The following is a 144,179-nucleotide window of genomic DNA, read 5'->3' as shown; positions in this document are numbered from 1 at the left end:
CCACATGTGTAGCAAGGATGCTATCCTTGTGTGGCTCAAAGGAAGGCAGAATAGACATCTCTAGCCTCTTCTCCCCACACCCTTCTCCAAAAGAGATTTTCATTCCTGCCAAGATGGGAAGCAGGAGGTCGGGATCAGAGGCCACCACTCTGCTGTCCTCAGAGAGAAGGTGTACTGGGCTAGAAATATATGTCTGCTCCCTTAAATATTGTTCATCTAGGAGATATGATTAGGTTCCATCTAACTTCTTGTCACTGTGAGGGAGGGGGGAAGGAGGACCCCAAGCTCTATAACAAAGGTTGGATCCCCTTCCCACCCAAATATCAGTTCCACCAGTTTATCACACATAGCAAATAGCAAAGAAACCAAATTTCCCAAATCATAGCAAAATAGAAATCAGAGAAGGCATACATAGGAGAATGGGGCAGCTAGGTGGCACAGTGGATAGAGTACTGGGACTGAAGTTAGGAAGACTCGTCTTCATGAGTTCAAATCTGGCCACAGACATTTACTAGCTGTGTGACTCTGGTCAGGTCACTTAACCCTGTTTGCCTCAGTTTCTTCATCTGTAAAATGAGGTGGAAAAGGAAATAGTAAACCATGCCAGTATCTTTGCCAAGAAAACCCCAAATGGGTCATGAAGAGTTGGACACAACTGAAATGACCGAATGACAACACACGAAAGAGACCTGACAATACAGAGCGAAGGAGGCTTCCCATTGGGAGTGAGGTAACTCAGCTAAAACCAAGAAAGAGGGTCCTAGATCTCACTCAAGGGGAAATTCACCACAGTCTCTAGAGTAGCAAGCTAGGAATAGGGAAATAATGGAGACCGCTTGCTCCTCTTATGTCTTCCACCAGTCTTTTCCTTCAGTAACTTGAAGTGGTGTTGGTTTTTTCCATCTTCTCACTGGAAGCCAGCTCCACAATCAAAGAAACCTTGAAAATTGACCAGTCCCAAAGGGGGTAGTGCTGAAAACTGAAACTTTCTGTCTCTTGTCAATTCCACCCCACCCACATAGGAGAGGCCCTTCATCTCCACCAATAAGGAGTGAGAACCAAACCAATGGGATTTGGGACCGGGCTTACATTGGCACAGAGGCACTTATATGGCTCAGTGGATAGAGGGAGGGGCCTGGAATCAGTCTGAGTTCAAAACCAACCTCAGACAGTGACCCTGGACAAGACGCTTTACCTCTGTTTGCCTAATCCACTGGAGGAAGAAAGGTGTGGCAAAGTACACCTTTTTGCCAAGAAAGCCAGATATGGGGGTCACAAAGAATTGGACATGACTGAACAACAGCAACAACGACAATTATGTTGGCATATTGAATTTAAACCTGATTTCTGGAAGACTGCTTTCTAGTTTCCAGTAGGTCTAGTCAAACCAATTTCTTCCCCAAGTAACCTATATTCTCAGATTTAATGAACAGTTGGCTACTGAGTTGGGTTGTGTCTGATTCTTCCTTTCTATCCCACTGATTTTTTGAACCACTACTAAATAGCTTTTTAAAATAAGTTTTTATTGATTTCTTTTTTTACATCATCACAGTTTTTCCCAATATCCCGTCTCCTCCCACTCCCAAAGAGCCATCCCATAGAACACACATTATTTTTTAGACACATAAAACAAAAAGAAGACAAAATCAGTACAACTGATTAACACATTGAAAAAAATGTACACAAAATAACCAAGCTCAACAAATGGGCCTGTGGACCTTCTACTTCCTCAAAGAGGTGGGTTGGGAGCATCTTCTCATATATTTCTTTTGAGTCATTCTTGCTTTGTAACTTTGCAATCTTCACTTTTGGGGTGTGTGTGTGTGTATTCTTTTCATCAAAATTATTGTTTTCATTATTTATATTCTTGTTTTCTTGGTTCTGCTTACTTTACTTTGTATCAACTCATGTAGATCAGTTCATGCTTCTCTGAATTAATCACATTTATAATTTTTTACAGCATAGTAATATTCCATTACATATATGTACCACAACTTATTTAGCTTTTTCCCAATCGATGAATGCCTACTTTGTTTTTATTTGTTGTTTGTTTTGGTGGAGGCAATGAGGGTTAAGTGACTTGCCCAGGGTCACACAGCTAGTAAGTGTCAAGTGTCTGAGGTTGGATTTGAACTCAAGTCCTCCTGAATCCAGGTACGGTGCTTTATCCACTGCACCACCTAGCTGTGCTGCACCCCCCCCCCCAGTCTACTTTGTTTCTAAGTCTTTGTTATGACAAAAAGAGCTGCTAAAATACTTTGGTGTATTATGGGGATTTTCTTCTCATTACTGGATTCCTTGAGGTATAAAAACCATAATAAAATCTCTGAACACCAAATACCAATTACTGTTTTAAAATAGAATTCAGATCTATAAATGCTATTCCCCTTTAACTTCTCCCCCCCCATTATTTACTTTAGAGATTCTACACCTTTTGTTTCTCCAAATGATTTTGCCCATGTCTAGAAATTAACACTTAGATAGTTTGATTGGTGTAGCACCAAATCTGCAAATGATTTTCCTATAGCAGAAACATTTTTTATTCTTTTGCAATGACCCAACCATGATTATCCCCCAATTATTGGTCTTTCTTTATTTTTAAAAAGAATGTTTTATGTCTTTGAAGACTGACTCAATGTCTTATGCATTTTGTAGCAACTTTAAGCAGAATTTCCTGTATTTGCTTTTGGATTTTGACATTGCAACATGAAAAGATTATTGATTTTTTGTAGATTTATTGTGTATTCTACTCCTTTGTTAAAACTTTTAATTTTCTCAATCAGTCCAGTTGTATCTTTGTCTGGAGTTTTCTAAATAAGCATCTTGTCAACATTTAAATAATAATCATTGGGATTTCTCTTTGCTACTGTTTCTCTTTTTGATGTCTATCTTTTATCTTATTGCTAATGCTAGAATTTCTGAAACGATTATGTCAAATAACAGTGGATATAGGTGATTCCCTTGCTTCATACCATGTATTTACTGGGAAAAAAATCTAGTGTTTTCCTATTGCAATAAGACCAGTTTTTGGTTTCAGATATATACTTTTAAAATAATGTTTTAAAATAGCCTTTATATACCTGTGACTTGTAGAAAATTAATAGCTGCTGGAAGAATCTGTCCTATATGCCTCTCAGGCTCAGTTTAGTTGGTGGGGGGGGGGGGTGGTATACAAAGAGGAATCAGACCGTAGTGCACTCTTACTCTGCACACTGAGCACTTTTTTTTTTTTACACTGACTGAACTTTCAGTTCTTCATAGTCACCATTTTCAGTCCTGCTTAAAGGAGCAATGCTGACTGAAGAATTGAGCATATAAGACATCTGTTTCCACAACTCTATCTACACATGCCTAGATTCTAGGAGATATCTTCGAGACAGAAAAAGGTGCCTACCCTGTCCTGGCTCCACAAGGAGCTCACAATTTAGTTGTAACAGTATTTAGTAGTAATAAGTATCTCTTTGATTTTTCTTTTTTGCTGTTGTCTTTTTTTAGTGAGGCAATTAGAGTTAAGTGACTTGCCCAGGGTCACACAGCTAGTAAGTGTTAAGTGTCTGAGGCCGGATTTGAACTCAGGTACTCCTGACTCCAGGGCGGGTGCTCTATCCACTGCACCACCTAGCTGCCCCTAAACTGTATTTTAAACTGAATTTTGAATATGATTTATTTTTATTTTGTGAGGCAACTGGGGTTAAGTGACTTGCCCAGGGTCACATAGCTAGTAAGTGTTAAATGTCTGAGGCCGGATTTGAACTCAGGTACTCCTGACTCCAGGGCCGGTGCTCTATCCACTGTGCCACCTAGCTGCCCCCTTGAATATGATTTGAACTACTTTATTCCAGATGGACAAAAATTCCAAAGGCAACTCCTAGAGTTATTCTAATTTAGGGACAGCTAAAATCAGTGAAGACAAAATTAGAAGAGGAATGATAGAAGAGGGGGTAGCTAGGTGGCACAGTGGATAGAGCACTGGACCTGGATTCAAGTGGACCTGAGTTCAAGTCTGGCCTTAGACACTTGACACTTACTGGCTGTGTGACCCTGGGCGGGTCACTTGACCTTCATTGCCCTGCCAAAAAAAAGAAAGAAAGAAATGATAGAAGAAAAATCTATTTGTATCAAATATCACCTAGAAAAATTTCACATCCAAAATATACAAGGAATTTATATTAATATATAAAACCAAGAACCATTCCTCAAAAGATAGGTGGTCAAAAGATATGAACCAACAGTTTTCAAAAGATATGAGAACTTTAAATGATCAAATGAAAACATGCTCCAAATCACTAATAGTAGGAGAAATGCAAATTAAAACATCTCTGAAGTTTTGTTTCAGTCCATACAAATGGGTAAAATTGGAAAAAAAAGATAAAAACCGTCAATGTTAGAGGGATTTTGGGAAGACAGGTACACTGAGGAACACTGGTGGAGCTGTGAATCAGTCCAATTGTTCTGCATTTCAACATGGAGTTATACAAGAAAAAAGACTAAACCTTTCCACTCAACAATCCCAATCCAGAGCATACACCTCAAGGAAGTAAAAAGCAAAGACAAAAGTGTGATATATGCTCCAATAGCCATAGCAGCACTCTTTGTGGCAGCAAAGACTTAGAAAGTGAATGCCCATTACTTGGGGATGGCTAAAAAAGCTATGGTATATGAATATAATAAAATATTATCATGCAATAAGGAATAATGAATATAAGGAACTTATAGGAATGTGGGAAAATTTGTATGAATTGATACAGAGCAAAATAAGCAGAACCAAGAGAACATTATGCATGAATACAATGACATAAATTTTAAAAATTATTATGAGAACTGACCAATGGAAAAAAATTAATGAAGATTCCAAAGGAGAGATAATGTAAAATACCTCTTTCCTCATGGTAGAGGCTGGGATAGTGGAACCTCCTAGGACAGGATGTGGTCTCTATATCATATGTACATATATGGAGGGAGGGGAGCAGGGTCACAAGGAAGGGCACATTCTTATGGAGGGGTGGAAAATGTCTATGATATAAAGACAAAAGACATCAATGAGCCTTTTTTAAAAAGCAATTTTGTGACTTCTATGGAAACACCCTCTGTGTGATACATACAAGGCTCATTTGTGTGATACAATAAAATGTAAGGCTAGTCACACCACCCAGATTTCTTCATCTGTACCATGAGGATAATAATAACTTCCATCCCTTGCATTTGGGAGATAAGGTAGAAAAATGGGCTGGGACCTTCTTAGATTAGGAGTTGAGCACAAATAAAGTATAAAGCACTATTATCCTAACTGCCTCATTCTCATCAGGAAGCAGCTTCTCTTACTTGGGTAGCCCAAGTACAAATAGTATTTCTCATTTAACTCTCATGCCAAGGAGCATTGGAGGCCAGATTTTTGAGGGGTAGTTTCTTAAACTGCTGGAAGTTGAGAAGCATCTAGACACTTCTTTAGGCAGTTCTAATTACTCTTTCTTGGAATAGCAAAATAGATTTGTCTCATTCTCCTTAATTCTCACTTTTTAGAAAGTGAGACTCCAAGAGCTGCCCATCACTCAGGGAGTCATAAAGTCAGGATCCAATAAAAACACTGGAGTCTTCAATACAAATAAATCTGGTTACCACAAATCCAGAGTTCCCAGGCATCAGGTAGAAAGAGAAATTGGGCTGAGGGAAGAAGAAATAAAGTCTTGGCCCTAAAATAGTGCCTACAGCTGAAAGACATGGCAGGAACAATAAGATACATGGGAAAAAAGGGAAGATTTTGTGAACTGATATCAATTTTTGTTGATAGCACAATATATATTTTTCAAACTAACAAAGATTGTTAACACATTTTTAGACACTGATAAGTACTAAAGAATAAGATAACTTTGAGGAAGGGGCATCGAGGTGGTGCAGTGGCTTAAAGCACCAGCCCTCAATTCATGAGGACCTGCGTTCAAATCTGGCCTCAGACATTTGACACTTACTAGCTGTGTGACCCTGGGCAAGTCACTTAACCCCAATTGCCTCACCAAAAAAAGAAAAGAAAAGAAAAGAAAAAGATAACTTTGAGGAGCTGAAAAATCATCTGAATTGTTCTTTCTGATTTGTTTGGTCATTTTCAGTCATACCTGACTCTTCCTGACCCCTTGTAGGGTTTTCTTGGCAAAGATGCTAGAGTGATTTGCCATTTCCTTCTCCATCTCATCTTACAGATGAAGAAACTGAGGCAAACAGGGGTAAGAGACTTGCCTAGGGTCACACAGGTAGTGTCTAATGCTGAATTTGAATTCATGTCTTCCCGATTCCAGATCTAGCACCAACTAGCTACCTATTCCTGTCCCTTCTATTTACCACCGTAAATATATTACCTGATTGGATATCCAAAATGTCCATCTATGACTTGTTAGGTGATTTGGAAAATAGGTACCAGAGGCAGTTTCTGTCCTCTTTGTGCCACCATTCTTTAGGCATTCTTCAGAAGAAAGCGAGCGATGATCCTCTATTGACAAGTGGGCAGTGTTCTTCCAGATTCCTGCAAACATTCGGGACCAGGACTTGTTTGCTTTGGAATTGAACCACTCAAGGTCTAGAGCCTATGCTAAAGGTATATTTCCTGTATTTATTGTTCTGGATATGAACAGGTAGTTGCTTCTAGTGGGAAAACTGCTAGGAAGACTAGGAATGTTATGTAACTATCTCTGCTCTTTTCCCCTAAGATCGTTCCTTTATTCCCATCAGATAAAAGAAGGTAAGATGCCATGCATATAGTATAATGAAAAGGCTGCACAATTTTGAGTCAAGAGATTAGTTGTGTGAATTGAGGTGAACTGCTTAAAGCCTCAGGTCCTCATTTGGACATTTATAAATGGAAAGAGTTGGACAGTCTGGCTGTGAAAGTGCCTTCTAAGTCTAAATTCCATTCCTCTGTCCCTTAAGGCAGAAAGGGTAAAAAATGTCCCATGGAGGACATAGATGACTATTCTTGCAAAGTAACAACTCCATCTATCACTGTCTCACTTTGTTTTTCACTGGGCTACATCAAGGCAACTCATCATCAGTCTAATTTTGTTGAGCATAAAACCTGATGACAGAGGAAATTGGACACCGGAAACAGCAGTTTTAACAACAGCAGTATCTTTGATTATGAAGACTGATGAGATAAATATAAACAAAAAGGAGTACCCATGCTTTGTAGTATGTTTATCCTGAGAAAGAGGGTAAAGGTGAAGGAGAAGATGTCAACAGCACCATATTTCTGGTGCTGAGGCCTCAGGGAAAAACTGTTGAATGCATTCTGGGTCTTCTTATGGAATATCCTTCCTGTTCTGTAGATGTACCCTGGATAAGACCTGTGGAATTCCTGCTCATTTTTATGATGTAAAGAAGCAAACAGAACAACTACCTCTCTAGACATTCCTCTGGGGGTAGGGGGCAGTGCTTGTTAAAAACAGAAGACTTGGGGCAGCTAGGTGGCACAGTGGATAGAGCATCAGCCCTGGAGTCAGGAGTACCTGAGTTCAAATCTGGCCTCAGACACTTAACACTTACTTACTAGCTATGTGACCCTGGGCAAGTCACTTAACCCCAATTGCCTCACTAAAAAAAAAAAAAAAGAAAAGAAAGAAAGAAACAGAAGACTTCCTTTAGCCTGTTAGGGCTAAAATTCTAGCTATACTATCTAAAAATCTAATGAGTGGTCGCCAATAAATTATAAGCTTTAGCAAGAGTTAGACTTTTAAGCATTTATTAAGGAGAATAAGAATTTGGTAAAGAGAGAGAGAAAAGCCGAGATTCATCTATCTATCAAAGGGAGAGCGCGTTTCTAGCTCTGCTCTCTGCCAGAGTCCGCACAAAAGAGAGTTAGTCAGAGCGCCAGCCTCCCCCTTCTTCCTCCCACAAGCAAACCTCCCTTCCTGATGCCGAAGAAAAGACGCATGGTCTTGCCCTCAGAGACCTTCACCTCATGGCGGAACTTTTCTACAGTAAGTCTCCAGCAGGTGGCGTCATTGCAATCATTACAAGCCACCATGTGTCACAAACTAGACTTTCACTTAAACCAAATCACAGAGGCCGTTCAGTCTATTCCTGATCACAAAACTCACAACTGTGAAATTGGATGTCTGATGCTCTTCATTCTCCAGAGAAGCCCAGTGAGAGGTTTCTAGAGGAATTAAAGACCATTCTTTTAACTCTCTTACAATAATAATCAGAGCAACTAACAACTCAGCTGGTAAAGAACCCCAAACTCTGTAGCTCGTAATGCTGGCCCTGACAGGATTGAGAGTTGGGGAAGAGCCATCGCTGTCTGCTGGGATTTGGACTGTGGCCCAGGAAATACCTAGAAGACTGGAAGTGCTCAGGAGGTGTCTCAGCTTGGAGATAGAGGTAGAAGTCTGCTCCTACCTTCCTCTTGCCCCTTGGTACTAACTGTTCTCTGTGCCAGCAGATGCTGTGTGTGTGGCCAGTAGCCACCCTGGGGCTGGGGGTTGTGGGAGAGAGAGCAAAATAGAAGTGCCAAAAATCCTAAGGATGGAGACATGAGCTGGGCTACTGGGAATGGAGCCCTGGAGCCAAACAAATTTGGAAGTGAGAAAGTTGGAATATTACTGCTCCTATAGAACAAGCTCAGCACTCAGAAATTCCATTGCATTGAGCCGAGACACCCCTAAAGTAGGCCTACTGTAGCAAGGTCAGGCTATCTATGGTCCTATAAGCCTAACTGCTTCAAAGGAGACAAAAATTTAGGGGTATAATGTCACTAGAAGGGTTAAGCAAAGACCACAAAGGCAAATAAATCCTAGTTACTGAGGATCTAGATACCAAAGTTACTAATAATAGAGTTCTAGCTGGGTCCTAAGGGGATTCCATATTTAATTTTTTTTTTTGGTGAGGCAATTGGGGTTAAGTGACTTGCCCAGGGTCACACAGCTAGTAAGTGTCAAGTGTCTGAGGCCAGATTTGAATTCAGGTCCTCCTGAATCCAGGGCCGGTACTTTATCCACTCTGCCACCTAGCTACCCCTCATATTTAATTTTTTTTTAATTTCAGTTCTAAATTCTCTTTCTCCCTCTATCCCTCCCTCCCTCATTAAGAAGACAAGGAACAGGGGCAGCTAGGTGGCGCAGTGGATAGAGCACTGGCCCTGGAGTCAGGAGTACCTGAGTTCAAATCCAGCCTCAGACACTTAACACTTACTAGCTGTGTGACCCTGGGCAAGTCACTTAACCCCAATTGCCTCACTAAAAAAAAAAAACAAAAACAAAAAGAAGACAAGGAACACAAAACCCATTATACTTATGAAGTCATGCAAAATATATTTATCCACATTAGCCCAAGGGGTTCCAAATAAGCATTGCAGATATCAGGTATGAGCCCTCATCTCCTCATGCCTGGACTTTGGCAATAGCCCGCTGCTTAGTCAGCCCACCACAAAGCTTATCCTCTATCCAGCCACCAAAATGATGTTCCTGAAGCACAGATCTGACCATATCATTCCCTTACTCCCCATCCCCTACTGAAATTCTAGTTGTTCCCTATCACCTCCAGGTTCAAACACAAAACCCTCTGCCATTCAAAGCCCTTCATAACCTATCACCACTCCCTCTCTTTCCAATCTTCTTACACTGTACCCTCTCCCCACCCACACACTCTGTGATCCAGGGATGCTGGCCTTCTTGCTGTTCTAGGACGCTTGATACCTCTCATCTCAGGGAATTTTTTTCCTGGTTATTGCCCATGTCTAGAATGTTCTCCCTTCTCTTCTTGACCTTCTGGCCTCTCAGGCTTCCTTCCAGCCCCGCTAAAATCCCACCTTCTACAGAAAGCACTTCCCAAGTTCTCTTAATTCTAGTACCTGTCCTCCGTGGATTACTTCCTATTTAGCCAGTCTAGAACTTGTTTTTGTTTTGGTTTGTTGTCTGAGGTCGAATTTGATCTCAGGTGCTCCTTACTCCAAGGCCAGTACTCTATCCACTACACCACCTAGCGTCCCCTATATAACTTGTTTATACATAAATTGGTTGTTTGTGTGTTTTTTTTCTGCATGATTTCTTTCACATTAGATTGTGAGCTCCTCCAGGGAAGGAACTTTATTTTGCTTTTCTTGTATCCCTAGTACTTAGCACAATGGTTGGTACATAGTAAGAAGCTTAAGAAATGCTTATTGGCTGATCTGAAAGTCTCTAATGTGAAACTCATGCTGAATGGTTTATAACAGAGATCTCTAGTGGGAAAGTGACTTATTCTTGTCACCCAGAAAGATCATGTGGTGAAGTCAGGACACAATCCAAACCCCCAGAATCCTGGCCAATGAAATCAACTTAGCACACCGAGGAGAGCCCTTTTGTTTAGGGTACATTGTTCACTCAAGGTCTAAAGCCTAGGCTAAAGGTATATTTCCTGTATCTATTGTTCTGGATATCAACAGGTAGTTGCTTCTAGTGGGAAAACTGCTAGGAAGACTAGGACTGTCATGTAACTATCTCTGCTCTTTTCCCCTAAGATCGTTCCTTTATTCCCATCAGGTAAAAGAAGGTAAGATGCCATGCATATAGTATAATGAAAAGGCTGCACAATTTTGAGTCAAGAGATTAGTTGAGTGAAATAAGGTGAACTGCTTAAAGTCTCAGGTCCTCATTCTGAGGAGGGTTTGTGTCCCAGTGAAATTCAACAGCATCTCCTACCATAAGTGGAATTCTTGAGCCTGGCGGTGTTGAAAAAGGGCTGGGGGGCAGCTAGGTGGCGCAGCGAATAAAGTACTGGCCCTGGATTCAGGAGGACCTGAGTTCAAATGTGGACTCAGACACTTGACACTTACTAGCTGTGTGACCCTGGGTAAGTCACTTAACCCCCATTGCCCTGCAAAAGAAAGAAAGAAAGAAAGGAAGAAAGGAAGAAAGAAAGAAAGAAAGAAAGAAAGAAAGAAAGAAAGAAAGAAAGAGAGAGAGAAAGAAAAAATTAAAATGGCTGGACTCAATTTCTACCTCTGTCACTTGTTAGGTATGTGACCTTAGGCAGATCATTTGGTTTCTCTCAACCTCATTCTCCACATTTGTAAATTACAAAGGTTGGACTAAACTAACCTGTAAAGTCCTTTCTGGCTCTAGATCAGTGATGCCATGTCAATCTTACATCAAGGGGAGTGCCACGTTTAGCTTTTCCATGGGTGCAAATTCTGCACATTGGACAAAAATGAGGAGGCTTCATTCATTTGACAAACATCTATTAAGGGTCTACCACATGCTAGGTACTGAGGATACAAAAATAAATATGACATAGTTCCTAGGTAGACGAAGCTTGTATAATGCTTTGAGAGATGCCATTTGTACAAAAGTATAATACAAGGCAGGGTGTGTTAAGGGCTAAGGAAGAAATTTAGACAGAGTGTTTTGGGAAAATTTGAGGATGCAGGAAATACTTTTAGCTAGGATTAGGAGGGAATCTGGGAAGACTTCATAGAGGAAATGGACCCTGAACTGAGTCTTAGAGGAAGATAAGGATTAGGAAAGGCTGGGGTGAGGAGTGGGTGCATTTCATGTGCAATAGGGTATTCTGCAGGGGCAGTGGATAAAGCACTGGCCTTGGATTCAGGAAGACCTGAGTTCAAATCTGGCCTTAGACACTTGACACTTACTAGCTGTGTGACCCTGGGCAAGTCACTTAACCCTCATTGTCCTGCCCCCAAAAAAGGGTATTCTGAATGAATTGATGGAGGCTGGAGGTACCATGCTGTGTCTTAGAAACCAGGAGTACTCTGATTGGTTGGAATGTACAGTGTGGTGAAGAGGAGTAGAGGAGATTGTGTCCAGAAAGGCAGATTAGGGTTACATTGTGGGGGCTCTTAAATGCTAAACTAAAAAGTTCCTATTTTACTCTAAAGGAAATAAAGAGTCATTGGAGAGGTTTTTAAATATTAATTTGTCTTTTAGTTAACAAAAATCCATTTTCTTTCAACCCCAACCCCTAATTGGAAAAAAAGAAAAAAGAAAAAGAAACCCTTTGAAGGTTTGCGTTCAGGAGAACGTGATGGTCAGACTTGTTTATTAGGAAGGTTATCTTGGTAGCTGTGTGAAAACTGGACCAAGGAGCTCACTTAAGAGTTTATTACAATCATAGAGGTGAGAAGTGATGAGGGTCTGAAGTTGGATGGTGCCAGTATGGAGGGAGAGAAAGGAATCGATTTCAGACATATTATGTAGGCAGAAATGATAGGATTTGGAAAGTGATTGAATGTGGGGAGGAAAAGAGGGGGAAGGGACAGAAACAAAAAATGACTCCAAAATGATTTCTAGGCTGGCTATTGGAAGGCTGATTGGTAGCATTAAGAGAAATGGGGACGGGGCAGCTAGATGGCGCAGGGGCAGCTAGATGGCACAGTGGTAAAGCACCGGCCCTGGATTCAGGAGTACCTGAGTTCAAATCCGGCCTCAGACACTTGACACTTACTAGCTGTGTGACCCTGGGCAAGTCACTTAACCCTCATTGCCCTGCCAAAAAAACAAAAACAAAAACAAGCAAAAAAAGAGAAATGGGGACACAGATTTGAGGGAAAAGCTGATGAGCTCAATTTTGAATATATTGAGTTTGAGGTGCTAGAGTAGAGATACCTAGGTGGAGATAACCTAATAGGCAGTTAAGTTGCAGGTCTGGAGTTGAGGGCAGAGGTGAGGGCTGGATATGTATATTTGGCAGACATATGCATAGAGGCTGTAATTACACAGAGGGCAACAGAAAAAATTAACAAGGAAAAAAGTGTGGAAAGAGAATAGAAGATGGACAAGGGCAGTGACTCATCTTGTCTTTCTCCGTCCTTATTATCCTCTAAGATTCAGTTCAAGTACCACTTCCTCTAATGAAGCCTTCTCAGATTCCTTTCCATGCCCACCTGGAAGTATTTTCTGCGTCCTCCAATCCTCCCAAATCAGTGAAAGAGACCAATGAAGTCAGATAGGTCATAAAAGTCAAGGAGCAGGGGCAGCTAGGTGGTGCAGTGGATAGAGCACTGGCCCTGGAGTCAGGAGGACCTGAGTTCAAATCTGGCCTCAGACACTTGATATTTACTAGCTGTGTGACCCTGGGCAAGTCACTTAACCCCAATTGCCTCACAAATGGAAAAGGAAGTACAAAAGCTCACTCAACAAAAGTCAAAGAGCAGAAAGTATTCAGAACTAGAGGGTGGAAACAGTGTTGAATGCTGCAGAAAGGTTGAGGAAGATGAAGATTGGGAATAATATTTGTCCCTTCCTCAGCTCACCCTGGGCAGGAAGAGTAATGGACTGTAGGTCACCTATGAAAGAAAGTGGTTGGACGAGGCAATGTATGAGATCCTTTCAAAACCCTATGATTCTATCTGCAAGTCCATTTTATAACCTAGAATTTATGAATGTGGTCTTTGGAGAGGAAAAAAAAAAGCGCACAGGATTCCAGTGCAATTGGAAGTCTACCTTGAATTGCCACATGAAATTGAGAGACTTTCACTCCCCCCACCTCCATTCACAGCCACAAAATATTTAAAGGAAAAAGAAGAGCCCTAAAAAAGGGAAAAACAAACAGTCACAGGGGAGTGCTCCAGGAACAGCTCAAAGGGCATATTTTTACCTAGAGTAGTCTCTGAACCATCTAAACGCTTACATCCACTAAAAGTCCCTTTCAGGAGCCCCTGAAGGGACAGTTGCTTGATTTACCTCCAGTACTAGGATGTTTCAGAGGATGCCAGCCAATTCTGGTGCTGGCATCCCAGACCCCAGGAGGGAGGAGGCCCATAAGCCTAGAACAGATGGTATTGCTGTGGCTTGACTACAGCCTGAGCTAAGCTGGCCACAGGAACCTGGCATAGAGAGTTGAGAGGCTGAGTTGGCCACCCCTTTTCCATTCCCTGAATGCAGAATATACAAGGGTGGTCTCTGTTTAGCAGAGTGAGTACCATGCTCTGTCAGAATTTTTCTTTTCAAGTTGGCTCTCCTAGAAACCAAAGATGTGGGATTCCTTTTTCTTCACTGCAAAAGAAAAAAAAAGACAATATTGTGCTTAGCATTAAACATTCCATATAATAGGATATCTTTTCCCTTCCTCCTTCTCTCCCTCCCCCTTAACCCCTCTCTTGCTCTTTCTCATTCTGTCTCCCCATCTTTAATTCTCTCTATATGTAGATAAAATATGTGCGTATGTATATATATATATACATATAATATACCTACTTGTAACATATTAGTGCATATATAATAGCAGCTAACATTTATATTTTTGTTCAATTGTATTTGACTCCTTATGACCCTGTAGACCTTATCATACTAATACTGTCCATGGGGTTTTCTTGGAAACTACTGGAAATGGTTTGCCATTTCCTTCTCCAGTGGATTAAGGCAAAGAGAGGTTAAGTGACTTGCCCAAGGTCACACAGTTAGTAAATATCTGAGGTCATATTTGAACTTAGGTCTTCCTGACTCCAGGCCTACCTAGCTATCTCCTAACATTTATATTGTGCTTATTATGTGCCAGGTGATATGCTAAGAGTGCTAATAACCATCCACAAGATCTACTTGGCTTCCTTTTTTCCCCAGCTTTAGGAAGTTTACTCTAGATGTGAATTCTGAGGTTAATTAAAATCAATTGGAGATTCCAATTAGGCGACAACAGCAAGCATTTATTAAGCACTTACTGTGTGCCAAGCACTGTGCTAAGCGCTGAGAATGCAAAGAAAGTCAAAAACAATCACTGTTTTCAAGAAGTTCACACTCTAATGGTAACAATTTTTGACAAATAGTAACAAATGACCAATTATTCACCTTATAACGACCCTGGGAGGTAGGTGCTATTATTATCCCTATTTTACAGATGAGCAAACCGAGACAGACAGAAATTAAATGACTTGTCCAGGATTATACAGCTGGTGTCTAAGGCTGAATTTGAACTCAGGTCTTTCTGACTCTAGTCTTGGCACTCTAACTTCTTCAGCATTTAGTTCTCTCTCTCTCTCTCTCTCTCTCTCTCTCTCTCTCTCTCTCTCTCACACACACACACACACACACACATTTGCTGCTATCTGTGCTCTCTGCATGATAAATACGTAAGGAGGTCAGAGATTTAGTTGCTTAGTAGAAAGAGCGGGGGCAGAGCCAAGATGGCAGAGGAGAAGCTGTGACTCCCACAACCTCCAGATAAACCCATCCACTCACTCCCAAATAATGCTGTAAAAACAAAAAACAAAACCAGAGCAGCCTAATACACATAAGTACAGAGTGAGACTATTTTTCAGCAAAAGAGGGCAATTGTGAGCACCTGCTGATTGGGCTGAACAGCTCAGTACACAGTCCAGACCCAGCCAGGAACAGACAGTGCTTCCAGTGCACCTCAGAGTCTTCAGTGCCAGCAGCTTCTTCTGAGTCTTGGATCATGAACTGGTGAGGGGGTTTGACAGTAGGCCGGGGTGAAGTGGAGTCAGTCTCTTCTGGAGTTGGGGTGAAGCACCCTGGTTCTGAACCAGTGGGCTGAATCAAGTGGTGGTGGCCCAGTGGGGGAGGGGCACAGGCATGCCAAGCTTCCGACCATAGAGAATCAGAATTCAATCAGACTTCTGTTTCCTGGTCAAAGAGAAAGCGGCCATGGTTACTCATGGGCGAGGCAAGCTTAGAAGAAGCCCAATCACCCCCTGGGCCACCCTATAGCTCAGAACAGTGTGTCCTGGAAGCAGAGCTACACCTTAAGGAGTTAAAAGCCAAGAAATAGGTGGCCAAGATGAGCAGGAAGAGAATGCAGCAGACCATCAAAAACTTCTTTGGGGGAAAGGTAGACCAGAATACACCCTCAGAAGAAGAAGATAATAACAAAGTCAAAGCACCAAGATCCAAAGCTTCCAAGAAAAATATTAATTGGTCTCAGGCCATGGAAGCACTCAAAAGGGACTTTGAAGAGAAAGTAGGAAAGATGGAAGGAAGATTTAGAGAGATGGAGGAAAGAATGGAAAGAGAAATGAGAGCAATGCAGGAAAGTCATGAGAAAAAAGTCAACAGTTTGAAAAGCCACATGGGAAAGGAGATACAAAAGCTCTCTGAAGAAAATAATTGCCTAAGGATTAGGATTGAACAAATGGAAGCTAGTGACTTTATGAGAAACCAAGACAGAGCAAAGCAAATCCAAATGAATAAAAAAATAGAAGGTGATATGAAATATCTCCTTGGAAAAACAGCTGACTTGGAAAACAGATCCAGGAGAGATCATTTGAAAATCATTGGACTACCTGAAAACCATGACCAAAATAAGAACTTAGACACCATCATCCAAGGGATTGTCAGGGGAAATTGCCCTGATATTCTAGAAGCAGAAGGCTTAGTAGAAAGAGGAAAGAGGTTTAGTAGAAAGAGGTTTAGGAACCAGAAGGCTTGGGATCTAGTTCTGGTCCTGCCACTTATTGGCTATTTCTCCTAGTTAATTAACCCAAGTCTTAGTTGCATCACCTATAAAATGATAGTAGCAATATCTGCCCTGCTTAAGTCATAGGATTGATGTGAAGTTAAAATAAGATCTTGCATGTGAAAGCACTTTGAAAAAACCTAATATACGGTACAAATGGAAGGTATGATCACTATTGATTGAATTTTGATCATAGCTAAGTAATTTGGGATCACTGGGAATAGAAAAAGTATTCAATCAAGTGTTAAAATATATATTATAAGGGCAAGTAGGTGGCACAGTGGATAAAGCACTAGCCCTGGATTCAGGGGGACCTGAGTTCAAATTCAGCCTCAGACACTTGACACTTACTAGCTGTGTGACCCTGGGCAAGTCACTTAACCCTCATTGCCCTGCAATATGTATATATATATATATATGAAAAAATAAGTAACATAGAAGGTTGAAAACCAAAAGATCATCACAGCCTAGAATAATCAAAGGTTGAGTTGAATAGATGGGACTTCACTTAGGCCTTGAAAAATTGATAGGATCTGGACAGGTAGAAAGGAATGGAAAGAGCACTGGGAGTTGGGTGGGAAATAATATGAGCAAAGGCAGGGTAGTAGGACTGAACATGGTATGTGTAGGAGACAGTGAAAATACCTATGATATCTATGGTGTTGGTTATGTTAGGTTATGGTTGGATAATTTAAATCAAATGTTCATTAGACTGCAATATGTCATTTTGCTGCCTTTCTATTGATGCAATCAGGAACATCAAAATGGAATAAAAATAGGTAAATATAGGCAATGGCATTACAGCGATAAGTTTCCTTTATGGCACTTTCTGCAAAAATATAATATGCAAAATTTCCAATATGCCAAATATACAAGGTTAGAGGTTTCTTTTTTTACATTTATTCCCAGGGATTCTCTGCCATGATTTATTGAATTTGAAAGAATAATTTTTTATTTTGTGTTGTGTTCCATAGGCTCATGGGTTACAATCATACTGATAGAGGGAATTTTCATGTTAGTGAGATCACAGACTCATCTATGTATAGAGTCAGAGGTCTGGAATTGGAAGTGCCTTGCAGAGTCTATCTTGTTCCCCTGCACCCATTTTACAGATGAGGAAATTGAGGCCCAGAGAAATCAAGTGACATGCTCAAGGATAGTAAGCAGCAGAGCTAGGATTCAAGACTTGGTACTCTGACTCAAAATCCAGCATTGCTTACATTGCACCCTAAATGGAATGATTCTCTTAGAAGGTGGTTTCAACATGGGACTTTGAGTATTCCTTAGCCCAAGGGTCTCTACTCAAGTAACTCTAAATTCATCCTTCAAAAAGACTTAGGTCTCCATCCTTATCTCCACCTCCTGACCTCCCTGGTTTCCTTCAAGTCCCAGCTAAAACACAACCTTGTATAGGAAGCCTTTCCCCATCTGCCTAGATACTAGTGGCTTCCCTCTGTGGGTTATTTTCAATTTATCTTGTAGATAGCTTATTTGTATATATTTGTTTTCATTTTGTCTCTCCTCTTAGACCTGCGAGCTTCTCGAGAGTCAGGACTATCTTTTGCCTTTCTTTTGTTTCCCCAGTGCTTAGCACAGTGCCTGGAACATAATTACTAATTGTTTATTGACTGACTTATTGGCTGGCTGGCTCTGCTGCCACAACACAGTAAAACTCCAGAGAGATCTATAAAGCAAATCTCCATGACATGATTCATGTCAGTGTCTTCTGAAAAGTGGGTAACCAGGTTTCATCCTATAAAGGGACTCAAAGTGCAGTGCTGTTACTGGCTATTACAGCTTCTATTTCCTCCACCCCAAAAACTTCATTAGGTACAAAGGGCTCACAGAGATGTATGAACAAATACATACAACTCAAATATTTTAAAAGATCATCCCATTCATTGTGTCTTTCCTGTAAGGGGGCTTGCTTTGTTTGTTTAATATATGAGACTCCTGAACAGATATTTCACATTCATCCTGGACCTGTACTGTCCAAGTGATTCATCATAATTATCATGGAGATTTGGCAAGGTACAGATTTCCAGGCCAGCCTTCATCTACTTTCAGTTTTCAGCTACAGTGTCTTCCTCTTATTGGCAGTCTCCTTCTCATCCAAGAACCACATTAAAGGAGTCATCTCCCTTTGGTTGGCTAATGCCGAATCCTGAACTCAGGAACTCTCTACCTATGACGTAACTACCAAGGCTGCAAACATCAATCTCAGGATTATAGTCACTGACCTATGCTCATAAAAAGAAACAGGTCAAATACAGGAAGACATTGGAGGTTCTCAGTATAACACCATGTTACAACAATTAGCTCATTTAAGCTTATGGGGCAATATAATCACGCCTAAGGTCTACTTGACTCCCTTCTTTTGACTTTGTTGTTGTTGAGCACTGAACCTGGAGTCAGGAAGACTTGAGTTTAAAATTCAGCCTCAGACACTTACTAGCTGTGTGACCCTGGGCAAGACGCTTAACCCTGTTTGCCTCAGTTTCTTCATCTGTAAAATAAGCTGCAGAAGGAAATGGAAAATCACTTCAGTATCTTTGCCAAGAAAACCCAAATGGGGTCATGAAGAGTTGGACTTGATTGAAATGACTCAACAACAACAACAACAATAACAACAAAATCTGAGTTTGGTCACAATTGATTGGAGCGCCTACTTAGGAAAAATTCCTAACAACTAGATAACAACAGGCCTTTATTGAGCACCTGCTATGTGCTGGACACTGGGCTAGAGATACAAAGAAAGGCAAAAGCAATTCCTGCTTTCAGGGGAGATATGAGGGATATAGGGGGGAAACAACTTGTAAACAGCTGTATACCAAAAAAAAGGTATATACAAGATAAATTGGAGATAATCTCAGAGGAAGGGCACTAGCATTAAGTGTCTCTGACTAACCTTACATTCACATCTGTCTCTTGCTAACCCATGGCTTTTTTTGTGGCTGAGGCAAAATTCAGTTTACTGGAAACATTTGGGTAATGAAACAGCTATAGAGAAGCACCAGAAGGGGAAGTTAGGAAAAGGGCCAATTTTTTCTTGGGATTTCCCTCAGCTTGGGTCCTCCTCTCTAAGATACTCATAGGGCCAGCGACTCTCATCAGTATCTTCCTTCTCTGTCACAGCTCAGTCTTTCCTTTGCTCCATGATTGTACCAATATCTCAAATCCAGATGAATCCAGACACTCAGATACTCAGAATAATTTTTTCCCACTCTGAGATAGCTTATCCTTTTGATACAAATTGCTTAGGGTATAACTGAGTTTCTAACCTGTTGGCTTTGACTGATTCAAAGAGGTGTACAGGCCCTATTCCTATTCAGTTCTGATTGATTCAGTCAAAAAAGAGTTTTCTAGTCAAGGTACAAGAGCTAAAAAGGGCAGTCTCGATCCCATCCTTCTATCAGGCTTGCCTGGCTAAGCATATATCTCCTACTGCCACTTGCTTATGTAAATCATCTGCCTTAGGGAGTTGGGGGGGTAGGGATGGAACTCTCTTGTGGAAAGAAAGAAAGGCCTCAAAAGAAGGTGGAATTATTTCCATAGATAGAGAAAGTGGAAGTTCCTTTCATTGGAGTCTCTCCTTCCCCATCCCCAACTCTCAGTCACCAATTTTATCTAGATCATCCCAATTTCTCAGGACCAAGGTCCCAAGAAAGATCTAGCTCCCTGGGAGATTCCCCTTTCCAACAAAAATCTACATGTGGTAATCTCTTCAAATAGACTTCAAGAAGGGCAGGGGGGTGGGGTGGGGAAAGATTTATAAAACTGAGGGGTTCTTCTGATCACATCTGCTACTTTTGAATATTGAGAAAATCAGAACACCTCATAAGGACATCTACTTTCTGCCCTTTCCAAATCTAAATGCCCTAATTCAGACAAATGGAGGATTCATGCTTCAGATTAAGCTAGATGAAAGTGATTCCAATACTAAGATTCTATGGTTTTTATGGAATGAACGTCTCTCCTTTTTAAAAAGCATTCTAGGGAGGAAGATTCCATATGACTCCCATAATAGACTGTTCCAGTTTCTTCAGAATCCTCACAAAAAGCCCTGCCTTATATTTATGCTTGGGTCTCTGCTGCTGAAGTTTTGGTCCATTTCATCTTGTTCCTACCTCAAAGGAGTTGGAGCAGAGCTTGATGGAGAGAAGAGCAACCCTAACTTCTATATAATTACCTACTCTAACAGCATAGTTGCTAACCACTCCCCCAATCCCCACAGTAAGCCTACTGAGACAGAATCAAGACACAGAAACACGTGGCTTTGATTTGACATTATTTAGTTTCCATAGTTTTTCAGCTTCTCTGCCAGACCTACAATTTGATTCATCAATCAACAAACATTTATTAAGCAGCTACTATGTGCTACACACTGTTTAAAGCACCTTTATAAAAACTGAACATGAGGTAGGACATGAAACTTCAAAAACAAATGCAGAAAAGCAGAGATATTAAACACATCCTTACCACAATACAAATAAATTATAAAAGAATAGATCAATGAACTGAGAACTCAACTTAAAAAAACAAAATAGAAAACTAACCAAAAAAACCCCTTCCAACTAAACACAAAGATAAAAATTCTAAGAGTCAGATATAAAATTTAAGGCAAAAACTCCATTTAATAGATAATAAACTAGAAAATGAACTTTAAAAAGAATAATAAACTAGATAAACTGTTGGGTGATCTGATTTTTTAAGAGAAGCTTTGTGAGAAATCACAACAAATGAATAAAGCAGATCATTAGAAATTATTTTGCCCAATAGTAATTGAGTGAATGGGCAGCTAAGTTTCCCAGTGGATAGAATGCTGAGCCTGGAGTCAAGGAAGATTCATCTTCATGAGTTCAAATCTGGCCTCAGACATTTACTAGTTATGGGACCTTGGGCAGGCCACTTACCCCTGTTTGCTTCAGTTCCTCATCTGTAAAATGAGTTGGAGAAGAAAATAACAAACCACTCCAATATCTCTGCCAAGAAAACCCCAAATAGGCTCACAAAGGGTTGGACATTGCTGTAATATTACTGAACAACAATAAATAAGTCAGTATCATCTGTAACGAGGAAATGCTTTAAGGGCCTTTCCAGTACAATTAAGGTTAAGGCAAAAATGTTCATTATCACTTCTGTTATTTGATCCAGTAGTAGAAATTTTAGCTGCATCAACAAAACAAGAAAAAAAATAGGGAATAAACATAGACAAAGAGGAGGCACAACCTTTTTCCCCCTTCATTTTTCACAAGGTTGCACTCCAGTGTTTTCTCACATGTTACCGCACTGGTTACCTTCTCCTCCTTCAAACCCATTTTTCAGATTCATTTCATGTTGCCTTCCACCATTATAATGTAAGATGGGGGTGCGGAGGAAGAGCAGTGGAGCCAAAAGTGGAATAAAGGCAGTGACTTGCCTGAGCGCTCCACAAGACCCCTCCAAATACCTTCAAATAAATAGCAGAACCCACAACAAGACAGGGTGAAATCATTTCCTAGCCAAAGATAACTTAGAAGGTTGGCAGGAAAGATCTGTTGTAGCTGGGTGCGAGTGGAGCACAGCCCAGTGCAGGCTACGCCAGCACGGACCCAGCCACAGTCACAACAAACCAGGAGTAGGCCTTGGGAGCCTCTGAATCAGCCCTGGCAGGAACTGCTTCTGGAAATCAGCTCAACAATTGACCAGAAGAAGATTACAGGGATCTCTTTACCAGAACTGAGGCAGGACCCTGTTGTTTTGCCCATAATCAAATCCAGGTCACAGTCTTGGGTGGTGGTCCCAGGCAAGAAAGGAGCACAAGCACCCTGGAGCTTGGGGCCACAGTGAAGTGGGACTCTGTTCATAGTTTCAGGGCAGAAAAGCAGTCCTGCCATTGCTTGTAGACCAGAGCACAGGCCTGGAGAGTAGTAAACATACCTGTACTGAAATCATACCAACTTGGAAGAACTAAAAATTTACAAATTCCTAGAAATATCTCTGAAAACAGTTGTACAACTCCTCGGAAGCTTGGAAAAGTATGCCCTGCACTCTCCAATCAGTGCCCCACTTTAACAAAGACTTAAAAGTCAAGAAATAGGTTGGGAAAATGAGCAAACCCTGGTGCGCACTGGCCTAGGGCTCAGGCCTCCAAAAACGGTGGTGCTCCACCCACTGGTTGTAGCAGTCCCCATGGCACTGGCACCTCACGTCATCACCACTCGCCAAAGCCTACATGGGACTGGCAAAATTATAATGATTGGAAGCCTAGTGAGGGCAGTCATGTGACTGTCAGTCAGGGCTGCTAGCCAATTGGCTCGGGGCTGTGTGTGGTGAGCCTGGGGTCTGCTGGGAAGAAGAAGGGAGGAGTTTTGTCATTCGAATTTGAAGCTGGAAAGTGACGGGTTGCAGCCGTGTGTTCTCAGCTGATCCCTGGGCAGTGGTGTTATTCAGGTCACATTGTTTCCCTTCCCCCATTTTTTTTTCCTTTCCCTTAATTCCACTGATCTTGCTTGTGTTTTTAAATTTTTTGTTTTTTGTGGGGCAATGGGGGTTAAGTGACTTGCCCAGAGTCACACAGCTAGTAAGTGTCAAATGTCTGAGGCCGGACTTGAACTCAGGTACTCCTGAATCCAGGGCCGGTGCTCTATCCACTGCACCATCTAGCTGCCCTCTTGCTTGTGTTTTTAAGTTCGTTCTTGTTAATAAACCCTTTTCTGTTTTTGAGGGAGGCTGTTGGTCCCCTTCCTTGCCCCAATATTGCTGTGAGCCTCCTAGCTAACACTCCCCAATTAAAATTTGGTCCCTACAGGACCTATATGTACAAAAATATTTATGGCAGCCCTTTTCTGGTGCAAAGAATTTGAAATTGAGGAGATGCCCATCCATTGGGGAATGGCTGAAAAAATTGTGGGACGAGGTTATGATGGAACACTATTGTGCTATGAGAAATGATGAGCAGGATGCTCTCAGAAAAACCTAGAAAGACTTACATGAGCTAATGCAAAGTGAGATGTACCATATACAAAGTAAGAGCAATATTGTAAGATGATCAGCTGTGAACGACTTAGCTATTCTCATCAACACAATGATCCAAGATAACTCTGAAGGATTTATGAAAAATGTGATCCATCTCCAGAGAAAGAACTGATGCTGTCTGAATACAGATTGAAGCATAATTTTTTTTGTTTCTTTTTAAAAATTTTTGTTGTCTGACTGATATGGAAATGTTTTGCATGACTATACATGTATGACGTATGTTGAATTGCTTGAGTTCTTAAGTGGGGGAAGGAGGGAGGGAGAGAATTTGGAACACAAAGTTTTTTAAATGGACATTAAAATTGATTTTACATGTAACTGGGGAAATAAAAAATAAAATTCTAAATAAATGAAAAAAAAGAAGAATATAAGTTCCTTGAGAGCATGGACTGTTTTTTCTTCATTTGTATGTGTATTCCCTGTATTTAGCAACAGTGTCTGTAGAGTGGTAAGTGCTTGTTGACTGCTGAGTGATTGCCTTTGCTAAGATATTTTATTTAAAGAACCTTAAAAATTTAACTGATAATTAATTGAAATAACTTCAGTCAAGCTGAATATAAAATAAACTCACATAAATCACTGCCATTTATGTATACAAGCAACAAAAAAACAAAAGAAAAAGAGAAAGAAAGGGAAATTCCGTTAATAATACCTATGCATAAGATATCTGGGAGTCCACATATCAAGAAACACATAGGGATTACATGATTGCAAAAATTCTCTATAAAGAATTCTATGCAGAAATAAGGACAAACCTAAAAATTGAAACTAATAATTGGATAGTGCCAATATAATAAAAAATTATAATATTATTTAAATTAATTTACTTATTCAGTGCCATACTAAATCAAATTCTTTTTGTTTTTCAGTTAAGTATGGCTCTGTGACCCCATTGGGGTTTTCTTGGCAAAGATACTGGAGTAGTTTATCATTTCCTTTTCCATCTCATTTTATAGATGAAGAACTGAGGCAAACAGGGTTAAGTGACTTGTCCAGGGTCACACTGCAAATTAGTATTTGAGGCCAGATTGGAACTCAGGAAGATGAGTCTCCAGGTCTAGGCCTAGCACTCTATCTACAATGCTACCTAGTTGTCCCACTAATCAAAATACTGAAGGGTTACTTAATAGAACTAGAAAAATTTATAACAAAATTAATCAGAAGGAAAGATGAAGAACTTCAAGATAAAGAAAAAAGTCAGAAGGAAGGGAGCCTAGCAGCGTCAAATCTTAAATTACACCAGAAAGCAATAATTATGAAAACTATTTGATACTAGTTTTAAAAAATAGGAAAACTGGTCAAACATGGTATGCAAAATGTAGAAGGAAATGAGCAAGGGGCGGCTAGGTGGCACAGTGGATAAAGCACTGGCTCTGGATTCAGGAGTACCTGAGTTCAAATCCAGCCTCAGACACTTGACACTTACTAGCTGTGTGACTCTGGGCAAGTCACTTAACCCCCATTGCCCTGCAAAAAAAAAAAAAAAAGAAGAAGGAAATGAGCATAATGATAGTGTTTGATAAACCCATGGACCCCAACTACTAGGTTAAGGGCTTACTAGGTGACAAAAACTGCTCTGAAAACTAAAAAGCTGTCTGGCAGAAATTAGATTTAGACCATCATCTCAAATTATATACCAGAATAAACTGCAAATGAACACATAACCTAGGAGACATAAAAGGTCACATCAATAGGAGCAAACAAGGAATGGAGAAGACCACAAGAAATAAAACTAATAATTTTTTTTTTTTTTTTTAGGCAACGGGGGTTAAGTGACTTGCCCACGGTCACACAGCTAGTAAATGTCAAGTGTCTGAGGCCGGATTTGAACTCAGGTACTCCTGAGTCCAGGGCCGGTGCTTTAACCACTGCGCCATCTAGCTGCCCCTAAAACTAATAATTTTTATTGTAAAACATTGAAAAGATTCTGAACAGTTAACAGGTAAAAAGTAATCTTTGCACAAAGTTTCCCTGATAAAGTTCTGATGTCCGAGACATAAGGAATTGATTCAAATATAAAAGAGACATTCCCCAATAGACAAGGCTATAAACACGTAGTTCCCAAAAGCAATAATCAACAAAAACATGAAAAAATATTCAATATCACTAATTAGAGAAATGCAAATTAAAACAATTCTGGTATTCCACCTCACGCCCTAACAATCACAAAGATGACAAAAAGGAGAACTGACACTTTGGAGAGGATTGGACTCTAATGCACTACTGGTGGAGTTTTGAATTGATCCAACCATTCTGGAGGGAAATTTGGAATTATTACACCCCTCAAAAAATCACTATTCACACCCTCTGATCCAGTGATGCTATTTGGAGATATTTCATAGAGTACTGGAAATTGAGGGTATACCCATCAATTGACGGAAGACTGAAAAATCAGAGACTGCTAATTAGGTATCTTACATTTTACTTCCTCTCGACATTCTCCAAACAACTCCCAGGATACGTGTGCCAGTAAAATCGCCAGGCTCAACCCAAGCTATTTGTCAGTGATCGTCTTCTCTGACGCAGCAGCTCCTGCTGCTCTAACCCCAAGGGACTCAAGTCCTTCAGACCTCGAGAACTCACAAGGTGATGAATTAGAGGTCCTGAACGGAACATACATTTTCAGACATGGCCTATGGATTTGTTTTTCATTGGTCCATGGTTATTTGTTACAAGGGAGGGCTTCGGGGAGGAGGAAGACTAAGAGTAAGAGTAAAAAGGAGGTTAGTGATAGCAATGGTTAAAAATGGGGGGGGGGGGGACGGAGTAGCTAGGTGGCGAAGTGGATGGAGCATCGGCCCTGGATTCAGGAGGACCTGAGTTCAGGTCGGACCTCAGACACTTGACACTAGCTGTGTGACCCTGGGCAAGTCATTTAACCCCAATTGCCTCACCCCCCCCCCCCCGAATGAAAAGCACAAAAGAGAACGGAAGGAGGTTCTGAGGGAAATCTAGACAAACAGGACAGCTTTGGAACTAACGATGAATTTGTTGTGTACTTTTTAAAAAGCTACGTACGTAATAGAGACTCTCGCCTTCATATATAACACTTCCCTTCCCGTCCCCCCCCCCCCCCCCCGGTAGAAATCGAATTGTTCGTGTTCGTTGGTGTTTGCCAAGTCCAGAACAACAAAAAAGTTCAGTTAAAAGTACGGTTTATGTTATTGCTTGTTTTCCTCTCCAAAGCCAGTGGAAAGAAAAGATTTAATCCTCATAGTCTACCGAATGGGCGCTAACAACATTCAGAACGCGCAGACTAATCCAGGTGTGGGCGACTCACCTGGAAAATGCAGTGGACTGTACCACTGTAAGGCGTGTAGGGGGCAACTGTCCATAAAATAACACATAAAGGACAGAACGTGAATCTTCAGAGTCACAGCAACCGAGATAACATAAATACAGAGAGTATCTTCTTGCTCCTCGAACCTCAGGGGCTCATGACTCCGACCCTCTTCACTGGGTAGTGGTTGATTTGAAACTCAAGATGGTGTCGGCGCAGATTGAGCTCAGCCTACACCAGCAACTGGCTGGGGTGGACCGGGACGGAGGAGCAGGGCCAAAATGATGGGGCGGGTCTGTAGGCAGGGTCAGAGTCAGGGGGCGGAGCCAGGTGAAGGGCTGTCTCTTCTTGTCAAAAGGCAGCCTCGGAGCTTGAGGCGTTCGGAGCGAGCGTGTGCGGGGACCAGGTGCGGAGCAAGGATCAGGACCGGGCACCGAGACGGGACCTGGACCGAGACTGGCACCGGGTGCGGAGTCGAGATCTCGAGATCTCGGGGGCTAAGGCGGAAGGGGTATGTGCTTGCGAGTGTGTGAGCCCCTGGACCACTGTGCAAGGCTGGGAGGTGAGGGCACGGTCTGAGTGCCAGAATGTGGTGCCACGAGTCAGGCTGGACATTGCACTGGGAGAAAGAACGGAGTCCTGGGAGTTTTTGCCCAGCGAGAAAGTTGACTGTAGGCTGCGGTAGAAAAAGCATGACTCTACCCCCCACTCAAAAAGTTTTCGGGTTGGCCGTGGGAAGAAGGGAGGCCGGGGTGCTTCTCCTCGGGACTGGAACCGAAGGAAGTTGGTAACTCTAGGTAGTTCTAGAGTCCACAAGGGCGCTTTTTCTCTCGGTCCATTTCCCCCGGGGAAGAGTAAGACGCACAAGAAGGGTCTCTAAGGGTCTCCAGGACTCCGATACTGTGCTGACCTAGGAGTTTCTTAAAGTAGAATTTTCTATAACTCTCATTATTAGCACTGTGCCATTTAATTAAGGAAGTGCCTCTGATCTAGAGTGTGTGCGTGTGGCCGCGGGGATGGGAGGCCGGGGGAGGGTTGTAAAGAGACTCTTTTCTTGACTGGATCAAAGTACGGTACCTCTGGGACAATTTCAGAGTGAGGAGGAGTCTCCGGAGTTTCTTCTGAGTAGGTGAAATGAGTTGGAGTGAGAAATTTCTGTGGGCGAATGAGTGAAAGCCATTTGGGAAAGTTTCTGTGAAGGAACAGCATGTGAGGTTTGAGGGAGCCACGGTGGAGAGCCGAATCTGTCCAGGTGAGAGGGTCTAGCTCTCTGGTTAATAGATCAAGGATGTGGCCCTTGCTATCTGGAGGATGAAGGCGGTCGGACATGCGGGGTGCCCCCAGCCTGACTGTGTCTGGGCCCTTCCTGAGCCTCCTCCTCCTCTTTTCTCCTCCTCCGTGTGGTGAGTGAGTCAGCCTCCTGTCTGTGCTCAGACACAGCCAGGGGGGCTAGAGCCTGGGTTAAGTAGATCTTCTTTGAGCTTTGCGGAAGCACTCCTGGGCAGAGTTCAGTTCTGCCCCCAAATCATTGTTAGGTGGCTTTCTTCCATGAGGAGGTTAGTATGGGCTAGTTAGGGCAAAGTAACAGGCATTTCCAAGGAAGCAATGGCCCAAGGATTTCCTGGGATGTTTCCGAAAGGAGCCAGGAGTGACCACCCCAGGTGTGACTACATGTCTTTCCCCTTCCTTTCCCAGGAGTTCGTGGTGGGTCTTAGTACTCCAGAGTGGTCAGTGAAATGGTCCAGCTTGCTCTTGCCTCCCACCTCAGCCCTGAGTGATCTCTTCAGCTGATGACCTCTGCTGGTAAGTTCAATGTGCAGAGACAAGGACTATGACTTTCACCAAATGAGCTTGGGGAAGGGCAAAAAAGAGGTCATGTCTTGAGCTGGAAGAAGAGATCTGGACAGCCAGGCTTCTTCACCCTACTCAGAGCTATCGATGAAAGGGGTGGAACTGGAACCCTTTACCCCCCTTGCTGCCACTCTTCTCCCTGGCTCCCTTTCTTCCTGGAGGAAAAAAAAAACAACAACCCAGGATTGGTATATGGCCAGATTACCCCAGAGACAGTAGCCCTTAAATATCTTTTTAGTCTTTGTTCTAGAGGATAGGAACCCCTAGGAGGATAATAAAGGCATCAGAATTTCTTCTTTGGCCCCAGACCCTGCTGCATCCTTTTTTCTTTTCTTTTTCCAGTTCATTTGAGGAGAGACCTTGATCTCTCACTGGGCTGTGTCATCCGACTCAGACTGTAGAAAGTTAGGAAATGTACAATCCATACTTCAACTACATCACAGGTTTATGGGTTTGGTGAATCTTGGGGTCTTCAGTGATATGGACTTCTGGGGAGGACAATATTTGTATTCCCTCCTAGACACAACTCTGGGAAGAGATTAAAGGGGAGAAGGGAGAGAGCCCAGTGGGAAATTAACCCCTCCCCCATATTTTACTTCATTGGGACTGGATTCAGTCATTCTTTATTTGTAAAATAAATTTGTGAAAGATTCAGGTAATTTATTTATTGGAATCTCCTCGCTTTGCCTTAGGATTGATCTCTCCTTGATATCAAGTCCTAGATGAAAATAAAGTGAAACTCTTGAACTCTCCCAAAAGCACAAACCCAATACTTTTCCAAGACTGGCATGCATCATTTGGGGAATGATATGGGGCCAGAATGAGATAGTTCCCTCCCTCCTCAAGGTAGGATGGAGTAGTACACAGTTCTTTACATTTACATTCTGTTCCTTATTGACCCCTAAAGCCAGATAATGGCCCAGGAAAGTTCTTTTTCTAGAACCACTTCCAACAACCTCCTAGTTTGAGCAGGCTGTCAATGTGGGTCCCTCTGAATAGAGAGTCAAGTGTCAGGAGGACCCAGAAGTCTGAGCTGGGATAATAGTCTTACTAATAATAACAACTTCATATTTATGTAGTATGTTGCATTCTACATTGCTATCTTCATTGTTCTTGTGAGGTAGATAGGGCAGGTGTTATTATCCTATGTTACAAATGAGGAAAAAGGTTGAGGGGTTCAGTGACTTGTTCCAAGTTCAGTACTTTTTTCTATTCTATCATGCATAATCTTGTTCTCCTGACTGCCACAAGCAGGGGAGAATTATGAGCTTTTACACTAGAACCAGAGTTAAATTGCTTTCTAGAGGCAGTATAGAGTAGGGAAAAAAGCCTTGTCCTTGAGAAACCTGAGGTCAAATTTTGGACATTTAACATGGGACCTCAGACAAGTCACTTCATTTCTCTGAACCTGTTTGTTCAACTATAAAGTGGGTTTTTATTATGCTAATTACCCCACTGGAAAGAATGTTGTGAAGAAAAGGCTTTGTAAACCTTAAAGCAATTATAAATATGAACTGTTATTATTTCTTCCCTGAGCAACAAGTATTTCTTTTCTAACTAGTCTTCACACTTATTTCACTGGTCCACTTTCTATTTCCCTCCCTTTTCATAGTGTACTTTTTTCTTTTCAAATGTTCATGCTTTTTTCTTTCTATTTTTTAAAAATCACTGTCACTTCCCAATGCTTCCTCCCAAACAGAACCCTCCCTTGTAACAAAGTGCTATCCTCACTCCTTTCCTTCTTTTTTTTTTTCATTACTTCCCTAGTGGCTTGACTTTTGTTCATTCAGATAAATCTTATATTGTGTCTAGTTCTATAAAGTAACTACTTTGTGGTTTGGTGTGTCATTAAATTAAATATATAAATTAATTTAGATAACATCACCATTTCTATTATATTAGAGTGACCCAACCTTGAGTAATAAATATCTCTCTAATTATTTGTCTTCCTTATTATGGAGTCTGTTTTGTAGTTGTAATCATATAGATCTTAGCAGAGACTTTTTTTTTTTTTGGTGAGGCGATTGGGGTTAAGTGACTTGCCCAGGGTCACACAGCTAGTAAGTGTTAAGTGTCTGAGGCCGGATTTGAACTCAGGTCCTCCTGACTCCAGGGCCGGTGCTCTATCCACTGTGCCACCTAGCTGCCCCATTAATCATATAGATCTTAAATGTGGCCCAAATTTGTTGGGGTTTTGACTAGGTACTAACAAATATACCAATGTCCATCTCTCATTCCATCTGGCTTATTTCTCATTTAGTCTGTTTCTCTCTGTCTGTCTTTGTCTGTCTCTGTCTCTGTCTCCCTCCCCCTTCCTCCCTCCTTAATTGAAAAAAATAATCTAGATTATGCTCGGAAATATTACTACAATTACAGACAAACTTCTCCTTAATTAGCTCACTTCTACTCCAACCTGACCTAAGGAAAACCTCTTCTACTGATAGATTAGCTTCCTTTCTCTAAATTTGGAACTGTTCACTTAAACTAAATCATCATTAATACTCATATATTAATAGCAGTATCAAAGAGCATACAAATGCAGATGTTAAAACAAGGTATAGCAAGCTATAATATGACTTGTAGCTAGAGGATAGAACTATCTTCTTCTCCAACATGTTCAGGCAGATTTAAAGGAGCAGGGTTTCCTCCCAGAAGGGGAAGCAAAGGGCACATGGACTGGATTTAAATTTCTCTCACCAACCACATGCATTTGATGCTTTGGTATTCTGCATGTACGTCCACTCCTGACTTTATAACTCTGGGCTGATCATCACCTCCTTTTCATTCCCAGCCTGCTTTTTTCTGCTACTTCCCACCTTTATCAACAGGAAGGTGATGCCCTCACTCCCAAACTCTCCATGAAGTTTGTCAGGAGAAGCATAGAACCAGATGTGGCCTACTGTCCTTGTCTCCATCTCTTTGTATCATTTCTTTGCCTGGCTTCTCTGCCTCCCCTCTCTTGTTATTTTTGTTTTTTTTGGTGAGGCAATTGGGGTTCAGTGACTTGCCCAGGGTCACACAGCTAGTAAGTGTCAAATGTCTGAGGCCGGATTTGAACTCAGGTCCTCCTGAATCCAGGGCCGGTGCTCTATCCACTGCACTACCTAGCTGCCCCTGCCTCCCCTCTCTTGAAAGGAAGCTCCTTTAAGGTCAAAACCATGGAAACTTATGGAACTCTGGGCAATATGTGGGCTAGACATGTCTACCCCCACTAAGTCTCCATGATAATGTCTCTGTGGGAGGAGCAATCTGTGCTAAAGATGAGCTACATTCTGAATGAAATTTATTTTTCTATCTCTTCCTTTAGGAAGTTTATTTTATATCCTACTACTTTACTGAAATTACTCATTTTTACTTATTTTTTGCATTGACTCTATAAAGTTCTCAAAGCAAATTATCATATAATTTGCAACTAGATAAAATCCTTTTGATTCCCTCAATATATTTTTCTTGTCATATTTCTATGGTTTGCATTTCTAGAAATACATAAAATACTACATAGTCACTACACAGTACATCCTTGCTTTACTCTGATTTTACTGGAAAGTCTTCTAGTGTTTGTTCCTTATAAATTGTGCTAGCATTTGGTTTTAGATAGATACTATAACTGATGTATTTTTTTCAAAGGCTTTTCTGCATTTATTGATAATAATTTCATAATTTTATTGTTTTATTATTAATATAGTCTGTTGTGTTTGTAGTTCTAATGATGAACTATCCTTTGCATTATTGGTATAAATCCAACTTGGTCATGTTGAATAATCTTTTGAATCCCATGTTCATTTGTCCATTGCCACTCATACGTTGCCAAACCCCAACCCTGACTTATTTCCACTATTTGCTTCTATTCCTTCTCATGTGCTGCTGAATCTCTATTCAGCAGGAAATCATACAAGCATACTGACTAATACTAATTTATGTTACCTGATTTCAACTGGGCCCTCAAGGCAAGCAGCAAGGCAATCTCTTGCTGGTATTTTATTCAGTAATTGTAATTCTCCTTTCTTAATTTCAGCATCTCTCCCTATTCATCTATATACTAAAGAGTCACTTTAGATACTTCCTTTCCTCTGGACTGTGGTTAGGGTGACTATGATTAAATTCTAAAACATGGTGCTGAGGACACAGTGACCACCCCCTCCAGTCTATTTTTCTCTCCATCAGATTCCCCAAGTTTCACTCCCCCTTAGGAAATATACATTACTGCCTTTAGTCATTCTTAGTTTGTAGTCACCTTATAGCCATTTAGTCACCTCAAATCCTTGATATGTGACTGATAGGTTTTCACCCTCAGATTATTTTCTTCTTCTGACTAATATAGAAAGGTTATCCACCTTCCCTTAACCCAATATGAAGGGAAATTAGAATTGATGGGGGCATCAGGACTCTGGTTCTAACTACCGTCCAGAAGAACAACCTTGATCTAAATGAGTAAGTCAGTGAGGAAAGATGAAAGAAGCCAGATCCTGACCATATAAGGAAAAGGCAAAAATCCACAGGTCAAGTGTACAGGGGAAATGGTAGGCAAGGTAAAACCAACTCCCTGGTGAGCAGAGATAACAAGAGGGACTAAGTGGCTAAAGACAGAGCAGGTTTCCTTGGACACAGAGGTTTGATTTCACTTGTTGCATCCGACTGTGGCTACATATAGAAAGAAAACGCTTCTGTCCTAAAGCTGTGGGGCTCATGGTCAGACAGACCGCTCTAATATGAAGACAAAGATGAGGCAGTCCCTACCCTCAGGAAGCTTTGTGTAAAGGTGATGTTTGAACTGAGTCTTGAAGCAAACCAGGAATTCCAAGTAAGGAGATTCCACACATGGGAGACAGCTAGTTCAAAGTCATGGAGATGGGATATAAAATGTAGAGTGTTAGGAGCAGTAGGCCTACACCACAAAGTTCAAAGAAGAGAGTGATGGGTAAGAAGGTGAAAAAGGTAGAAAGGGTTCAAGTTGTGAAGGGATTTAAATATCAAACCTGAGAATTTGTGTTGGATCCTAGAGGCACTAGGGAGCCATTTGAGTTTAATGAGCAGCTGAGTGACATGATCAGACTTGTACTTTAGGAAAATCACTTTGTCGGTTATGTGGAGAATGGATTGGAATGGGGAGAGGCATGAGAATGAGAAACCAATAGGAGGTTTTTACAATAGTCCAGATAAGAGATGATTAAAGCTTGAACTAGGGAGGTGGCAGTGTGAATAGAGAAGAGGGGGTATGGAGGCAAAATCCATAAGACTTGACAAGTTAACTTTTATATATCTGCATATGTTATCTCATTTTGTCTTTTTTTTTAACAACCCTGTGAGATATATGCTATTATTGACTCGATTTTACAATGAGGAAACTAAGATTGGGGTAAGTTGTCCAAGGTCACACAGCCAGTAGGTATCTAAAGCAGGATTTTATCTCAAGCCTTTCTGACTCCAAGCCCAGTGCTCTATCCCACTTAGCTATCTCATGAGTGAGATATTATAATTACAGAGAAGTAAAAATTTGCCTCAGTTTCCTCATCTGTAAGATGATCTCAAGAAGGAAATGGCAAACCACTTCAGTATCTTTGCCAAGAAAACCCCAAATGGAGTCACAAAGAGTTGGATACAACTGAAACGACTGAACAACAGAAAAGATTGTCTTGAGGGCCCACTTGAAATTAGGTAACATAAATTTGTATCAGTTTTAGTCAGTATGCTTGTATGACTTCCTCCGGCTCTATTCAGCAGCACATGAGAAGAAATAGACACAAATAGTGGGGAATAAAATTCAAGGTTGGGGTTTGGCAAAGTATGAATGGTAATGGACGATGAACTTGGGATTCAAGAGTAGAGTGTCCCCAGGGGGTCAAGACTGGGAAGGGAAGAGAATGGAGCCAGGACAGAGGTCTGGCAAAATACTTAGGGGCAGAGAAATTGCCGGGCACAACAAGGATGAAGGAGAATTGGGTGGGATGAGACAAAGGAATATGTGGGGCTTGAAAATTGCTTTAAGGTTAAATATACGATCTTAGGTAGGGTACGTTACCTCTCTGGGAGTCATTTTCCTTTTGTGTCCTGTACAGTAAGGATAGGAATCTTTTTCTATCACAAAAACATTGTGGCCAGAGGGCCAGCCAGACTTGGGTTAGGTGCTGCCTTTGATACATGCTCATTTTATGACCTTAAACATCATTTAACCTCTTTGAGCCTTGGTTCCTTATCTGTAAATCAATGATAATAAGGGTCATGTGAGATAATCTCTGTAAAGCAGTCTTCAAACTTTAGAGAGTTATTGAAAAGTCATGCAGGAGAAGCAGGGGTGATGAGGGTGTGTGTACATGCCACACTGACAAACTCTCGATTGCCATTTGGGGTCCTTGCCAGGGAACAAATTAAGCAGTGTTCCTAGAACCAGAGACTGCACAAAGTCCTCATTCTGCTTGGGGAAGAGTCCCAGTCTCAAGGAAGATGGGGTCAATTGTGCCAGCAGGAAAATACATGGCCTGGGCAGAACTAAGCAAGCCAAGAAAGTCTGGGACACTTGGCTGACACTTAGATTTCATGTAGTCGTATTGTATAAGGTATGAAATCTCAGTCACCGTGGCTCACTCAGGCCAGCTGGTGACCCATCTGGTGTGTGCCACCTGTTGGCCAAAGAGCTGGCTGACTTGACACCAATCAATTGGTTTGATTTATCTCTTTGATTTGAGTTAGGTTTGAATTAGGTTTGATTTGAGTTAGATTTGGCCCTTTTGGGTAGAAAACCCAAGTAGGCAAGGTCTCTGACTCAGGACAAAAACAAACATAAAGATAGGAAAGCAGTAATCTTGAAATGAAAATGAGATATTTAGGTGATAATTGGGATGATCTGAAATTTGGAGCATCTGTTAAAGCAAATAGCAAGTTTTTCTCTTTTGATGAATCAATAAGGATTTATTCATGCTTATCATCAGCACTGCAAGTCTCTCACAAATATGTCTGAATCCATTGTTTCTTTTGGACTAAAAAAAAGCAAAGAGAAGTGGAGCAAGGGGCAGCTAGGTGGCGCAGTGGATAGAGCACTGGCCCTGGAGTCAGGAGTATCTGAATTCAAATCCGGCCCCAGACACTTAACACTTACTAGCTGTGTGACCCTGGGCAAGTCACTTAACCCCAATTGCCTCACTAAAAAAAAAAAAAAAAGAAGTGGAGCAAAAGGAACATTTATTAGAATTAAAAATTAATCTCCTAAATAAGGCAACGGAGTCAGAGTCAGAGGATGTTGGTTCAAATCCTGACTTTGCAACATATTAGCTGTGAAAACTTGGAAGAGCGACAGTCTCTGGGCTTCAGTTTACTCATCTGCAAAATAAGAACATTGGTATTTAAGGTGATCTCAAAGGGCCTTTCTAGCTCTAAATTCCATAATCTTTGTTTTGCCACAGAGGAGCTATGTGACTTTACTTTTCTAGGCCTCATTTTCCTTATCTGTAAAAAGAGTGTGGGACTAGAAAACTTATTTCACTTTCGATATCTAACATCGTCTAATCTTATTCTGTGAGGATTCTGTTTATTTTGTAACCTCTCTATGGTACTTTGTGCACAGCAGTTCTCCACAAATGTTAACTACTTGGGATTTGTCTAGAGCGGGTCTCCTGCTGTCAGCCAAGTCAGCTTGAATGTCTCTGTCCTGGACTTCAGATTCTAAGAGCCTATAAATAACATGAAGTGCAGATGTGACCATGTCACTCCCCTATTCCCTAAACTCCTGTGTTCCTCTATCACCCCAAAATCTTTTGTTTGGAAGTCTAGCCCTCTCCTACCTTTCCAGTGTCCTTACACCTTGCCTTACCCCCCCCCCCCCACCAAATTTCTGTGATCCAGTGACACTGGCCTCCTTGCTGTTCCTCACATAAGATGCTCCATCTCCTGAGTCTGGACATTTTCACTGGCTGTCCCTGTCCCTGGAATGCTCTCCCCCTTTATCTCCTCCTCCTCCTCCTTCTTTCTCTCACTTCCTTCAAATCCCAGCTGAAATCTTATCTTTTTTGAAGTCTTTCCTCTATCGATTGTTTTCGATTTATCCATATATCTTGTTTATAGTTGAATTCGTTTACCACTAGACTCTGAGCTCCTTGAGAGATTGTCTTTTACCTTTCTTTGTATCCCCAGCTGTTAGCACAGTGCCCAGCACATAGTAGGAAGTTCATAAATGAGTATTGACTGAATAGGCATGAAATGTGTGCTCAGTTAATGCTTAGAGAATTGAGTAGGATTTTTTTTTTTCCAGTAGGGCTGAGAATGGGTCCTTTCTGAGAAATCCTACTTAAATAACCCAAGCCTTGAGAGAAGGGTTGCAAGTATATTACAGAAAGAATGATGTATGGGGAGGGGGTGGGGATGATGGATGGAGAGGAGAAGTAGAGGGCATCGGTGAGTGGTAGAGAAGGGGAGGATCATGAAGTGTTCTCTGAGCTCCCTAACTACTTAAGGGTTCTGAATGATTGGTTGATGTTTAATAGACTCTAGTGACCAATTACTCAGAGGCTGGCGTGTGCTCTGGCCTCTGACTCCTGTCCATCCTTAGGAGGTGTGGGGGTGGGGCAGAACTGAACTCGGGAGGGTGGGCAGGATGTGAATGGGGCAACATGCCAGCAAAGAACAACTTAATCCATTTCTAAGCCATGCATAGTTGGGCACCGTGACCCTGGGGGTACTCTACACATTGTAGGAAAAGTGTGACGTCATTCACTGACTTTCAGTTGGCCACATTAATAAGTGTTTGCCTGCTATTCCACCCACTTGTCAAAGGCCTCCATCAAGTTAGTAGATATATGAACTAAGGGGCAGCTAGGTGGCGCAGGAGATAGAGCACCGGCCCTGGAGTCAGGAGTACCTGAGTTCAAATCCGGCCTCAGACACTTAACACTTGCTGGCTGTGTGACCCTGGGCAAGTCACTTAACCCCAGTTGCCTCTCCAAAAACAAAAAAACAAAAAACAAACAAAAAAAGCAGATATATGAACTACTCCAATCCACTTCCACTCCTCAAAACTGTTCCAAGTAATTAACAATTAAGTAATTACCAAGTAACTCCAGTGAGTATTTCATGGGGTCATAGATTTAGAGCTGGAAAAAATCTCAATGGCCATCTAGTCCAGACTTCTTGTTTTACAAATAAAGAAGCAGAGGCCCAGGGAGGTGAGGAAACTTCCCCCAAATCACACAGGTAGTAAGTAGCAGAGCTATGATCTGAACCAGGTCCCAACCAACTCCAAATCTAGCTCTCTTTTCAATGGTCCATTCCACTTTCCTCTCTCCTGTGGGCGAACTTCACATGCCAGTCATGACTGGATTTGAGCGACAATCTCTGTTCTTCCAGGCTGATTAGGAGATCCCTCTCCCTAGACTCCAGTTTGAATCCTGTGAATCTTCTCATAAAGTAAACTAGTTATTAAGTCCAGCTAATTTCCCTTCAAATCCAAGCTTAGGAAATCCTGGGAAGAGACAGTAGTCATTGGTGGTAGAGGGTGGTGCTTGGGGAAAGAGAATAGGGCAGTGCTAGATTGGTCAAGGAGATTCAGGAAAACACCTACAGGGCAGAATTATTTATTCTAAATGCTCCTGCCAGGACTGGGAAATTATCTCTGCCCTTCCCACCTGGCACACCAACCTTTTGGTTGCCTCAACTCTAAGGGAGAGAATGGGGGACTTTTCTGGATGCCTCAGGCAAAATTCCATTATGATGAACTCTGCAAGACTCCAAATTGTTTTGTTGTGATGGAATCTTGTTTAAATGTATACAGTGGAAGAACTCCCATACCCAGTGTGTAGTACTTAGGAATGAATTTGAGCGGCTGCCCAATCTCCCTGTAGTAAAGCAGCAAGTTAAAGCAATACTCTATCTACCCTTAGAAGAGGAAGAGGACTTATACACTGCCACCCCTATTTTCCCTCTGGGATCTTTTCTGTGGTGTAGTTTGAGATGTCTAAACTGGTGGTAGAATAGAACTTCCAGTTGGGGGACAAAATAACTTTAAAGAGTTCAACCACAATTGAATTTCTTCATTCACATTGTATGTGATAGTTGGAAGGGATCTTAGAGATCATTTAATACCACCCTTCCCTTATATTTTGGAAACTGAAGTCCAAAAGTCAACTGGCCAAAATTGGGTCAAGCCTTGGATCCATTTCTCCTGACTCCTGATATAACTCTTTTGGTGTAGGTCATCTACACCAGCCTCTTCATCTTACTAATGAGGAAAGTGAGGCCCACAGAGCCCAAGTGTCCCAATCAAATTCACACAGGTAGTAAGCCAGGATTTAGACCCATAAAACCACGAGGCACTGATAGGACTGTGTCCATAGGAATTGGGCAAAAAACCAAAACCAACAAAAATAAAACTTAGTGTGAAGCTCTATCCACTTGATAATAACTGGGGAGGCATCCAGGGAAAGGAGTAAGCAAGTAGTTGGCGGGGGCTCTCATTGTGAATGGCATTTGAATGACCAGGATATGACTGAGATAAGCTGTAGTGAGCTTGACAATGAATTATGGTTTATTAAAGACACATTCCTCACCTACTCAGCACGGACATTTTGCTATCAGCCCTCTTGCTGATCCCTTCTTCCTGCCTGGTCTCCCTCCCCTCATTAAGTTGATTCACTACATGTTGGGCCTCTACCCTGATGCTGAGCTAGCCTGACTAGTGAGTGAGAAAGCCGGCTGATTCAGAGCATCTAACCGGCATTCTTTACTTTCCATGCAGCTAGTCATCAGGACAACGGAGACCTACTGAATGCAGACAGCTTACCATTTGCTCTGCTACATCACACCAACCCCCATCTACCCCTTTCCACCTCTTGTTCTTGCCCTAGAAATAATAATTGAATCAATAGTACCATTGTTACTAGAAAAAGGAGGGCATGACAACCTGCTCTTCCTGGACTTTAGGGGCAGCTGGTGGTGCAGTGAATAGAGCACTGGGCCTGGAGTCAGGAAGACCCCACTGTCTAATGCAGCCTCAGACACTTACTAGATTGGGCAAGTCACTTAACTTCTCTGTTTGCCTTAGTTTCCTCAACTGTAAAAATAGGGATATTTGCATACATCACAGGGTTATTGTGAAGACCAAATGAGCTAATATTTGTAAAAAGTGCTTAGCATAGTCCTGGCACATGGTGGTGTTATGTAAATGCTAATTCCCTTCTCCTGCCCTTCTGCTCTAACTAGCCAAGCCAAGACCCATGTATACTATTTTTACTTCACCCTCCCAACTCCTCTTTGAGATTAAAGGTAGCAACTGGCAAGGCTTAAAAAAAGGCTTAAAAGTGACTTAAAAGCCAAATAACCATGGTCCCTGGCTTTCTGGGATACCTTAACCTGGGGCTGGGAAAGCACCTTATCTGGCAGACAGTACTAGGTCAGCCCCCTGAACTGTCATCCAGATCTGCTATTTTGAAAACTGAGCAAAAATAGCTCACTCTAAGGAATTATTTTTGTTCTTGTTAAATTCAAACCCAGGCTGGTTTGAGAGGTTTACCCACAGAGTTGTTTTTCAGGTCTAGGGCAGTTCTGGGAAGTAAAGAAATTAGATGATTCTTTCTGCTCTGTGACACTGAGGAGCATGGAGTAAGTTATGGCTCTTTTTGATGCCCAATATAAGTGTTACCTGTCTTCATTTAATCACACCACACTTATCCTGAGCTCTAACCAGCTTTCTGCTTTCCCAAAATGGAGTGCACATCACCTGAGTCAGTCTGTTAATAAATATTTATTAAGTGCCCATTATTAAGTACCAGGCACTGTGCTAAGTACTCGGAATACAAAGAAGGGCAGAAGGTAGTCAAGGAACTCACAGGTTTAATGGGGAAACAGCTTGTAAACAACTACATAAAAACAAGATGTAAAACTATGTAAAAACAGGATAAATGAGAGATGATCAACAGAAGGAACACACACTAGTATGAGAGAAGACCAGGAAAGGCTTTGTGCACAAGGTAGGATTTTAGCTTCCACTTGGAGGAAGCCAGGAGGCTGAGATGAAGCAGGAGATAATTCCAGGTATGGGCAACAGCCAGAGAAAATGCCCAGAGTCTGGAGATGGAATGTTTTGTGTGAGGAGCAACAAGAGAGCTAGATGCTAGTGTGTGTGTGTGTGTGTGTGTGTGTGTGTGTGTCTGTGTCTGTGTGTGTGTGTGTCTGTGTGTGTGTCTGTGTCTGTGTGCGCATGTGTGTGTGCATTGAGGAGGGGGCAGGTATATATCTATAAGAATATACCTATAGATGTTTATGTGTATGTATATATATATATACATATACCTATAGGTGTATACTTAGATATCTATGGAACAACAATTTTATCCAAGGGAATTAATTAGATTAACAAGTGGAATAGTATAGAGGTAGAAGATCAGAGGACCCTGGGCAAAGCCCTGTGGGACACCCATGAACTACTTGGATGGATTTTCATGTCTTAGGCAGGTGATGTACCTGAGCTCCAAAGCAGCCCAAGATGGAACATAGTTTCACTCATAACTCCTTTGGTTTTGGCTTTGGATCTGAGGATTCGCCTACTAGGACCCACTTGAATTAGCTTTGTCCCTTTCTTAGGGCTATGAGAATTAGCACAGTGTGGGGATGCACTGGTTAGTTCTTCAGTTCAGAGGCTCAGATTAAAAGTCAGGGGACCTGAGTTAGAATCCTGGCTTTGGGGACAGCTAGGTGGTGCAGTAGGTAGAGCACCAGCCCTGGAGTCAGGAGGACCTGAGTTCAAATCTGGCCTCAGACACTTAACACTTACTAGCTGTGTGACCCTGGGCAAGTCACTTAACCCCAACTGCCTCAAAAAAAAAACCAGCCCAGAATCCTGGCTTTGCTACTTACTTTTTGTGTGACTTTGGATGTGTCACAAGATCTCTTGGGGCCTCAATTTCTCCATCTGTAAAATGAAAGGTTTAGATGAGACAGTCCTTTCTAGCTCTAAAATCTACAATCCTACGACCTTGGGCAGGTAAGTAATGGCAGGAGAACAGAAGGGGAAGATGCTTTTCTCAGCCTTGTGCTTTACTCTTCCTGAGCAAAGATGGTTGGTTCCTGGATTAGCTCAGGTCCATCTTAGCGTCTGGGTATAAGGATAGGCATCTTCCTATATGAAATACTATAGGAGAATAAGGAAAAGGAAAAAAAAAAGATTCCATGCCATATTCTTTACCCTAATCCCTCCCCTTGCCCCCAAATGCATATATACATACCCTGACCCAGGAAATTGGAGCTTTGAGAAAGTTAATGGATAAAGGCATGCATACCTGTAGAGAAAAGTTCCAGACGAGGGTACTATAAGTAGAAGGTGTATCAGTGGGCATTCTGGATGCCGAACCAGCCAAACAGATGAGGGCTAAGGAAAAAATCCCCATTGCATTTGGAAAAAGTAAAGCCCCCAAAAGTGTTTTTTAGGTTTGAGGATACTGAAAGGTTTGTGTTGTGCTATTGGTACCTCTTCTAGACACACTATGTCTAGGCATGTGTCTGTGTGTCTATAGGGCATATAGATAAAATATTAAAGAGTGAGGGTGGTGTCCACTTGTAAGGAATATGAAGGCACTGTTTTTTCTCCCCATGTTCCACAGGCAACAAATTTCCCTTCATCCTAAATACTTTCTTCTCCCACTCCTTCCATCTTCTAATTCTCACTGAAACCTGACTCCCCCCTGATGACCTCCCTGACCACCCTTTCCAGTTCTAGCTACACCTTTACTCATTCCCCTCAACTCACTGGTAAAGGCAGGGGAATAGGGACACTTCTTGTTCCCCATTGCCACTGCCAGATGCTCTCCTTATCTCCATCACTCAGTAACCTCTCCTCCTTTGAGGGTTAATTCAATTCATCTCTACCACCCAATCAAAATCCTTGTAGCTATTGTCTATAGACCTCTAAGTCACTCCTCTTCCTTCTTCATTAAGTTTGGTACATGGCTCATAATTTTTCTCTCTCCCCCAATTCCTGCCCTTCTGCTAGGGGACTTAAATATACATGTTGACTCTCTCAAACATACTAATCACTTTGTTCCTCAACCTACCATGTCAGTCACACACAAAGGTGGCCATACTCCTGATCTTGCCATCCCCCACAAAGGCACCACCTCCACGTTCAAGAATTATGAAAAACCCTTACCCAACCATAATCTTTTGACTTCCACATCTTCCTCTGCCTTCTCTTACCAGATCCTGCTCTTCATCCACACCATAACTTCTATTCACTCCCTTGACCCCTCAATTCTCTCCCAAGTCATCTCCCTTGCACTAGCCACTCTTTCCTCAGCTTGACCCGTTGGTGAACCAATTCAACTCTACACTTTCCTCTTCTCCTGAATCCCTAGCCCCCTTATAATTTTGCCATGTCCTGCCAAGCCTCAGTCTTGGATGACTCCCACCATCTACTGCCTTCATTCCTATACATGGGCTGTTGAATGAAGGTTGAGAAGATCATACAACCATTCTGACTAGGACTACTACAAATTTATGTGATACAACCTCAACTGGGTCCTCACTGCTACTAAGTAATCCTACTATATCTCCTTTATCAACTTACTATCCCACTCTTCACAGAGGCTCTTCTAAACCTTTTCGTCCCTCCTTACACCTCCCGTGGCTCATCCTTCCTCCCCTCAACTGAACACTTTGCTTCATATTTTACAGGAAAAAAAATCAAGACCATTCACCATGAACTCCCTCTTCTACCCTTTTCTTTATTTCCTATCACTCAGATGCCTCCTGCCACTTTCTTCTCCTTCACCCCTGTGATGAGGGAGCCTTATTCCTTACCAAATCTAATCCCTCTATTTGCTCAGGGGATCCCATTCCATCCTGCCTTCTCCAACAAGTTGCCCCCTCTGTTATTTCCACTCTTTCACTTATTTTTAATCATTTTTCAATCTCTCATTGTCTACTGGTTCATTTCCTACTGCCTACAAATATGCCTATGTTTCCCCCATACTGAAAAAAACCCAACACCTGACTTGATCCTTCCATTCCCACTATCACTCTTCTGCCCTTTGTGGCTAAAGTCTTTGATAGTTTCTCTGTCCTGACTCCCCCATATCTAATCTGTGGCCAAGATTGGCCTGTCGATTTCATTTCTGTAACTTCTCTCAAATACTCCCCCTTCTCTCCTCGGACACTGCAGGCCCTCATCACCTCATGCCTTGATTATTGCAATAGTCTGATGGGTCTGCCTGCTTCAAATCTCTCCCTACTCCAATCTATCCTCCATTCAGCTACTGAAGTGATTTTCCTTAATGGCAGGTCTGATAATGTCATTCCTCTACCCAATAAACTCAAGTAGCTTCCTGTGGTCTTCAGGAGCAAATACAAAACCCTCTGGCATTCAAAGCCCTCCATAACCTAGCCCCCTCCAACATTCCATCCAGTGACACTGGTCTCCTGACTTTTCCATGAATAAGACACTTCATTGCTGGCTGTCTCCCATGCCTAGAAAGCCCTCCCTCTTTATCTCCACCTGCTGCCTTCCCTGGTTTCCTTTAAGTCTCAACTGAAACCCCAGCTTCTACACAGGAAACCTTTCCCACCCTCTCTTAATTCTAGTGCCTTCCCTTTCTTAATTATTTCCTATTTATTCTGTATATGGCTTATTTATACATACAGCTTGTTTGCTATTTGTCTACTCTACCAGATTGTGAGTTCTTTGAGGGTAGGGACTGTCTTTGACTCTTTGTATCTACAGAACTTAGCTCAGTGCCTGACATGAAATAGGAATTTAATAAATGTTTAATGACTGACTGACATGTTACAGTATGGAACTCCTTCCATCAAGGGGCCTTGGTTCTGGGTGAGTGATGGTTGCCCTGAGAAGGAGCTAATTGCCCTCCTTCCAAAGCTTGGCTTGTTTTTGCCCCAAAGGCTTCAAAATAGAATTATTCTTTTTCTGCTTGAACCTGCCTAGAGGTATTATTTCAATATTGTGTTTAGGCCTTCCAAATGGAGTTAGTGGCTGCTCTTTCCCCACATCTGAGGTGCACTGAACCAGGAATGTGTTTCCTATCCCTCTATACCAGGGTTTCTTAAACCTTTTATGGGTCATGGACTCCTCAGAATATAGTTAAATTTTTTTTTTAAAGATTTAAATTGAAAGAAATTCTAAATTTCATTCAAGATTAATAGGAAAAATATTATTTTCCTCAGCCAAGTTCACAGACCCCCTGAAATATATGTGCATATCCCTATGTTAAGAACCCCTGCTCTATACAGCTCCTAATCTCTCCCTTAATATCCACTGGAGCCAGCATTAATTATACCAGACAAGGATCTAGAGGCCATTGGATTTTCCTTTGAATAAAAGGGATAAAATGATGGCACCAAAAGAACAATAAGTAATGGAGATGGGAGGGTACAAATTGTTGGATAGGAAGAAATTGGTGACTACTAGATACAGAGGCAAAATGAACTTCTACTCACTTTCACTTTTCCCTTTTGTGGGAAGGGAAGAGAAACAGAGCTGGACCATCAGTGGAGAATTGTACTCTCATCTGAAACAGATTTGGAGTGAGTGAGGTAATTAAGGAGATGTTCTGGGGAAGTACTAGCATGGTCTCACCAATGGTCTCTCTTGGCTTTTGTCCGTTTCTGAGATACTTCACAACTCTAGTTGCTCCATTTAGCAACAGCTGGATTCCCACCAAATTTTCACAAGGAAGGGCCAGAGGTTGGACCTACCACTCAAAGTTGCAAATGGTACAAAAGGGAGAATGAATTCTTCCAGCTTCTGTCTCCCCAAATTCTCTAACACACAGTCCCAGAGAACCAAATGAAACAGATATCACAAGCAAGGTAAGCTCTGGCATGGTGTCTGCTTGAGTCTCTTTGTATCCATAGCAGAATTAGGAACCTGGGAAACCAGGACTACACATGTGCTCAGTAGTCTTTGCTTATTTCCCTTTGTGTATGGTGTATGTGTTTGCCAATTTGGACTTTTATGTCCTGTTTCCAGTGCAGTTCCTGACCACAAGGAAGTGACCTTGTTAAATAGCAGGTAAAAATGGGCAGAACAGAGAGCATTGTAAGACAGGTTTGGGGAAATGTGGGCTGTGTGTTGAACTTTAAACACTGCAGTATGTCTCACTCTTAGAAATCATATCTGGCTATCTTGAATAGGTTGCTAAATTTGAAGGAAGGAAATCTGAGTTGTGGCAGCCCAGCTATTCCTCTCCTCTCCTCTTTGTCTTACCTTTTGTCATAGAAATTTGGTTTTCTCCAACAAAATGATTTAATTTGCCTTGCTTGTCTGAACTGAGTTTCTTTTTATTTTTCAATTTGTCTCTCTCTTCCTGTCTAGGATATCGGGTACTATTTCAACTAAGTCTCTGGACCTCTTTGTGAGCTACACAGAGGTTAAAGGAACCCTATGGTGAAGTTCTTTGTGAGATACCCCAAATTTTTCAGGGAGAAATCTAAAGACAGCTCCCACTTGCAAATTAGTGGGGGCTCCAGGCATTCAAGGAGGATCTGTTGTTTCTCTTTACTGCTAGTGTCTCTTATGAATAAAGAAATAGGAAAGAGTCCATGGCTTTTTTCTAACACTTATGGCCAATTGAAATTGGAGGAGGTAATTGGGCAATGACCATGATTGTGAAAAGGGATTGAAATTTTTCAGCTTCAAGATATTAATGCATGTTGGTTGATAATTTTGATTTAATCATTATTTTAAAATGATGATTTTTTTAAAAAAGATAGTATTATGTAGATTTTCTTCCTTCAGTTGAGTAAGCATATATAATCTAAATCTCCTAATGTTGGTGAACTTGACTTACCATAGAAACATACTTTTCTTCAAGTATTTAAATAGTGTAGATACTTATCCAAAATGGTCTGAATGACAATATTATTGGATGGATAAGATGACCTTTGGAGGGGTCTCTTTCAGTTCAGGGATACGCTAAGCCCCTTAGAAGCCCACTTCATAGAGCCATATGCCACATTATTCTTTCTCATTAGGAAAAACCTGGAGGAGGCAAACTATACAATTGCCACTTTCAAAGATGAAGTAGTAGAATAGTATTACTGCTGCACTGGGAGAAAAGCAGAATCATCATCAGCTTCCCAAGAAGGTCAGGACAGTGTGCACTGGCCTTGATTTCAAGATAGTAGCCCCAAACTGCTCTTCAGGAATTCTTCAAATGTATTAGGAAAAAAGTGGTTAATCTCAGTTTGTCATTTTTGTTATTGTTATTCCCACTATTTAGCCTTTTTGTGGGCATAACAGTTTGGAGGATGTCTGGCAAAGAAGCTACCCAATTGGTGGATGTCAGGGAGCAAGTCTCCCTCAAATCAGTTTGGATCCCATCAACCTCAGACATATGAAGCTTTTAAAAAAACCTTTTTCTGGGGGCAGTTAGGTGGTGCAGTGGATAGAGCACTGGCCCTGGAGTCAGGAGTACCTGAGTTCAAATCCAGCCTCAGACACTTAACACTTACTAGCTGTGTGACCCTGGGCAAGTCACTTAACCCCAATTGCCTCACTAAAAACAACAACAACAACAACAACAACAACAAAACCAAACCTTTTTGTGCATGATAGACCTATTTGACAATCTAGTAAAACCTCTGGATCCCTTTAGTAGTTTGGTGGAGCCCTATGGATTCCTTCTCAGAATAATATTTGTAAACAATTGAAGGCAATACTAAGTTTCAGTTAGAGGTTAACAAAAATAAAGATGTCTTTTTTTCTTAACCCAAGTTCATGAACCCCCTGAAAATATGCTCTAGAACATTTAATCATGTAATGACAGACCTCATTAGCAGGTGAGGATTGTAGTCCAGAATGGGTTGAGAGAATAGAACATGAATTAAGCCCTTTGAATCTTTAGCTATTTTATAGGAAACTTCACCAACTTTAACTTCCTTAGAAGTGCTGGAAGATCTAGTTAGAATGCAAAGTGGGCTCTTTCTTAAGGCATAATCTAAAAAACATGCAGGATATTATTCCCAGGGATCCTTCAGAGATCCTTTCTGTAGTCAGACCTCACTGACTAGGACTGCTTCAGACTGGTTCCTTCAGTGCTAGATAAGAATTAGGAGGGATATGGCCCAGTACTCCATTGGTGTTGATTCCATCAGTTGAGCATGGGAGAAAATGGGCAGAACCCTTAGTATGACCATCTCTGATGTCTTCAGAGCTGTCCTCAACTACAGTAGGAGAGTCACACCTCCCCCAGGCAAATGATGGTGTTGTCAAACATTTGAGGCACTCTCCAGTAGCCATTTCTCACATCCTGATAAAGGAAATAACCCACAAACCAAGACATCCTTGAAAGGGTATGGTATGGGATTAAAACACAAGTGGAAAGAAAAGGTATTGAACGGAATGCATCCAAAGGTTGGTAGTGTTGGAGCCTGGGATTCTTAGTGTTGATTATCTTCCTTGTGGTGGGAAAAATCCAGCTTTTTACCTTTGGTTTTTTGCCAAATAGGGGAGAAGTTAGGAAAAGCTCAGACTCTCCTCCCCCGAAAAAAGCATCTAGATTCCTGGAAGCTGGAGCTTGTGGGTGGAGTGGTCACAGTCTTTTCCCAGTTCAGCAGAACTGTGGCTTTCTGAGCAATGTTTATTTTAGGTGGGGCAGTTGGGATAGCTAAGGACAGCAGACTTCCTGCCCACCCCAGCTCCTCTCCAGGACCCACTGTCTGTTCTCTTTTTAGGTGCTAGATTCTTCTTCAAGGGGCAGGCAAGTCAAGGGTAAAGGGTAGAGAAGGAGAAGCAGGGAGGGAGGGGGCTTTGACTCCCAGAAGAAGGTTAGGAACCTTAGTCCAATCACCTGATGAATGTAAGAATCCTTTACATGTAGGCTGAGGAAGAAGATTTGAATTGTTAAAGTGGACCATCCGTGTTACCACTCATGGAGCCTGCTTGAAGTCCCCAAGCATTGAGCAAGCTGGAGCGTTTGATAAAAAGTATACAAGCTAGAAAATATAGCCCAAGAGAATCCATCAATGAACAAGCATTTATTAACACCTACTGTGTGCCAGGCACTAGGTATGCAAAGGCAAAAGTGAAACAATTCATGTCCCCAAGGAGCTTACATTAAATAAGAGAGGAAAGCTAACTTAACTGGCTTTCAAAATATGAATAAGAGTCAAAATCAGCAGTGAGAAGAGATCCAATGACATTAATGACTTGGGTCTTTCATCAATCAGGACAGGTTTCCAAAGGAGATTGGACCCTCTCCTTTCTCATATTTACAATGTCCTTTATTCTCAATGGCCTTAGCTTCTCCTTTCTATTGTTAAAATCACTGGACTCAGCCATTACCCTTGACCCCTAGCTTCTGCCTACCTGCCTTTGGCAGGTAGACCAGCCAGCAAAGTGGATAGATCATAGAGATAGACTTGGAATTAGGAAGACCTGAGTTCAAATCTGACCTCAAACATTTACTAGCTGTGTGACTCTGGGCAAATCACTTAACCCCTGTTTACCTCAATTTCCTTATCTGTAAAAGAGGGATAAAATAGCACCTATAAAAATTTTTTTAAAAAATTAAAATAGCACCTATCTTCTAGGGTTATTGTGAGAATAAAATGAGATATTTATGAAAAAAAAAAAAGACTTTGCAGGGGGCAGCTAAATGGCGCAGTGGATAAAGCACCGGCCCTGGAGTCAGGAGTACCTGAGTTCAAACCCGGCCTCAGACACTTACCACTCACTAGCTGTATGACCCTGGGCAAGTCACTTAACCCCAATTGCCTCACTTAAAAAAAAAAAAGACTTTGCAAAATGTAAAAGTGCTATCTAGATATCTTTATTTGTTTTCCAAAGTCCCACAAAATCGTAACCCAGAGAGAAAGAAGTCAAGTACATTAAACTTCTTTCCAGCCTTCTTGCTGCATCCAGGTTAAAAACATGAGCCAACAATAAAACATAATGAAAATGGTGAGTGGTGGGTCCTCGTGTCCTCAAACTTCTGTACAGAAACTTAGGACTTTAGGGTCTGAAGGAACCTTTAGAGATCATCTGGTACAACTACCTCATTTTACAGATGGGGAAACTGAAGCCTCAGGAGGAGCAATGACTTATCCAAAGTCATGTACATAGTCAATAGCAGACCTAAGATTAGAACTGTCTTCTGATTACAAATGAGGATCTTTTCCTACATTGTTATTCTGAAGAGATCCCTGAATTGAATGGTTAATTCCATCTGCCATTCTTCACTATGCCATTAAGTCTCTCTTTATTTTTCCCCTTTTTATTTACTTCTATTCCCCAGGGAATGAGGTCCCCTTTCCACTATACATTTGTTAAGGGAGGAGAGATCTGATTCCTCCCCTCCACTTTCAGCTCAGCTGATGTCACACATAATGAGGTTATAATGAATAAACAAGATGTATGTATACCCTGATCCCTTTATGAAGGACAGATCTCTTTGAATCAAGATGGAAATAACTTGATTGGCTGAGCAAACAAATTAGTTCCTGCTGTGGGGACTTTAATGTTACTTTTTTTTTTTTTTTTTTGGTAAGGCGATTGGGGTTAAGTGACTTGCCTAGGGTCACACAGCTAGTGTTAATTGTCTAAGGCCAGATTTGAACTCAGGTCCTCCTGACTCCAGGGCCAGTGCTCTATCCACTGCTCCACCTAGCTGCCCCCTGTGGGGACTTTAAATAGCTATACTCTGGATAAATTTCAGAGTTCTGAGCCCTTGCAAGCCAGGATAACTATCTTGTGGAAGAGACTCCCTTCAGTGGAAGAGTACAGATATTCTTTCTCATCTCCCCTTAGCCATCATTAGTCATGTAGCTTTGAAAGGGAACCACTGAACCAGAAAGAAAACTACATGTAGTGGGAATCAAAGACACACACACTCATCAAATAGTCACAGATACATAGAGAGTCAACCAAGTGAGGAAGCAGCTTCAAGGAGTGGTACCCTTTGGCAGATGAGAACAGACCTTGGGAATCCAACACGAAGACTCCATGAGGGAGAGGATTTTCAGGCTCTCCCAGGACCAGGACATGTGAATTGCCTTTGACATAAATGTCTCTCACTACCATTGCCCTCCTAAATCAGAGCGCATTCTTCCCATGTATATTGTATCTGTAAGAGAATACACCCCAAGTTTATGGGGGAACTATTTTGTAACTACTTTCCTTGCTATTCCATTTGAGTAAATGCCCTTGATAAGAATTAATTGAGTCTGGGGCAGCTAGGTGGTGCAGTGGATAAAGCACTGGCCTTGGATTCAGGAGGACCTGAGTTCAAATCCAGCCTCAGACACTTGACACTTACTAGCTGTGTGACCCTGGGCAAGTCACTTAACCCTCATTGCCCTTCAAAAAAAAAAAGAATTAATTGAGTCTATTGGCTGACTGTTAATAGGAAGCATGTGGTGTGATCTACTTATAGAGTTACCTATAGCGAACATGATGTGGTATATGATCCAATCCAAGTACAGGTTGGGGTGTAACACACACATATATAGATATAGATATAGTATAGATTATGACCTCCTGGATGCTGATTTGGATTGGGATTTGAGCTCCTGAACTGAAAGTGACCAGAGAGGAGCTGGAAATAGGATAATCTGACCCCAACCAGTTGTATTCTCTTAAACAAACTGTATCTCTGGATGTTTCCCCATCTGTAAATTAAAAATTGGCTTGAATTATTTTTATTCTTACCTGTATATGATTCTATGAGTGATTATCTCCCATGATTCACTGGTTTTTGTTGCCACCTATTCTCCTAGGCAGTAATGTGGGCAGCAACCTAGAATGTTACCTAGAGTAAGGTAATCAGCCCACAAATCTTGTTGATGAAGCTGAAAGCAAGAATTTCCACTGGAAAAAGCAGCTTTTGGGAACAATCACTCCAGATAAGAAATGTGTGTTTGCATACGTATCGCATGTACCCTTCTCATCCAGCACTTCAGACCTATTTACTTCCGGCTATTTTGGCTCAACTAGAACTCTAGGAAGCAACTCAGTGTCAAGACTTTCTGACTTTGTCAGTGAAAGGTCAGTGGTTTTAAATGTTCAGTGATCACATTCAGTAGCAGGAGTGTGGTGTGCATGTTTGTGTTGGTAGAGAGGAAGTACTTGATTTAGAATTACAGAATTAAGGTTCAAACTCTGTTTCTTCTCTCGATCTTGATTAATTTCTGGCTTTCAGTTTTTTCATCTGTACTGGGGGAATGTACTAAATGATCTCTAATTTTTTCCTTCTAGCTCAGAATTTTTCACCCCTTTGAGATGTAACTGCTTTGCTTCATCTGCTAAGCTTCTGAATGCAGGTGCCTGACAGCATCATCCCTTTCTCTTGAGGCAAGGGAGGCCCATCAACATCTTGTTTTCTTCCCCCCAAAATAGCCAGTGCTGATGGAGTAGGTAGGGCTGATGGGAAAGGCCTCAGAAACTTCTAGTCTCTGCCTTCTCATCAGGGCCGCTTGGGTCAGATTATTTTGTAACTCTTTTCCTTGTTATGCCATTTGAGTAAATGCCCTTGGTAGGAATTAATTGAGTTAATAGGAACTGTTAATAGGACTGTTAATAGGAAACACTTGGAGTAATCTACCCATAGGGTTACCCTTAGAACATAAGGTAGTATAAGTACAGGTTGGGGTGTTACAATATATACATGCATATGACATATATATGACATTATATATAAATAATATTATATATAATATATGCCTATACAATATATAATGTTGGGTTAGAAAGATTATTGAATTTAAATTAGAGGACTTGGATTTGAAGTCCAGTCCTGCTGCTTAGTAGGCAAATCATTTAACTGATCCTGAGTTTGTATAATGAGGGATTTGAACTTGAACTCAGAGGTCCTTTTTGCCATGGCTCTGTGTTATAAATCTGTTACCACACTGTAGTGCTTAGAGGCTCTGGCCTGTCAAGATTCCCCCAGAGCTCAGCCATGTAACCCTAAAGAGTTAAGGTATTTTCTAATGCTATTGGCTTAAGCCCCCATTCCAGTGTGCCTCCCCCCCCCCTCCGCCCTGTAACAATCACCAGTGATTACTACCCCAATATTATTTGCTTGGATCATTTAATTAGTTAATATCTCCCTGATATCAGTAATAAGAAATTAATGTCAATTAGGTTTCTTTTGTTTATTTGGTTGGTGTTTTTGTTTTTGTTTTTTGCGGGGCAATGAGGGTTACACAGCTAGTAAGTGTCAAGTGTCTGAGGCCAGATTTGAACTCAGATCCTCCTGAATCCAGGGCAGGTGCTCTATCCACTGTGCCACCTAGCTGCCCCCTCGATTAGTTTTCATGAAGGAATATTTGCTGTGGAGGTGTAGCAATAAAAGAATTGCAAAAACATTCCTCCCCACCTCAAGTTGAAACACAACCTCTCCTCTAACACTTGAATCCCTGGGGAAAATGGAATCCTCAAACTTAAAGCTATTGCTATAAGCATTCCTCTACCACCTCTACTTCTGAATGTGGCACAGCTAATGGAAGAGTTTCTCCCTTATTTGAAAGACATGGTGACTCTGCAATATGAGTTAGGTCATGCTGGTCAGTCTTTGGGACTATGCTCCTCTACTGTGGTGGTTACAACAGTTTCTGCCATGGATTCCCATTATTGGACCTTTCAAAGCTCACTAGTTTGTGCCTCAATCCACTGTATCTCAACATTATTTGCCCAAGTTCCAGTCATAGGAATCCATGACTCAGCCCTGGTGGGAAGAAGAACCCAAGATCCTTCCTCCACCTAGAAACCCAATGTAATTCTTCCTCAGTTGACGGACAGCAAGGAAACAAAATGAAATTTCACCTATCCGTGTCCCTTTTGCAAGAGATGTGAAGAAGAAATCCCCTCTCCTAAGGTGGATCAGTACTTTCTCTGCAATTTATGGTCTAGTGCCTAGAGCACTCAGAGGCTAAGTGACTTACCAAGGGTCACCCAGGCACTGTGTGTCAGAGGCAGGGCATGTATATCTGTTACACCATACTGACTTTCCTGTTCATACCTTTCCTATGTGGATAGTTAATTAAAAAATAAACAGAAAACAGTTATACCCTATTTGGATGTGCTACCAAATGGAAAGCAATTGGGTTTCCCAAACCCCCTACCTGCGTGGTCAACTGGGAGAGCACACTGTGCATGCCTGAAGGAATGGGCCCCTATCGATCAGTCCCCCCATTATATTGTGACCCTAAACTGCTTATTTCTAGAATAAGATGGCACCAATCAAGGTAGGCCTTATAGTAAAATGAAGCCCATCACGTCAAATACTGAACATATCTAAAGCACTGAAGGCTCTGATTTTTGTCCTAGTGACCTGGACTGGGCAGAGAAACCTTGAGCATTTCTGTGCCAGTACGATTGCTCAAGGAGTCGATGTTGAGATTACAGGTGTTCCACATAGCCAGTCCCCACTCCATGCTTCCTACTGTGGTAGAGTGCAGGTAAGATATTCCTTTGGCTTCTCCCAGGACATTAGAATCTCAGAAGTCATCCCAAGTCTTTTTCTTCCAGTTGTTGAAATCAAAAGGCAAAAAAAGGAAGGTTGTTTGGGAAGATACAACTTAAGATGTCTGTTAGCTCACTTTCTGCCTCTTCATCCCTGGAGTGAGGTTTTAACTGTTCCTGGGGAAAAAATTGGGGGTTAACAAAGGTGAGGGGGAAAGGAGGAGAGAACAGCAACAATTAAACATGCCAGAATATCTGGATGAAAACTTAATCATTCAGATTTTTAGCATTGTTCAGTCATGATATTAGATCCCAAGGAAAAATATGAATGAAAAGACATGGGCTAGCATGTGCTTTCAGAGCGACATCAGGGTATTGCAGATTCTGTCTGTGCCAGTTTAAGACTGGGAGTAAATCTTGCTCCACTTCTTAAAAGAAATTGCCTTGCTTTCTTATTTATATAAAGAAATTTGCAATTCATTAACGACTTACAGGGGATGCTTTTTTTTTCACCTTTTCTCTCTCCAACACATTTATGAAGCACCTCATTTTATCATTTTGCTTCTTCCATTGTTTCTGTTTTTAAATTTTTCATTTCAGAATGCTCTTCAGAAGGATCTGATCCAACCAAATTTCTTTCCTAATATTTTCTTTTGAGCCATTCTGGGGTTTCTAGCTATTGTTCCCTCAATCAGGAGTCCACGGGATTCTCCTTTTTCAATCAGGTCATTCTAATTCATTTTCCCTCATAGCAGAATACACATTCAATGAGCTGTGGGCTCTCTGGGGTTTTATTTTTCCTTCTTTCTCTTTTTCTGTCTTTCTGATACTCTCTGCTGGTTTCTCTGCCTAGAGAAGATAAATGTATTCAGGATTTCTCTCTTGAACTTGTGGTCTTTCTCTTATTCCTAGTCACTTGCCTCTGATTTCCTTCCTCATTCTTTGGTTTCTCCCTCTTCCACAGCTGCACAGAGCCTCCTCTTTCCCCTCCCCTTCCAGTTGGATGGTGCTTCTTATCTTCACCCTCTTTGTCTTGGGGGATATTGAGATGTCCTGTTTCCAGGCTAGAGTAAACTTGGTTGGGGAGGATGGATTGAAACTGGGTTGCCAAATGCCATTTCCCATATATACCAATACTCTTTACTTCTTTAGCCTATGACCGTGTGCCTCCGTCTTCCTCCCTGCTCCTTCACCCTTACCTTTCTGTTGCTATCTTTGTGGGGCTGGGAAGAATGGCAGCGTCTCCTGCATCTGGAGAGGTGAGGGAGAGTTCAGTCTGAGTCACTGTAGTGAGAGGACCAGGCAAGGATTCCTATAGCCAGATCCTGAAGGACAAGCCAGGAGGGTGGAGGGGATTAGTAGGGAGAATGAGGGCATTGAGTGGGAACACTAAATATTTAAGTTTTTCTTCAATGTTATTTCATGAGGTTTTTTTTATCATGTGGAATGTCTATCACCTTGTAGATTAAGTATTATTGTCTTATATCTTATATCTAATTCTTTTTTTTCTGAGATTTTTGGGTTGCTAAGGGTTCCTGAAAAAAAAAACAACACCATACTATTCTGCCATCCTGCCTATAAACCTGATCTCTTTTCAATTTACCGTTTTTTCAAAGCACATTCATGTACATGATCTAAATTCAATAATTATTATGTGGAATATGACAAGGGAAAGCCTGTTAGAGATCATCAAGACCAGTTACCTCATGAGGAAACTTGAGGCTCAAAGAGGTTAATCCTTAGATCAACTCTGTCAGATATTAGTTAATTCCCTCATCTGATGGATAAGAGAGCTGAGGATCAGTGAAGTGACTTGCCAACAGATAAGCAACGTAGTGCCAAAGACTAAAACTTAGCTCTTCCTAACTTCTACAATTTTTTCTACTGCACCATAAGTTATAACTGTAGCTTCAGTTTGAGGGAGGCCCAACAGTTTGACCTTAGGCCTTCTCTAAGTCTGGGGGATTCCTGTGAGTCAGCAAGTACCTCATTTGAATTCTCTTTGTCAAGGGCTGACACTTACATGACCCAGAGAGGGGAGGAGGAAGTACTCTCCATCATTAATCCTCTCCCCCATCCCTCCCATACCCCTTTCTGGACCTGAAGTAGGAGTTCTGTCTGCCCCTTTCAACACGACCCTAGTTTTCCCTGCCTTTTCTTATCATTGTTTTGGGTAAACTTAATACTCATGATGCAGTGTCAGGACAGGGTAACTTTGGGGACAGCCCCAGAGTTTAGCGAGATGTCCTGTGTACTCAAAATGGTAAATGTGGGGAAGAGGGATTCTAGGGTCTGGGTGAGGAAATGAGGTAAGTGGATTTTTTTTTTCCACCCATGCTCTTTCTCACTCCACTCTTTCTTTGCCCTACTTTCTAACTGAAAAAAAAAAAACATCCTTGGCCTACACAAGGTTTGGGTTAATCCCCTACTAAATGGGCAATCTGGTTTCCCCTTTTCTCTTAAAACAAATAGTAAAAAAAAAAAAACATTTTTAAAAGCCCCGAGGACCAAAAGGAAGGTCCCTCCTGAGGCCTAGGTTTTCATCATCTCCATCTCTTTCACCCCATTTTTCACCCTTTTCTGGTTCCCTTTCCACCAGTCCCATTCTTTCTGTCTCTCCCTTTGTCACAGTTTCTGTCTCACTCGCCATCATAACCCCCATCCTCAACATACTCAATATGTGTGTAATTTTCCCTTTGAACACCCTCCCTGACTCCTCCATTTCCTCAGCTATATAATGACATCTGGTGTCCCTTTCAGAATTAAATATGTGACCAATGACCGCATGGAGAACTTTTTATGGTGGACCTGCCATGCACTAAACCCTGTGCTAGATTTCTGTCCTTTGGGAAGTGTGGAACAGTGGAAAGAGAACCGGCTTTGGAAATAGGGAGGCCTGGATTTGAACCCTGGCACTGCTATGTACTGCCTACATGACCTTGGACAAGTCACTTTACTTTGGGCCTCAGTTTCTTCATCTGTGAAAGGAAGGGTTGGACTGGATGACTTCCAAGATCTCTTCCAGTTTTTGATCCTATGAACAACCCCTAGTTCACATGGAAGAATCTAGAAGGAGATACCTGAGGGGACTGTGTTTCTTAGGAATTAGTGAAAGTAGTTTAAGGAGGTTGATGTCATGCCCTATTCTTTTTGTTATTAGAAACGTATGCTACTAATGTGTAAGGAGCCACTAAGTCCCTGCTCTTTGAATAATGGTGGACCTTGGGGATTATTCTGCCCTTCATTCACTTCCTGACCCAGTGAAAGAGTATCAGGAAGGGAGTCTGGGACCAGTGTTGAAGACAGTAGTTGTACATCTTTGCCTAAGGAATGATAAGAGAGTTTGGGGGTAGGTCTCCACTCCTATGGCAGCTAGGGGGCACAGTACATAGAATGCCAGGCCTGGAGTCAGGAAGATCTGAGTTCCAATTTGGCTCAGATGCTGGCTGTGTGACCCTCCATTGGAGGTATGTCTCCTCACCAGCTACTTGCCTGCTCACAAATTATCCAGATTCGGGGCAGCTAGATGGCGCAGTGGTTAAGCACCGGCCCTGGATTCAGGAGTACCTGAGTTCAAATCCGGCCTCAGACACTTGACACTTACTAGCTGTGTGACCCTGGGCAAGTCACTTAACCCCCGTTGCCTGCCAAAAATAAAATAAAATAAAATAAAATAAAATAAAAAAACAAATTATCCAGATTCCCATATCCTCACACTGCCCAAACTCATGATTCAAGAAGATTATGCTCTTCTGCCTCTATAGCTATATCTATTGTTGTTATTGCTTGTCCTTTGATCTTGAAGAGGACCGTGACATCAGGGTGATGTCATGACTTGCAGTGAATTGGATTTCAGTGCGGGAGGGCTGTACAAGGTCACCAGCCTCACTCTCTCCTCCAGAGCCATCTGGGTCCAGTGGCAAGACATAGATCAGGACGACTGGAGATAGCCCTGGATGTTTAAGGCAATTGGGGTTAAGTGACTTGCCCAGAGTCACATAGCTAGTAAGTGTCTGAGGTCAGATTTGAACTCAGGTCCTCCCAACTTCAGGACCCGTGCTTTATCCACTGTGCCACCAACCTTCCCCAGCTATTTCTATAGAAACTTACTGGCTTCACGCTTCCATCCTAGTAGCCATCCTAGAGCCAGGCCTCTCCAGGGAGGTTGCACTAAAATAAGGAAGGCAAAGAGTGGGATATTTGGTTATTGCCCCTATCTAAGATAACTAGAGTCAACACTGGGGCTGCCTAGAGGGAAACACTGTCTATGTGAAAACGAAATAGGTAAAAATTCAGAAGTGTGGAGTAGGAAGGGAGGGGCTTCTCACTGGAGTCTCCCGTGCTACCTTCCTCCTTTGCAATCAGGCACACATTCAGAGGTCCCAGAGACACAAAGAGGTTCCCCTTAGTGGCTTTTGTCAGGGCTTGGGCCTCGGTATCTGTCTATGTATGTCTCTCACTTGTGACAGTGAGCAGGAGGTAGGTTTGTAATTATGTGTCCCTGTATATGCCTGTACTGTGTGTGGATAAGAGCGTTAAAAAACAAAACCAAAAACATCAACCTTTCAGTGCCACCAAGTGAACCTTTCCTTCTTTGCTCGGATTGGAAGGATAAACAACTCCCGGAAAGAGCGAAGTGTCAGAAAGCATCCTGTTTGGGGGAGAGGGGGAAGCAGCTTGATGCATTAAGCTGTGGTCATTCCAGTTCTACCCATTCCTAGTCCCTGTAACAAGAGAGTCTGATGACTCTGTGAAGAGGATTCACCCCAGGAACCTTTAGCAGCAGCTGGAGAGCATGAGGCCCTGTTTCCTAAATGGCCCCGCCTCTCACTCTGATTTCCTTTGTATGGTTGCCTTCCATCCAGCTGCTCTCTGGTGTCCAGCTTGGGAGGCAGAGAGCAGAGAAATGGAAGTCTGTAGCACCCACGGAGCGGTCCAAAGGCTGGGTTCTGTGGTTTCTGTAGAGGATGTTAATTCCAGGGGCCTGTGGTACTGGGTGTACTGGGGAAAGGCCTGAAGGGAGGGATGGGGGTATGTGGATGGGGGTGGGAATGAGAGAAGGGAATCTTTGCTCACAGCTTTGGCTGCCTTGGCCAGGCTGACCCGGGGTCTGGTCATTCGAATTGGACTGGCTGATCCACTTGTGGTTCAATCACAACTCCAGAATGTACTTATCTATTCAGACAGAGACTGGAAAGACAGTGTTTGTCATACTCTTTCAGTTTACATATACATGACTGTGGTTTTCTATATGAGACAGAGGTGACCTGCTGCAAAATATACTTTGCTTCTAAAGACCCCTGAGTTGGCAGCAGAAAGGGAGGAAGGGAATGGTTTAGTATCAGGGGTGCTAAGGAAACTAGGAATCTCCTACTTTTCTCTAGTCATTCTAGATCTTAGCTCTTGGAAGATACAAGTATGTTGTTGACTGGAGAGAAAATGAAACTCTTGAATGTTAGAGTACTGTGCTTAAAGCTGAAAAGTCCCCAGAGTGTCTGGGTATCAAGGTCTCTGTGTCATTCACATGGTGAGTACTCTGTGTCTGTTAAGGTGATGAAAATAGTAGCTCAGAGATGCTATACTAGCATCACTAGGTATTCAGCCTAGCACAGTGGAGAGCTGCTGGTTCCTCCTGCACTATGGGTCAGGGGGGCAGCAAAGATGACACTGGGGGCAGTTTTAAGTTGTACATGTCCTAGCTGCTGCTGTCCTGCCACTCTGTCCCTCCCTCCCCCAGCTGCCCACCAGGAGAAACATTACCTGCTGCCATCTGAAGTTTGCCAACTTCCCTTAGAAGTTGGCAAAATGGAAGAACAGAACACTTTTTAAAAGCTTCAGGGTCCTGGTCTACCAGGTTTTCCCTCTTCCCCCACCTGTTAGCACCTTCCTTCTCAGGTTATGGTCCACATTCATTGTTCTTTTTATATCTGTCTGCAAGTTGTGTCCCGCTTTGGGATGGGAGCCCCTTGAAATCAGGGACTATTCCCTGCTTCTTTATATACATAGAATAGTAAAATTAAAGTGCTTAAAATGTTTAACAATTACTTTCTGTAAAACATCTTATAAAAGCATCATGGCACAGTGAAAAGCATGCTGTAATTAGAGTCAGGAAGATCTAGATTCAAAGCCTACCTCTGATACTTATTAGTCTATCTGAGCCTCAGTTTCCTCATCTGTAAAATGAGGTAGTAATCTCTACAGAGCTGACCTTACAGGATTTTTGTGAGGATCAAAAGGGATAATGCACGTGCAGCATTTTGCAAACTTTAAAACCTTTATGTAAATGTAAGCTATTAATATTATTTTATTACCTCCTTTAGAGAGCTCCTCAACCATGTAATGGGACTCCATAAGGAAACAGACTTGTGGGCCAAGGCTGAAGTAGGGACACAACTCCAAAGAATGTTTTTCCCTTCTTTATTTCAGAATCTTCTCTGCCCAAGAGATTCTGGAAGAGAGTTCTTCTTCCTTTTGTACCTCCCACATCTACTTCTGCTGCCCTGCTCCTCCAGGTAGGTGCTTCCTTCCTTCTTCTCATTGGATCTGCATAGGAGAAAAATGAGACCAAGGAGTTAGGATTCATGAAGTTTTGCACAGCATCTTGCTCATATCTTTGGTTTTAGCTCCTTTCTGTTGTCCAAGAGGCTACCATTCCCAGATTCATTCATTCAATTCAATAAATAATCATCAACTAGGTTGCCAGTTATAGATGAATTAAGATGATATATAATTATTATTTTTTTTTTAGTGAGGCAATTGGTCACACAGCTAGTAAGTGTTAAGTGTCTGAGGCCGGATTTGAACTCAGGTCCTCCTGACTCCAGGGCCGGTGCTCTATCCACTGCGCCACCTAGCTGCCCCGATATATAATTATTAATGACTTGGGGAAGGGGAAAAGATGCTCTTTTTCTGGTGCAGGGATTTCTAAATTTATTGTATCTTTATTTCTTTTTCTCCCCACTTTCCTATTTTCCCCATATCCCACCCCCAAGGCCAACATGTGGACCCATCCAGTGACAGCAGGAAGTACTAGAAAGTCTATGATCTTGTGTCTGCTCTGGTTGAACCAGTGGCTCTTCTACATGTACTTAGTAGGAAAGAAACTCCTAAAGCATCTTGATACCTATTTTTAAGGAGAAAACAGAAGTCAAGCTTGTCAGTAGGGAATTTTGATTTAGGCTAGAGCTAAGGGCCCAGAGATGTCCTTGGTCCTGGTAGGATCTATCAAGAAAGAAAATGACTGACCCTTCTTCCTTGTCTCAAACTTATCCTATTATGAAACCCTCTAAGAGGCTAGTACAGAGTTAAAAGTAAGATGTTTAGAGTTTTGTCCAAGGACATCAAAATTTAATGAGCAAAGAAATTTAAGATAATGGTTTCATAAAATAGAATGTAATAGGATAGAATGCTGGGATCGGAGTCAGGAAGACAAGTTCAAATTCTGCCTTGGATACTTTACTAGCTTTGTTACCCTGAGCAAGTCACTTAACTTCTCTCTGCCTCAGTTTCAATATATGTAAAAGGAGAGGGTTGGACCAGATGACCTCTATTGTTCCTTCCAGAACTACATCTATGAGCAATTTCACCCCTCACCAATATAGACACCTAGTTATCAAGAATAATTACACAAATCTAACATTAATAATTTTAAATGTAAATGGATTAAATTCAATAAAATGATTTTTTTCATTCAACAGATTGTGGAGTTTGGCTGACAGAGTGGACAAGAAAGCCAAACAACACTCTCTGTTGTATGCATAAAAAAAAATTATACACCTAAAAAAGTAAAAACAGGCATAAAAATAAAATGCAAGACTGAAATAAAATCAATTATGTATTAAATGAATTGAAAAAAGCAGGAGTTACAATTATGCCATCAGGCAAACAAAAAAATAGAAATTCATAACATCAGTAGAGAAAAACAATGAATTATATTATGATTAAATATTAATATTAAATGTATATATACTAAATGTTCTAGCATCTAATTTTATAAAGGAAAAGTTAATTGCATTTCAAAAAGATATAAGTAGAACTGCAATAATAGTAAGAGACTTCAATGTTTCTCTTTCAGAACTGGGCAAATCTAACAAAGGTAAACAAAGGGAGATATATCTATATCTATATCTAGGACAAACTGTTAGAAAAGTTAGATCCAAAAGGCTTATTGTATATTCTGAATAAGCATTAAAAAATATACATATTTCTTGGAATTTCATAATACTTTTACAAAAGCAAGCCATGTGGTAGGGCAAATTTATAAGTATATGTAATAAAACAGAAATTCTAAATTCTAAATAAAATCCTCCATAGACCATAACACAACAGAAATAGCCATTAAATTACAAGGAGCGAAAACAAGTACAGAGCTAAATACAAAAAACATAGACCTAAACAGAATTTTAATAACAACTTCCCGAACAATAAGTGAGTCAAAGAACAAATTATAGAAACAATTAGTATATGAAAAAAATGATAATGATGAGCCAATATTACCAAAATTTCTCCGATGCTGCTAAAGCAGTTCTCAGAAGAAAAATTATATTATGAAAACATGCTAAAAGATTAGGAAAAGAGAAGATTAGTGAAGTGAATATGCAACTTTAAAATTAGTAAACCAAACAACAGAGGCAGCTAAATGACACAATGGATAGAAGGGATTGGAGTTAGGAATACAAATTAAAATTCTTTCTTGGATGTTTTATTAGCTTTGTGACTCTGGGCAAGTCACTTAGCTTCTGTCTGCCTCATTTTCTTTCTTTTTTTATTTTTCCAGGGTAATGAGGATTAAGTGACTTGCTCAGGGTCACACAGCTAGTAAGTGTCAAGTGTCTAAGGCTGGATTTGAACTCAGGTCCTCCTGAATCCAGGGCCCATGCTTTATCTACTGAACCACCACTCAGTTTCTTTATAGAGGGAGTGGGTTGGACCAGATGACCTCTAATATCCCTTCCAGCACTGTATTTATAATCCTATAAAGAAGCACAAAAGAAGAAATTTTGAAAATTAGATGCCAAAATGTTTTAAAAGACTATAGACCTGATAGAACTAAAATCTTGTTCTTTGAAGAAACTAACAAAACCACTAAGCCTTTAGCCAACTTAATTAAAAAGAAGACAAAGGAAAATCAAATTATCAATTAAAAAATAAGTAAGGAGAACAAGTGAAATCACAACTAATAGAGAAGAAATAAAAAGAATTATCAGAACCTATTATATACAGTTATATGCCAACAAAAATGAGAATTCAAAAGAAATAGAGATTATCTACAAAAGGTATGGAAAAAACCCCCCAAGAAACTCAGTGTCAAAACTCATTTTCAGAAAAGGAAACTTATCTTGTTGAGAAGAAACTGTCCCAGTGGGGTAGGGTGTGGGAGGTGTTATAAAAACTCTAAGCCCAGATGGATTTACAAGAGGATTCTATCAAATGTTTAAAGAATAATTAATGATTCTACTACACAAATTATTCTCAACAACTGAGAAACAAAAAACACTCTACAACATCCCTTTTGTAAGATATAGTCCTAATATCTAAACCAGAGAAAGATAAAACAAAGGGCAGCAAAGACCAATTTTTTAGTAAATGGCAATTAAAATTTAAAAGATAAAATCATCACTAAAAAATTACACCAATGGGGGCAGCTAGATGGTGCAGTGGATAGAGCACTGGCCCTGGAGTCAGGAGTACCTGAATTCAAATCCGGCCTCAGACACTTAACACTTACCAGGTGTGTGACCTTGGGCAAGTCACTTAACCCCAATTGCCTCACTAAAAACAAAAAACAAACAAACAAACAAAAAATTACACCAATGTATCCCAAAAAGTTATTTTCTCTAATGAAGTTGGCTTTATACCAGGGATGCAAGGATGGTTCAATATTATGAAAATAATTAACATCATCGATCAGAGTAAAAATTAGAAACATCTAAGAATAATTAAACAAGAAAACTATATGATGACAGATTTCCTCCTGCTCCCTTACATGCCACCATACACTCTTCCCTTGGGGTGTTATCTTGTTCTACACATAACCAGTTAATTTGAGAGTTGATTTTGAGTTTCTTGGATGTGTGTGATTAATCATAGCTAGATCTGGAAAGAAACACATGGGTCTTGCCTTCTTCCCCCCTACCCAAGTCAGCAAAGTAGCCAGGCTTTGTCCACTGAACATGACTGAAAATACTGAAGATTTATACTCTTGGAGGAGCTATTGGACAAGATGGATTACTCTTGACTAATTTGAGGACCATTCCACTTCCTAGGGCCTCACTATTGGCTATATGGAAGCTGTATGCCTCTGCCCAGCTATGTCAGAAGGTGAAAGAGCCCTAGTAAGGGAAATAAATTAGCAACCTAGGGACTAAGAGCCTATAAAAAGAGTCCCAGGAACATGGAATTAGAGTAAAGGACAAGATGGGGTAGAGACAATCAGGAGATGGGGGAGAGGGGGCATATTTACCCTATTATGCTACCCTATGTTCTCCATGATGTCCAGTAGGTTTAAGGGAAAGAATGGAAGACCACCACAGTTATCTTTGTCTTTGGCTCTGGAGTGGGCCCTGAACTACGTATTATCTTTGCAGGAACAGTGGGAATGGCAGCTAGTACTTCCTTTCCTGATCCCAGCTGTGGGGATTTTGACCGAAATGTACCTCGGATCTGTGGGGTGTGTGGGGACCGAGCTACTGGCTTCCACTTCAACGCCATGACTTGTGAAGGCTGCAAGGGCTTCTTCAGGTAAGTTACTCACATAAGCTGTTCTTTAGAGGGGGAGATAGTAATGAGCTCTTCATGATGGTAACTCCTCTCCCTTTGGCTCCTGTGGAATTGGGCCAGGGGGATTGGTAGGGCAATAGGTTCTCCATCACCAAATTCCCTTGGCTTCTCATTCTTGGGGCTCATTGACTGCCATCTGTGACAGTGCCAGAGGTTCCTTCTCTAGTCTTCCACCCAGATATCCATCTTTATACATATCTGCTACCACAACTGTGTGAAGTTGACTGATATAGTCATGATGATCACAGTCTTCCAAGCCAAGGGGAGTAGGGACTTCATGGCAGCCTGGGAACTTGATGCTCAAGCTCAGCTGCCCACATAACCCAACTCATGGCCATTCCCATATAGGGAAAAGTACCAAATCTTGTGTCAGTAGCTGTGCCCCTTGGCACTGAAGAATCCTGACCTTTACTAGCTGTGTGACCTTGGACAAGTCATGTAGCTTTTCTGAAGATGTTTCCTTATCAGTAAAATGAGAGGGGTGGACAAGATGACCTCTGCAATTGCTTCCAGCTCCAAATCCTATGATTCTAAGCTGTGATACTCAAAAGCCAAAACAACATAACTAAAAAACAATGCAGTGCTATAATAGTAACAAACAATTATTAATCACTGTATACCAGGCATTTTGCTAGGTACTGGGGATGATAACACTTATAATACTTAACCCATAAGATGGCTGTGAGGAAAGTACTTTGTAAAACATAAAGCATTATATAAATGAGTTGTTATTGTCAGAAGTCCAGGTACCCCTTCTGTACTCTTTACCTGTCTCCCCTAGGTTCTGCCTACCTCTATACCTCAGCAATATCAGATAATTAGAGAGGCAGGTAATCAATCAAATGAGGGCCCTGGACTCACAAGGCCACATGGACACATGAGCCCATGGGTTTCTTCCAACTCTCAAATTCTATAATTTTCTGTCTGCAGAAGCTTTTGATCAGGGTCAACATCTTTAGCGGCTCCCCCCATAAACTCAGGCTTCATGGAAAAGGAGGTAAGGAAGAGTAGTAAGATAGACCTGGATGGAGCCAGGAGGATGGGAGTTGAGAAGCAGTAGTTGAGAAGAGAAGAGAAGAGGAGAGGAGAGGAGAGGAGAGGAGAGGAGAGGAGAGGAGAGGAGAGGAGAGGAGAGGAGAGGAGAGGAGAGGAGAGGAGAGGAGAGGAGAGGAGAGGAGAGGAGAGGAGAGGAGAGGAGAGGAGAGGAGAGGAGATAAATTATTAAAGAATGGTATGGTGGCGGCAGAACTGGAAACTAGAAAGCAATGTAATTTGGAGCATGTTTGTTGGGAGAAAGGCAAGAAGGATAAAATAAATACAGAACTTGAGAGTTAGAAGGCATCTTAGGAACAATGTAGTCTAACCCATCCATGAAAGGAATCCCCACCTTAACATACCCAATGACTGTTCTTTCTTTCTTTCTTTCTTTTGTGGGGCAATGAGGATTAAATGACTTGCCCAGGGTCACACAGCTAGTAAGTGGCAAGTGTTCATGGTCGGATTTGAACTCAGGTCCTCCTGAATCCAAGGCCAGTGCTTTATCCACTGCACCACCTAGCTGCCCCTAATGAGTGTTCATTCAACTTCTGCTTGGAGACCTCCAAGGGAGGGCAGCCCAGCATTTCCCCATTCCACTTTGGGAGGGGCAGTCTTGTTAGGAAGGTTTTCATGATTTTAAGCCAAATTTTACCTCTTTGCATTTATCACCTGTTGCTAGTATTTCTGTTCTTTGGGAATAAATAGAAATGTCAAATCCCTCTTCCACATGGCAACTCTTCAGATACTTGTAGACAGATACTTGTAGACATGCCCCAGCTTGAGGCTTCTACTCTTTAAGCTAAACAATCCACAGTTCCTTTAACTGGTCCTCCAATGACATGGACTTCTGGTCCTGCATTATCCTGGCTGCCTTTGACTGGACTTGACTGAACTCTCTCCAGTTTATGAATGTCCTTTTTCAATTGTGGTGCCCAGAAATGAACACAGTACTCCAGACAAGTCTTAAAAGAACAGAGTACAGTAGGGATATCACTTCTCTATTCCTGGAAGCAAGATCAAATTAGCTTTTTTTTGGCTGCCACATCTCACTGCTGACTCATATTGTACTTGCAGCCCATTAAAATCTCTAGGTCTTTTTCAAAATAACTACTATCAGTGGGCAGCTAGGTGGTGCAGTGGATAGAGTACTGACCCTGGAGTCAGGAGTACCTGAGTTCAAATCCAACCTCAGACACTTAACACTTACCAGCTGTGTGACCCTGGACAAGTCACTTAACCCCAATTGCCTCACTAAAAAAAAAACAAAACCAAAACCAAACTACTATCAGCTAGGTGACACAGTGGATAGAACACCAGTCAGGAGGACCTAAACTAAAATATGGCCTCAAAACACTTTACTAGCTACAAGACCCTGAGCAAGTCACTTAACGCTGTTTGGCTCAGTTTCTCACCTATAAAATGAGCTGGAGAAGGCAATGGCAAGCCACTCCAGTATCTTTGCCAAGAGAACCCCAAATAGGGTCACAGAGAGTTGGATATGACTGAAACAAGTTAACAACAACAACCACCACAAACCATGCCTCTCCAATCTCATACTTGTAAAAATGGATTTTTTTTGTACAAAAGTGTAAGACTTGGCATTTATCCCTATTGAATTTTATCTTGTTAGATTTAACCCAGTGTTCCAGTCTGTTTGCATCCTGACTTTTTTGCATCCCATGTGTTAGCTATGCATCCCAGATTTTTGTCATTTGCCCAACCAAGGACCAGCGATGCTTTTATCCAAGTAATTGATTTAAAAAAAAAAAAAAGTTAAACAGTGGGGGCAGCTAGGTGGTGCAGTGGATTCAGGATGACCTGAGTTCAAATCTGGTTAGACACTTGACACTTACTAGCTGTGTGACCCTGGGCAAGTCATTTAATCCTTATTGCCCTGGGGGGGAAATTGCTAAATAGCATAGGGCACAATCCTCTAAAGTACTTCACTGGAAACCTCTTGCCACATTGACACTAAACCAATAATGACTACTTTTTGGGTCCAGCAATCTAACCAGTCCTGAATTCATTTAATTGCATAGTCATTCCCATCCACTTTTCTCCATCTTCTCCACCAAGTATGGGATACTTTATCAAGAGCACTGCTAAAGTCTAAGTAAACTATAGCTAGAACATCCCCCCCACCCCTATCTACTAGTTTAGTAATCTGCCCCAAAAAAGGAAGTGAGATTAGTCTGGTATGACATATTTTTGATGAGGCCATGCTGATTCTTCTTCTTCTTCTTCTTCTTCTTCTTCTTCTTCTTCTTCTTCTTCTTTTTTTTTTTGGTGGGGCAAAGGGGGTTAAGTGACTTGCCCAGGGTCACACAGCTAGTAAGTGTCAAGTGTCTGAGGCCGGATTTGAACTCAGGTCTTCCTGAATCCAGGGCCAGTGCTTTATCCACTGCACCACCTAGCTGCCCCTGATTCTTCTTAATAACCAGTTCTCTTCCTATGTATTTGCCAACCAGGAATTGAAGTCAAACTAACTCTTCTGTTCACAGGCTCTATTCTCTTCTTCTTCCAGGACACCACTTGCCTTTCTCCAATCTTGTGGCACCTCTTTTCATTTTCCATGATTTTTCATAAATCACTGACAGAAGTTCAGCAAGTCACATCCGCCAGGGTGTGTGTGAGTGTGTGTGTGTTCTCAGGAACTATTAGGTAGCACAGCAGATAGAACACTAGACTTGGAATGAAGAAGACCTGAGTTCAAATCCTACCTCAGGTACTTACTGGCTGTGTGACTGACTGAGCAAGTTGCTTAAATCTCTCTCAGCCTCAGTTTCCTCATCTGTAAAGTAGGGGATAGGGTTGTGAATATAAAATGAAAGAACATGTGAAGCTCTTTGAAAATTTTTAGAACACCATATAAATGCTAGCTTTCCTTCTCCTCATCACTATCATCTGAATACTATTTACTTGCATATCTTCCTATGGACTCCTTGTTGGCCATTTTTTGTTCTTTCATTTCCAGTACAAAGGTCATTAACCTTGGAAGAGGAAACAGAAGCAAAATAAAAAGTTAGCAGCTCTACTTTTTTTTTCTGTTGTCATTTATCATTGCCCCATTTTCCCCACTCCCCAAGCAAAGGTCCTGTCCCTGCTTTGATGTGGGTTAAATCTTCCCTTCTCAACCTCAGTTCCCTTTTTCCCTTTTGAAGCCTATTTTCTGCATATTTTATTTATTTATTCAGGAATGTAAACAGTTTAAATTTTGTGAGACTCTTATGCTTCCTCTTTCACATTTACCTTTTTATGCTTCTCCTGAGTATTGTGTTTGAATGTCAGATTTCCTATTCAGCTCTGGTCTTTTCATCAGGAATGCTGGAAAATCCTCTATTTCATTGAACATCCATTTCCCCCCCCCAAAGGATTATATTTAGTTGTGTTGGGTAAATTACTCTTGATTGTAATCCTAGCTCCTTTTCCTTCCAGAATATGATATTTCAATCCCTCTGTTCCTTTAATTAGAAGCTATTAAATCTTGTGTAATCTTGACTGTGCCTTTGCAATTTTCAAATTGTTTCTTTCTGGCCTTTTTTGGGGTGGGGTGGGGCAAGGAGGGTTAAGTGACTTGCCCAGGGTCACACAGCTAGTTAGTGTCAAGTGTCTGAGGCCAGATTTGAACTCAGGTCCTCCTGAATCCAGGGCCAGTGCTTTATCCACTGTGCCACCTAGCTGCTCCCTCTGGCTATCTTTTAAGTATTTTCTCTTTGACTTAGGAGCTTTGGAATTTGGCTATCATATTCCTGGTATATTTCATTTGGGGATCTTTTTCAGGAGTTGATTGGTGGATTCTTTCAATTTCTTTTTAGCCTCTGGATCTAAGATATTGATGTTTTCCTTGATAATTTCTTGAAATATGATGTCTAGGCTATTCCTTTGACCATGGCTTTCCAATAATATTCCAAATATGCCAATAATTCTTCAATTATATCTCCTGGATCTATTTTCCAGGTCAGTTCTTTTTCAATGAGATATTTCACATTTTCTTCTATTTTGTCATTCTTTTGACTTTGTTCTATTGTTTCTTGATGTCTTGTGGAGTCATTAGCTTCCATTTGCTCAATTCTAATTTTTAAGGAATTATTTTTCCCATGAAATTTTGTACCTTTTTTCCCCCATTTGGCCAATTCTGTTTTTAAAGGACTTCTTTTCTTCAGTGAGTGTTTGTACCTTCCTTTCCCTTTGACCTATTCAGCTTTTTAAGGAATTCTTTTCTTCAGAGAATTTTTGTGCCTTTTGGGGGGTCCAATTAGCATTTTTCTTTGAGGCTTTTGTTTGTAGTTGTTTTCACATTGTTGAAATATATACATATATTTAAATATATACATAGCTTCCCTACCACTACGGTAGCTTTTTATGGTCAAATTCTTTATTGTTGTTGTTTTCTCATTTTTCCAGCTTTCTTTCTTGACTTTGAACTTTATGTTAAAGTTGCATTCTGCTAACCTATGGGTGGGGAGGGACTATGGCTGACTTCAAGCATTTTCATGCTGCTGTTTTCAAAGCTAGTCCTGGGAACCTGCAAGTTTTTTGGTGCTACCATGGTGGTCTTGGGAGAGGTATGGTTACTGCTTTCCTGGTATGCACTCTGGTCTTTACCCAGGAAGATCCCCTGGTTCCCTACCGACACAAATTCTAGCACTCTCTTTGCCTTAGAACTGCAACCAGGTCCCCTTGGGACTGACCCCCAGTGCTCCTCCCTGCCCCGGAACTGTGACCCAGAACTGTACATGGCCAATAGAGTTGCCTATCAGTGCTAACAAAAGGTCCTTTGTCATCTCTTTCTGACCACTTGTCTGACCTCCTTACTGTCTCTGGGCTGAGAGCTCCCGAAGCTGCTGCCATGGGCTCTGGACAAGTTTCCACTCTGGTGTCATAAACTTCTCCTGCTGACCTACTAAGTTTTCTTTGGTCAGATGTGCCTTACTCTGACTTTTTGTTGGCTCTGCCACTCCAAAATTTGATTTGAGGAGTTATTTTAAAGTTGTTTGAAGAGGAATGTTGAGAGAGTTCAGCTGGATTACCTCTAATCTAGCTTCTTCTGTACATTTTAGGAATGCTTCCTTGTTCCTGACAACCTGGAATGAGGAGAAATTTACTTGAATCTCTTCAATTTCTCTTCCAGGAGGGAGATAAACTAACACTTTGAAGACAGTTAATAGTCACTTGATTGTGGAAGAAATATCACACATTGTACAATTTTCCCTACTCTCCCTAATGATTGAGATTTTCTGTGTGTGTGTGTGTGTGTGTATGTGTGTGTGTGTGTTTTAAAAAACCACTTGTGGATGTTTATACCTCAATCTTAAGTATCTGGTTAAAACTTTTACCTCTTCTAACTGTGTGACCCTGGGCAAGTCACTTAAACCTTATTGCCATGCAAACCGCACCCCCAAAACAAAAAAACAAAACAAAACAAAAACTTTTACCTCTTAATAACTTGACAGTCACACTCCTCTTCCTCTGCTTGGTCTCAGCCACATCATCACACCCACTCCCCTTCAAACTTGCATCAATCTCTTACTGTTTCATGAATTTGCCCCATCTACCAATTTGCTTTATCCTCCATTTACCTTTCCTTACTTACCTTTCCTTGTCTTGCTAGCTACCTTTTCCTTTTCTTTTTTGAGCTATCCTATTCAGGTTCTGCTCTATAATCCTTCTTAATCTTTTTTTATGTCCTTAATTATTCTTAATCCTACTCTTCCTTTCAACCAGGAAGTAGAATCTGGTCTAATCTTTTGGCCTGAAGATTGTTCCCTGTGAAATTTTGCTCAATTTCTCTAAATTTCTCCTCCCCAAATTCCTTCTCTGACATATTTCACTAGTCCAAATCACTCCAAGTCACCTACACAATTTTCTTTTTCTTCCTACTTGTCTAAAAGAATTTCCTCTTCACCTGGCTTCCTTCCACAACCTTCTCCCATAAAATCTTCAAGTAGAGGCCCCAAAGGAGCTAATACAATAATCAGAACTAGGCATAGGCAAAACCAGCACCAGGAATTTTTATATTAAGAAAAGGAGAAGGGAAGTTCATATCCTATTGGTACCATTCTGAATCTAAGGACTTCAGCTAGCATTGTTTTGGCCTTGACAATGGAGTGAGTCAGACTCAATTGCACTTATGTTGGGCTCTATAAAAGACTTCTTCCCATCCTTGGGATTCTCCTGAGTTCTCTAGAAATGTGGGAGTCTGACTCACCCCGGCCTCTGTTTCAGAAACCAGTAAGCCCAGAGTTTCATTCCCTTGAGCAATTGCCAGGCAGCAGGGTTTCTGTGGGAGTTAATTGTCTGTTTGGCCTGGCGCAGGTCTCCTTCTTTTCCCATTAGGGTGCTCCCCAGCTTGGGGAACCAGACCAGCAACACTAGCAGCTCCAAATTGCTGCATCTATCATTCCTCCCTCCTTGTAGCCTTTACTTCCTGGAACATAGACCTTGTGGAGGCATGGGTCAGGTTTCCTGGGCGGCACCGAGGTCCTTTCCTGCCAGGGCTTGGTGGTGCAGTTGTTGTCTCTTGAACTCTGACAGGATAGGATTCTAAGTGTAAGGTCCCACCCCCAGTTATAAACACCAGGTTTCTGGTACCAGCTCTGCTATTGAGTAGCTGTGTTACCACCAAGTCACTTAATCTCTCTAAGCCTCTGTTTCCTCTTTTAGCAAATGGAGTGAATGAGGCCTGCTCTACTTACCTACCAAGGTTGTGAAGATTAAATGAGATCATTTATCTGAGAGTGCTCTGAAAAGCTAGAAAGCATGATCCAAATTTCAAGGGAAGCCCTGAACAAGAAGTCTATGTTGAAGTGCATGGGACTGACCAAGAGACATTTCCATCTACTTCTCTAGTCTATCATCTACAGGGGCCTTGAAGCCCATTTTCAAACTGGCTTAGCTGGTCAGCTCACTCCCCCAGAAAAACTTTTGTTTTCCTTGCCAGCATAGAGTTTGATTCTGGGAAAAGAGGATCAAGCTAAGGGGAACAGGACCTTTAGGGACACTGCTGATTGAATCTTGGGAATCTTGGGGGCCTGCCCTTTATGGAAGCAGCACTGCCACTCATGGTTCATACCCCTCAGATATACCTAGAGATCGGGATCATGGGATCATTTTGTCAATCAACAAGCATCTATTAAGCACATAACTAAGTGCAAGTACTATACAGAAAAGATCAAAACATGCTCCCTGCCCTCCTCTTATAGGAAGACAACATGAAAAAAAATTATGAGCATGTAAAGCATATGAAGAGTAAATGGGGGGGGTAATTTCAGAAATAAGGCACAACCCAAGGTGGGCAACCAAGAATAGTCCCTTGCAGAAAATGCAATTTGAGCTGACTCTTGAAGGAGGCCAAGGAATCTCAGAGGTGAGGCAGGAGAAAATTCCTGGCATGGGGGACAAACAATGAAAAAGAACAGTGTTGGGACATCTTAGGCTCCATCTACAGGGTCCCTGAAGCCCACTTTCAATTCAGCTTAACTGATCAGATCCCTCCCCCCCCCCTGCCCCCCCCCCACACACAATGACAAGGAAGCCAGGGTCACTATATGTGGAAAGGAGTGGTGTCAAAAGGATGGAAAAATAGGAAGGAGCCAGGTTGTGAAGGACTCTAAATACCAACAGAGCCTTTTCTGTTTGATCCTGGAAGCAATGGAGCCATACGGAGAGGGAAAAACATGCTGGAGTGAAGGCAGATGGGTGTATGACATGGTCAGACTTGCCCATTAGCAAGATCATTTTGGCAGCTGAAACAAGGATACACTGGAGTGGAGAGAGACTTGAGGCAGGGAGGCCAACCATTGGGCTATTGCAATAAGGGCCTACACAAGGCCCTTTGAGAGTGTCTTTTAGAGTGGAGACAAGGGTATATCCTATGAGAAAGGCTACTGCCCACATCCTGGTAGATGATAATGCTATTTGACTGTGTAAGACAGATATAGCTTTTGAGTGATTTACATGAAAATGAATATTTCTTTCTATCCATGGCATACCCAGTCATTCACAATGATTATCAGTTGGGTCTGGAGTTTGATGCTCTGATGTTTCAGTTTCCAATATCCTAAAGAATACATAAATAATATCACATGACCTGGTAAATATATATACACGCACACACATGTACACACACACGTCTGTATATATGAACACATGTGTGCATATGTGTAAATGTATAAATGTATCTACATATGTGTATGTGTATGTGCTTATATATTACATATATATACTATATGTGTGTATATGGTTCTACAATTAGCTCTGTCCAATTTTCCTTGGGCATACCGTTTTTTTCCTGTTCCCTTCTTTCGTGGGCTCAGTGGAAAACCAGGTATCTGACCACAGCAGACATTTAAAGAAATTATGGAATTGCTTACCAATTACCCCAATAAACAAGTTCAGCCCAGTCCAATCTTCAGGAAGGACAATAAGCAGAGCTAACTCTGCTTTTCTTAATGTCCAAGAACAGAATATCAAGTAGTCAGTGAATTTATATGGAACTGAACTGAAGGTTCTGTTCAGGCTAGAAAAAATTAGATTAATGGATGACAGATGGATCTGTGGATGTTGATTGGCATTGCCCAGGGGCCAACCATAAAGGAAGAAAATAAAGGGTTGAGGATGGAGACTTGTAATAAATAAGAAGTGATCATGAGGTATGTCTTCTTATGCCTGAGTCCTGAAAGGGAAGATTCAAATGATATTGAAGAGTCTTTTTATTATACTATGTTATGGAAATGCTTGTTTTATTCTATAAATTAAAAATACAATTTAGAAAAAAATTTTTGAAAAAAGAGTCATTAGTGCCCCAGAGTACTGAAAGTTATAAAAATGTTAAGAGTAATCAGATATAGAAATGTCTTGGTCTTGCCAGTGAAGAAGTCCCCAGTGACCTTCATAATTATGGGTTTTAGAGAGTAGGGGATGGGTGGGAGGGGGAAGGTTGGGGATGAATAAATCAGACTGGAGAGAAGCCAGGAACATACTGACTCTTGGTCAGAGTTGAAGGAGCTGAAGTGGGAGTGGCAGAAGTCAGCTTGGTGGTCAGTATTCCTCCATAATTGTTCAACAACCATAAGTGCAGGAGCAGAAAAGCCAGTTTTTATGGATGAGCCACTAGTGAAGATGAAAAGTTTCATGGTAAAGGGGAACAAGGAAATCCAAACAAGGTGCCAAAATGGGGGAATGTTGAAGGTATCAACAGTGAAGTCCCCAAAACTGAAAGGAGAAAAAGGGAAGAGATCATTTGTCAACCACTTAATGATTCCTTTAGAACCTAAGTGTATGAACCAGGAATGATTTTCCTAACTGCATGCATGTAATAAACACAACTCCCCAAATACAAATATACAAAATATGTTTCTACCTTGCCTTTGACACTTATTACATGTGTGACCTTGGAGAAGTTTGTCTTGCTAGCCCTCAATTTCTGCAACTGTAAAATGAAAGCATTGGACTAAGATGCCCTCTGAGGTTCATTCTAGCTTGGGATCTAAGATCTCTTAGTCATCTACACAAAGAGTATAGGCTTAGCAAGAAGACTCAAAGTTTTCCACATGCTTCCAAGGGATCCAAGTGAGATAAATCACTGCTTTTTGTTTGTGTTCCTTGGCTTCCTGTTGGCCTCTTGGATCAAATATTCATCTTAATGGCTTGGGAAGCCATTCCCAAATAATGTTTGGTGAGTGCAGCTGGTTTTAATTTGTACCTCTTTTTAACAGACTGACTATACTGGAGATGTAACAGTCTGATAATGACAGTTCTCTTAGTTCTCCTTGGTAGGAGAATTATGCACCTGTGCTTAGAGCAGGGCTTCTTAATGGTGTGTGTGTGTGTGTGTGTGTGTGTGTGATGGACCCTTGTGACAGTCTGATTAAGCCTATAGACCCCTTCTTAGGATAATGTTTAAAAATAATTGTAATAGGGGCAGCTAGGTGGCACAGTGGATAGAGCACCGGCCCTGAAATCAGGAGGACCTGAGTTCAAATCTGGCCTCAGACACTTGACACTTACTAGCTGTGTGACCCATCAACAAAATGTAATAAATAATAAGTTGCGATTAGAGATTAGTTAAAATAAAGACATAATTTTTCCCATCCAAGTTTCTTTAACCTACCCTCCCCCAAAATCTATCCATGGACTCTAGGGAAAGGGGAAGAGAATAAACATTTATATAGTGCCAACTATGTGCAAAGCACTATGCTAAGTACTTTTTATCTCCTTTAATTGTCACAACAACCCTGGGAGGTAGGTGCTATTATTATCCCCATTTCACAGTTGAGGAAACCAGGGCAAACAAAGGTTAAGTGACTTGTCCAGGATCACACAGCTGGTATGTGTCTGAGATAGATCTGAATTCAGGTCTTCCTGACTCTAGACCCAGTGATATATCCACTTCTGGGACCTTAACCCTGGCTTAAGAAGCCTTGATTAAAAGAGGGAGAAATGTCATAGTGTCATTACTTTAGAGCAAAAAGGAACCTCAGAAGCTACCTAGTCTAACCTCAATTAACAGATAAAGAAATAGACCCAGAGAGTTTAAGTGACAGTCTTTCTCATTCCCTTTCCATTTTGGAATTGCTCAGTCTAGAATCCATGCGACTTGGATGACATTTCCTGGCCAGGCCAAAAAGACTTCTCAAAGCAGTCAAGGAAGGCCCTAGGCATGAGATGCCAAGGAATTAGCTAGGAGAGGAATCCATAAGTTAATTATTGGAGAATGACTCAAAGAGAGAGCAGGTTAGCAAGGCTGTTTCTGATTTGTCCTCAGCAGTAGATGTCTGAATTTCTACTCACTGTGGGTAGTGACTCTACTTCTGGGAGAGATGACTGTGGATTTGAACATCAGCATGTACCTGTTGTTAGGTGCAGGCCCTTGCACTGAGCAAAAAAGCTAGATAATAACATCCCTGCCCTTAGGAAACAAAGTCTTGTTGGAGAGATATTCTGTTTCCCCTACCTCCACTTAACAATCCTGTTTAACCTCAGATATCAATCAGAGGAGAGAAACAGATAATGGAATATGCTGTAGTATGTTTCAAGCTAAGGACTAGAATTTCTCTAAATTCTGAAACTACATTGTTGGCAAAACCCACATGATGAATATTGGATCCTGGATCTAAAATATATGGGGTTTGTGTAGGCTGCTAAGGATCACTTACTGACATATCCCCTATATACTTGCCCCCAGAATCCACTGGAGCTTTGTGTCTCAGTTTCATGTTTTGGTCAGTAGATCTTTGGCAGGAGAAGCAAGCAATGTCCTCCCTGACCCCTGGCTTTCTAGAAACTCCATTTATATTTAGCCTAGGCCTGTCCTCTACCTCCAGCCAGTTACTTCCCAACTGAGCTTATAATTGCAGACCATTCAGAGGATTACAGGGTCCCAGCTCTGAGGGGGCAGAAGAGACAACAATTTCCTATGGAAACTGACAGCTATGCTTTCTTCGAACCAGACTTGGCTCACAGGAATTTAACGTCTGTTGCGGAAAGTAGGGTGGATGTGGAGTGGGCATGGGCAAGACATGGAAGACACGCAGATCAGTGGCTCTGATTCTGAGGGGGTGGGAGCCACACTTTTGGAAGTCATCTTAGGGATGATGAGGACAGAGCTGCATCAAATGTAGTAGAAAGGAAGGAAGGGTCTGAGTTCCAGGCTGCTAGGGTGAGTTTCCTTGCTCACTGCTGGGCCCTAACTACAGCTGTTGTTATTTTATTTTGTCTTCTTGTTTTCTTTTGGCATTTGGAAGTCCTGCACTATAGGCAGAAGTAACTTTGATTGTGTGATTTTTTTTTTTTAGAGCCACCTCTCCACCCTGTCTCATTCCCTGCTCCCTTATCCAAGTAGGCTAGGATATTGTCCAGATTATGGTGCACCTTCTCTCCCCCCCCACCCATTGGACTCCCCAAATTGCTATATCTTCCTATTCTCCCTCTCCTCCAGTTTAGCAAAATAGAACCTTCATCTGGCTTTCCAGTAGAATCTTCTCTTGTATTCTGATGAGAAACACCCCAGCTCATCATTGCAAAATTAATTGTCAATGTTAGATACAGAGATATACAGGGGTATTAGTAAGGCCATTCTCTCACTTTCTTTGCCTTCAGGGAAACGAGCAAACAAACACCTTTCCCTCCGCCTAGAAAGATATGGGAAAGATAGGGAAGAGATTACAGCATCCTAGGAGCTTAGATACCATCTCATCCAAACCTCTCATTAGATAGATAAGAAAGCTGAAGTTAAGTGACTTGTCCAAAGTCATACAGCTGCTTAGTTTCAGAATTATTATTAGAACCCAAGTTTCTTGACTCAGTCCAGTGTTCTTTATATCATATAGAAAGCTCATTTGAGTTTCTCATGTCCCCAAGAATCAACATTCTTTCTACCATCTAAGCTCAATCTCTAGCTTCAATTTCAGTCTGTTTTCTCTGGTTTTGTCTTCAGGAGAGACAATCAGTCACTATCTTATTTTATAAAATTAAAAAAAAAACAACTTCTGAAATGTGCAGGAAGCTGTTGTTTTTTGTTGTTGTTCTTTTGGTATCATTCAGCCTATTCAACGAGAAGGAAATGTCAACTGGAGATTTGGTCTTTGTTGTCCCAGCTTTCACCCTTCTACTGTCTTTCCTCATCAGAGATTCTTTTCCTATTATTTAATTGATAATTGGAAATTACCTATTATCTATCTTCACAGAGTGCAGAGCAAGAAGAGATTTAAACTGTAGCAAAGGAGATTTAAATTAAACACAGAAAACAAAGAACTTCCTGGTGATAAGGAAGATGAGGAAGGTTACAGAATTTCCTTTTCCTGGAAATCTTGCATAATAGGGTTAGAAGATGGTCTATTCTTCCTAGAGACAGGGAGGGACTTCTGTCATCAGAGGATTTGGAAGTGCCTGATCTCTGCTGACTGAAAACTATTGAGGATGATCCCTGGGGATGAGGGAAACAGGTCAGTCCTTACTTTGGGGATCCCTGGAGGTTTTGCTTGAGAAGCACTTTTGTGGTGGTGATGGTGCTGGATGATGACAATGATGACCAGCATTTACATAGTTAAGGTTTGTAAAGCACTTTACAAATATTATTTCATTTTATCCTTACATTGCCTGGGAGGCAGGTCCTATTTTACAGATGAGGGAAGTTAAGCAGATTCAGTGTCTTGTCTAGTAAATGTCTGTGGAGTCACCATATTTGAGTTCCAGACAATAACAGGCCCGTTGGTGTTTTTAGTTTCCATGTCTCTGGAGGTATAACAGAAACATACCCTAAAACCAGGTTTCTTAACCTAGGGTCTGTCGATTGGTTTCTTTTAGAAAAAAAAATGTATGTGTTTTGTGCATTTGGAAACATGATTCTCAAAAAAGGTCTCTAGGCTTCATTAGACCAAAGTGCCAAAGGGGTCCATGATACACACAAAAATAGGTCAAGAGCCCCTGCTCTAGCATCTAGACCATACCAAAGGGTTTATGGAAGTAGGTAGAAAAAGAAATCAACCTTTCAACACTTTGGTCAATCTGCTTAATTGTAGTGGGGGGGTGGTGATGTAAACCAGGCACTCTTTTGAACAAATAAGATGGAGTGGATGATTTTAGGGGGCTCAGTACATTCAGAGTGACCACTGAAATGTCAAGAATCTCTTAGTGGAAGAAAGAAATCAGAAATCAATTCTTGTTCCCAGCAAGAAATCAATTTCACAGAATCATAAGATCTCTGAGTTGGAAGAGACCTAGTCTAGCTCATATCTAAATAAGAACCCCCTCTACACTATGACTTGCAAGTGGTTATTTAGCTTTTGCTTGAAGATTGTGAGATGGGGAACTCACTACCTCCAAGGTCATCCCAGAGCTGAATGCCTTCATCTAGGGAATGAAATTTCCCTAAAATTCAAAACTGCAGGGGGCAGCTAGGTGGTGCAGTGGATAGAGCACCGGCCCTGGAGTCAGGAGGACCTGAGTTCAAATCTGGCCCCAGACACTTGACACTTACTAGCTGTGTGACCCTGGGCAAGTCACTTAACCCCAATTGCCTCACCAAAAAAAAAAAACCCACCAAAAACTGCATTGTAGACAAAGCCCACTTGATGAATATTTTATCCTGGATCTGGAATATTCAAGGCTTGTTTATGCTGGCAAGGAACACTCCTATAGCTGTTAAAGACCCTGAAGACTACCAACCTTGCCTCTGTCAGGCAGATTATAGCAAGGATACTTGAGTCTTAAGGTAGAAAAGTTTACTGTATCCCTTCAAGCAAGCCAACCTGTCCTATAGTCTTTTCCAGAAAGGTTTAGGGTAGGTTGGGTCTAAACAAAAACTGTGATATCATGAAGGTTGGATGCAAATCAAAATACTAACCTGCAAATCTGGCTCTTACTGCAAATCTGGATCTGTGATTGGGTTCCCTAGGTAATATGAGATGGGATCCCAAAAGAGTCCTGAGATCAAGGCACCTTGTCTTTCATTCTCAATTGCCCCATAACTATTTCTGGGATTCCATGCTGTTTCTGAATGGTAGCCTTCTGTAGGGGCTATAATGAGCATGAATGCAAAGGAAACAAATGTCTAGTCTGAATAGATCTCTGCTGATCTTCCCAGTAGAAGTACAGTTGGATATGACTGGTAGAGTGGGACCTGAAATCAAACCTAGCAGTCTCAGGTCATTTCCCAGAAGTGTAGGGCTCGAGATGATGTCTCACTTAGGGATGTTTCCTTGCTAAACCTTCAGCCATTATATGTATATAGATAGATCTAGATCTAGATCTATAAGAAAGCAGACAGGTGGTGTAGTGGACTGGAACTTGGCCTGGAGTCATAAAGCCCTGATAGCAAATCCAGGCTAAGACATTAACTGTGTGATCCTAGGCAAGTCACTTCTCCATTTGCCTCAGTTTCCTCATCTCTAAAGTGGAAATAATAATAACACCTACTTCCCAGAGTTGTTGTGAGGATCAAATGAGATAATAATTGTAAAGCACTTAGCATACTGCCTGGCATATGATAAGTTCTATATAAATATTAGCTGTAGGGGCAGCTAGGTGGTACAGTGGATAGAGCACCGGCCCTGGATTCAGGAAGGCCTGAGTTCAAATCCGGCCTCAGACACTTGAGGCCATTACAACAGTGTAGGTGAAAAGGGATGAGGACCTGAAGTAAGGCAGTGGTTGGGTCAGTAGGAAGAAGGGGTCAGATTCAAGAAATGTTGTAGGGGTAAAAACATCAAGATTCAGCAATTTATGTGGTGTGTGGAGTGAGGGAGAACAAAAAGTAGAGGACAATTCTGAAATTACAAATGTAGGGGATGAGAAGAACAGTAGTGCCTTTGGCAGAAATAGGGAAGTTTGAAAGAGGAGTAGATTTGGGGGGAAAGATAGGGGATGCTAGAGGATGATAGTAAAAGGCTTTGAGATGGAGAGAAGGGAAGAAATGGGAACTTGTGATGGTTGAATATCCTCAATTTTTAGAGTAAGGTAAGAAAGGGTCCCAGGTAAGAGGGCAAAAAGAGAAGGAGGTATGAAAGGCTTAAGGAGAGAAGAGAAGATTTGGAATGGCTTCTGTGAGAAGTGGGATGAGGAAGGAATGCCTTGCTGCAGCGTGGGTCCAGTTAAAACCGATGAACATGAATTTATACTAGACCCTGAATGCATGGTTTGGTGACTTTCTCCAGCTCTGATTGTGAGTGGGAGCGAAGGAGAAAGATAGTGAGAGTAAGCTGGTACTGGGGTTTGGCAAATAATGAGCAGACTAGGACAAAGGAATGAGGAACTTGAGAGTAGGGAACAATGTCTGAATTGGCTAACTATAAGGACATTGGAAAGGGAAGAAAGTGAAGCCAGAGTAGAGGGGGTAAAGGTTGAGATGAGGATGAAGAACAGGTTTAGAAGAGATGGAATTATAAGTTCTTGTCACCTAGAGGAATGTCAGAATTTTTTAGTAAGGAAGCTGTTTTCCATGGTGACGTTGAAGGTGTGATCATCTCTGTGTTTGGCTATGGTCGGATTCGAGAAGACAGAGAAATTGGGAGGTTACAGAGCTTGAGAGCACATCAGCATGAATGTTAAAGTTTTTTTTGGCAAAGACAGGGTTTGGAGACTAGAGGAAATACATAACCTAAATGCTGAGCACCTCAGAAAAAAGAAGGGTTTGGGGGCTGGTACACAACAACCCACCCTGAACTGTCTAGGAGAAAAAGTTTATTTAATAGAGTGAAATTCAAAGTCAGAGTGAGGGCAGTGAAGGAAGGGACTAGAAGTAGCAGTAGAGGGAGAGCAAGGTGTATTCCAGACTGCCCCTCCAGGACCACTGTGTGTTTGAGGGAAGTCTGTTCACTATGGTATGGGAATTCCAGAGAATGCAATGGAATGAGGTAGAGTTGAGGAAGATAGAGGTGAGAGACCAAGCCTTGGTGCTCAGGGACACTTTATGCAAGGAAGCTGTTGATTCATAATACATGAGGCATATACATGACAATGCTCACAGTCTCAAAGGGATGTTATTGCTGGGCAAAAGCCATGGGTTTCAAAGCCTAGAGTAGGGCGAGGTGTGGCAGTTGATTAAGTCTGGGCTGGGTGGGGTCAAGGCCTCCTGGTGTAATAGAGGAATTGATATTAGAGCCTCTAAGAATCCATATGTCCAGAATATCAATGTATAAGGAAAATCCTAGCTATCTCATCATGGCCATTTAACCTTTCTGAGCCTCACTTACTAGCTATGTAACCATAATGGGTCACTTATCCTCTTAGGGCCTCGGTTTCCTTATTTATAAAATGAGGGAGTTGGACTAGATGACTTCTGAGGACCCTTTCTGTTCTAGATCTCTCATTCTTTGAACTACAGGGAACCAAGACAATTACTGCTATCCCTAGCACCCAGACTGTGGGAACATTCAAATTACCCTAAAGAGCATGGCTTATGTGTGGACAAACAAAGACAAAGTTTGCAAGTTGTCAAAAGGAACCTTATGGATAAGAAAAGAAGAGAAAGGAAAAATTAAAAGCAGGGAAATGGATGAGTCCTTATCCTAAGGTAAACATAGTCTAGTTAGAATGTAAGCTTATAGTGGTGCAAAGGATAATACTGATAGGCCCCATCTCCCAGAACTGTCATGGAAAAGGTGATTTATACATCCTTAAAGGAGTATAGGCTGCAGGCAGGGTGGTTAGTCAGTCTGGAAGCCAGGGGGACCTGGGTCCAAGTTCCTTCTATGATGCATGCTGGTCACATGGTTCTGAACAACATTAAGACTCTAAGTTGCAGGGGGCAGCTAAGTGGTGCAGTGGATAAAGCACTGGCCCTGGATTCAGGAGGACCTCAGTTCAAATCCAGCCTCGGACACTTGACACTTACTAGCTGTGTGACCCTGGGCAAGTCACTTAACCCCCATTGCCCCACAAAACAACAACAACAAAGACTCTAAGTTGCAAAGAAGATGATAACCTGCACTGTACCAAGGAAATCACAGGTCTAGTCTTTATCAAATTGATAATTTGATATATATTTGATATAATTGAAATTCGTTTTCAAAGGACCATAGATTTAAAGCTGGAAGGAACCTCAGAGGACACCTAGTCCAACCCCCTCATTTTTCTGATGGGGAAAATGAGGTCAAGAGAGATTAAGTGACCTGCCCAGGGTCACACAGCTAGTAAGTGTCAAGTGTCTGAGGACAGATTTGAACTCAAGTCCTCCTGAATCCAGAGTCAGTGCTTTATCCACTGCACCACCTAGCTACCCCAATTTTTCTACTTTATAACAGCTTCACTGTTAACCTCCAGAGAGGTTAAATAATTTATCCAAGGCCACACAGAAGAAGAGCAAGGATTCAAATCCAGATCTTTTGACTCAAAATGCAGCAATTTTTTCCATCCAGTCCTAGTCCTTTTTCCTTTGTTCTCTACACTATCATCAGTAGATGCTAAATTGGTTATACAGGCATCCAACCCAAAGTCACTTGTGAAAGAGTCCACAATTTTTCTTTTTCCTGATCTTTTCTCCAGCTCCTGCTGCCATGTTCTTTCTTTTGGCCCTAGGATGTGCTGTAATTAATTGCAATAACAACTCATTTTTATTTATTGCTTTCCTCAAAACAATTCTGTATCCCTGTTTTAAGGATGGGGTTTGGAGATGTCAAGTGATTTTTTTCAGGATTATACATCTGATTACTATCAGAGCTAAGACTGGAACCCATGTCTCATGACATGGAATATGTTTGCCTCATTCCACTAGGCTGCTATAATGCTAGTCAGCATGGAGAAGAAATAGCCAAATCCCAACCCTAGTTATCAAAGTTCACTTCTCTGTTTCCTTGGCTGTAAAATGAAGATAATAATACTTGTATAATAATAATTATTATAGCCAACATTTATAGAGAGCTTTAAGGTTTTGCAAATCACTTTACATATATCAGCTCCTATAATCTTCACAATAACCCTATAAGGAAGGTTCTACTATCATCTCCATTTTGTACATGAAGAAACTGAGGTAGACATTTGTTCATTGCCAGTAAGCATCTGAAGTAAAAGGACAGCATTCCTTGCCCAGTGTCTGTGCAGGTCTCCAATGAAGGGAGCCTGATTCTCCTTTGGCAAAGCTGGAGGCCTTGTTAATGGGTGACAGGATCATGTCTGCTCTTTGCATGTTTTTCTAAGATCATTGAGCTTATCATATAGTGCAGTAGTATTCCATCATATACCAGAGCTTGTTCAGCCATTTCCCCATTGATCTCTTGGCAGGAGGAGCATGAAACGGAAGGCCCTGTTCACTTGTCCCTTCAATGGTGACTGCCGCATCACCAAGGACAATCGGCGTCATTGCCAAGCCTGCCGACTGAAGCGCTGTGTGGACATTGGCATGATGAAAGAATGTGAGTTCCTTGAGGGGAGAGAAGGTGGAGAATAGTGGAAAGCTAAGCCGAGGATGGAGAGCTATAAAATCAGAGCCCATGTGGGAAGAGGCTTAGAGAACAATTCTAACTCCTGTTCTCACTCCAACCACTGGCAGTGGGGTATATCCAGTCTAAACTCTGGGATAAAGAGGGGAAGAGCCAGGTTGCTGCTGTCCATGGTGTCCCTCATTTGAAGGGCTCAGTCTGACTACACCCCTGCATCCAAGTTTCCTCCTGGTAAATGGTCACTACTACTCTACACATTTCTAAATCCTACTTGCAAAAGACTGAGTTCTAGGAACCTGACTGCACTCTTGGTCTAGGCCTAGGGATGAAAGGGTATAAAGAAGATCAGAAGCAGTAGGGAGGCATCACCCTCTGGGCTTGGAAGGCCTGAAAAATCCCTGAGAAGTCATCTTCGGGTCTTGCTAAATCCTGCCCTTTACAATGACTCATTTTCTGAGCTCAACTAAGTGCCTGGGGGCTGGCTCCTTGAAGAAGCTATGGAAGGTGAGAAAGCAGAGGATTTCAGGAGCAAAGCTAAGGAAAATCTTGGAGGGTTGCCTAAATTTAGGAGAGGGAGCGGATATAGCCCCATCAAGGGACTACTTAGGGCTATCCTGGGGTTGTGGGTAAGGACCAAGATGAAAGCTGTGTAGAGATGATGGAATCTGGTTCAGAGTTAAAAATAGACCCCTGGACTTTGCCTTTGAGCTGTGGGCCTGGTTATTTTTTAACCAGACCAAGAAATTAAATTGAATATAGCCCTCAAAGGAACCCCAGTTCTGTTCCCTCTGGCCTAGGGGATGGTAAGTGGTTCTGCCCCAGCTCTCTTTATTCATCACCCTAGGATAATTTCTGCCTCTTCTGCCTTTGCTACCTCCTCCCCACTAGTCACTTAAGGATAGAGTCCTTGATGTGCCTCAAAGAGATGCTTGGATGAAAAGAAGGGGGCAGGGGTCTCAGATGGAGTCATGGAAAGCTTCCAGGATAGTGAGATAGGGAGGTGTGCCAAGAACAATCACATAACAGAACTTGTGCTATGGGAATTTCCTCTGGTGAAGGAAAAAAAAATCCCTCTCACTGTGAGGGCAAAGAGAAGAACCAAAGTCTTCCATGATGCCAGTCTCATGCTCTGGTATATAAACCACAGACCTTCATTCCTAGCCCCTAGTTCCTTGTCTCCAGCCGACACTTTAAATTCCTTAAAGACGTTTCTAGGCAGTGGTTTATTTTTGCCTCCGCAGAGAACTCATCAGGTCTGGACCCACTGATTTTCAGTCCAGCAGCCTGTCCCACCCAGGATAAAGTGTTGTTTGTCCTGAAGAAACTGGGGGCAGGAAGGTATGGGTGGCTTTATGGACTTGTCCATTTATTAATTCAATCAACAAATGTTTATTAAGCAGCTACTGCATATGGGGCACCATATGAGGTAGCATGCTGGATATGAAGATCATAGATTGAAGAAAGTGGCATGTTAGAGAATGTAAAGATCATTGAATCTGAAGAGCTGAGTTCTTAGGATCAAAAGATCATTGGGCTAAAGGATATCAGAGGCCATCTTGTTTACCCCCCTTATTTTATAGTCCTTTGGAATCAAAGGCCTGGAAAGGTAAGTGATTTACCTCAAAGTCCCATATCAGTAAAAACACATAAAAGGTGGGATTTGAACCCAGGTCCTCTGACTCCAGACCCCATTCTCTTTGTACTTTACCATTTACCAACCATCCCCTGTTTTCCTAGCTAGATTTTAAGAAACTCTTTTAGCCTCAGTTTTCATATCTGCAAAATGGAGATGATAATAGTACCTGCCCCAACCTGCATCGTGTGGTTATTGTGAGGATCAAATGAGATGGTGTCTATGAAAGTGTTTTATAAACCATAGCATATACTACAAGGGTAAGGTATCATTGTTGATAATGAACTGTGTAAATGTGAGGCATCATTATTATAATACTTGTACTTTGATAGAATCTGTGATCTCATTAGTTTAGGTATTCCCTTCGCCAGTACATATTTCAACCTATCTATGCCTTCTCATTCTAAGCAGTTCCCAACCTTCATCTCCTACCAATGTTCTATAAAGTGGGGGAGGGGAGGGATTAAGTATTTCTATAGTGCTTACTATATATGCTAAGAGCTTTGAAAATAGTATTATTTCATTTGATCTTCATAACAACCCTTTAAGGTAGGTGCTATTATTCCCACTTTATGGGTGAGGAAACTGAGGCACAGAGAGGTTAAGTAACTTGCCAAAGGTCATCTTCTTACTGTACCAGTAAGAGACCTTTTTCCATGAATCTCAACATTTTGGGAGTACCAGTATAGGGCTTGAACTGTCCATTTATTATCTCTCACTCTCATTGCAAGACAACCACCTTTTCTAATTATGTAATTCCTTTATAGAACTTTCTACTAACGTTTGAGGGAGCTGTTGGCACAGTGCATAGAGTCAGGAATACCTGAGTTGAAACCCAACCTCAGACACTTATTAGCTATGTGACCCTGGAAAAGTCACTTAATCTCTGTCTGCCTCAGTTCTCTCAACTGTAAAATTGGAGACAATAATAGCACCTACCTTACAGTGTTGTTGTGAAGATCAAATAATATTGTATTTGTATAAAACAGCACAATTCCTAGAGCACAGTAAGAGTTTATTCTCTCTCAGTAACATCCCCGCTCCTTTTATCATGTCTTATATACCACTTCTCAATCAGTGGCAATATTCTGGTACTGTGTGTCTCTCTCTCCAGTAATCTTTTTTTTTTTTTTTTTAGTGAGGCAATTGAGGTTAAGTGACTTGCCCAGGGTCCCACAGCTAGTAAGTGTTAAGGGTCTGAGCCCGGATTTGAACTCAGGTCCTCCTGAATCCAGGGCCGGTGCTTTATCCACTGTGCCATCTAGCTGCCCCCCTCCAGTAATCTTTTGCACTGAAGATCATTTTGCTTCTTTGGAGATCATAATGTCTCATAATTGGATATAATGTCATATTGCTGGGAAACACTGATTGTTTTTTCTTAAGGGTATTTTTTTCATGACATGGTCCTTTCTCACAAAGAGCTTATAACATTCACGGAGCAGGGTAGGCAGATTCTAGAACAAAGTCTGCCAGGGGGTTTCAGATCCTTTTCATACCTTACTAGCTAGGGCACCTGGTCAAATTGCTTCACCCCCTCTGAGACTCAGTTTCCTTATCTATAAAATGGAGTAGGTTGCACTTGTTGGTCCTTTCCAGCTTTCAATCTATGGATCTCATCACTCTGTTCTCTGCCTTTTAGCATGAATCTGCCAGATTTATTAAATAAATTCTAAGCATCTCACTTAGAGAGAGGGAGAAAATCCAAAGGAAATTGTACAAGGAGTATGGGTTGGGCAGCTAGATGGCACAGTGGATAGAGCACCGGCCCTGGAGTCAGGAGTACCTGAGTTCAAATCCAGCCTCAGACACTTAACACTTGCTAGCTGTGTGACCCTGGGCAAGTCACTTAACCCCCAACTGCCTCACTAAAAAACAAACAAAAAAACCCAACAATAACAAAAAAAACCCAAAGAGTATGGGTTACCATACAACTCTCCTACCTTCCACAACAAGGCCATTAAACCTCAGGTAGTCCTTCTCTGCCTCTCCCCCCACACCCTTCACCACTCCATCTCCTCTGATTTCTTCTTGTGACTGGCCCGTAACACTTTATTTCTTCTCACCAAATCCCTTGTCCTGCCCCTTCTGGTTCCTTCAGTTTTTATAAAGACACTGACGCTGCCTTACAGAGGACAAGGGAATAAGGGCATTGCCACTGGGGAGTTGGAAGAAATTCAGTTTGTAAGCAAGGCTAAGTCTATGATAAGCTTCAGCTACAGGTGGGGTCCCCAAGGCTTTTGTTCATCACATCCTAGTCCCTTTTTAGTGAAGGAGTTATTAGACACAGTATCATGTAGGTTGCTCTTTTCCCTCTGTCTACTGGCCCTCAAGAACCTTGCCCAAATCCACCTAGTAGGCCCGATAGCCAGAGATGTCTTAAGTAATTTCTAAGAATTGTAGATTCTTCAACATTTCTGGGAGAGGGTAGAGTTTTATACACAAAACAATAATCTCCTGAATATAGAGTATCCACCCCTCCAATCCAAAGTCCATCCTACACAAAAGGAGCATCAGTAATCATAGTACTCAAGAAACCCATTGGTCTACCTAGAAGAATACTATCTGCCTTAATAATCCCCCTGTCCTGGTACTCAATGGTATCCCTGACACACATCCCTGTGTTTCCCTTTGAAGCTGTACCTGGTGTAGCTTCATTGTCCATATCCCCCAAGAGCCTCTATTGCTAGGGACTGTTGTGCCTGAGTCAAGGAGAAATCCAGAAACCCAGTGATGGGGGTGATAGCACATCCCTGGCCCAGCTTTCCGGGCTTGGATTCCAGAGGTAGGTGGTTCCTTTGCAGAGGTAGAGCATGAGTTTAGACTCAAATGCATATAGATATGAATATTGCATATAATATTAGAAGGTTGGGGGGTTTTTTACCTGTTGATTGGCTTTGATTTTTTTCTTTCTCTTTTTACCATTTGGGGAAAAAATCATTAATAAGGAATGACTTTCTGGGAGGAGGAAGAAGACATACATAGGGAAATCTAAATGATATAAAAATCCATTAAGTATCAGATTACCTGCTGTCTAGGGGAGGGGGGAGGGAGGGGAGGGAGGGAGAAAAATCTGAAATTGGAAAGCTTGTATAAACAAAAGTTGAGAACTATCTTTACATGTAATGGGGAAAAAATAAAATACTTTATTAATTTTTTTAAAAATCCATTAAGAATTTTTTAAAAGAGGAGGCAGGGGGGCAGCTAGGTGGCACAGTCCTGGATTCAGGAGGACCTGAGTTCAAATCCAACCGCAGACACTTGACACTTACTAGCTGTGTGACCCTGGGCAAGTCACTTAACCCTCATTGCCCCCCCCCAAAAAAAAGGAGGTGAGTAGGATCTGTTTCCTGCACACTGAAGTCCCCAGTTGAGATGGAAATATTGAACCAAGATCAGGTTTAGTCCTTCTGCCATCCAAAGGAGGTACCTTGCCTAAGTCTGGAAGAGATTTAGTCCCACTTCCTCTGACCAGCCTTGACCTAAGCAACTGGCTTAGTTAAGGAAGACCAGGTACAAGAGGAAACTGCCAGTCTGCCCATAAGGAAACATTTCTCACCTGAAAGCTGATTTACCTGGAAGGTCCCTGCCTAAAACCCTGGGGGAATTGCTTATTTATTAACACTTACCCCAGTCCCAGATGACAACTAACCACCCTACCAACACATACCTGAATACTCTAGGCAGAGACTGGCCTCATTTCAAGCATAGACTGGAGATGGTGATAATAGTGATATGTGGCGGGGGCAGCTAGGTGGTGCAGTGGATAGAGCACCAGCCCTGGATTCAGGAGGATCTGAGTTCAAATCTGATCTCAGATACTTAACACTTACTAGCTGTGTGACCCTGGGCAAGTCACTTAATCCCAATTGCCTTACCCCCCCCAAAAAAATAGTGATATGTGGCAGCAGCAGCAGCAGCAGTAGTAGTAGTAGTAGTAGAAGAAGAAGAAGAAGAAGAAGAAGAAGAAGAAGAAGAAGAAGAAGAAGAAGAAGAAGAAGAAGACTAACATATATATAGCACTCAGTATGTGCTTGGCACTATGTTTAACACTTTATAATTATTATCTCATTTGATCCTCATTACAACCTCAGGAAGTATTACTATTATTATCCCCATTTTACAAAGGTGGAAACTGAGGCAAACAGGGCTTAAGGGACATGACCAGGGTCACATAGCCTAAATATGTGTCTGGGATCAGATTTGAACTCTGATCTTCCTAAGACTATACAGGGCATGGTGACAAGACTGCAGAGAAGACCAAGCAATACTTTAGTGTGTGCCTATCTTTCTACAATCCCTCCAATACTGACCAGTCCCCATCTTCTGTCATCTTTGTCGATTTGTTATATATGAAATGAAATCTCAGAATTGTTTTGATTTAGAGTTTTCTTTTTAGTGATTTAAAGCAATCTTTCATATGGTTATTAATAATTTATGTTTCTTCTTTTCAAAACCTTTCACCACTTGTCCTTTGCTGTTGGTTTTTTAAATTTGATATCAAATTCTTATCAGAGATATTTGATAGAAAAATGTTTTCCCCCAGTTTACAACTTCCATTCTTATCTTTCCTTCCTTATTTATTCATGCAGAAGCTTTTCCGTCTTATAATATATATAATATATAAAAAACCTTAAAAATTAGATGATACTGTATGATCTGTGACCCAACAACTAAAGCTAAAGTGTCCATTCCAGTCCATAGCCCATTGTTGCCTGACACTCTCTTTAACGTTCTAGGAAAGTGCTTTGGAACCTTCCATTTTTCTGTAGAGGAACCTGAAGGAGATTTACTCCTTCTTAGTGGTTCAGAGATATACTAGGGAAGATGGTAGACTAACAGACTCTACCCCTCCTCCATGCTATTCAGACATGGACCAAGGAATCCCAGCTCAGTGGTTGTATCCATGTATCCAACTGTATCTATGTTGATTTTGCCCATAATCTTGAAGGCTGCGTTTATACCATACCATACCAAAATCTAGACTCAGCCATTCAAGGAAAGAAGCATACTGAGGATAGGGGAAATATGAATGTTGCCACCTTGCCTGCTTTGGATGAAGCTTTCTTGATCTACATTTGACAGGGGCTGTCAGCTGGGGTAACCCCTAGACTCCTTTGCCAGGCATCTAGTTGCATTCATCCTCCATCTGTCTGGGTCTGAGTATCCAAGCTGGAGACTTTTCCCCCCTGACCTGTCCTTTTTCTCTTCTGCACCCAGTCTTAGCTTATCCATTACTACAATCTAGATTTTGCAGCTGGAGATCCCTTATCTCACTATTATCCTGCCCTGTTGTATAACTTCTCATGCATCTTTGTCTTGTTCTTCCTACTGTAAACTCCTTGTTCTGTTCCTTAGTATCCCCCATCACCATCTCTGTTCCATCATCTCTGTAGACTACCCCAGGTAACAGCCCTCAGTCTTGCCTCTGAAGTCTCATACTACTTATTACCTCTGTACGTTGAACAATTAGTCATCTATTGACTTGTGGCATCTCTTAGACTTTTATCTTGAACTTCTATTTCAGCTTTGCATTGTTCTTTAACTTGGTGCATATTTGTGTTTTGCCTCTCTAACTAGACCCTAAACTATTTAAAGGCAGAGAGACCTTCTATAACACATCACTTATCCAGAAGTCACTCACCTTTCCAGCAAGCTCAACCACTTGTAACTTAGCCAAGAATTAGGAATTAAAAAAAAAGAAAAGTCTTTGAGCAGCCAAAATAATGTCACAGACAGAGTCCATGCTATAAATACTCACCTACTTTAAACAGAAAGGTCCCTCAGTTCCTCATCCAGGGTCGTATTACTTTTAGTTTGTAAACAGTTCTACCAAGGTTAGTTGGTTTCCCATTTCCCAGCAGAGTAGATATGGCCAATTTGAAAAGGTTAGGGGGTACCACAAATAAAAACAGGCAGAATGCTAACAGGAGGACACGACAGTCTAGCAATGAGAGGAGACATTAGAAAACTATTTTTCAAAACAGATGAAAGGACAAAAAGTATAGCAGCTTCTTGATGTAGGGACAAAAAGCCCACACATTTCAATTACTCCTGAGGGCATCACTATATTACAGTAATTAATTTTCATCATGATGAATCTGTCATCAAAACAAGGTTAAATTATGTTCAACATGTTCTGTTTAAGAAAACAAGGGCCTGTATAATGCGTTTTAGAAAGAATTCTTTCCAGAATGGGTAAAATACAAAAAAGTTTTGGCCACTAAAGGAATAAACTTCAAATCAATTATATGAGAACATCTCCCTTATGAGAAAAGGTTCATTCCCTTAACAGAACCTGATCAATAGGATGCCACAATGCCTTAGAGACAATCTAAATGTCCAATAATCTTTGGGGGGAGGGGGGCAGGGCAATGAGGGTTAAGTGACTTGCCCAGGGTCACACAGCTAGTAAGTGTCAAGTGTCTGAGGCTGGATTTGAACTTAGGTCCTCCTGAATCCAGGGCTGGTGCTTCATCCACTGTGCCACCTAGCTGCCCCTCCAATAATCTTTTACTAAACATCCACCGTACACTAGACCAAACGTTCTTAAACCGTTAAGAGCTAAATTACATAGAACAGATTAAGTGCCATTGCTACTTGGAAGAGTTTGAGTTGGAGGAGGGAAGGAAGAATTTCTGAAGGAGCCTGTACAGAGGGGGGGGGGGGAGGATAGGAGTTATTTATCTTAACCTTTTACTAAGTGCCTCAGTGCTAGGCACTGTCCTGGGTACTGGGGCTAGAAAGACAAATATGTTGAGTTCTAGTCTCTAGACCTCAAGGAGCTTACATTCTATCAAGAAAGGAAACATGCATATAAATAATAAGTATTTACAAGATGCATAAGATAGAAGATACAAGGTAACCCTGGATAGGAAGGCACTGGTAACTGAGGGCACTAGGAAAGGCCTCCTCCAGAAGATGGGGCTGGAGCTGAATCTTCAAGGAAGCCAAGGTGAGGTTGGAGAGAATTCCAGACATGGAAAGATAGTATGTCTAGGGGCAGCTAGGTGGCACAGTGGATAGAGCACTGACCCTGGAGTCAGGAGGACCCAAGTTCAAATCCAGCCTCTGATACTTGACACTTACTAGCTGTGTGACCCTGGGCAAGTCACTTAACCTCAATTGCCCTGCAAAAAAAAAAAGAAAAGAAAAGATAGCATATCTAACTTCTAGAAGCTAATCTAGCTGAGACATATGTATGTGTATGGATGTGTGTGTCGTATATGTGTACACATGTACACGTGTGTGCATACATGTACATGTATGTGCATGATAACTATTTTTCTATATGACAAATATTTTTTATTACCAATAGTACTAATTATTATTTTAACACTTTATAAAATATAGTACTTTATATTTATAAAATGTGTTACTTTTTAATTATTATTATTAATAATAGAATTAGCACATATAATAATAATAGCACATAGAATTTCTGTAGCATCTCAAAGAGTTCTCAGTATTGTACTATACTATCTGCTCTATTGCCAAAGAATAATAACCCTCATCTATCTATATTTTTAAACAGTGGGTGCTATTGCTAGTCACTGATTTGATTCTACTGAATAAGGAGGGCCAGACTCTAGGCAAGTCCTCCTTTCAGCTGGTGGCTGCCATGCACACATGCTATCCTGCTGAGGAGGAACATTTGGGTGCTAACAAGTCCTCTGGTTCTCAGAGAGAACCCCAACTCTGATTCTCTCTGCATGGCCACAGCTTCTCATCAGTCTAGGAAGTATGTTTGTTTTCCAAATGAGGGCAGCTCTGAACCTCTTACCAGTAAAAAACAAAAACAAAAAACAACTTTACCTTCTCCTTATATATCTACACTATTCCCCTGGCCCCCACTACATGAAGGCCAGGTAGGTTACATTTTACCCCCAGGGGTTCTCCAATTTGATTAAATGGATTGAAGTTAGACACTCTTTCTGTAAATGGCTCCCACCCCTACTGATAGTGTTCCTTCAATTCATTGAAGGTATCCCCTTGTACCTGAGTACTCTTTACCACTCAGATTCAAATTGACACAGAAATACTTATTTCAAAAGATATAATCACAAATTTGCAAATTCATTCCCCCAACATGTGGAAGGCATAATCCTCTCCCTTCTCCCCATATCCTCAGTCTCAGGGAGGGGGAAGGGGTTGAGGTTCATAGTTTAGATCAGTTCCCATAGAGCACAATCCCAGTTCCAAATCCAATCTCCCTCAGGCTTGAGTGAATAGCTCCCCTGGCTTCTCAGGTCTTCCATGGCACACCCTACCTACAATCCTGGCTCCAACGTCACTATCACTTGAATTCCCAGTACTATGTTGATCACCTCTAGTACCTGAAGCTGAGAAGAACAAACAGCATAGAATAGAAACCAACACCCTCAAGACCATTTCTCAGAGCTGGGATAAAAAAGAGGGATGGGGGAAGGAAAATCCTTCCCCTCTCACTGGTTTGGTTCATGGTGTCTGTGCTGTGGGTGAACTAATCTTCACCCTCTGGTCAGAGCAGATAAGAGTAACCAAAAAGCACACAGCAGAAAAGAGAAAGAGTGATTGATTCAGCCTCACCAGTTTGAAAGATGAAGGCAGCCAATCAAAGAAGGCTTGATCCTCTACCATCCCCATATGGTAGGTGATGCAGGCCTCCATGTTAGGCAATCTGGACATGCCCCAAGGGTCTCTCAAAGGCACCTCTATATTGGGTGAACTGGGCATGTCCAGACCAGACCAGCTTACACTATATTTAACTAAGCCTTAGTCATATGACCTTGGCATAACAGAATTAAGATCCAAAACAATCAGAACATGTTTAGCTGTGTACAATGTTATTCTTTGCACAAAATCAGTTACAATACATTCTAAGACACATATCATGCCCATAGCTTTTCCTAGATTCAGGTTGTCCCCAGCCGTTGGCAGGGGGGTTAAAGATCCACTCTGAATGAATCCTAGGAAAGGCACAGTTTGATGTGTTGACTCTTCCTATGGCCAGTTCTCCTGCAAGTAGGGAATATATAGCAGGCAGTACAGAAAACTTAGAAGTAGCTCCCATTGAACGTCTGACTAGTGCATCCAGTCACTAAGTAAAGGCTTCAGGAACTCTGGATCTGGAGACCTCCTTGCAGCATGGGACTGAACATGAACTCAGATTGTCAGAGGATGATAGAGTTGAAAGAGAGCATAGCAGCCATCTAGTACTACCCAGCCCTGAAAGGAATCCCTACCATAACAGACACAACAAGGGGGTGAGTCATTCAGCCTTCCACAGAGGGAAAGCCCACTATGTTCTGAGGTAGCCCAGCCAACCTTTGGATAGCTCTCACTCTTAGGAAGTTTTTCCTGACCTACATTTGTTCCTTTGTAACTTCCACCTGTCATTTCTAGTTCTGTGCTCTGGTGTCAAACAGAACAAGTCTGATCCCTCTTCCATGTGACCTGTAGAATTTAATCAGACAAAGAATAAAGGGAAGATATTTTGCATGGACTGGGGAAAAGGATAGAACCTGGGCAGAGTGGAGGGAGGTGAAGTATGTTGGTGACAAGTTGGGGTAAGGTTGGATAATTAGTGAAGGATCCCTGGAGGTTTTCAAAGTCAGATAGGGGAGAGTGACTTAATATCTATAAATTTATATATATATATATATATACACATATATAATTGAATTAATAATATAAAATAGAGTAGCAGCTAGGATCACATGACCAGCATGATAGCAAAGTGGTTGTTTTCAGAAATCCTTAGCAACCCAAAAACCTCAGAAAAGGGAATTATGTGCCAAATATAGGATAACTGAAGCTGAATATATAAAATAAAATAGAAACTTCCCATGTGGTTAAAAACCTCATGAAATAACATCCAAGAACTGAAATAGCTTCTACTCTGTCTCAACTTCCTTTACCCCTCACAAGCAAACTCACAAGCTTAAGATTCAGGGCCTAGCTGTAGGAGGGTCTCCCTTCTGATGGCAGTGACTCAGTCTGCAGCCTGCTTTGCCCATCCAGAGGCAGTAAACTACCCTTCTGTCCAGCCAAGCAAAGGAAAAGAAGCATAATTGGGGAAAGGGGGCAAAAGATGGAGACAGTGCAACATGCAGCACAGAGCCACAAGTTCTGCTACCTATGGGAAGCAGCAAGCATTTAAATAGCTCTTTAAGGTTTGCAAAGTGCTTTTTACAGGTATTAACTAATTTCATTTTCACAACAACCCTGGGAGGTACCTGCAATTATTACCATCCCCATTTCATAGATAAGGAAGCTGAAGCAGATTGTGGTTAACTGACCTGCCCAGAGTCACATAATTAATAAGTATCTGAGACAAGATTTGAACTCTGGTCTTCCTGACTCCAGGTCCAATGCTCTATCCACTGTAGAAAGGGGAGTGGATACCAATTTAGGGCCAGTTCTCTCTACCCAAGTTTGTTTTAGGGAAGGATCTAGTCTAGGGAAGCCCCACATCTCCAAACACAAGGAAGCTGAGGACAACAAGCACACCCAGACTTGGAATCTGCGTAGTAATGGAAGGGGGAGAAGTCAAAGAATGAGGAAGGATATTAGAAGCAAGTGACAAGGAATACAAGAGAAACACTAAAAGACCAAAGTTCAAGAGAAAAATTCTAAATAAAAACTGAGCTTGGAAATAAATATACCAATTCAAAAGAGAAATAAAATGATTAGAAGAAAGAAGTTAGATCAGAGTTATCTATGATAAATTTCAAAAACATAAGCCACAGAGTAGGAAACAATGAATATACAGTAGAAAATCTCCCTAAAGAAACAGGCTCAGAAAGAAAGAATAACAAATTTGAAAAAAAAAAACTACTGAAGTGGAAGAAAATTTGGCAGAGAAAAAGCAAAAGGGAACATAATTAAAACATAATTAAATGTTATACAAAGCAACTGACCTTGAAAACATATGGGTGTATATATATAAAATAAACATATATATTTATATGTCTATACATATAACATGTATAGACATGTGTTGTGTGTATGTATGTATGTATCTTTTTTGTTGTTGTTGCTGGGCAATGAGGGTTAAGTGACTTGCCCAGGGTCACACAGCTAGTAAGTGTCAAGTGTCTGAGGCCACATTTGAACTCAGGTCCTCCTGAATCCAGGGTCAGTCTTTTAGCCACTGTGCCACCTAGCTGCCCCCGTTGTATGTATGTATCTTAAAACATCCTAAGTTTCCCACAGGAACATGAAAAATCAAAAGAGATTATAGGAAAAAAATACAAAAATACTATCCAGAATTTTGCAATGTAGAAAGGAAAGCTTTAATCACTCAAATCTACATATTGTCATCAGGGGGAAAAAACAACAAATCTATATTTCAGACTCCAAGACGTTAATATTTTTAAAATGTCAATAATAAATTTTGCAAACAGGAGAAAACCCTTCATGTATGAAGAAAAAGTAATTCAAGTGATTCAGAATTAGTCTGTAATCATGAGAAATCAAAGGAGAGGATATAATATAATATTTTCCAAAAGACAAAGGCTCTCAAGCTCAATAACATATTCTAAAAAAACCCAACCTCAATGAAAAAAGATGAACTTTCAACAAAAGAGGTATTTGAGATCTTCTTAGAAAAAAACAAAGAAAATAAAAAAGGTGAGCAGGGGAGTTGACTCCTAAACTTCAGAAACACAAGAAAGGATGACTTAAATGGTAGATTAGGAGCGATATACAAAGTATCCTGAGATTTCAGCAAAGCATATTGGTAGAGTGTCATAATATCTTTGTGTGTGAGAAGGTAAAATGTGTTCTGAATGATAGTGTAGTCAGTTGGATCTGGTTGAACAAGTGAAAAGGATATTAATGGAAAGGGCTGGTGCCCACTTGAAGGGGAGTTAATAAAGGAATACAGCAGGAGTCTATCTTCGGCCCAATTCTGTTCAATATTTTTGTCAGTAAGTTCATAGGATTGTAGATGTATAGCTGAAAGGACCTCAGAAGCTAATTAGTGAGCCCCTCGTTTTACAGATGAGGAAATTGATACATAGGAATTGAATGATTTGCTTAAGGTCACACGATGCCAGAGGTGATATTTAAACTCCAAGTTCCATGACGCCTGTAAAAAACTGTATGATATTGTGTTTCAGTCACTTAGAATTCATAATTGCAGCTGTTCACAAAACACAAAATTTGAAAAGGCATCTCTAATTATTGGATAACACAACTGAAATCTACAACTATCCTAATAAGTTGGAATAATGGTTTCAATATGACAAAATTTAATAGTAATGTAGCAAGGTTTTGGAATGAAGTCATTCTGTGTAGCTAAGGCTAAATAGTCACCCCTCTCTTTAATTAATTTACATCACAGGTCTAAGGAAACCAAGGAGTATATTCTAATATTTCCTCATAAATTAAAAGTCATTACTTATCTGTGAACTCCCATCCCAGTTTATAAGATAAACTGGAAAAACCTCTTTCCCATAAGCTTTCTCTCCTCTTTCTCAAAACCCTTCATCTCATAAGCTTAAATAAACACTCATGTTAGTCTAGTTTTAACACTATAAAAAATGCAAAAAATATGTTTAAATATCTCAACAATAATACATTACAGTGTGAAAAGTCACACCTAATCATCAAATGCAAATGTTAATTTATTGCCCACTCTGGAAAGATAGCCTACTATTCAGCTTTAATAGTCTCTAAAATGATACTCTCCCTAAAATTCAATTCCTTCTTAAAAATATTGTAACACCATCCATAAGTGTTTGTGGGTGAGGCTGTTGAAGTTATTGTACAATAATAAATATAAGATCCTGCACATTGGGTTAAAAACACCAACTGATTGCATAAGTACAGAATGGGTAAGATATGGCTAGAAAGCTATTCATGTGATTAAAAACCTTTGAATGAAACCTGCACTATTACTCAACAGTGGGATACAGGATCCAGCAATAATGCGAATAGCTGACATTTATGTAGCACTTAAAGATTTAAAGAGCTATAAAGCTCTTTATTAACAGACTTTTTATGACAACACTCTCACATGTAGCCTATATAATCACTTCTAGCTCTACCTTTACCTCCTGGCTCATTTTCCTTGTTTCATCCTCTTATCCAGGATTCTAAAGTAATCAAGGGGTGTGTTCTGATATTTCTACATTAAATACTAAAATTACAACATCTCTCTCATTAATTAATCAATTAGCCCTAAGCTCTCATCCCAGTTGACTAAATAAATGATATGTAAATGATTATTATTTATTTAATGAACTGGAGGGACCTCTTTTCTGATAAGCATAAGTAAGTGCTTTGTATAAATAAGCCCCTTAATCTCCTAGGCTTAAATAACTATGAAGGTTGCTGGTTGTACAACTTATTAACAGTATCATAAACAATAAAACGAAGACAAAGTTATTTTCAGTGTGTCAGCTGTGAGAAAGAGCACAGCCAGTCCCTACCATCACTACAACTGCTGACTTTTCAATTCTAAAACATATTCCCACCATTCAGCTTTCTTAGGACAGTAGCTAAAATTTTTCAAGAATTCTCTTTGTTGTGTTTTTTTTTAAAGATGAATTAAAACAGCTTTTTTTAGGAGAAAAATTCTCTAATTTCATTTTCTTCCCCTTTGTACCTTTACTATCAACACAGGTAATGGTCTCTTCAGAATGACACTTAAACTGCTAATCTCTAAAGATTATATTGTCTCTTAAAGATCCAGTGATGACATCTATGATATATGTTACAGAATTAAATGAGGCTGAATCTTTTCATGAAGTTCATTTGATAGTCAAAAAAAGTTACTGTGATCTTAAACATTAATCAAATATTATTGCTGGTGTATAGTAGCTCCACTGTACTATGGGTTATTTGGGCAACATAAATTTTGCATCAAATTTTAGAAAGGACATTTGCAAGTTCAGGCAACTCTAGAAGATGGCAACCAGAATGGAGAGAGGACTAGAAAACAAACCAAAAAAGGATTCATTGAAACAACTGTGATTTCTGACTTCAAATATTTGAAGGATAGACTTTTCCTACTTGGATTTGGAGGGTAGAATTAGAGCCAGTAGTTATTTTTTTGAGGTGTTCTATTATAGAGAAAACAGTTGAGTAGCCACAGTTGATGTCAAAGTGACCTTAGAATAGTTTTGCAACAACATAGTTGAATTATGTTGAACAAAAAAGATTGAATGTAATCGATAAACAATGTCCCGGACTATGTGTAGTCATCCTTACTGTGTCTTTCTGTTGGGAGGCTTGGCACTTTTGGGGCCAGGTGTGTTAATTGTCTGAGCATGGCTTCTACCCCAATCTGGATGGGTTGGGTATGAAAAAGAACAGTAACTTTTACCATCAATTTCCCCTTTTCCTTGCCCTCAAGGAGCTTATATTCTATCAGAGAAACAGTATATAGTTATACAAATATGCACAAAATAGAGTAATTTTGGAGAGGAGGATGCTAACAGCTTGGAAAGAGGAGATCAGGAAGATTTTCAGGTAGAAGGTGGAACTTAAACTGAGTCTTTTTTTTTTTTTGGTGGGGCAATAAGGGTTAGATAACTTGCCCAAGGTCACACAGCTAGTAATTTGAACTCAGGTCCTCCTGAATCCAGGGCTGGTGCTCTATCCACTGCGCCACCTAGCTGCCCCCTTAAACTGAGTCTTGAGGGAAAGATGGGATTCTAAGGGAAGTAAGGAGGAAGTGCATTCCAGGCTGGGGGGAAGAGCCAACACAAAGGCATGGTGATAGGAGATTATATTATGTGAACAATAATAAATCCAGTCTAGTCAAACCACAGAGTGTGGGAAACAGAATGATATTCTAGGGAAAACTAAATGGCCAAAAATCAGTTAAGGCTTTTTAGCGAGAGAAACTGAATTTTAGAGCTATTTTAGAGCCCCTTAAAGGTTATCTTGTTCAAAGCTCTCAGTTTATGAATGAGGAAACTGTATCCTAGAAAGGCTTAAGTGGCTTTGCCACACAGTGAGAAGAAAGCAGTTCATTTCTATTTAATAAGTATTTTTTAAGTACCTACCATGTGCTAAACATCTTGTTCATTCCTAGGGTTTCAGAGACAAAATGAAAAACAATCTGCCCTCAGAGAGGTATTTTAAAAGTAGTCTGACATTGTTGTACAAGATGGACTAGAGGAGAGGGGGGGGGAGAAGAAGGAGGAAGAAGAGGAGGAGGAGGAATATTAATAAGGAGACCAGGGGGCAGCTAGGTGGGGCAGTGGATAGAGCACCGGCCCTGGAGTCAGGAGTACCTGAGTTCAAATCCAGCCTCAGACACTTAACACTTACTAGCTGTGTGACCCTGGGCAAGTCACTTAACCCCAATTGCCTCACTAAAAAAATAAAATAAAATAAGGAGACCAGCTAAGACACTGTAACACAAGAATGCAATGGTAGATGTGGAAATGGAACAGCTAGATTGGGGGCGAGGGAGGAAGTAGAGAAAAATCATAGCCCGAGGCCATGCAGAGTTTGAATATATTGGTACTATTTCTGCTGTTCCACACATCCCTGCCCAAGACTTGCCCAAGTCAAGGCAACATGGACTCCCCAATCTGGGGTCATGTTTGTTGTGCTTGTCCAGGGTTCTCACTTTTTTCCCCACCCTAATTCATCTCTTGGGCCATGGGCAGTCATCCTTACTGTTCTTCTCTGTGGTAGGCTTGGTACCTTTTAAGGCTAGCTGAGTCAAGTGTCTGAGCATGACTTCTACCCAGAACTGGATGGGTTGAATGTAAAAAGAATACTATTTTTATAACTAATTTCTCATTTGTAACTGTCCCTATAACCTTAGTTCAATCCCTCTTCCACTTCCAAAATCCTCCCCAACTAGTCACCCCATATTCTATCCAATCTTTGCTGGGTCTTTTGCTCCAGGCCTTTCCAGAAGCTTGTCAAGCATCCTGTGCTGTTTGAAACTTGGGATTCCTTTCCCTCCTCTTGAACAAATCCCAAGTTCTGTAGGTAGATACCCTGGCAGCACAAACACAGAACAAGTACCTACAGGCTGTGGGCCCCAGTGCCCAGTCCTGCTGTCAAGCAGTCTGCATGCCTCTGCCAGGCAGCATCCTTATATGGTTCCTGTGCCAGGCCCTCCTGCTCCCAACTCTACCTTCCCAATCAATAGCATTAGCAAGGAACACCACCACCACAGAGATTATTCCTTAGAGTTAATTAAAGCCAGTGGGCTGAAGACCAGGACATCAGAGGGGATGAATTCATGTATAAGATACTGATCTGATTTCTACTCATATAATCTGAGTATATGAATAAGGTCATTTAGTACTTGGAGAATCCATCAGTCGTGTATGTGTGTATGTGTGTGTGCGTGCATGCACACCCACTCGCACATGCACTTGCACACGTACCCACGCATATATGCATGTGGAAGGCTAGGGGATGGGGTGTATACAACAAATTGCCAGGAGGGAAGAAATAGGCCACAATTTTCTATCTCCTCTGAAAATTAGGCAGAAGATAAGAATGTCTGAACTCGGGGTTATAAAACACTAGAATCAATTTGTGAAACGTTTTCTAGAGATTTCAGGACTATCTGGCCTAGGGAAGGAGCAATGTTGTAGGTGGGTAAGTCACTTGATGCAGGGGTGGGATGAGCTGTTGTTTGATCCCTTGTAGTAAGTACAGTGACCCAAGCCCAGAAGAGCAGTAAGCTTCTAAGCATTCCCTATTGCTCGAATGACTGAATGATTAACAGCAACACCTCCACTCAGCTCTCCTACCTCTCCTACCTCCTCCCTTCTTCTATTATGTATTCATTTCCACCATCGTTTTCTACATAGAAAGTTCAGTTTCCCTTTAATTTGTTGGCTTGAGGCACTCAAGGCAAGAGGGATTTGCTCTGGCAAAAGGCCTTGAGGATAGGCAAGACCTGAAGTAAAAGCACGTTTTCCACCTGAGTGGGACCAAGGGTGGATTGGAGGGTGTGAGGTGCAGGTGCCAACTCATTCTTCCCCGGGTCCCACAGTCATCCTGACAGATGAAGAAGTCCAGCGGAAGCGGGAGATGATCTTGAAGAGGAAGGAGGAGGAAGCACTGAAGGATAGTCTGAGGCCCAAGCTTTCTGAAGAGCAGCAGCACATCATCACCACCCTATTGGATGCTCATCATAAGACCTTTGACCCTACCTATTCAGACTTCAGCCAATTCCGGGTAGGACTGACATACAACCACTAGCCTGATTAATCCCATCCCCTTCCCCACAAAGATTGCTGGTGTCCAAACACGGCTTTGAGGAGCAGGAAAGGGACATTGATCAAAGAGCAATTTGACAAATTTAATAATTCAGAGGGTCCCCCACTGGATAGACTCAATCTCCCATGACAGAGAAAAAGAACAAGGGATCCTTTCTTCCTAGAGCCATTGCTGCTGTCTCTGTCCAAAGACACAAGAACAAAAATGGGCCTGGGAAATTTAAATTCCATATTCCAGTTTTTTCCCATTCTAGCCTCCAGTACGAGGGGATGAAGGTGGAGGAATCCGTCCTTCAAGATCATCCTCAGAGCATGCATCCAGTTTTTCAGGGGATTCCTTGTCTTCAGATCACTACACAACTTCTCCAGGTATTGTGGGAATAACTGCTCTCAGTGTGTAAGGGGGAAGAGAGAGAGAGAGAGAGAGAGAGAGAGAGAGAGAGAGAGAGAGAGAGAGAGAGAGAGAGAGAGAGAGATCGGGGAGGTTTAGAAGTTCCATTGTACATTTGGAACTCTTTCATTCCTCCTGAGCACTTGGTTAAGTAAATATGATAAAAGAAGGAATAAAATGTGAAGGTGACCATGAGTATCCAGAATCTAATCACATGGCTAGAATGTGACTAGGACATGGATGGCTAAGGATATCCTTAGCCCTTTGAACAATGCTTTGACTCTGAGCTCATTGGAAAGTAAAGTTTCACATGGATACCCCAGGTCATCTGGTCCATCCTCTCACCTCCCACCCCTAGTCTGATCCCATACTAGCCTAGCACCAGAAATGAGAATTGGGAATCTGCTGTTGGCTTTAAGCTCCCTCCAGGAGAATGAGTATATTGTCATCTCCTCCATTTCTCATTGTCTCCCACTTTTCCTCATCCTCCCTTTGGTCTTATTCTCTCCAACATTCCATTGACTAATGTCTGGAAAGAGGACATGAGAGGGCAGAGAAAAAGTTTACTGTGAGGACCAAAAACAGTCAGGCCTATAGACTAGATGACCCTGATTTTTTTTTAGTTATCCATAGGTGAGGAAAGATAAAATCTGGAAAGAACTGGAGACCCCTGGACAAGGCCTCCCACTCTCTCTTTCCCCCCATTCTCTGACAAAGAAGTGACCCTTGTCGTTGCCAAAGCCAACAAACTTATACATAAACTTGATTTCTTCCCCTCCAGTTTTCTCCAACAAATTGCACCCCCTCCTCCCACTCCCAGATCTGCAACTTCTCCCTATCTACTAGTTCCTTCTCTACTACTTTCAAATGTGTCCGTGTCTCCTTTGTCCTTAATTTACTTGATCCTACCATTGCTTCAAGTAATTGTGCTACATTTCTCTCTCCTCCCTTTCTAAGCCAGATTCCTTGAAAAAGTAGCCTCCATCTACTGCTCCCACTTCTCCTCTCACTCACTCCTCAATATTTTGCAGTCTTCCTTCTGACTTCATCATTCAGTGGGAGCTATTATCTACAATGACTTCTTAATTGCCATAATTGATGGTCTTTTCTTAGTCCCCATCTTTCTAGACGTATCCACTCCATTTAATACTGTTGAGCACTTGCTCCTCCTGAATACTCTTTCTTCTCTCCATTTTCATGATACTACTTTCTCCTGGTTAGCCTCCTACCTATTTAACCATCCCTTCTCAGTGTTCTTTGCACATCCATCATCCACATCATTCCTCCTAACTATGGGTGTCCCCAAGGTGCTCTTCTGGACCCACTTATCCACATATACATATATGTGTGTGTATGTGCACGCACGTGTGTTGTCTTGTCAACCTTATAAGCTTGTGTGGATTTAACTAATACCTTCATGCAGACAACTCACAGATATATATATATATATATATATATATATATATGTGTGTGTGTGTGTGTGTGTATATCTATGTATAGATATAAATACATGCATATATACACTTATGTTTATTCACAAACTTGTGTGTGTGTATATATATGTGTGTGTGTGTGTGTGTGTGTGTGTGTGTGTGTATTGTGTATATGTCAGCCTAGATTGCAGTCTCATATCACCACTTGTATATTGGACATTTTATCCTCTACTCTTCTCCCTCCCTCTCATGCACATCCAATAAACTGACAGACCTTGATGTCTCTACCTGTACAACATTTTTCCCATCAGACCCTTTTTCTCTATTTGTACAGCTACCACCTTTGTTCAGGCCTCTCACCTGGATTATTGCAACAGCTTCCTAATTGGTCTCCCTCCCTCAAATCTCTCACCACTCTAATCCCTCACACTCTGCTGCCAAAGTAACTTTCCCTAAGTACAGATTTGACAATGCGTGTCCCCTACTCAATTAACCCCAGTGGTTCCCTATTGCCTTTAGAATAATATATAAACTCCTCTATTTAGCTTTTATAGACCCATCACAACCTGTTTCCAATGGTCAAACTGTCTTTTCAGCCTCACTGGACTCCTGCACTGGGCTATCCAGCAAAACTGTCCTCTGTCTACTGCCCCAGTGACTGCAATGGCCGTCCAAAGTGCCTGGAATTTATTCCCTCCTATCTTTTGTCTCATTGAATCCCAAATCACCTTGCATTTCACCAGTTCAGATATATTTTAATTTATTCACTTTATGTTGTGTATTTACAAATGTACTTGTCTCCCCTGAGAAAATGTAATCTCTTTATGAGTAAGGACTATTTCATTCTCAGTTCTGGTGGCACCACCTAGCACAGTACCTGGTCCAAAATAGGGGCTTAATAAATGTTTATTGATTGATTGATGGTTTAATAAAATGAGCTGATATGGGATGAGGATCCAGGCATCTTCTTTCCTCCCCTCAGACACTATGGAGCCCTTAGTGCTAAATGAGGATTCTGAGGATCCTTCTGTGACCCTGGACCTGTCCCAGCTCTCCATGCTACCCCACCTGGCTGACCTGGTCAGCTACAGCATCCAGAAGGTTATTGGCTTTGCAAAGATGATTCCAGGATTCCGGTAAGAAGCCTCAAATCTGGGCAATAGAAGTGGTTTATATTTAATCTTCATATTATTTTAATGCAAAAATACTCAAAATTACCCTCAGCTTCTACCCTGGCTGAGGTTTCTTAAGTATATATTTTTAAACAAGGTAGTCTTCCTAGAGGAAGGTGGCTTAAGTGGGAGAAGTTGAATCTGACTTGAACAAGTAACTATATAATGTCTGACTATATAAAAGGAGCATGCTTTTATGTTCCTGTGGAAGCCTGTACTGACTTTCCTTTTGGATAGGAGAGTCTGCTAAAGGAATAACAGAATTTTAGAGTTAGAAAGCACCTTCCAAAGGTACCCAAATAGCTAGCAGAGAAGCCCGACTCCTACATTCATGTTCTTTCCAGTATGTGGCGCCTCTTCAACTCCCTTCAAGAACCTATCAGATTCATTCACAAGTTCATTTCATAAAGATTTTGTCCTTTTACTAGAGACAGTACATATTGCAGGACCTTACCTGAGATGTTATACAGTTGTTGTAATAAGTCTTAAAATTTAAGGTGTTTTCAAAATGTTGTGAGGGTTGGAGCTTTATGGATAACTTTTTGCTGTGGTTGTTGGTTGGTTTTATGAAGTGCTTCTTAGCATTTGTTGTTCAGGCTGGTAGGGCTGCCATCATTTTAAAGCAGAAACTTTGTTTCTACAGTAGGCTGCCCTGTGAAATTTTCCATTTTTTCAGATGATACCATCTCAACTTCATCAGTGACTGATAAACTTCTGTTTTATCAAAATAATCATGGTCATTGACCATGCAGAGTTCTTCCTGGTTATTCTCCAACCTGTCTTGGCTAGTGTCATTTTATTTTGCACTCCTACTAGCCCCCAAACTAATAGGTCTCCAACTTTCTTGACCAAAACAAACCAGAAAACACTTTAGAAAACTCCAAAGTATTGTCACCATGACATATTTGACAAAACATGTGAAATGTTCTTAAGATAATCCTACTTCAAGATATGAGAATTCACCTCCCATTACTACTGAGCAAAAGTGGGGGCCTCCCCAGGTGCAAAAACATTGTATATATTGTCATATTTTTTTCAATATATTGATCAGTTTTACTGTGGTTTTTTTCTCTTTTTCTTTTTCATTTTTTAAAAAATTCTTTGTTATGTGGAATGTTTTTCTAGAAGGGGAGGGGCAAAAGGGGAAAATAACAGATATCAAAATTTTATTTAATTTTTTCAAAATCTTATTTTAATACTTTCAAAATTGTGATTTAATCAATGTAGTGATACAAATCCCTACCTTCTTCATGGCTTAATAGGTGGTTTTATATGAGTAACTGTGACCAACTCACAGATGACAAACCTCCCTGAACCAAGCTATACTGGTCCTCAAACACCAGACGTACTGCCTATCATGAGACCTCTGGAAACTTTCCATCTTGACTGGACCTTTCAGAGCTTACCTTCTATTGGCATGTTCTCTGAGATCCTAGATTCCTAGGATCACCTCCATGCCACAGCAGAGTATCAGCAAAATGTTGTTAGTTAGGTGGCATAGTGACTAGAGAATTCGACTTGGAGTCAGGAAGACCTGAGGTTCAAATTGGGCCTCAAACGCATACTACATATGTTCACCTGACCAAGTCACTTAAACTTTCTGTGCCTTAGTTTCCTCATCTGTAAAATGGAAGTGATACCAGAACCTACTTCCCAGTATTTTATTTTCCCAGAGGCTAAAGTGAAATAATACTTGTAAAGTGCTTTACAAACCTTAAAGTCTATGTAAATGGTAGTTACTATTATTATTATTGAAAGGATAGCTAATTGTATTCAAATAGAGTGAGCATCAGAGAGATGAACAGTCATAGAAATCAGGCAATGAGCAAGGGATTGTGACTGTGTCTGTCACATGCCCAGAAAATGCCTACTTGGAATTGGCAAAACGTCTCTTTTGTTCAGTAAGTTCCTACTTCCCCTCACCTCAATCCAGTATGTTATGGCTTACAAATATGCTTTAGCATAGAGCTTGCATTTATTTTGTGTAAACAAATGAGAAAAATCATAAACAGCACAGAGTACCTCTTTACTACATCATTGCAACATAGTTTCATTTTAATGAGACTTAGTTACAAGTAGCACAGATTGAAATGAGAATCCACCTTGTATGCAGTGCTGGATTGTACTGGACCACTAATGAATCATTCACATTCAGTGAGGGTCCCAAATTCTACCTCCTTCCCATCACACCTTACTTACCTCGGTGGTTTTAATCTCATTTTCTGTGTTCTAGGAGAGCAAATCCCTATTTTCCTCAGTTTTCCCTGATGCTAGAATTCAGAGAGTTATTTGTTGGCAAATTCAATAGATGATGACATGAACAGGTCAATCAATGCCAATCCTTGGTAGTAAAAGATATCTCTAAAGGAAAGAATATTAGATTTTAAATTAAATCCTGCCACTTCTCTGGGCTTCAGTTTCCTCATTAGTAAAATGTGAAAATTGGGCTAGGTCAGGGGTCCTAAACCTTGGGTCCACAGAGCCCCCTAGGGATGTATGGATAAATTTTAGGGGTGGGGGTTGTGACTTGGTTGGGGAAAAAATTACATCTTTATTTTCACTAACTGTAAATGTAGCATTTCCTTCAATTACGAATGTAGGCAACAAACATCATTTCGAGGAGTTCATAAACCAGACTGCCAAAGGGGTCCATGAGACACACCCACATAAACACATGACCAGCACAGAGTGAGAGCTCAATATAGACTTGGGACTAGATGGTTTCTGAGGTACCTTATGGATCTTAACTACCTTCCTCTGAATCAGTGCCAATGTTTTGTTTTGTTTCGTTTTGTTTCTCACTGCAGACCAAGTCTGCCTAGGCAAGTGCCTTCTGGAAGGACAATGGTAGGGTTTGTGCCAAGGTCCAGGGTGGTAAAGATCAGGATGAAGACCTAAGGGCCCAGGTGGGACCCACGTGGGGTTGGGCAGGGCAGGCAGTTTCCCAGCAACCTGGTTCTTCTAGTTTATGAGCTTGGGGGTTCTGTTATTCCAAGAACTGAAGGAACAGTTGCTTTATCCCTTGAAGCTTTGATCTTGGTGCCCAGCAGTGGGGGTGGAAGGTGGAGGGTTTAGAGAAGGGAGGAGGAGACTATTATGTGAATAGATTAGGGGTGGGGGGATACAGTAGGAAACTCTTACATAAGCATGTGACCCACAGAGAGTGGGAGCTGAAGATGGGCCTGGCCTTGGCCATGTTCCATGCTTGGAGCAGTGCATGGCACACAGTAGGTACTTGTTGACTAACTGACTGTTCCCCTTAGTCTCTAGGCTAGGCACTAAAAGGCCTGTGTCCTACAAATTATCTTTTCCCCTAGAAGGAAGGAGACACTAAAAAAAATCACTGCTGGGGTACCAAAACAGATCCCAAATAACCACGAACAGCTTTTGGGCTAAGAGATGATAGAGCCCTCTGCTGTCTGGCCTTGACAACTTTGCGTTTCTCTGTCAAAGAAACAGTAACTCAACTGAAGTCCACAGGGGCCAGATCTCCAGGGGTCCTTGCTGATTAGCTTAGATAGGAGCCAGGAGCTGCTGGTGGGAAGGGAAGCCCTGAGGGATGTGAAGGGAGAGGCTAAGCTCTGGAAGAGTGGGGAGGACTACTCCTGGAACTAGAAGACCATCCCAACAAACTCTTCAAAATATGACCCACAGCCAGGAACCACCAGGTGTCCTCTCAACTGGGATTTGCCAAACACTTCAAGTATGAGGGGTACGGAGCTGGAAGGACTGATAGCTGAGGTGTCATTGATTCGTAAAATGTTTGAGCTGGAGGTCCTGATTTGAATGACATCTTGAGATTTTATTTGCCTTCTCAACAGTAAGGGATCAGTAGCAACACATTATTTACAACTTGTCTTTAGGACATAAAAGCACTCACTATTGGTGTGATGATTGGTAGACATCCAAACTGCATATGGCTAATTACCAGCTGAAACAAAGACGAGGAGATGCTATGGTATAGATTATAATCAGCACTCTTCCCGTCTAGATGCCTATGTCCAAAATCCAACCCATTCCCCATCCTGGCCTTTCTTTGCCTTGCTATGATACAAGTCATTATTTTTTTTTCTTTTTTGTAGCTGGCTTTTTCCCCCCTTCCATATAAGCTTTTCCTAAGTTCTTGAAGGAATGAGGGACCAACCAGGCCCATTCTTTACATTTGTAAAATTCTTTCAGTTCCTAAGATTTCAGGCAAGCTAATAGAACCTGGTCTCCCTCTTCTCCTGAAATCTTTCTTACTTTCCTTTCATTTCTCTTTCCTCTCCTTTGTCACTACTCCTTTACTTCCCAGCAGGGGTGTTTGGATTCTCCTCATCTTAAATCGTATTCATAGAAAAATTTTGTTCAAATCACAGGCAGCACTAGCCTCATTGTACTACATTTCTGGTCAGGCCATATCTAGAGCAAAGCTTCTTAAACTGTGGGTTGTGATGCCATATGGGATCATGTAACTGAATGTGGGGGTCTCAAAAAATGTGGCAACAGTAAAAGGCTATGTATACTTATTTTATATATCTATATACCTGGAGTCACATGAAAATTTCTTAGGCAAAAAGGGCTCATGAGTGGAAAAAGTTTAAGAAGTCCTGACCTAGAGCACATTTTGAACAATACTGACACACTAGAACTTATCTTCTGAGGAGAAACTAAATGATAGGCATCTAGAAACCACAAAATATGATGCAAAGTCAAAGGTACTGGAGATAAATTAGCCTAGAGTAGATAAGATTCCAGAGGAAGGGAGCAGCATTTGGGAATATATCATTAAATAGTTTAAGAAGTATCAGGGGAATTGGGACTGTTATAGAAGACTTTCTATAAGTCCTTTTGGAGACTATGAGTTTTGTTATTTATAACCACAAACTAATTACTATCCTTAGGACTAACAATCTCCTTCCACCTGTTTGTCTTCCCATTCTTTTGTTGTTGTTGTTGTTGTTGTTGTTTTGGTTTGGGGTTTTGGGTTTTTTGTTTGTTTGTTTGTTTGTTTTTTGGTGAGGCAATTGGGGTTAAGTGACTTGCCCAGGGTCACATAGCTAGTCAGTTGTCAAGTGTCTGAGGCCGCATTTGAACTCAGGTCCTCCTGACTCCAGGGCTGGTGCTCCATATACTGCACCACCTAGCTGCCCCTGTCTTCCCATTCTTGCACTAATCAATTACTAGCTACACAGAAACATGGTATTTCTAGCTCTCACCTCCTGTTCTCTCATGCTATTCCACTCATTCCTATCTCACCAATGCCCTACTCTAACACTACCCACCTTTTCCACTGTACCATCTGGAATTCTGGTTCCAAGGTGAACAAACTTCCTTTCAGTTTAGAAAATTTTCTCTTACATTCTTGAGATTTGACATCTGGTCGATGACACGGAATCACCAACCATCCTCTCCAGTACTGGCTATACCCTCACTCACATACCTCCAGACCTCCTCCCCACCAACCCCATAAATATACTGTTCCTGGTGGTGATGGGGAATGAAATTGGAATACTCCTGACTCTCCACTGCCTCTTCCAGATTTCCTTTTTACTACCATCACTCAATAACTTCTCCTTTGAAGTTCACTATTAAAATTTTTCATCCAATCTAGATCATAGCAAATGTTGAGTGCTAGCCCAAACCATTCTTCCTCCTTTCTCGAGGAGTTCAGCACCTGGTTCACTTACTTCTGCCCTTATACTTTTGTTGTTGAGTCATTTCAGTCATGTCTGACTCTTCATGACTCCACTTGGGGTCTTCTTGGCAAAGATACTGGAATGGTTTGCCATTTCCTTCTCCAGCTCATTTTACAGATGTGGAAACTGAGGCAAACAGGGCGATGTGACTTGCCAAGGGTCATACAGCTACTAAGTGTCTGAAACTGGATTTGAACTCCGGTCTTCCTAACTCCAGGCCCAGCACTCTATTCACTGTGCCACCTAGCTTCCTCAGTCCTTATACTTGGGAACTTGAACATGTATATTGATGTTCACTCAAATGCTCTAAACTCCCATTTCTTCAGTCTCTTTGAATCCCTTAATCTAGTCCTTTACTCCATATCATTTACATGCAAGAATGAATGGTCACACCCTTAATCTCACCATTACTCATGAGTTAGTTTACTTCCTTAATTAAAAATTCTGACATTCCTGTAAAGTCTATAAATGGCTATCATGTAATCTCTCCCTGTGCCTCACCTCTCCTAAACCTTTGCTTCACCCTCTTCTCAACCTCTAACCCCTCCACCCTTCAGTTTTTCCTCCGGCCATTATTCCAGTTCTGACTTTACTCTTTAATCTCAACCTTATAGTTAGCCAATTCAACATGATATTGTCCTCAACTCTCATATTCCTCATCCCCTTCTCCTACCCTGATCATTCCTTGCCAAATCTCAACCCTAGATTGCTCTTCTTCCACATGCTTCCAATCAGAGCTAGAAAGCCATGCTGATTAGGTATAGTCATGATAACTAACTTTAACTGGGCCCTCACTAGAACAAGGCAATTTGACTCTCTACAGAAGCTATTTCAGGCTTTCTCTTTTCTCCTCAAGCCTCCCATACCTCTTTCTCCCCACCCCTCTTCCCCTTTCAGCTGAGGGCCTTCTTTTTTACTTTACAGATAAAACTGAGAGCCTTCAACAAGAGATCCCTCCTTTTCTCTCTTCTTCATATCAAAACCCCTTGATATCATCCCATACTCTCCTCATACCCCCCAGCCTATGAATGGGGTGACTCTTTTCTTTCCCCAAGTCAACCAATCTACATGTACCCTTGGCACCATACTCTTCCAATCTTTTCTAGCTTATTACATCTTCAGTTCAAACCCCTTCTCTCCAACCTTCAGCCCCTCCCAGTATAATGGTTCCTTCCCCACTGCCTTCAAAAATACCCAATTCTCTCTCATCCTTAAAAAACTTTCACTTAAGCCCTGCCATCCCCTTAAAATATTATCCTCTATTTCTCCTCTCAGCCAAAGTCTTTGAAAAAAATGCCTACATTCATTACTTTCATTTATTCTCTTCTTACTCCTCAACCTTTAGCAATCTAACTTCCTACCTGATCACTCAACTGAAACTGCTCTTTCCAAAGGTTCCAAGGATCCCTTAAATGCCAGATCTGGTTGTCTTTCTCAACTTTTCATCCTTCTTGACATGTGTTCTCATTTGACACTGTTGACTACCTGGATAGTCTGGGTTTTTGTGACACTCCTCTCTCTTGGGTCTCCTCCTATCTGTATGACTATTCCATCTGTTTCCTTTGCTGGCTCATCATCTATATTGTGTCTCCTAACTATGGGTATTTCCTTGTCTTGGTCCCATTTTCCCCCCTCTCTTTATACTCAATTTCTTGTTGGCTTAATTAACAATCTCCTTAGAAATTGCATATTTGTTCATAAATGTGTTGAAATAGGTGTACATGTGTATACATATTTGAATATATGTGTGTAGATTTTATATATATATATATATATATATATATATATATATATATATATATACACATACATATATATACACCACCAGCCTCAATCTTCTTCCTGAACTTCATTTTCAGATCACCTTAAATTCAACATGTCTAAAACATTCATTATCTTTCCCCCTTCTATCAAAGGCATCACTATTGCTCTGGGTTATAACCTCAGTTTTATCCTTTCCTCTTCATTCTCCTTCACCCCACATATCTTTTTGGGGGGGAGGGGGCAATGGGGGTTAAGTGACTTGCCCAAGGTCACACAGGTAGTAAGTGTCAAGTGTCTGAGGCCGGATTTGAACTCAGGAACTCCTGAATCCAGGGCCAGTGCTTTATCCGCTGCGCCACCTAGTCGCCCCTGCCCCACATATCTTAATAGCTTCTAAGTCTTGACATTTCTACCTCCTCATCATCTCTTATATCCACTGCCTTCTCTTTACTTGTACAGATATTACTTTCTTTCAGTTCTTTGTCACTTCTCATCCAGACTATTGTAACAACATCCAAACTGGTCTCCCTTCTTCAAGTCTCTCCACAGTCCAGTCCATCCCTCATAACTGCTACCAAAGTTCTTTTCCTTAAATGCAAATGTCACCATGTGGCACCCCTACTCAAACACCTCCATATTACCTCAAGGATAAAATTAAACTCATCTTTTGAGCTTTTAAATCCCTTCACAGCCTGGTCCCAAACTCACTGGACATTATTCTCCCTCCAAATATCTGAGTTCTAGTCAAACTGACCTTCTCTATGTTCCTAACCTGTGACACTCTGCCCTCTCTATACCTTTGCACTGGCTGTCCCCTATGCCTGGAACACATTCCCTTCACACCTGAGCTTCATAGAATCCCTCTTCAAAACTCAGATTAAACAAGACCTTTGTCATGAAACCTTTCCTGATCCCCACAAATGATTATGCCTTCCCTTCCAAACTACCTTTTGTCAAATTACTTTATATTTATTTGTAATTATTCTCTTTATTACGTAGTCTGCCCAGACTGTACTTATCAACCAACATTTGTTATTTCTCCCATGTTGAAAGCAGGAATTTGTTTCATTCTTTGTATTTTTATCCCTAGCACCTAACCTACCCTAGGACCTGACATATAATAGGTACTTAATATATGCTGATTGCTGAATTGACTAAAAATTTATATTTGCTCTTTGTTGCTCTAGGTAGAAAACCTCTGCTTCTCTGACTAGCAGCAAGGGATATAGATGGGTGCTAGACTTAGAGTCAAGGGGCAGGGGATAAAGCACTGGCCCTGGATTCAGGAGGACCTGAGTTCAAATCCAACCTCAGACACTTGACACTTACTAGCTCTGTGATTCTGGGCAAGAAGTCACTTAACCCTCATTGCCCCACAAAAAAACCTACAAACAAACAAACAAAAAAACATACATAGGTTCAGATCCCACCTCTGATATTACTAGTGATGTGGCAAAGGGCAAGTCAGTTAACCTCTCTGAGACAGAATTACCTCTTCTATGGGGATAATACTGCCTATAATACCTACCCTAGAGGATTAATATGAGGCTCAAATGAGATTATTATATGTGTATATTCTTATTATATGTATATATACATACAGGATGGCCCAAAAATCACAAAGGGGTTTCAATATTTAATATACTCCTTTATTTTTTGTTTTTAATTTACAATACCATAGCATCATATGCAGTATATATAGGAAATGAATTTGCATTATGTGTGAAAAACTGAATCTCATAAATGGCAAAAATAAAGAAAAACTAATTTTCAAAAAGTTATTAAAACATCATGACTTTTGACCCACCCTGTATATAAAAATATTAGATAGATCACTCAAACCTGGGACCAATTAGTCTAATTCCAAGTTGCCTGGAGTGAGGAAGATTCATCTTCCTGAGTTTTAATTTAGCCTCAGACACTTACTAGCTGTGTGACCCTGGGCAAGTCATTTCACCCTGTTTGCCTCAGTTTCCTCATCTGTAAAATGAGCTGGAGAAGAAAGTGGCAAACCACTCCACTATCCCTACCAAGAAAACCCCAAGTGGGGTCAGAAAAAGATCGACATGACCGAAACAATTGAATGACACCAAATGCCAGGTTATCTAATGTAGTCCTTGGTCCCAAAGCCAACTTACTTTGATCAGAAGATTTGACCTGTCTTATATTTTTATTTTAGAAAATTCTCTCTCTCTCTCTCTCTCTCTCTCTCTCTCTCTCTCTCTCTCTCTCTCACACACACACACACACACCACACACACACACACATACACACACACACCCCTGATCTAGTTGTGATGGTATGGGCCTTGAATGATGGCTAGGATTTCTGCCAGTACGGAAAGAAAGAGGGTATCTCAATCTTAGAGGATCCTGTGAAATGAAGTGATTGGACTTAGATGATCTCTGAGAAAGCTTCTAACTCTAAATCTCAGATCCTATGATCTGATAAGAGTGAAAACACAGGAGGAAAGTGAGATTTATTCATGGAACAGTGTACCTATAAATGCTCATGTCCACATAAAAGCTTCGTTTGCTTACAAAATTTATAGAAGGACAGATAGAACAGGAAACACAGAACCTAGAGGAGGCTTTTGATCCTACTTATATTGGAAGAAAAAAAGGAAGAAGGCAAGGAAAACAAGGATCCAGAAAATCTGTGTCCCCTGGCTGCCCCAGGCTACTCTCCTGTCAGGTCAAAGCAAATCATTGGCTAAGCACATACCATATTATTTAACATGCTGTTAAATCCATGTCAGCATGCAAAGAAATTCCCTCAACCTCTGACTGCCTGTTACTGTGGTTTCTGCTGTGTCAGGGTTGGCTGGCCAGGCCAGGGAAACTTTAGAGTAGGAAAAATTTAGCGAGACCATTTATTCCAACTGCCTTCCCTTATGTGTGAATCCTTCTACCATATTTTCTGCCCCCACTTTAAAGCCCCATGTTACCACTTGCCTTGATACTTAATTGCAGACCATCTTGGTTTTTTATTACCTAATTTTTTATTATTAGTTTTGTCCTTATATGAGGAAGTATGGTGTGATAGAATACTGAACTGGGAAATAGGATTTTGGCCCCCCAAAAAGAGATATGAGAATACACCTTCTCCCCTATAACTCCCTTTTGAATGTGGGGGTGGGGTGGTCCACAGACATGGAAAATTAGATATAATGTCAGACATTTTTAATACATTGATTGGTTTTGCTGATTTTTTTCTTCCTTAAAAAACCCCAAAACGTTCTTTCTTATAAGGGATGACTTTCTGGGAGAAGAAAAGAGGATAGATGAGGGGGAAATCTAGGCTATGTCAAAACAAAAGATAATAGTAATAACTAATGTTTATATGGTGTTTATTATATGCCAAACACTGTAATGTCAACAAAAAATCTATTTAAAAAAATAAGACCCAGGTTCTAATGCTTGAACCAGTGATAACAACCTGTGTGACCTTGGGAAGATTATTCATCCTCTCCGGCCCCTCGAGTTCCTCATCTGTTAAAACAGTCGCTCTATAATTTACCCCCTATGATCATCGGGAAGATGAAATGAGATATATTGTATATAAGGCTCTTTGTTACTCTGTAAATGAGAATTTTTTCATATTACTTTATTCAGTAGTATTTTCAGCAAATCTGTAAATTCCTTGAACATAGAAGCAATTTTATTTACTTTTTCTGAATGTCCTCACAGTGCTAAGCACAAAGATGTCCTGTGCCTGGTATTGCATCGGTGACCTGTCTTTGTAGTCATGGCCAATACCCCATTCTCATTCTCTACGCCCCCCCCCCCCCAGAGACCTTACTGCTGAGGACCAGATTGTCCTGCTCAAATCAAGTGCCATAGAGGTGATCATGCTCCGTTCCAACCAGTCCTTCACCGTGGATGACATGTCTTGGACCTGTGGCAGCCAAGACTATAAATACCGAGTCAGTGATGTCACCAGAGGTGAGTCCTTTCCACTCCTTCTCTCCCTCCATCCCTCTTAGACCCATAAAAATTGATGGAGGATTGGGAGGGGGTGAGTTGAGGGAAAGAATTCAGCTAGCTTCACGTTGAGGGGGTGAACTCTGAATACTGCCCACAATCCACGGCCTGTCTCCTCTACAGCTGGACACAGCCTGGAGCTAATTGAACCACTCATCAAGTTCCAGGTTGGGTTAAAGAAGCTAAACTTGCATGAAGAAGAACACGTCTTACTCATGGCCATCTGCATTGTGTCACCAGGTATGGGGCCAACAACTGAGGCCGGGAGTCAGGGAGGGCCAAGGAAAATCTTGGTGGGTGGGGAAGAAGGGGCCTATGAGGGAATGTGGCACAAGCTGGGCATGAAGGAGGTGGAGAGATGCCCATGTAATTGGATCCAAATAACGTTGAGAAAGGATAAATGATGTGTTTATTCTCAAACCTAGTCCTGAATAGTCAGGGCTGTGAATGGAAAGGGGTTCCTCCCAAGCCAGCACTTACTCCACAAGTGAATAGTTACCTGCATCTGTAGCCTAGAAAGATGTAATCGAGGGTGGAGGGGGAGTGTCCGAGGAGCCCTGGTGCCTGTGCCGACATGAGGGAGCTCAGAGAATTCATCCCTGCCACTCTTCCCTCCAACAGACCGACCTGGGGTACAGGATGCAGCCCTCATCGAGGCCATCCAAGACCGGCTGTCCAATACATTGCAGACCTACATCCGCTGCCGCCACCCTCCCCCTGGCAGCCACCTGCTCTACGCTAAGATGATCCAGAAGCTAGCCGACCTGCGCAGTCTCAATGAGGAACACTCGAAGCAGTACCGCTGCCTGTCTTTCCAACCAGAGCACAGCATGAAGCTCACTCCCCTCGTGCTCGAGGTGTTCGGCAATGAGATCTCGTGACTCGGGCGGCCAGTGCTAGTACCTGGGTGGGAGGCACCCTCCGAGGGGGTGGTGCGGGTCGGCGCCCAGCTCCTGAGCCCCTCGGTTACTTGCTGCTGAGCAGCACTCCCCACCTCTCTGGAGCTCAGCCTCCCCCTCGCCTTCCTTCCCTTCCCTCCCCCACCCCCCACCCCAGGTCAATCCTTCTCCCATCCAGCCTGTGTGCCAGGGGTTCAGGACTTCTGCCACCCCAATACCCTTCGCAAGGCTTCCCAGCCCCTTTGGACCTCAGTTAAGAGTCACTGTTTATTTAACAAGTGAGGTCAGGAGCCTGAATGTTAAGACTTGGCTTGGGGAACATAGCAGCCAGGGGGTCTTGTGAGATCATGGAAGAGTAACACGTCCACTCTTCAGGGACACCTGAGGCCTAGAGAGCTCCTTCAGCTCCTGCCCCATCTCCAAAGATGAATAATGTGCTTGCACGTATGCACCTCCCTGGCCAGCCTGTGCCCCTTAAGAGCAATAGTAGGTCTGGATTTAGGGTATTCAGGCCAACTAGGAAAGGTGTGGGACATTCAATACAATGGTTTTCCAGGGACTTGGTGATTGTAGGGAAAGTTACCCACCTTCCCAACTTTTCCACTCCTCCCTCCTGGGTCTTCAGTGCCCACACTGCTTCTGTGTTACCATAGTAAGCACTTCCAGAGCCTCTTAGTAAGCAGACCCCTTGTCCTGAGCTGGGCACCCTGTCATCTTCATCTTCATTCATAGAATGGGGGCAACCATTAGGGAGCTCATCTGCTAAGGGGGCTACATGAAAGACAAAAACTATAATGAGGAAAGAAAGATAGGGGAAATTCAGCTCTTGTCTTCTATACCAACTCCCAGGAATGTTGATAGTAAAAGAAGAAGGGGAGGCTACATTCAGCTGGCCTCCTAAGCATTCATGGCCTCTTCTTGGACTTCAGAGGCTGAGCTGGAGTGTGACAGAGCACAGAAAGCCTCTTCAAGTGGAAAGCATCATTCCCCACTTTAAACCCTATCCTTTACCTCCCATCCTAGCAGAAAGATTCCCTGAGGTTCTTCCTCATCCTGTTCCCCATCCCTCCAGCATCTGTTCCTTTCATCCCCTCAGGAAGGTGAGAAACCCTCCTTCCCAGTGAATAAGGACAAAGAACAAAAAGCTCCAGAAGTTGGCCCCTTTCTCAAAACAACTCTATTCCCAGAAGAGATGCCCTTCACTGGCCTATCACCTAAAGACATCTTCTAAGGGTGAACCCCGGAGCCAAACTCACACTCTCCTTCCCATTAGGCTGGAATTCTACCTCGGGTTCCCACCCAAGTAGTGCTAAAAAAATATTCAAAGGGGCCTGGTGCCTCCTCCCCATAGGAGGGAGAGTAAGACTAGAAAACAATAGGCTTGATTTCCTTCTTATTCCCTACCTTGGGCCAAAAAGGAAGGCTAAAATAACCCTCTTCTTCTCTGCATGGGACGGAACCTCAAGTACATTTATGAAGGGTGACAAAATACCAAGCAGAGAGAAAGTGAGATGCCATCATCCAGGTTACTCAGAAATGGGCTCATTCATTGAGAGGTATTGGTGGGGAGGGTGCAGTTGATGTGGAGTAAAGGGTTATTCTGCAGTAGTATCATTCCATAACAGGGGTTCTTAACATTTTTGTGTCATAGACCCCTTTGATAGTCTAGTAAAGCCTCCTCAAAATAATATTTTTAAATACATAAAATAAAATGCATCAGATTACAAAGGAAGCAAATTGTATTAAAATATAGTTGTCAAAATACATATATATATATTTTTTTTTTAATTTCACACACCCCATGTTACAAATCCCTGACCTATATGGATCCCTCAGCATAAGTAGTTACTGGGCCACAGGACATATGTAAATAGGTGATTTATGTTCATGGAAACAATTCTCAATGATGATCAGAGCTCTTCTGAGAGCTCCTGGCAGAGGGACAGCCCTTTTTCTCCTTTTGCTTTCTTTGGTCTTCCTAATATCCCTGACTGGAATCAGAGAATATTAGAGCAAAAGAGACTTTAAAGGTCATCTAGTCCAACTCTCGATGCCTCTTTTTAAAGATGAAGAAACTGAAGGGCAACTAGGTGACGCAGTGCATAGAGCACCGGCCCTGGAGTCAGAAGTGCCTGAGTTCAAATCCGGCCCCAGACACTTGACACTTACTAGCTGTGTGACCCTGGGCAAGTCACTTAACCCCCATTGCCCCACAAAAACAAAACAAAAAAGATGAAGAAACTAAAGCCCAGACTGGCGACTTCCTTAGGGTCACACAATCTGTTGGGACTAAGAACTGAGACCAGGACCCAAGACTGACACACAAACTGTTAGTGAAAGAATTGGGACTAGAAGCCAGGGATTCTCCCTCAGGTAGAAGGTTGGGAAGCCCTGCTCCCCATTGGAAAGAGAGGGCAGACTTTCAAGAACTCCAGATCTTGGCCCCTTTCCTTAAGCCAGCCTCCAGTCTAGTGCTTTTTTCTTCTTTCATTATACTAAACTGCAGTCCAAATATAATCTTTGCTCAATTTGTCCAGTCCCTCCGGGGAGGCCCCATCCAAGTAATCCTTCCTTCTTGGCTGTTTCCCTGTTGTGACAGGGTAGCTCAGTTGATGTCAATGTAAACTGGACTCTGTCTGACCCTGGCTTCCTGGGGCCTCTCTTGCCTGTATGATGCTATTGCCTTATCAATAAAGTGCATTTGGCTTTGTCGTGTCTCCACCTTCCCAGATCTAGCTCTGGCACTGACCCCCATCATGAACTGAAGAGTTCACCCTGGAATGGATACACTGAAAGTATCCTTTACCTGGCCCAGAAGGCCCCTACCTTCCTGATCCACTCTGTTGATATGGACATCAACCCACACCAGACATTCTGGTGGTTTTCAAAGGGGAAGAATCAGCTAACATCCATAGTGTGCTTACTTAATTTTAGAAAAAAGAATAATGAGAAAGTGTGGGCACTAGTCTGGTCCATCCTTCCAGAAGAGGGTACTACGTTAGTTAAGAAGAAACAGGCTGAAATTTTAAAAGGAACTCACAAAAGTTGCCTTGAAATTTTTGGTTAGCACGTATAATGATATCTCTTCGTGGAGGACAGATCTCTTAGTAATGGAGTAAAGTTACATGAGGGCATATTTTAACTCGTTAAGAAAAAATAAACCAATAAATAAAAATGTGCCAAAATGCAATGAGATACCCAGGAGGTAGAGAGTTTGCTATGATTAAAGGTCTTCAAGCAGGGAGTACTTCAAGCACTTATTGGAAGTGGTGGAGATTCCCCTTTTGGATCAAGGTTAAAAAAGATATCTTGGGGCAGCTAGACGGCGCAGTGGTTAAAGCACTGGCCCTGGATTCAGGAGTACCTGAGTTCAAATCCGGCCTCAGGCACTCGACACTAGCTGTGTGACCCTGGGCAAGTCACTTAACTCCCATTGCCTACCAAAAAAAAAAAGATATCTTCTGGGGGCAGCTAGATGACGAAGTGGATAAAGCACCAGCCCTGGATTCAGGAGGACCTGAGTTCAAATTTGGCCTCAGTTACTTGATGCTTACTAGCTGTGTGACCCTGGGTAAGTCACTTAACCTTCATTGCCCTGCCAAAAAAACCCAAACTAAAACAAACAAACAAAAAGGATATCTTCTAATGTCTCAACTCTACACTTCTGTGGATCTAAGAAGCCTAATGACTATATGTAAAGAGTGACAAACAGCAGATTTTGGAGCCAAAAAAAGAATCCATTGATGGTTACTTGAAAGTCATCTTATTATAAGGGACTTTTGAAAAGGATCTTTTGAAAAAAGGAAAGAGAACTCAAGTGACTGGGGAGGGACACTAAATCAAAGAGTAGTAAAGATTCAGGATGTTCTAAGTCGAATTAACAAAATGAATAAATAGAATAAATAAATGTAGCAAATCACCAGGCTGAGTGAACTGAAAGTTCTGAAGGAACTCAAGGATGAAATTGGGGAATTATAACTTGACTTCATAAAAGACCACTGTGGTGGAAGATTGATGGGTCACAAATATGAGATGACAGGGGAACTTCATATCAATGAGACAGCATGGGGTAGTGAATAAGCCACTGGATTTGGAGTCAGAAAGAACTGGGATCAAATCCTGCCTTAGATATTTACTATGTGACCCTAAGCAAGTCATTTAACTTCTTTGGGCATTTATAAAATATGTGGTTTGTACAGCTTCAAGGTCCTTCAAAGCTCTAAATCTACGACTCTATGGACTCTGAACAGCTTTCAGGAGTCTATGATAAATTTTAAAAATCATTAGGGAAAAATGTAACATGGAAAATTGTTTCTCATGAATTGTTTATAGTTCTTTGAGGGAATAAATATGGACAGGAAACTGGTTTAGAGATAGGAAACAATGGATGGGAACATGTGGGCACAGAATCACAGAATAATGCTGTTACCAGGGATCCCAGAGGCCATCTAGTTCATACCATAACTGAACAGTTCTTCCCTTTACATCATCCATTCTCCAGATGAAGATTTCAAGTTCCTGGGAACCCCCTATATCCTAAAATAGCACACTGCACTTTGGAACAGCTCTAAATGCTAAGAAGTCAAAATCTGTCTTTCTGGTACTTCCACCCTTGCTTTGATTTACGGGAACAAGGTTGTTTGTTGTTGTTGTTGTTGTTGTGAGTCACGTCCAACTCTTCATGACCCCATTTGGGGTTTTCTTGGCAAAGATACTGGAGTAGTTTGCCATTCCTTCTCCAGCTCATTTTACAGATAAGGAAACTGAAACAATCAAGTAACTTGCCCAGGGTCATATAGCTAATAAGTGTCTGAAGCCAGATTTGAACTCAGGAAAATGAGTCTTCTGGACTCTAGGTCTGGCACCCTATCCACTAAGCCGCCTAACTGTCTAAACAAGTAAAACTACTTTAATTTCTTTTCCATGTGACAGTCCTTCAAATAATTGATGACTGCTAATGCCTTCCACCATTGTCTTTTCTTCCTCAGAACCATTTTCTTTAACTGATCCTTGTATAGTATGACTTCTGGTCTCATCATCATCGTAGTAAGGAGGTCACAAATTTGAGCTTGTGAATGTGCTTACCTAAAATATAGAGCCCACAACAGGACCAGACAAGATATGTCTAATAAAAGTGAATAGTTGATTAAGTAGATAGTGTTTGAAAATTGGGTTTGGATTTCTGCATCATGACTTAAAAGATAGGAACAACAAGCTACTAGCTAAAGATGACATATACCAAAGAAGCAATCATAAGAATGTATTTCCCTGAAGTCCCAAAAATTTAATTAGAAGATGAAAGGCAAATGATAAAATAAAAATATAATTAGAAGAGCTTTAAAATAAAGAAGAGGGGAGGTGGAAGAAAGATGCTAAAGTAGCAGAAAGGATGGTCAAACTCTATCCCACAACTCCTACACACAGAATTAGAACCAGATTGAGTCTTGATTGGGAAATCCAAGGGAAAAAAATCTCAGTGGATCATTTTCCAGCCCAGAGAAGCATAGGGAGATGAACATCTGTATACACTGGGGAATGGCTCTTGCCAAGGCCCCCCAGAGTGTTCCAATATAGGAAGAAGCTGTGCATCAGAGCAAAAAGAGTTCTTCTATCTAGGGACCTAACCTCAGATAGAGTGCAGGAACAGGTGCCAACTGACATCTCTGTCACCCACTATCCTATTCCAAGTCATAGATCTAGGGTTGACTGAGGAGGAGACTTGTGCCTAGGGGTGGCATTGCCAGCATAGGTGGTGTAATGAACTAAAAGCAAGTTCAAAAGCAAGAAACAGTTATCTGGTTGTGACCTCAGGAATGGAATATGGTATTAATACCAGCCTCCAGTCCAGTCAGAAACTTGCTGTGGAATAACTAGGGCAGGAATCCCATACCAAAGGAAAGCCTGCAGTTCGTCACTGAACAAGGAGAGCTTCCCAGATGGTTGATGGTGGCTGAGTCTAGCTGTTGTCTACTGGAACTCCAATTGAGTGTAATTTATCAGGCATATTGCTCAATCCCAAACCCAGACAGAGCTCAGACAAAGGAGGGACCATTTTGGAAGCACAGTAAGCTTGCAGATCCCCAGCCTGAGCTGTTCCTGAGCTCCTAAAATAACATAACACTCAATTCCCCAAGAATGAATAAGCAGAAGCAACCCAGACTAAAAGCCTACTCTTAACATGGTCTGAAACCAGGAAGTAAAAAACAAGAAACAAAAAACAAAAAACAAAAAACCCTAACTTAAAAAGCTGTTATGATACTCAAAAATATCTACAGGCAAAACCTCAAAGGAAAACATAGCTTGGGTACAAACTCAACTAGAATTCCTGGAAAAGTTGAAGCAAGAATTTTCTAAAGAGTTAAAATTTTTTTAACAAATCAAATGAGAATACTAGGAGAAATATTGGGGGAAAAAATGAGACCAATGGAATGAAGAATTAGAAATAGAATTATCAGTTTAGCACCAGAAGTACAAACTCTGATGCAAAAGAAAAAACCCACTAAAAATTTGAATGGATGAAATAAGAAGTTAATGACTCCATGAGACAATAAGAAATATTAAAACATATGGAAAGGACTCAAAAAAGAGAAGAAAATATCTACTAGCAAAAACAATTGCAGTGGAGAAAAGATTAAGGAGATAATTTAAGAATCACTGTGCTACCTAAAGCCATTACCAAAAGGAGGAGGAGGAAGAGAAGAAAAAGAAGAACCAAGACATCAAATTTTAAGAAATCATAGAAGAAAACTGCCCAGATCTCTTAGAACCAGAAAACAAAGTGGGCAGAGAATCTACCAGTCACCTCCCGAAAGAGACCCCCAAATTAAAATTCTTGGCTACATCATAGCCAAAATGAAAAGCTTCTCAAATAAAAAAAAAATACTACAGCCAGAAAGAAAGAATTCAAATTCTAAGAACTGCAGTCAAGATCACAGTTTAGTAGCTAGCCATAGCTATAAAATTATAATAGATTTATTAACCAAATCTGGATGTACTAGGATATACTCTTACATGAAGCCTTCTGATCGCTCCAGATGAAAGCAATCCCTAGACACTTTGTCTAGATCCCTCTTTGGTCCCAATTACACACTATTTTGTATTTATTTTTGTATATGTTGTATTCTTCACCACCACCACCACTGTCTCCCAATCTTTTCCTTGTGAGAGCCAAGCACGTTAGAGAGGCAATCAGGCAATGTGGATAAAGAGGTGAACTTGGAGTCACAGGGACTGAGCTCAAATCCTAGTTGTGAGACTGGCTACACATATTATGTCAAAGAAAAATTCTGCATTTAGGCATTAGTCTGCCAGAAAAACAATTTATTTTATTATATTAATTCCAAGTAATTTCTGACCTAGAGATAGAAATAGCCAAAACTGACAGAGTTTCTCCATGCCCTCCTCAAGACAATTTTGGGTATCATTTATAGGAATTCTGGGGAAGAAATTTAAGATATCTAACAATAAGTTTCTGGACTAATCAGAAATTGAGCAATCAAGTTTCTATCACATTCTCCCAGGGTCACTCTCTTAAGGAATCCTTGGGGTTCCTCTCAGAGATATAGAAAATGTCAACTGAATAGGAGTCTGTTAAAACAGAATGAAGTATATTTCCCAAGGTGTTTATAGATCCTAGTCTAACCCCTTCAAGGAATGATGAAAGGAGATTGCCCTTAGGTCAATATCTTAATCATTTTATTTTATCTAAACAACCTTCATAACCTAGCCCTCTGCTACTTTCCCAGTTTTCTTACATATTACACCTTACTCTTGGATCTAGTGACACTCCAACCCTCAGAAAATTCCACTTTCTCTGACTTTTCCCTATACCTAGAATACTCCTCTGCTCTGACTACTGACCTCCCTGGCTTCCTTTAAGACTTAACTAAGATCCTATCCTTCTTCTCCAACCCCTCTTAATTCCAGTGCCTTCCTTCTTTTAATTATTTCCTATTTATCCTATATAGAGCTTGCTTTGTATATATTTGTTTGCATGTTGTTTCCCCAATTAGATCATGAGTTTCCTTAAGGGCAAGGATTGTTTTTGCCTCCTTTTGAATGCCCAAGCACTTAGCCCAGTGAGAGCTTTATATCCCTAGGGCTCAACTCAGTATCTGGCACATAGTATGTGCTTAATAAATGCTTTTTGAATGACTTGAATTAGGAGAATGGCTTAAGGATGTTAACCAACCAACCAATTGATCAATAAACATTTATTAAAAACAAACAAATAGGGGCAGCTAGATGGCCCTGGATTCAGGAGTACCTGAGTTCAAATACAGCCTCAGACACTTAACACTTACTAGCTGTGTGTGTGACTCTGGGCAAGTTATATAACCCCAATTGCCTCACAAAAAAAAAAAGGAGAAGAAGAAGAAAGAAAAACAAATAAAAAAGAATCTACTATATGCCAGGCACTGTGATAGATTCTTGGGGATACAAAAAGAGCACCTGGGGCCTCTGAGTTAGTCAGACTGTAATCTGACCCACGACAAATTCTAAATTGCCCATTCTTACCCTCACTTGTGCCTGACTGGCCTCAGCACAAGGAATGACTGGGGCAGTTCTCAAAACAAACAAACAAACAAACAAAAAAGCCATGAGTAAAATTCAGCTCCTTTGAAAAAGAGTATTACGAGGGGTGATAGGACAGAACATCAGGAAGGGAGCCTGGGAAAGGACAGAATAGGAAGCTCTCAACTTTTAGACGAGGTTCTTGTCAATAACTGTATTCCATTACCTGGGTACTAACCCTGCAGTAGCCAATAGGAGGACACAAGGGATTAAGATGAACCTCATCTTCTCCACCTGTCTACTGGTCTCCTGACTACTCAGGCATCTTGTCATCACCTTCTCCCTCCAGTTTCCCCTTCCCTCTCTGCTTTGCTAGGCTAGGCATTTATCTTTGTGGCATGTGACTCTCTGGCCACCAGGGGGCAGACTTGTCCTTTGGGAGGTCTTACACCACTTTTGGAAAGTAAAACACCCAGGGCTAGCCTCTCCAAAGACTTAGCCTCTTGGAGTTCTGATTTCAGGAGAGGATAAGAAAGAGAAAATGGGAATTAAAAGACTATTTAAAAATCCATAGGCCCCTAGAACTCACATGACCACTCTCCAACTCCCCCCAATTATGTATTTACCTTCACCTTCTTAAAATGCACTAATAATCCTTGGTCTATATTTGTTATACTACTCAGTATAGGAAAGTGCTCAGTAAGGTTGAGTCCCTGACGGGAAATGCGATTCAAACAGCCTTGTGGAAATTTGAATACCTTTCCACACATGCTTTACTTTTAACAGTAGACGCATAAACAGGCTCTTTCTGGTACAATGATTCTCTGGTGTCCACTTCCTGAAGGACAGGTGCGCTACATTTCATCTCTCCCTCAGGGTTACTCTTAAGGGCTCTCTTGTCCCAGTTATTGGCTCAAGCCCCCTCCCCATTTTTAGGGGTTCAAGGACCCTGGTTACATTTGACTACGTTTACTTCAAAGATATAATGAAAGCAAACATACCAACACTTTCTTCCAATACCTCAAACGGCATAATCTCCCTAGCTCAGTCTCTGGAGAGAGGAGGGAGATTAGGTTCACAATTTAACTCAGTCCCTACATAACATTAGTCACACTAAGTTGCAAGTCCAAAGCCCATCCCCTAGGCTTGAGATCTGTGATCCTGGCTTCTCAGGGATTCCCTGTTGTGCTGGCTGCAACATCTGGACTGGAATCCATCTCTCCAAGGTCTCCATTGCTTGAGCTCCTAGCTCAGGGACTCCACCTAGAATTGAAAAGAACAGATGAAGCCCACCCAAATCTCAAACCCGTTTCTCAGGCACATGGCCTAAAGGGAGAGGACGGTGGTCCTCATGCTCTTTTCCACGTCCTGCATTGTATCGGTGAATTCTGCCCCCAAAAGAGAGAGAAAGACAGAGACAGAGAGAGACAAACCCTGCTAGGTAGTTTTAAAGATACAGGGGGCAACTAGGTGGTGCAGTGGATAGAGCACCAGCCCTGGATTCAGGAGGACCTGAGTTCAAATATGACCTCAGACACTTAACAATTACTAGCTGTGTGACCCTGGGCAAGTCACTTAACCCCAATTGCCTCACCAAAAAAAAAAAAAAAAAGATTCAGGCTATGCAGCCAATGGGAAACCATCACTATGTGGTAGGCCAATGAAGAATGTCCATAGCAGTGACAGTTCTCCTGTGTCCCAGAAGCTGGTCCCTGGCATGGTCCACATAGGGGCCTCCATCTTAGGTGATCTGGAGCCACCGTTATGCTCTGACCCTATTTGAAAACTCTGCTATCCCCAGCAAATAGGCAGGGGTGCATTTGGAACATGGACTATATTCCCAATTGAACAGTATTGCATTTCATGTATTTAATGGTCCAGAAAGATCAGAGTTGAGATTCTGGCTCAGACATTTAATAGCTCTGTGATCCAAAGCAAGTCACTTAACATCTCTGTGCCTCAGTTTCCTGAAATGTAAGATGAGGGGTTTGGTTTGATGGCCTCTTAGATCACTACCACCTCTAAATCTATCATCTTGAGAATTTTCCAGTGATTCTTTTCTTCTAACAGACATCAACCTTCCTTTAATAAATAGCCATGACATAAATACTATGTATCTTACTGTCCATTTGTGGATTTGCTTACTGCGTCAGGGTCAGCACTCCCTCTAAACCCTCCATGGGCTAGGACCATGATCACGTGGTTCTTTGTACACATCCAGCTCATTACCAGTTGAAAGTAGGGATTTTATAAATATTTTTCAATAATCATGGCCCCTCTGAAGCACATTCTGCCCTTCCATTCTCAGATATCCTAACCAAATCCGTTCCCTGACTCAGAACCCCCTGAGTCCCAGAGGCCTGGAAGACAGAAATCCCTTCACCTGCTTCATCCAAGCAAGCTAGGCTATTAAAAATAATAGCCTTAAGTAGGCTTAAAAAATAATGGACTTCCAGGAAGCAGCTAGGTGGTACAGTGGATAAAGCACTGGCCCTGGATTCAGGAGGACCTGATTTCAAATCTGGCCTCAGATACTTGACACTTACTAGCTGTGTGACTCTGGGCAAGTCACTTAACCCTCATTGCCCTGAATAATAATAATAATAATAATAATAATAATAATAATAATAATGGACTTCCAGGTCATGAGTCCAACAGGATAGAAGACTAGAGACTTTCTCCAGATCCCATTAACTCTCACCTTCCTCCCTGAAAGATGAATTCTACTCCCAAATACTTACTAATTATAGCTTAATACAAAAGACAAAAAAGAGAGAACTCCTATTAGGGAATATCCTTATGAAGAAATATTAGAGATTATTAATGCTCAAAGCTCTGACACAGCACCCCTTGCCCTCACCAGCCTCCATTGCCTGGGCTATAAAAATGATATTATTATTAGTTATTGTTACTAACATTATTTCCAGGCTAGTCTGAAATGTTGTCATCTGATTCATGATTCATGGACTTATTTATTCCTTATTTAATCTTTCTGTGTTCCTCATGGAATTAAAGCTTCTGATGTATTGAGTTTGGGCTCCCACTTTTAATCAGTTTATAAGTTATGTAGATCTTGCCTCATCAACCTCTTTTTCTGTTGTGCTTCACCTGTAAGGAAAATAATGTTGGATAGAAGCAAACTACTTCAGTAGATCTTCCTTAGGGACTACAAAAGTCATTATCCCTTTCCTGTTCACCTCTGGGCATGATAAAGGCCCATCACCCATTCCCTTCTATCTTCTACCTGCCCTCTCCTCATGTATGTACTCTGCTATTTTGTCTGACTGCAATCCTGTGTTGAAATTTGGCTCAGAGTTAGTGTGATCATGAAGATACTTTTCCAGGATTCCATGGATGAAGTCATGAATGGGTGTGGGTTTTTGTCTATGGGATCGTTTGAAAATAATTTAGAGAACAGAAGGCAGAAGTTGTGACCTGAGGGCCAGAGGATAGAGGTTGCCTTGATGTTGATGCCATGAGAACTTTGGCAGACTGAAGCACTTATTGCTGGGTTTGTGATCCTTGGCTTGCCCTCTCCTTCAGAGAGAGAAGCAATTGCTATTGTGTAGCCCTCCTTAACAATGCAGAGTGATGAGGGATGAGATAACCCTCTTTTGCCTTACCTATTCTCTGTGGACAGAAAGCACCAACACAAAAAAGTTCCTTTTCTTGAGGTTTTCAGCTGTATCCAGTCCGAAGATACCAGCAGTGGATCCCCTTCTTCCTGTGATTTCTGTCCATTCTTTCACAACTGTTTATTCCACAGTTTATTTATTGGGCAGCTAGGTGGAGCACCGGCCCTGATGTTGGGAGGACCTGAGTTCAAATGTCACCTTAGACACTAGCTGTGTGACCCTGGGAAAGTCACTTAATCCCAATTGCCTTAAACATCCAGAGACTGGAGATGGCTCCAGTCATCCTGATATATATCTTGCCACTGGACCCAGATGGCTCTGGAGGAGACCTTGCACTGCCCTCCCTCACTTAACCACAATTCACTGCAAATCCTGACATCACCCTGATGTCATGGTCATCTTTAACAAGGAAGGACAAACAACAACAACAATTCCAGTGTCATATGGAATACAACAGCAATGCTAACAGTAGCTGGCGTTGGGCATCATCTTTGGCCACAGATATCTGGGAGAGTGGGAGAGTCTAGAAAACCACAAGAAGGACTTCCATTTCCCCTCCCCTGCAGTGGGAAGAGTGGAGAGGTGGCCTAGCAAAGACTTCCATGTGAGAGGGATATAGGGATATGACCCTCCACTGAGATGGAAAGTGCCCCCCCTTTGGCCTAGTGATCTGATCTCAAGGTCTTAAAGCCCCTTAAAGCCCCCTATTTCTCTCTCTGTTTTTTTCTCTAGAGAGAAGCAATAATGGGAAGCTACTATCCCCCTTTCTAAATATAGGCATATCAACTTAAAAATTGCTTCATAGGGTCTGCACCAAGACATTATGTAGACATGATAAATTGTTGCTGAAACAGGAAATTTTGCAAAATAACCTATGGCTGAACCCCTAAGGTTGGGGCACTCTGACCCAGGAGAGAGACTTATCGCTAACATCCCAGGAGAGAGATTTATTGTTGAACATATAGTATTAACCTAATTACCACATTTTGCTTAAAATAGATGTCTGTAAAGAGCATAAAAACTGCTTGGTTTCCTAATCTCGGTGTGTCACACCTCCTGGTTGTCCCAGTGACTGTGGTACACCTTTCTTTTGAAAGAAATAAAATAAGTGCTTTGGCCTCCTTTCTCCTCGAGTCTCAATTACAGGGGTCAGTGGGTGTACTTCCCATCCCACTCACATGTAATTGAGAAATGAAGTCTTTATCAGAGATACTTGTTTCAAAAATTCTTTCCCAGTTTTCTGCTTCCCTTACAATCTTGGTTGCTTTAGTTTTGTTTGTGTAAAAACTTTTTAATTTTATGTAATCAAAATTATCTCTTTTATATTTTATTTTGCTCTCCATATCTTCTTTGGTCCTAAATTCTTCCTCTGTCCATAATTGACAGATAAATTATTCCATGCTCTCTCAATTTGCTTATGATATTACCCTTTATGTGTAAATCATGTAACCATTTTGACCTTATTTTAGTATAAGGTGTGAGATGTTGGTCTATGCCTAGTTTCTGCCATACTGTTTTCCAGTTTTCCCTGCAGTTTTTGTCAAATAATGACTTTTTGTTCCAAAGGCTTGGATCTTTGAGTTTATTATAAACTATATTACTATAGTCATTTACTATAGTGTAATTTCTACCTATTCTATCCCACTGATACACCTCTTTTTTTTTTTTTTGGTGAGGCAATGGGGGTTAAGTGACTTGCCCAGGGTCACACAGCTAGTAAGTGTTAAGTGTCTGAGTCCAGATTTGAACTCAGGTCTTCCTGAATCCAGGGCTGGTGCTCTATCCACTGCACCACCTAGCTACCCCTCACCTCTTTATTTCTTAACCAGTACCAGATGATTTTGATAATTACTGCTTTATAATACAATTTGAGGGGCAGCTAGATGGCACAGTGGTTAAAGCGCTGGCCCTGGATTCAGGAGTACCTGAGTTCAAATCCAGCCTCAGACACTTAACACTTACTAGCTGTGTGACCCTGGGCAAGTCACTTAACCCCCATTGCCCTGCAAAAACAAAACAAAAAAAAATACAATTTGAGATCTGCTACTGCTACACCATCTTCTTTCATTATTTTTTCATTGATTCCCTTGATATCCTTGAGCTTTTGTTTTTCCAGATGAATTTTTGTTATTATTTTTTCTAGATCTATAAAATATTTTTGATAGTTTGATTGGTATAGCACTAAATAAATAAACTTAGGTAGGATTTTCATTTTTATTATACTGGTTCAGCCTACCTATGAGCAATTAACATTTTTCCAATTGTTTAGATCTGACTTTATTTGTGTGAAAAGTGTTTTATAGTCCTGGGTTTGTCTTGGCTGGCAGACTCCCAAGTATTTTATATTGTCCTCAGTTGTTTTAAATGGAATTTCTCTTTCTATCCATTGTTGCTGGACTTTGTTGGTAATCTGTAGAAATGCTGATGATTTATGTGGGTTTATTTTGTATCCTGCAACTCTGCTAAATTTGTTAATGATTTCAAGTAGATTTTTAGTTTATTCTCTAATATTTTCTAAGTATAACATCATATCATCTGCAAAGAGTGTTAGTTTTGTTTCCTCATTACCTATTCTAATTCCTTTTTCTTTTCTTATTGCTATAGCTAACATTTCTAATACAATATTAAATAATAGAGGTAATAATGGGCATCCTTGCTTTACTCCTGATTGCATTGGGAAGGCTTCTAGCTTATTCCTATTAGAGATAATGCTTGCTGATGGTTTTAGATAAATATTACTAATCATTTTAAGGTAAGCTCCATTTATTCCTGTGTTCTCTAGTGGGTTTTGTTTGTTTGTTTGTTTTGGTGAGGCAATTGGGGTTAAGTGACTTGCCCAGAGTCACACAGCTAGTAAGTGTTAAGTGTCTGAGACCAGATTTGAACTCAGGTCTTCCTGAATCCAGGGCCAGTGCTCTATCCACTGTGCCACTTAGCTGCCCTTCTAGTGTGTTTTTTTTTTTAATTTGCATTTATTTTATTTTCCATTTACATGTAAGGGTAGTTTTCAACATTCATTTTCATATGATTTAGAATTCCAAATTTTTCTCCCCCCCTCCACAAGATCACAATCAGGTTATATATGTACAATCCACAAGTCTTCTTTTTATCAGTTCTTTCTATAGGAGTGCATAGTAAGCTTCCTCATTAGTTCCTTGGGATTGTCTTGGATCATTGCACGGCTGAGAGTAGTTAAGTCATTCACAATTACTCATTGAACAATACTGCTGTCACTACGCACAATGTCCTCTCAGCTCTGCTCACTTCACTAAACATTGATGTTCATTAGTCTTTCAAGGTTTTTCAGGGATCATCCTGTTTGTCATTTCCTATAGCACAAGTCCATTTCACTACAGTCATATAACACAGCTTTTTCCATCATTCCTCAATTGATGGACATTCCCTTGATTCTCAATTCTTAGCCTCCACCAAGAGTTGCTATAAATATTTTTTGTACAATTTTTCCCCTTTTCTCTTTTTCATGATTACTATTGTTAACTGTTTCCCTTCCATCCTATTCCCTTCCCCGAGATATTTATTCTATTATCCATCTTCTTTCATCCTATCACTCTTCAAAAGAGATTTGCTTCTGTCTGTCCCCTCCCCCACTCTGCCCTTCCTTCTTTTGCCCTTCTCTCTTTATCCCTTTCCCCTCCTATTTTCCTGCAGGGTTATAGAGATTACTCCACCCAATTGAGTGCGTACATTATTCCTTCCTTGAGCCAATTCTAAAGAGATTGGGGTCTTTGAGCCAATTTTGATGAGTGATAGGCTCATTTACTGCCCAGATTAAATAGATTACTCCACCCAGTTGGGTGTCTATTAGTCCCTCCTTGAGGCAGCTCTGATGAGTTTAAGATCTTTGAGCCTTTTCTGATGAGTGCAAAATTCATTTACTGCCCTGCTCCTCTCCCATCTGTTCCCCCACTCCATAAGCCTTTTCCTATTACTTTTATGTAGGATTTCATTTCTGCCCTTCCCCCTCCCCCAACGAATTCCCTTCACCCCTCAATTTAACCCTAAAGATGTTATCATCTAGCTAAGTGACACAGTGGACAGATCATCACCCCTGGACCCAGGGGGATCCCAGCTAAAACCCGGCCTTAGACACAAGACAGTCGCCCACTGTATGACCCCAAGTATGTCCCCCAGCTCCAATTTTTTTTTATGGTTCTCTAGGGTCTTGTATTTGAAAGTCAAATTTGCCATTCAGTTCAGGTCTTTTCATCACAAATATCTGAGTCTTCTTTTTCATTAAAGTCCCATTTTTTCCGCTGAAAGATTATACTCAGGTTTGCTGGGTAGGTGATTCTTGGTTGGAATCCCATTTCCTTTGCCCTTTGGAATATCATATTCCATGCCCTCCAGAACTTTAATGTAGAAGCTGCTAGATCTTGTGCTATCCTGACTGGGGCTCCACAATACTTGAATTCTTTCTTTTTGGCAGCTTGTAATATTTTCTCCTTGACCTGAGAGCTCTGGAATTTGGCTATAATATTCTTAGGAGTTTTCTTTTGGGGATCTCTTTCTGGAGGTGATAGGTAGATTCTTTCAATTTCTATTTTAGTTTCTTCTTCTAGAATTTCAGGGCAATTTTCTCTGAGAATATCTTGGAAGATGATGTCTAAGCTTTTTCCTTGATCATGGTTTTCAGATAGACCAATAATTTTCAAATTATCTCTCCTGGACCTATTTTCCAGGTCTGCAGTTTTTCCCAGAAGATATTTCACATTGCCCTCTATTTTTTTATTGATTTGGATTTGCTTTATTGTGTCTTAGTTTCTCATAAAGTCACTAGCTTCCATTTGGTCAATTCTAAGTCTTAGGCAATTATTTTCATCAGAGAGCTATTGTACCTCCTTTTCCATTTGACTTTTCAAGCTGTTGACTTTTTTCTCATGTCTTTCCTGCATCACCCTCATTTCTCTTTCCATTTTTTCCTCTACCTCTCTAATTTTATCTTCAAAGTCCTTTTTGAGCACCTCTATGGCCTGAGACCAATTCATATTTTTCTTGGAAGCTTTAGATATAGGGGCCCTGATGTTGACATCTTCCTCTGAGGGTGCCCCTTGGCACCCTTGTTACTGAAGAAACTTTCTATGGTCCTCACCTTTCTCTGTCGGCTCATCTTGCCTTTCTTTGACTAAACTTTTAGCTCCTTAAAGTGGGGCACTGTTTCCAGGATGCAGTATCCCAAGCTTAAGAAGTCCCAGGTGGTATGATTTAAGGAGGATCAGGTTCTTCACTAGCCTGGCCTGTTTCCTGGTCCTAGATGACCCCAGACCAACTTGCCAATCAACCAGCTTTGTTTGTTGTGGTTGTTAGCTCTGACGAGCCTGTGCCCCTCCCCCACTTGGGCCACTGCTACTCAAGCCTACCTCCTGGTTCTCATCAGGGGTGAAAAATCCAAGTTCTGCCTCAGCATCAGCATAGACCCCTGTAGTCTCTCCCCTGCCCAGGGCTTAGCCCACTCACCAGACTGTGAGCTTAGTTCCAGACAACACTGGTGCTTCAGCTGATTCAGAGGCTCTGGGGGTCTCCTTCTCTGGTGAGGCCTTCCCAGGACTGGATCTGTGTCAGGGTGACTGTGGGGTTGGACTTGACTCCTATATCAGCACAGTAGCTCCCTCCTTCCGACCTTCCAAGCCGTTCTTGGTTAGAAGATGATTTCAGCACATTCTTCTGTGAGTTTTGCTGCTCCGGGCATTTTCCTATGACCTTATTTGGATGTTTTTTGGAGTGATTGTGTCATGAGTTCTGGAGCTCACTGCCTTTCCTCCACCATCTTGGCTCCTCCCCGGAAGTTCGACCCCTTCTAGTGTTTTTAATAGGAATGGGTGCTGCATTTTATCAAAAGCTTTTCCTGTATCTATTGAGATAATCATATGATTTCTGTTGGTTTTGTTATTGATGTGATTGATTATGGTGATAGTTTTCCTAATATCTAGCAAAGACCTCTCCCTGAAAATTGGGAGCTTTAGGGCTTGCAAAGTACTTCACAAATATTACTTCATTTAATCCTCCCAACAACCCTGTAAGGTAGGTGCTATTGTTATCCTCAATTTATAGAGGAGAAAGCTAAGGCAATCACAGGTTAAGTGACTAACTCAGGATCATAAAGCCACTAAGTGTCTGAGACTGAATTTGTACTCAGATCTCCTTTACTTCCTGTGTACTCTCCACTGCACTATCAAATGTGTAGGAGAAGAAAAATTAATGAAGAAAATGAAGTAAAAGAACACTTCTTAGAAAAAGATGAAAAAAAAAATTAAACTGACCATCCTAAGAAGCTGATGGTATTCTGAGCTGAGTTTGACTTTGTACAATCTCCTGGGGTGTTATGTTTGGTGTTAAAACATTTGTGGGAATATTTATCCGTTGCATAAGGGTATTCAACAAAGATATTCACTGAAGACACCCTAAGTTGACTCAGCTGAATGGAGTTTCCAAGCAAAAGTGACCTGTTAATGTCTACTAGCCAAGCATTAGAGCATGCCTCCAGTTCTTGAGGCTCTTTATTTTTTGCAGAGCAATGAAGCTTAAGTGACTTTCCCAGGGTCACACAGCTAGTTAAGTGTCATGTGTCTGAGGTCAGATTTGAACTCAGGTCCTCCTAAATCCAGGGCTGGTGCTTTATCCACTGCATCACCGAGCTGCTCCCAGGCTCTTTTATAATGTTTCCTGGGCCAATCAAATCTCAAAGATAACTTCAATATGTTTCTCAGTATTAGCATGTATGTTCTGGCCCCACTTTCCAAGGGTCAGGCTGGCTCTATCTCCCCTCAGGATTCTAGAGAGTAACACTGAAGGATTGGGATGTCACTTCTCTAATGCCTTAAGCTTGATCCCCAGCATTTGGAAAACAGTGGTTCTCCCCATTGTTAAGGTTCTGTTACTGGGCCCCAGTTCCATTTAACTACTTAACATCAATTAGCTTTTACAAAGAAAAATTTACTTCAAAGAAAGAGCAAGAACAAGCATACAAGCATTTCTCCCAACACCTCCAGAGCATCTTCTCTTCTATATTATCCCTATCTCTGAGTAGGCTCAAAACTTCCCTGGGTTCCCTACATAGCACTGATCTCACCAAATGTCCAAATGCAACATGATTGAAGGTCACTTGCAAAAATTGTTCCTTGTTGCTTGGCCCATCAAATGCTGTGCTGGCTGCAAAACCCAGTCTGAATTCCATGTCCCAGATTCCAGCAGCTCACTACTTTCCCAACCTTTAAAACCCCCATCGTTAGAGAATCCATTCCCTTCACTTAGAATGGAAAAGAACATGAAAAGCTAAGGACAGAAGCCCCCCCCCCCCACACACACACACACCCCGTTAAATAATACAAAACTAGCCTGACTTGCATGGCAGTGGGAGGATAGGATGTTATTTCCAGCACAGGAGGGGAAGAAGGAAAGACTTCGGACTAACCATTTAACTGGAGGGTTGCTGGGTGGAGGATACTGGCAGGGAGGAAGATGAAAAGAAATAAAAAACTACATAAATAAAATTTTAAATCTCAGTAATTTAAGACCACTCAAACTAGGGAAAGAGGTGACAAACAAAAGTGAAAAGTGAGGGAAAAGAACTTGTGAGAATAGTACTTTAAGCAGGGCAATGGGGGTTAAGTGACTTGCCCAGGGTCACACAGCTAGTAAGTGTCAAGTGTCTGAGGTCGGATTTGAACTCAGGTACTCCTGAATCCAGGGCCGATGCTTTTATCCACTGTGCCACCTAGCTGCCCCCTAAATTATTCTTTAAAATGGAAAAAGAAAGCCCTTTACAAACTTATTATGTGAGACAAATTTAATCCAAATATATAATTTTTTAAAAAGATAAATCAAAGAAAGAACTATAGATTAATATCATTAATGAATATTTATTAAAATATTTTAAATAAAATCCTGGCAAAAAGATTATAGAAATTTATCCCAAAATAATTATATTTTATCTATAAGTTAGATTTTTTTTTACTTTGCATTTATTTTTTTCCAGTTACATGTAAGGGTAGTTTTCAACATTCATTTTCATAAGATTTAGAGTTCCACATTTTTCTCCCTCCCTCCCTCCCTTTCCTCTGCCCTCCACAAGATCGCAACCAGGTTATATATGTACAATCCACAAGTGTTCTTTTTATCAGTTCTTTCTCTAGGGGTGAATAGTAAGCTTCCTCATTAGTTCCTTGGGATAGTCTGCTGACTTATAAGTTAGATTTACAACAGGCATGCGAAGATGGTCCAACTTAAAAAAAATCAATAAAGAATAATACAAAATAATTCATAACTTTAAATGTGAAAGTACTAAATAATACAATAAAACACACATACAAAGTTGGATAAGAAAACAAAATCTCACAATTTGCTGATTATCAGAAATGCTTCTAAAAACAAAGAAAGATAAAATTAAAGTGAGAGACTGGCATAAAATTTTCCATGTACCAGAAGAATCCAAAAAAGCAGGAGTTTCTATCATGTCACCAATGAAAAATAAAAACTCACAATATCAATAGAGATAAACAAGGAAAGCATATTTTGCTTAAAGGAAGCAGGAATGGCAATCATACTCTTGGACAAAAGAAAAATAAAGATTCACAATATCAGTAGAGATACACCAGGAAAGCACTTAATGCTTAATGTATTCCTTTTTTAAAGGAACATACTCCTTTAAAGGAATACAATTAACCTATATCAATATTGAACATATGCACAAGGCATCTAAGTTAACAAAGAATAATTGTAACACAATAATATTGGGAAATTTAATGTTGCTCTGTCAGAGCTAGACAAATCTAACAGAAAGATGAACAAAATGGAAAATACAGAACTAAACAAATTTAGAAATTTTAGAGCTAAAAGATTTATAGTACCTTTAAAATAGGACCACTAAAAAAAATACTTATTTCTCAGCACCACATAGAATCTTTACAAAAACAGATTTTGTTTTAGGGCAAAGAATCTTTAAGTGAATGTAAAAAAGAAGCAGAAATATCAAATGCATTCTTTATAGACTACAGCTCAATTAAAATAGCAATAAAATAGGGCACACAAACAAAAAACACAGATGTAAATGTAGATTTTAAAATGAAATACAATCTACTAAGTCAAAGAACAAATCATAGAAATGATTAATAATTATGTGAAAAACAATGATAATGATGAAATACCATACAAAAATATATGGAATAAAGTTAAAGCAGTCCTTAGAGGAAAATTTGTGTTCCTAAAAGCATACATAAACAAAAAAGAAAAAGGAATAATGAACTTAATTTGAATTTTTTAAAAATTAGAAAATCAAAGAATAAACCCAAAACAAGCAGAAAATATAAGTTATTCCCCAATTGATAAATGGTCAAGGGATATGAGCAAGCAGTTTTCAGATAAAGAAATCAAAACTATCTATAGTTATATGAAAAAATTTTAACTAATAAGAAATAATTTGATCACTACAGTTTATACTTTAGAGCCTGGAAGTACCTTAATTCATACATTTTTTTCATAATGTCCTTTGATATTCAAGATTTTTTGTTCCTCCAAAATGAATTTTGTTATTATTTTGGCTAGCTGTGTATCCCTTAGTAGCTTAAGGGAGGTTTTTTGTTTGTTTGTTTGTTTGTGTTTCGGTTTGGGTTTTGGTGAAGCAATTGGGGTTAAGTGACTTGCCCAGGGTCACACAGCTAGTAAGTGTCAAGTGTCTGAGGCCAGATTTGAGCTCAGATCCTCCTGACTCCAGGGCCAGTGCTCTATTCACTGCACCACCTAGCTGCCCTAGCTTAATGGACTTTTAATATGATCAAGTTAATTGCATTCTATAAAAGGTGATACTGTAAGCAGTAAGAGAGTATGGAATAGTTTATCTGTCAGATTTCAGGGCAGGGGGAGAATTTAGTACCGAAAAAGAGATAGAGAGCATTACAAAATATGAAATAGGTCATTTTGATTATATCAAGTTAAAAAGCTTTTGCACAAACAAAACCAATGAAAACAAAATTACAAGGAAAGCAGAAAACTGGGAAAGAACTTTTGCAATAAATATCCCTGATAAAGGCCTCATTTCTCAAATATATAGAGAGCTGAGTTAAATTTATTAAAATACAAGTCATTCTCCAATTGACAAATGGTCAAAGGATATGAATAGGCAGTTTTCAGACAAAGAAATCAAAGCTATTCATAATCATAAGAAAAAAAGGCTCTAGGGGCAACTAGGTGGTACAGTGGCTAAAGTACTGGCCCTGGATTCAGGAGGACCTGAGTTCAAATCTCACCTCAGACACTTGACACTTACTAGCTGTATTACCCTGGGCAAGTCACTTAACCCCAATTGCCTCACCAAAAAAAAAAAATGCTCTAGATAACTATTGATCAGAGAAATGCAAATCAAAACAACTCTGAGGTATCACCTCACACCTGTCAGTGGCAAATATAACAAAAAAGGAAAATATTGGAGGGGATGTGGGAAAACTGGGATGCTAATCTACTGTTGGTGGAGTTGTGAAAAGATCCAACCATTCTGGAGAGCAATTTGGAACTATGCCCAAAGAGCTATAGAACTGTGCATACCCTTCACTGCTAGATTTATATCCCAAAGACATCCCCCCAAAGAGAAAAAGACCTATTTGTACAAAAATATTTACAGCAGCTCCTTTTGTGGTGGCTAAGAATTGGAAATCAAAGTAATGACCATCAATTGGGGAATGGCTAATCAAGCTGTGGTATATGGTGATGGTGGTGATGGATCTATGGAACAGACTAGATAAGGAAGAATTCAATAAACCCCCCAAACCTAAGGTAACTAGAAAACAACTCCCTATTTGACAAGAACTTCTGGGAAAACTTGAAAGGAGTCCAGAAGAAATTAAGCTTAGACCAACATCTTACCCATATTCCACAATAAATACAAAATGGATATGTGAACTGAATTACCATTAAAAATTTTATATTTTATAACCATGAATAAAGGGTAAATTCTTAATCAAAAGAAGAATAAAGGTAAAAAGATAAAATAAATAAAAAGATAAACAAAAGATAAATTAGATAATTTTGATTACATGAAATCAAAAACTTTCTCCATGAACAAAACTAAGGCAATTTTCATAAGAAGGCAGTCAACTAGAAAAAAATTCGTATCAAATATCTCTGATAGAAATCTTATATCCAAGAAATACAGATAACTAATGGACAAATATATGACTAAAAGCTATTACCCATTTCATACATGGTCAAAAGATATGAACAGGGGCAGCTAGGTGGTGCAGTGGATAAAGCACTGGCCCTGGATTCAGGAGTACCTGAGTTCAAATCTGACCTCAGACACTTGACACTTACTAGCTGTGTGACCCTGGGCAAGTCACTTAACTCCCATTGCCCCACAAGAAAAAAAAAAAGATATGAACATATAGTTCTCCAAATAATTGTAAACTATTAACCATGTGAAAAACTTCTCCAAATCAGTAGTAATAAGAGAAAAACAAGTTAAAATAACTGAGGTTTTACCTTACACCCAGAATTTGGCAAAAATAACAAAATATAAGAGATAATATGGGAAGGATTGTGGACACCTTAACATATTGTTTATGGATCTGTGGATTAGCCCAAACATTCTGGAAAAATAATTTGGAATTATCCAAAGAGAATGACAAAAATATCCATGCCCTTTGACCTGGAGGTTTCACTGCCAAGTATAAAGAGATCAGTGATAAAAATAAAAGCCAGCTAGTGGTACAGTGGACCAAGCATGGGGCCTGGAGTCAGGAGGACCTGAGTTCAAATCCAGCCTCAAATAACTTACTAGCTATATGACCGAGAGCAAGTCACTTAACCTCTGTCTGCTTCAGTTTCCTCAAGTATAAAATGGAGATGGTAACAGAACCTACCTCTCAAGGTTTTTGTGAGGATCAAATAAGATAATATTTGTAAAAGTTTACAATAGTTTCTGGCACATAGTAGGAACTATATAAATGTTTATTCTCTTCCCCTCTCATAGCACACCAAAAAATTTATAGCATCATTTTTTGTGGTAGCTCTGAGCTCCACCCTGACTTTGATCTTTAACTCCCACCTCTGTACCCCTGGGCTTCTGATTGATGTACATGTGCTTTATCTTGCCCAAGCGAAGATCCACCATGTCACTTCCTGGTCATCTCCATGCCACGGGGCTACATAAGAACACTCCTTCCCACCCCCACACCATTTCCAACTCTAGCTTTTAGGACAGTAATCCTATAAACACTGACATTCCAGGAAAATGACAGGTCAATTAATTGCCCTGTGACTACAATCACTATTCCCTTTGGCCTTCCTGTTGAAAACACCCCTCCCTGACCCTCACTCTTTTCTCTCCTATTAGAATATAAACTCCTTAAAGGCAAAGACTCTCATATTTGCTTATATTTGTGTCATCAGCACTTAGCACAGTGCCTGTCACATAATAAGCATCTAAGCTTTTTAATTCTTTCATTCATTCTAACAACTGAAAACAAAGTAGATGTCCATTTCTGAGGGAATGGCTTAACAAACTATGGTAAGTGAATATAATGGGATATTACTGTGCTGTAAGAAATGATGAATATGGGGGCAGCTAGGTGGTACAGTGGATAAAGCACTGGCCCTGGATTCAGGAGGACCTGAGTTCAAATCCGGCCTCAGACTCTTGACACTAGCTGTGTGATCCTGGGCAAGTCACTTAACCACAATTGCCTCACCAAAAAAAAAAGAAAAAAAAGAAATGATGAATATAATGAATACATAAAAGCATGGAATAATCTATATGAACTGATACAGAGTGAAGTAAGTAGAATGAGGAAAGAAATATACAGGGTGGGCTAAAAGTCATGAATACTTAATAACTCCTTTATTTTTTGTTTTTAATTTATAATTCAATAACATCATATACAGTATATATAGGAAATGAATTTACATCATGTGTGAAAAATCAAGTCTCATAAATGGCAAACAATAAAGAAAAAAAATTTTCAAAAAGTTATTAAAACATCAGATACCTCTGTGACTTCTGGTCCACTCTGTACATGACTACAACAATGAAAATGGAAAGAACAAAAACAAAACAATTAAAACTTAATGCTATGAAATTATAAATAAACTTTAACCCGGGGGCAGCTAGGTGGTACAGTGGATAAAGCACTGGCCCTGGATTCAGGAGGACCTGAGTTCAAATCCAGCCTCAGACACTTGACACTTACTAACTGCGTGACCCTGGGCAAACCACTTAACCCTCATTGCCCCACAAAAACAAAACAAAAACAAACTTTAACCCAAAT

At 41.1% G+C, this 144,179-nt stretch overlaps 1 protein-coding gene across 1 annotated transcript; it reads left to right on the top strand.

The window, feature by feature from the left end:
• The first annotated feature begins 27,092 nt into the window (after nt 1–27,092).
• VDR (vitamin D receptor) lies at nt 27,093–118,890 on the top strand. Its single transcript, XM_043968465.1, has 11 exons — nt 27,093–27,197; nt 28,382–28,489; nt 60,354–60,439; nt 64,514–64,667; nt 84,462–84,592; nt 103,213–103,397; nt 103,693–103,807; nt 106,245–106,398; nt 117,670–117,821; nt 117,984–118,100; nt 118,482–118,890. Exons 4-11 carry the CDS (start codon nt 64,525–64,527, stop codon nt 118,739–118,741), a joined length of 1,257 nt encoding a protein of 418 aa, XP_043824400.1. The 5' UTR covers nt 27,093–27,197; nt 28,382–28,489; nt 60,354–60,439; nt 64,514–64,524; the 3' UTR covers nt 118,742–118,890.
• The last annotated feature ends 25,289 nt before the right edge of the window (nt 118,891–144,179 follow it).

Source organism: Dromiciops gliroides, chromosome 5 (assembly GCF_019393635.1).
Source record: "Dromiciops gliroides isolate mDroGli1 chromosome 5, mDroGli1.pri, whole genome shotgun sequence".
Lineage (NCBI taxonomy): Eukaryota > Metazoa > Chordata > Mammalia > Microbiotheria > Microbiotheriidae > Dromiciops > Dromiciops gliroides.
The sequence above is the reverse complement of the archived record's forward strand: the minus strand, read 5'-3'. Positions and strand labels throughout refer to the sequence as shown.

What these genes read in the sequence shown, in the direction of transcription:
- VDR (XM_043968465.1), top strand. Translation starts at nt 64,525, where the DNA reads ATGGCAGCTAGTACTTCCTTTCCTGATCCCAGCTGTGGGGATTTTGAC. An exon ending in AAGATGATTCCAGGATTCCG is followed by an intron (nt 106,399 to 117,669) that starts GTAAGAAGCCTC and finishes CCCCCCCCCCAG; the next exon opens with AGACCTTACTGCTGAGGACC. An exon ending in AGTCAGTGATGTCACCAGAG is followed by an intron (nt 117,822 to 117,983) that starts GTGAGTCCTTTC and finishes TCTCCTCTACAG; the next exon opens with CTGGACACAGCCTGGAGCTA.